Raw genomic sequence first — 144,179 nt, forward strand, 5'->3', positions numbered from 1 at the left:
CATGTTCATGACCCCTACTAAGCCCGTACTTGCTGGGCCCTTACCTTTCTCGTTTTTCCTCGCCCAATGCATCTTCTTAACGTTGCAACCTGCACAACCTACATGCCGCATCTCTGTCATGCAGCACTTGTCCTGGCAAAGTCTCAGGCACTACAGAGCCCGATCTGAAACAAAAACTTAGTGTCACATCTTCCCACATCAGAGGTCAGCATTTCCACTGTCACTCCTGCAGGTTAGGAAATATCATTCAGGAGGTGTCCTTCCATTGCATTATTTTTTCTCTTTTTGCAAAACCCTTTTAATAGCACTCAGGGTTTTATTGTATTTATTCAAACTTCCTGGAGATTATTTGACAGAACTCATAATCTTCTTTTTCTGCACCAGCATGCAGTGCCAGAGGAGGCAAGAGCTGACCAGTGTGGGTGAGGAAGGAGATGCTGACAAAAGCTCTGGGTTTTTTTGCAGTCTCCTTCACTGAGAGGAACAGACCACAGATGTGCAGTTGAGCAAGACAGGTGTCATTATAAGGGAGCATTACAGTTCTGGGCATCATGTGATCCTCAGCTTTTCCTGAACTAAGGAAACCTCTGGGTACAAGAAAGAATACTGAAGAGCAAGTCCACTGAGAGTTTAAAACTCTGTCTATTGCCTTTGGTTATATCTCTGGCAAGGCACAGAGAGAGGAAAATACTCCAGTTTTCAGGAAGGAGCTGGTAGTAAGAGACAACAGGGAAAGGAGACTACTACTGTGGGAAGGTTACATGTCTTAAGAGATGCTCCGGCTCCCTGACACATTGGTGTTTTTCAGCAGGATAATGTTAAGTGCATGCACTTCTTTGGGACCCACTGTTCATGTGACTCCCTGATATCCCTCCTGGCCTTCAGAAGGTGAGAAACCGAGCCTGGTGAGGTCATGGAAAAACACCAGGGAAACGTTGCCTGACATGTTCTGCCTTTCCTCAGCCTGTGCTGTTTCTGTAATCCTGACCTCATCCTTTTCTCTGGTGTCCAGCCTGGATCCAGAGATGGTAACAGAAGCTTGTCATCTCAGCTGCTTGCTGCTTTACCAAGCTTCACAGAAGCTGTCAGTATGAAGACACTGACTCCCTGTGTCCTCTGCTGCTGTGGCTGAGAAGCCATCAACCTTTAAAACACCCTTCTCCCTGCGCCTCTGCTCCAGGTCCACAGAGCTGAGATAATACAGCTTTAATCCCTCCTGTTCGTTCTGCTCCCATTAGACACTGCCACCCTCTGCACTACCTTTAATAGAAATTGGAGAACATGGATTCCTAACGCTGAGTATTCGTTTCACTTTAATTAAGTCTCCAGCTGTAAAAGGGTATCAAGTGTCCCCTGCGCCGAGACAGGCAGATTTGTGGGACTCGGTGAAAAACCAAACAAACAGGGTTGCTTTGTTGGGGATAGGCGAGAGTATCACCACCAAGCAGGGACTGTGAGAGTACCTGCTTGGATAAACTGCATGCTCCCCCAGCGGGATGCTTCACAATGCAGGCTATGGCACCTGCAGGGGGGCTTCAGTGGTGGGAAGGCACAGGCTCTTGAGTCATGTTTATCACAGGCACAAGGCCAAATGTGATCAGACCCTGACAGCCTGTGGTGTGCCTCCCCAGTGGTCCCCATGGAGGGGACTGGAGACCTCTAGTGCCATGCCGACGGCAGGCAGTGGGAAGGAGAAACTGGAGTCCCCAGTCAAACCAAGAGCGGGTGCCAAATCCCAGGGAAGGAGCGACACCAGCTTTGCGGCAGGTCTGAGCAGCCAGCTCTCCCCAGCCAAGGACCCTGCCAGACCACGCAGTTGGTGTGCAGGCAGGAGTGATGTGCCACACATCCACGGAGTGAATCCTTGGGACGGCTCTTAGTCCTCCACCACCTTGAGATGGAGTTTTGGCTCCTCACATGCGGTGACGAAGAGCTGGAGCCACGGAAAAGGTGACAGGGTCCCTCCCAGAGAGAGGAGAAAGGAAAAAAAGTGTTTCGACCAAAATTAAAACCTTCCATTTCAAATTGAACTTTTAACAGTGTATTGTCTCTAAACAAAGGCCATCCCTTTCAGGACTTCAAACAATTGAAACCAATTGTTTTGATTTGCAAGGAGATTCCAGCCAGAGCAATGCTCTTGCGTGGCAGGTTTTGCATTCGTTGAATCGGCACCTCCCAGCAGAAAAACCTTGCCTTTGGAAAGTTTCCAATCATGTCTGCTTTGGAAACAGTGCTTAGGGCAAATCACACTGCCACATCAACACTGAATCATAGTTCAGACGGAGATAGAAACCTAGAGGATTTCCAGAGCAAGTTGTTTCACCACACCCTTCACTCAAAATCTTTTTTCCACTTCCAGTTCTTGCAAAGGGCAACGAGCATTGTTGTAAGTGTTTACATTGCTGGTCTCTGCCAAATCAACGTGATCACTCCCACCACCATAGGAGCTTCTAGGCAATGCTAATTACTTGCAAGAAAGAATTTTAGAAGCACTAAAAGCAACAAGAATAAATGGTTACATCTAACTACAACTCCAGTGAAAAACTCTACATCAACAAACAAGCTTAAATCATAAATTTTGTGAAAACACCAGAATATCAGAAACTTCCAAGTTTTGTAAAAGCATGTTGCTTTGAGCACATATTTTGTTGCTCTTCGCTCTTTCATACGTCATTCCATGGTCACTGTTGTGCCAGAAGGTAGGTAGTGAGAAGTAAGCAAAGAACCACCTAACATACCAATCCACGTTGTGAACCGGGTTTGATGATCACCCAATTTTCACAAGTCTCACACACTTTGCCTGCCTTGAAGCTCCTGAGGAGTTTACTTTCACCATATTCCTGCATTGTCCCCACTGACTAAACACGAATGATCGCGAGGTGTAGAAGGCTGAGCACAGTTCATCTGAACCTTACCCCCAAGCCTGACCTTTACGACTATTTTCCCTCTTTCAGTTGAGTGAAGCAAGTCTCAATATATCATCATCAGTGGGAAATATGTAACCACATTGAAGGAGGAAAATAATTGGGAGACATGTAAGTAACTGAGACAATGCAGAACTGCCAGAACCATGGAAGCTGCTGAGGGCAACTTTACAGTTTGACATTATGCACATCCAGGTAAATTATCATTTTTATATGCACTTTCCTGTGAGCACATAACATAGAAGGAGCTTTCCTATTATTATCACTTTGCTGAGAAAGTATTGGAAGCACCATTTCACCACTGCCTGTTTCCGAAAGGGGAATAAAACTGGTGGAGTCCCTCCCAAACTCTCTAAAGTGGGGTAAATGAAGACATTATTTCAAAAAATTTAAATCTACCACCATAAGACGGAATTACACAACCCCTTAGCTTGCCAGAACCTCTTTTAAACTAGGTTTTCCAAACTTTTCTAAATGCTTCTATTAGCTTTCAACAACAATAGCAGCAGCCTAGACACTGTAAACAAAGTATTTTTTCCATGTTGAACAGTTTAAGGAGAAAAAAAAAAAAAAAAGAAAAGACAGACAGAATGGGGAAAGCAGTGGAGCACCACCAAGGCTCTCCTGGTTTCCATGGGGGCAGGTCCTCACACTTGGTCTGAGTGTGTCGTGGCTCCAGCAAAACTTTGGATGAAGCTCTGAACTTCACCAAACAGGTTCTTGGCTGATCTCAGCCCATGCTGCTTCGTTCGGTCATCAGCACCCTGTAGAAGAAAGCACTTTCCCTGCTGCTTTGTGCTGAGTGAATTCCTACAACTTCGTTCAAGCAGGAGCAGCGTAGCCCCAGGCCTCTGGTGAAATACGAAGTGCTGCCTAAGGGACTGAGTTTCCTAAGTCTTGTTAGAATCAATGTCTCAATATCCTCCAGGCTGCCTGGAAAGTTTTGGGCAACTTTCATCAGTAAGATAGGATGGAATATACCATCTTGTAGAGGAAATATTAATTAGTTACTGTTTCTGAAGTGTATTGAATGTGAAAACCTTTCATGCTATTGTATCTCTGTCTTTTTGTATCTGCAATATGGGCTTTCTGGCCCCTTTATCTACCCCAACCTATATTTTATATAAACCTGGAGCGCAAAGCCTGCACTGACATCTTAGAGGATGAGCCAAGTGACTATCATTCAAATATTTATTTCATAGGAAGTTAGAACATTTTGCACTTTCCTCCACAACTCTTTCAAAAGCAGCTCATTTCTTCTTGCTGGAAGAGTGCCCGTTGTTCATTTGACGCTAAAGATAGGGCTTTGCTGTTTTCTTTTAAGTCAGCAATTGGAGGGTGGAGAGCAAAGAGGGAGTTAAGCTTTATTATGCTGCCTTGTCAAAAGGATACAACATTATGCAAAAGGAATGATGTGGAACAAAAAAAATTGCTTTCTTTTCCACGCGCTCTCTCTCGTTGGCATACAGATTTCAAACGGTATTCTTCCTTCGCTTTGCCCGATAGATTGGATTTCAGATGGCTGTGTCAATTAAATGGCAGGCACTTTGTGCACCTTGCTGCCTCAGTCATTTAGGAAGCAGCAATCAGTTTTCTGTTGCCCTCAAAATTTCCAAATTAATGGGGCAGGAAGGTGTTGCTGTTTGTCTGGTTTTGAATCTGCCTTAAATGTGCATTTGATCTCTTCAGTGTTGGAGGCTGTAGACAGGAATGAACAATATTCCCTCAGAGTAAAGACAGTCAGAGTGTTACATCCACAGGAGGGTAAGTGGGGCACAGAGGCACTAAGTGATTTGCCTGAGGTCACACCGAGATTGCATGGAGAAGCAGGGACTCGGGCTTACAGCTAAACGGGAGGCAAATGCAGAGGGACTGTGTGATCTACCCAGAGAAAAGAGGACAGCCGGTTTCTTTTCTCTGTGGCTTCACAAGATAAAGCAGAAAACACGAGTGATGCCCCTCCTGATTTGTTTCCTAACAATGCGTCCCTACCTCCCAGCTGCTCGCCTCGCTGCAGCATGTTGTGCAGCAGGATCATTTTATAGCCAATAAAGTGTTTCTTCGTGTGTGTTTATCATCCCTGAAAGTAGAATCCCTCATGGCTGAATGTAGCTCGCATGGTGCGCAGTGGGGAACGTATGGCAGACTCCCAGCGAATTCCAGCGTTGAACGTGATTAGCTTCCCTGTACCTCTGAGGAATAGTACCAGGAAATTGCTAACACTGTAAATTGTCTCAAATATGCACTTACCAAAGCCTTTAAAGAGCAATTACTGTATGTTAACTGAACACCAATCAACTGTAAAAACAGCAGTTATGTGGGTTTAATAGGTATATAAAGGAGAAAATCTCACCACCCTGTAATTAATTCTAAATCACATAAAAAGTGTAACTTGTACACTTATTGCTTATTAATACATAAAACATGTACAGCATGTTAAAACATTTAATTAGCACTTACATAACAGGCTAAAAGTTAAGTATCAAATTATCACTAAAATACTGTTGAGCTCTTCATTAACCATGTGAAACAACCCCCCAACATGCAGTGCTCAGGTCGTTCTAGCAATTAGGTGCTTTCAGCTACTGTTCAGTGGTTTTATATCAGCTGTGTCCCATGCTCTGTCAGGAACAATGATATATTGTCCAGTTTTAGTGTCTCCAGAATCACTTTTCTTATAATACAGGACATTCACCAGAAAGCCAGAAGGGACAGCAGGTAGAGATGCTCCTGACGAAGGCCTTCACCTCCGATCTCCATGAAGCTGTGTTTAAAACCCTGGCTGGTAAAAGATATGTTAATAGCAATTCATAATGTGGAGAACTTCATCAATACCTAAAAGCACATCAGGAGAGAGAGGAAAGTAAATCTGCAGTGAAGCTCCACACGTGGAAGAGAAGATCAGTGGTAAACAACACCAGCAGGTGGGCTTGTGGCAGAAGCCAGAGACGAGGGTAGCCAAAACCAGAGAGCTGGAGGCCTCCAGCATCACCAGGAGGAAAGCGAGTGACTAGATATCACAACAGGAGTTTGAAAACAATAGAAAAAGCAAGAGGACACCTTAGACTTGACTTGCAGTCAAGATGGATGCTTACTAGGGATCCCAGAGGGAAAGAAAATAATAGCCAATATATGCCATTGGGAACTTCATCTAATCACGCAGACTGTTGACAGAAGGAAACCACAACGCAGAATTACTCTTTGTTTAGTCTAAATCAGCTGCCAGTATGCACATATACCACATGAAAGGTGAAACCTGAACACGTTCCCAGAACGTCTTCCTGAAAAAGCCATCTGCTGACCAAGTTAATGTTACCATCCTCCCCATCACAATAAGTTTTGAAAGGATAAATTCCATTTTCCAGGCAAGATAACAACATCCTCACCTCAGCAACACAGCTTAAGTTTTCCAAGCACAGTCATGAGACCGGTTTCTTCACAGGGGCTCTGATCTATTGCATCCAGACTCACAGAAGGAGCACAGGTATAGAAGGTGTTTGCACACCCCATCACTCTTGTGGGTTTGTGAAGAGCTGTGGACTTCTACCACAGCTTCAGAGAAAAGGAGGGATCAGTAATGGTCAGCACAGAGAAAGACAGAGCTGCCAGCAAAGCCGGATGGGTTATTGGAGGGAGACCTGTGCTGTTTTGCTTCTCCACTTCCAGAAGGAGGAAGTAGCAGAAGGACGTCCAACCAGTCCCCTGACTTCTGTGGGGCAGGTGTGAAAGTGCCTGGTCAAGGGGATGGTCCAATAAGAGAGAGCCCCAGACACACAGGTGCATAGTTTATTCTCACCAGAGTGGGTAGAAAAACCTCCCTGTCCTCAGAAGTGTCATTTAACAGACTCTAAGGAGGTACAGATCTGTTCCCCCTCATGAAAAAGGATTTCCACTCACTAATTTTGCCTAAATTCTTTGACTGTATTTGATTGCATTTTTACTCATCTTGATAGTAAATTTCAATTTATGGTACCCCACCAGTTTTAAAGATACGTCATACAAAAAATAAAAAAATTGTATGCCTTTCACGGTTTATGTAAAAGCAAATATTTAACTTAAAGCATTTTCCCTCTTGATGTAACTATACCTGTGCACTTACCAAGAGTACAGACTTAAATGTGAGCAATTTGTGGACCAAGAGATGGATATCTGACCTTTGCTGGCTGCCAGATGCCAACAAGCTGCTCCATCGCTCCCTCTCCTCAACAGTACAGGGGAACAAAATATAACAAAAAGCTCAAGGGTTGAGAAAAGGACAGTGAGATCACTTACCACTTGCCATCATGGGCAAAACAGACTCAGTTTGAAGAAACTAATTTGATTTGTTCCCAATCAAACACAGTAGGATAATGAGAAACAAGAACAAAACTAAAACCACCTCCCCCCCCCCAATCCCTCCCTTCTTCTCAGGCTCCACTTCACTCCCCTTGAGCAGTGCAGGGGGACAGGGAATGGGGATTGTGGCCAGAACACGTTGTCTCTGCTGCTCCTTCCTCATCATGCTCTTCCCCTACTCCAGTGTGGGTCCCAGCCATGGGAGACAGTCATCATGAACTTCTCCAGCATGGGTCCTTCCCATAGGCTGCAGTCCTTCAAGGAGAAACTGCTCCAGTGTGGGTCATAGGTCCTGCCATAAAACCTCCTCTCCCTGGACCTCCTTTCCTGCCAGGAACTCCAGCATGGGCTCTCCATGGGCTGCAGCTTCTTTCAGGGAACATCCACCTGCTCTGGCATGGGGTCCTCCAAGGGCTGCTGCGGCGCAACCTGCATCACCATGGTCTTCACCACAGGCTGCAGGGAAATCTCTGCTCCAGAGTCTGGAGTACCTCCTCCCCGTCCTTCTTCACTGACCTTGGTGTTTCTCTCACATTTTCTCATTCCTTTCTCACAGCTGCCGTTGCACAACATTTCTTACCCTTTCTTAAATATGTTATCACAGAGGTGCTACCAACATCGCTGACAGGCTCAGCTTCAGCCCATGGTGGGTCCGTCTTGGAGCTGGGTGGAGCCGGGTCTGTCTGACATGGGGACAGCTTCTCCTGTCTTCTCACAGAAGCCACCCCTATAACCCCTCTCCCCTCCTCTATCAAAAGCTTAGCACATAAATCCAATACACTCCTAACCCCTGAAAACTGATTCATGTCTTCAATAACCATGAGCAAGAGTACCAGCAATCCTGATATCATCTAACCTGTAAAGTAATTCATTTGTGTTCTTACCAAGAGTTTGGACAATACAAACCTGCTTAAAGGAAACAAAGACTTTGTGGAAGGACCGTATTTCTCCTCTCTCCTGGACCTGAGCATCTCTTGAAAGTTGTTGTATAAAAATGCATCCTTTTACCCTATGACACTGCATGTCAGAACCATATTCTTTGTTCAGGGGGTGTTATTCTTGGCCTGGAAATTGTTGCTTAGTTCTGAGGTGAGTTTAGTGTCCTTCTATGCACAGGAGAAGAAGTTCAGTGCTTTTATCAGGGCTGAACCAGTTTTATTGTTAGCTTATTTTGGCAGGACCCAGCTCCATGATGCACACAGTCCATTCTGGTTTTACATTCTTATTGTGGTAAAAGAGAAGGGAAGGTCTTCAGGGTAAAGCCATGGACAAGGGCACAACTTACTATAATTTATTTTCTGGTTATGATAGACTTCTCCAAGACAACAAAATGTCCTTTACTTCCTACCTACACCAGTTCTCTATCTAGCAAATGGAGATATTAAAACCTTCTTCTGCTCTAACAGTAAGCCACAACTTCTTTGTCCCTTAGATGGTAAGTGTTTTTGGTGAAGGTTTGTGCTCTGTTCATACTACAGCAAGCATTACAAAAAATACTTGTGTGACATGAATTCTTTATGCTATTGTCATGTACAAAAAGATTAGTGTCTTGTTCCATTTTTTATTCCATCCTCTAACTATAAATTACTCTCTTTGAGAGAGCATTTGTGATGAAGGATACTAGCATGAAATACTAGCAGGCTTTTGCTCATATTATGACTACCATTATTGAAAAGAAACATTAGAATGAAAATAATTGAAATATTTCATTAACAACAGAACCCTTCCTAGTGCTATGGATCCTCCAAGAAGGGGACCTTGAAATGGTGACAGGAGACGTTTATAAATAGTTTTAAGCCCTTATCTGTCAATGGAATATAAACAGGAATTAAGGTTTAGGAATTGTGAATGCAAGTTTGTACAACTCTTCCTGCTTTGAGAGGACTCAAAGTCTAAATATTTTAGATTCAGCGAATGTTATTCATGACACAGGAAAGTTAGTCAAGAGAGGACTATCACTACCTTTAAAAGAAAGAAATCCCAGCCTGAAATTGGACACAATCAGAACTAACTAAAGCTGTGCTAGAAACCTGCTGTTGAAGAAGGAAACAAGATTCCTCACTGCTCACAGACAGCTAAAAATGTCTGGAAAACACTGTACAGAACAAGGCAGTCCAGCAATGAAACAGCTGCACAGAGACGTTATTTAGAAACCATCAATTTACATGTTCAGATTAGAGATGGATCTGAGCCACAACACTTTGATCAGGATTCAGACATGCTGTAAAGTAAGATTTCAGTCTGACCTACCGTGGGGACTGGGCAGTATTCAGCTCCTGGCTTCTCCAAAGCTTATGCGCAATTTGGATCTGAGAGGATAGCTTACACCCAGCTCCAGCTCCAAGAGATCAGACACCTCAGTGCTGAAAAGAAGAAATACTTGCATTTTATCTCCCTTCATCTTCTGTTTGGAGGTCTGTGAGGAAAAGCTCTACGTCAGCATGAATGGCAGTTACAGATAACCCCATGGACAGAAATATTAGGAAGTGAGCTTGTACCGTGACTGTCTGGTTTTGCGTTTTCTCTTTTCCATCAGTAGCTTTCAGATGACAGTAGACATCTGGAAAATATGAGCATAATGGCCGCTTTTGAGATACTCAGGTTATCTTGATAAAAAGGCAAACCACCTACATGTGCATAAGAACCAACCATGAAATGGAGTTTTTTGTTACTTGCAGAAAGTATCACTAAAACGCAGAATCAGTCAGTAAACTCTCATAAAGCAGAAACTCACCTGAATGCTGGAAAACAGCTCATCTGTATTACACCCTTGCCATTTCATTTACAGGCTTTGCTAGTGTTTGTAGCAGGATGGAGCTCTCTGAAACTGAATGTGAACTTTTAATTGAGAAATCTTGGAGGCTCATCTTATTCAATGCGCTCCCTTTGCATGAAAATAAAAATTATCACGTCTTCCCTGAACAGATTAACCACCTGTGAGCACAGCCCTTTCCCATTGCTGACTGATGGCGGTACCTGATCATGCTTCTACTTGAATGCAGAGTGTGAAATCACAGAGTTTGCTCTCCAGGATGACACTGAGGAGGAGGTCTACTTCTTTTTTTTCCCAGGCAAAGACCGAAACATCTGCAGCAGATGACTGAAGTCCTCTGCTCCAGGTGAATGGAGACTCCCCACGAAAAGCAGCTCTTCCATGGCTGCAATCAGAAAGAAGTGCCAGGAGAAGCCATTGGTCACCAGCACACCTGCAATATGAACTTCAATCAATATTAAATCCTGAACTCATACCTCCTCCAACGGAAAACATGATTTTCAGAGGTTTTCAAAACCACACAGACGCCAAAGGATGCCAACAGTCCCCCCGAGGCTTTTAAAAGTCCCATGCTGCCATTATGAATGTTGAAAGGCAAGGAGGCTGCCAAGGAAGTAACATTTTCTTACTTTTGCCACCACGCAAAATGGTGGCAAAGCCAACATTTTGGTTTGGAGAGACTTATCCCTTATTCCTCTTCTCCATCTTACTCTAACAGCCCACTCAGGCAGGCACAACATCCATTTGATATAAACTAGTGGGAAAAGAGCATCTCCTTGTCATCTTTAAATTACACGGAAAGAAATCTAAGTTACAACATGATTCCCTGCAGAATGAAGTCCTAATTGCTAAACACATGTTAAATGGATTAAACAACAACATACATTTAATGTGATTATAAGAATATAATTACACTTTTGCTGCTGCTGTTAGTTGAGTTAATTACACAGGATATGATATCTACATCTGATTGCCTGTCCTTCCTGCTTTTGGTGGATAGGACAGAAGACCAACCAATTCCTCAGAGAAGGATCAGTCATGTTTAAATTCATTCACCCAAAAAAAGCTTTCTTCCGCAACTGAGATGAAAAAGCACACGTCCTGTTTACACCTCCCCTCCAGAACAGACTATAAAGACTGATGAAGGCAAGCACAAAGATACTCTTTTGATCACCAGATGGTCCCAACCGAAGCCTAGCAGACAACTCTGTGTTCTTGCTTTGCTCTATGCTCCTCCCTTCCAGGCAGGGACGCTGTCTGTGTAGTCTCAGTCATGCATGAACATGAGCCTGGGCTTCCTCTGGCACCAGCAACCACAATAATGTTCTCAGCCTCCTAAATACCACAGCCCAAACTCCTACCAGCTCCAGCATGGCCAGAGTTTGTTGTCCTCTCCCTATGTCTACTAGGAGACATCCTGCAAATGAAGGTGAAAGAGTGATACAGGAGCAGCTGAAGAACAGGGTAAGCAAACTTCACTTTCTAACCTGTTTTCCTGGAGGATGTTCCTATAGTAATAGCAAGAAATACCGTGCAGCTGCAGCAAGATGGCTCAAAGACCTTATTCCTTTCTGCAGGCAACATTCTTTTAGTATATTTATTTTCCTATGAGAAACCAAACCCTTTCTACTTCTGAATGACTATTTTTACTTAAATCATGTGGTTTCATCAATCACATACCTGAGGTCCTGAAGAGTCTAAGGAGAGGAAAACATTTTCTCTGGAAATAACACATCAAAGACTCCTTGCTTTACGGAGCTTGCCTTCTAATTATCTACTGGTTCATACAGACCAAAACTACCACTCCTTTTACTACAGCATCTCTGCTAGAAGTCTTTGGTGACTTCAGTCTAAATGATTCCACAAAGACTTGAAGCATCATTTGGCCCAGTAGCTTAATATGATTTCCTTCAGTTGCAGAAAAAAGTTAAAATTTCAGTCCAACATTTTCAACACAAGCTAAATTAATTTGAGGCATAGATGGTAAATATACTTCTCTCTTTAAACACTACTGAGAGCACAACACAACAGCTGCAAAGAGACACATTTCACTTAGATTTGGAAGTCATGCATGTACAGTTGGCTAGATTGAGCTAAGCTCTTCATTAATGGAAGTGTAAACTCAATAGAGAATTCAAGAATCAAGCTGAGGCATATTTGCTTTTACACTTACTATTCAAAGAGGCAAATTATTTGAGAAGAAGAGAAGCACATCTCTTCTCATCCCAGCAGCTGACTTCATTTTTTCCTAAGCATCCTAGCTGAAATGAATCAATTGTAATTCTTGACGGATTATTTTATGTACATGAAAAATGCAGTTTATGAACAGCATAGGAAGAGTAGAGATCACACAACTAATTTTAGGAAGCATTCCTTTTTAGTATAATAAAATAACTTTTTTTTTTTTAACTTAAAATGTTTCACCTGTCGGTTTTCATCAGAGAAACCAAGAGTTCAGTAAAATTTCGAATGGAATTGGTAGCAAAAGTATATTACTATAATATAAAGTGAATGTGAAAGAGGTTGGACTCATTCTGCTTCTGTGCATAAAGCTATTGTCAAAACGGATTAAGATGAGACTTTCATTAGGGACAGATTATTCCCAACCTGCTCACCATGGGATTTCCTGCTTTTTCCTTCAGGAGTCAAGACACTGAAGTAGGCAGAGAACAGACCTGGTCTGATCAGTTCCCACATTCCACTAGAACAAAACAGATTCTCAAACGCAGTACAAGAAAAGCCAGCAGTGCTACCTGACACTTAGCTGCACACGCCATCTGTTGCTACGCAATGGAGTGCATTGCATCAGAAGTTATTTTATTTTACTTATTTTTCATGCTGTTTTCCTCATTTTTTTCCAAGTTGACAGGACTTTGGATTGGATTCCTCCAGTTGTAACAAGTAAGAATACTGGCTCAATCACAAAAGCAAATCAAAAACAAAACCCCACCACGCTGACACCATTTTGTTGGGTATTTCACTTGATTTGTAGCATATTGTGGGGGTGCTGGAGAAAAGGAACTATAGGATTCAAGTCAGAACTAATTAAATAGTTTGGGCCAAGATGAAATGCGGAGATACAGATAGATATCTTCTCCTGCATGATGCCATTTTCTACATCTAGGAGCTGTTTGGTGCTGTGCCCTGATAATGAGGCATATAAACGCATAGAGGAAGTCTGATAAAATTTGCTTTGATCTTGCTGAGACATTATTGCCCTAGGTACCTTATATGTCACGGACCCTACATTTAGATGGAAGGGCATGCCTTTTGGTTAAAAATGATTGGACATAGGATAGACAGAAATGCTGGTCAGAGGAGAATCTATGAGTCAGTGAGCATGTCCTTAAAGTAGTTCACGCTTCACCAAAAACATGGGCTTGCAAAAAGTCAGAGACAAGCTGGAGAAATCAAAGGTTAAGTGAACACTGAAGAAATAGGAAAATAGGAAAATGAAATAGGAAATGGGCCTGGGAGGGAGTTCTGAAGGTCTCTGGTCCAACCTCTTCCCAAAAATAGGATTATTGCTGACGCTAGACTAAGGCAGTCATAGTTTTGTCTGTATGAATCCAAAAGAACCACAAACAGTGAAAATATTCTATGCTCATGGGCTGACCTGCCCCAGCGCTGCACCACTGCCCCAGTAGAAAAGCTATCCTGTTGTTCTACCTGAATGTCTTCTCCCTTCATAGACACACATGCATACTTCCTGCACGTCTGATGAATCAGGCTTCCTTCTCTCCCTCTGCTCTTGCAAAATACGCATTGTATTTCCACACAGATAAGTTACTGCAAATGCAGCAGGAAAGACAATGCCACGGTCTCCAAACATCAGTTGATCCAAATAGACATCAGCCTTCTTTACCAAGACTTTGGCCAGGATGCCTGTTCTTTGACTTACACCATCCATTCCCCACCTTTGGTTTACAGGGTCTTTGCATCCATCCGTTTATCTGATGACAGTTTGGTACGTGACAGATGAGAAGACAGTATGCAGTTTTACAAGCTGCATCCTGGAAGGACTGTAGCCCTCAAGGCTGAACTTTGTGCTTCAGACTGCTCAAACTGAAATCCCTGCTTCCAGCAGTGGTTATTGTGGAGGGGGAGTGGAATTAACCATGCTGCAAACAAAGAAATGTTTCTCCAACACCTTAAGCCTATCTTGGACTAAACCATTCCCTTTTCCAAAATCTTCTTAATCAGAATCATTTCCTATTCAGTAACCCTGCTGCTTTGGAGCCAGAGAGCTGGCTTTCATGGTGGAAAAGCCCTATGTTATCAGAAAAATATTGAAAAAAGACTTCAGGGTGAGGAAGGTTGGAGAAACGTGGGGAAATTTTCCTTGAAAAGTGCTGAACATCTGCAATTGTGTTTAGATATTTTCTTGAAGCCAGGAGACTGACTTTTGCTGTTTAATTTCACACGAAATTTTCCTTGTGCCACCAGTTTCCAAGATAACCGGGCCACGAGTACATTGCAAAGAGTGGACTTTCCGCTGGAAACCCTACAGTTCCGGACCTACAATTCTTACTTACCGTGACCCTGCCAATCCTCAGTGTTGGTCCCTGAGTCACAGGGTAACCTCAACTGCTCCACCCTTCTCCAGGCAGGCGGTGTGTTTGCAAGGGCGGGAGACAGCGGTCTCCCTTCCCATAGCAACTCCTGCAAAGCCTTTGCACCGGTGTGAATACGAAGGCAAGATCTCTGCATGGAGAGCATTCAGGCACTGTACCTCTAGACCAAAAGAAAACGCCAGCAGCCAGCCAGCAATAATGTGGCAAACATTTACCCAGACTTCTTAAGAAAAGGAATGACAATGAGCCTGGGAGTACAGTGTGTGCAGAGGACCAGTCGTCCCACGGTACAAATGCTCCCTGTGAAGCCCCAGGCTCCCAGTTACGAGAAAGGGAATTGTCCAACAAGGCAGAGAAGCAATGTGAGGAAACGATCGTGTTAGTAACTATTTCCTTTGCCTCTTTCCTCCCACCCCCTTATTCTATTTCAATTCAGTACAGGAATCTCAAGGCAGGCGATTCAGTCACATTCAGCCAGAAGCACAACACTGGGAAGATCAAGGGCTTTGTTTCAAACTCACACAATCCTGCCACCAAGGTGAACGGGCTAATGTAACTGTAATACTCTAGAAATCATCCCAAGGTCTTTCGTTACATCGGTTATGTCGTTCTTGTTAGTGACACTCCACTGAGCCACCCTTTCTCTTTTTAAATTGGTGGAAGCGCAGGTCAGCTCTGGGCGAGAACATACAACATGCAAATTATTTGTAGGTCTCCCTCAGGGGGACAAACTTTTTAGCAGGGCCTATTGCAACTGGACAAGGTGTAATGGCTTTAAACTCAAAGAGGGAAGATTTAGACTAGGTAGAAGGAAGAAATGTTTACGCTAAGGGTGGTGAAACACTGTCCCAGGTTGCCCAGAGAGGTGGTAGCTGCCCCATCCCTGGAAACATTCAAGGTCAGGTTGGACGGGGCTCTGAGCAACCTGATCGAGTTGAAGATGTCCCTGCTCACTGCAGGGGGATTGGACTAGGTGACCTTTAAAGGTCCCGTCCAACCGAAACCACTCTATGGAGAAATGTTTCCAGAGACCACTGAAAAAAGGCAACATCTTGCAACTTAAACCACATCCTTTTTTTTTTTTTTAATCTGTAAACATGGGATAATGAAATAAGTATTTTAACAGAGAAATATTCTGACTCATAGGGAGAAAGGTGGAAGCATGTAAAGCTATCAGGTGATCAAAGCTTTCATGCTGTTTAACAGATGTGGTGCTTAGGGACATGGTTTAGTGGTGGACTTGGCAGCGTTAGGTTAACAGTTGGACTTGATGATCGTAAAGGTCTTTTCCAACCTAACCGATTCTATGATTCTATCGTACAATACAGTTCCAGTACAATCAAAAAGCTACTTAAACCGGAAGCAAGATCTGATTAAAGCATAGCCAGATAAAAACCTCTGACATCTTCTAAATGGGCATTTAAAAACCTGTATTTATCATAGAAAGATTCCAAGACAATACCACAAGCAACATGTTAAGTTTTCAATGGAGAAAGACAAATAAATAATGCCGCCTCCTCCATCTTACTGGGTGTATATTCAACTCTGATTTAGCACAGTCTCAATGCTGGATCCAGTATACCATCAGATACTGGAGCATACAGCATCCCCACTCATGAAGAGACTGAGGTGATAATCCAAATGGCAGCCTGTCTCCACCTATTTTGATCTTTCAAGACAGCCTGTGAAATTCCTTCATTTCTATGTTTGGTTTCAGAAGGAGTCAGCAGACCTCGGCAGTAAGCCCTTGACCTCTAATGGCTGTTGGGCTGGTGGATATTTAACGCATCCTTTGGGGATGTGGTAGACCCGAGACCCTGAGAGCTAGGGGAAGTCACACACCCCCCTGCCCCCCACAAGCCTGTAAATCCAAAATTCCCTGTGAAAGGAGGAAAGGGTGCAGAGGGGGGATAAGGGTACATCGCTCCCTCCCAGAGCTGCCAAGTGCAGCACTGGTCACTTGTACAGACCTATCAGCAGAGTAGCCAAGACAAAACTACACACACACACACAAGCACAGACTCTTAAAAAGTTTTTATTAATTTTCATTGTTTTTTTTTTTTAAAAAAAAAACAAACCCGTCAGTGCAACAGTTCAGTATCCCCTTCCTATCCCCCATCAGTAAGCAGTAATTTTAAAATCAGGAAATACCGAGTGCTGAAGCCAATGGGTTAGCATTTTGCTATTATTTCCTTCTGTCAAACTCTGAAAAAGTCCTCTGTATAAATTAAACAATGAAAAAAATGTTATTTTCAATTCTATGTCATTACAGTCAACAGAATCATAATAATGCATCTAAAATGTGTGTCCACAATATATCAGGTATACATTTTTGGGAAAAGAAAAAAAGGAAAAAAAAATATGACATTCTAGGCTTGTTAAAAGGATAATGGTCCCGTATTTTTTATTAACAGGTTAGCAAAACAAAATCCAATGGATTACAATATTTACATGTTATTTGAAAAATAAAGTAGTGATAAAAGCATGTCACAATCATTATTTCTTTTTTTTTTTTTTTTTTTTCATTTTTGGTAACCATTACAAACACCCAATCCAGGTATGGAACTGTTTAAATACATTTGAAATGAGGCCAATTAAAAAACAAATACAGACATGAAATGTGTATTTATACTTGTCCCTCCAATGTGTTTTTCCATGATGTTCCCTCCCTATTTCAAAAAACAAAACAAAACAAAAAAAACAACAAAAAATTCAAAAGAATCCCCCTAACACACAATTGATGAATCCCCAAAAGCAAAACACCATGCTTCTCAAGTAGCACTTATTCCACAAATGCAACATTTTTGCCATCAATTTTATGTGAAGCTTTCTAGGACCCCGTTTCCTCAGCAGCTTCCTATTTACCCCCCTCCCCCTCCCACAGATCCCCCCCAAAAACAAAAAAAAACAAACAAAGACACATGCATTTCTAAAACTAGGTTTCAGTCAAGTACTTTCTACTTTTTGGAAAGAAACTTTTTTTTTTTTTTTTTTTTTGTTCACAATCAGAACATACCACAGGCACCAGATCCTGTATTCATTGCTCAGGCAAAATTCCCGTTAGGTTTGGTAGGCTTCCCACCCAAGAAATACTGCAGGATCAGCCACTTAGGTATGCAGGTTCTATTCATTCTACGCTGCCCCCCTCAAGCTAAAAGCTAAGGAGGAGGGGAAAAACTTAGCAACTCCACCTTGAATCGAGTAAAAGTAGTTCTCCAGGCTCAATGTCGTATGTAACTATTTCACCTCCGCTTGCAAAAAGATGTGTTAACAGACACCCCTCCCTCCCACCACACCAAAACAAAAAGAAAACATGCACACCGCAGACGGAAGAAAAAAAGGCAGCCAATCTTAACGAAAAGTTACTGGTGTGAGACTGATAGATGTTAATATGACAAGCAACGGAAAGGTTATGAGGACCTATGTGTTTGGCCCGCGAGCTGCATAGCTGTGCCGTAAGTTTGGTTCTTTAGTTTTTTAAAAAAAAGTTAAAACTTCTTTGTTATTTCCATGTTTAAAATTAACAATAACAACAACAACAAAATGGTCTATTCACAAGATCTAGTCTCCTTTCCCTGTCCCCCCCTCGAAAAGAAATACTCATTTTACATGAGAAACTTAATTGTGCTGTATTTGTAACACCTCACGCTGATAAGAAAATAAACATGTGGCAAACAAAACTGCACAATAAGTCACATGAAATCTATCAAATCCTAAAATTATAACTGAATACTAACAAACAGCTTACCTGGAATAAAGGATGACAATTCACAAACAGTTATCTAGGAATTAAAGTCTCTCTCTTTTTTTTTGTTTTTTTTTTTACTAAAATAATTAAAAAAATCACAGTATTTTAAGAAATAAAACCCACACTGGGATTTTAAGCACAATTTGTTTTCCTTTCTTTAAAACTTTTTTTCTTCCTCCATTCACCACCTTGCCCAGCAGTCTCTCTACATTTAACCACAACGACAACAGGTAGTACTGACAAATGCAGAGATCTCCCTTGGTTAATTCTGAGGTACTAGGAAACAGGTGACTGTTTTAAGCGAAGCAGTTTCTGTTTTGTTTTTGTTTTCCTTTTTTTTTTCTTTTTTTTTTTTTTTCTTTTCTAAAGCAGTTGCATTCAGTCTGGAAAAGCGTTATGTATTAAAACTAGAAAAACGCACCCAAATTTGTGCGTTGAAAAGTTATCCCCCTAATTTTTCCATGCTCACGATGCTTCCATTCACAATCAATCCAAGTCTCCACTGCAAAAGCACGATGTGTAATGTAGGAATACGGGGAGTTGCTTCATTAGTCCGAGATGAATGTAACTTCCCATTGTCAAGATCCAGAAGAAAAGATGCAGTGATGTAATGGAGCCACTTATTCCATCACTTAAATAACTTTAATATACACACACTCACACAGGTACCAGTGCTTTGAAAATAGATCATTCAGTCCTAAAGCAGCTTTATTTCTTCCTTCTGCCCGCCCCACCCACCCACCCCACCCCGTTCATCACGTTCAAGTACGTTGATTAGAATCACACCAAATGCTTATTCGTTTTTGGCCTCCGAGTTGTCTTGGAGAGGTTTGTCAGCAGCTACCATGCTGACTGCTGTTTCACTGTTGTGGGAATAGTCCATCACCATTTTCTCAATGCCTTCTTTTTCTTCTGGCAGTGTGCTAATGGTTTCTTCTACATCCTCCTTTGGCTGGCTGTCCTCACTGGTCCTGTGCTTGCTTTCGTTCAGTGCCCTGGAAAGCCCAGTGGCAGAAGACAGAAACACACACAGTTGATACAAAGAACAGCAGAGACAATCTGTGCATACCACATGAGGGAGAAAAACAGATCACTTTGTAAAAAGGTAGACACAATCAGCCACACCATGGCCACCCTCATACTCAAGAGGAGAGGCATGGAATGATGCTACCAGTGGTACCCATGACATTTTAGCTTTGAAACCAAATTGTCCTTTGCTCTACACTGGGACAGATATGAGATGAGAGAGAAGAACCCCAATTCTGACTTTCAAGAGTTTATTCCCTTTTTCCCAGTCCCTTATAAACAAGACTTACAAGGTACTACACCAAAGGCAGAGGAAAAAAGTACTTTCCCCAAAGAGTTAATGACAATAAAACTTCTCATAGGTTGCAACACTTCAAGTACTCATTTTTAGGCAGGCAAGATTAAGAGTAAAGGAAGTAACTTCTCATCACATCACAGTTAACCTGCAATATTGTACTCAAATGTCTTCCACATGTCAGCAACCTTGAATGAAATCCACTCTTCAAAGAAACTCTGTTGAGCAAAGATATCTTTGCTACTGATGAGATCTTCATCAAAAGTCACAAAATGATTGTTCCAAAGATGCCTGTTCTTATCTGTGATGCATATCATCCCACACTGTGTAAACTGCTATAGAAAGGCAAAGATCTTCACTATGAAGATGAACTAGTGAACTTCACTATGCACATTTTAGGAGGAGTTCATTCATATTGATTTTACTTCCCTTGAAGGTCTTGACATTTCTCTGCACATAATTATCTGCACTGCTATGCAAGTTTAGCTGCAAGCATGCGAAAGAGATATAACAATAAAGGAGAAGAAAAACCCAATTCCTTCCTAGAACATTCCGTATAGCTTTCTGCCATTTTTACACTGCTCTGTTGACAGGCAAAATCAACAAAATACTCAGGTAAAGTTAATCCTGGGCCAAGTGGTTTTCAGCTTGGGGCAATCTTAAGTTTTAGAATCACAGTTAAACTCTACAATCTACAGCCAACCTGGGCAGCAGAGTTAAAAAGGATGAACAGGAACTTCCCATGCAGGGACATCTGATGACTGTATCTAACACTTGCAATAGACAGAATTGTTCTTCATAGAATTGTGTTTGCCTTCATCAGAGAGCTTCCTGGGAGGTAAGGAATGGGGTGGGGGAATGCACAGAGATCTACTGTTACCTTTGGCTGTTTGGCAAAGGAGTGTAAGCCAACTTACATGCCATGTCTCAGCACGTGTCGTTCCCACTCAGAGCCTTCTGTGAATGATCGGCCACAGAATTCACATGGGAAGCGTTTCTCTGGAGCACCGCTGTCAGGAAACATCATGGGATCTGGAAAAAGACAGCATAGCCCATGAATTCAGAAGTGCCAGGGCAAGAAGGGACCACTGTAATCCTACTCTGATCCCCTCTGCTGCACCTTCTCATCCCTGAGGAGCAAAATGACTTACCTATCAAAGAACTGTGCGTGTGAAAATGCAACTCCCCCAAAGCAAAGTGACACTGCAAGCGCCAAATCCCATCCTAAGTCTTAAAACATCTCTGCAAATAAGGGTAACAAGTTACCACTACCTGCTCCTGTATTTCAACAAACGAAGAGACTGTGGAGTTTTAATTCAAAACCAAAACTGAGAAGTTTAGGGCTGAAATAGCTTGAAAGCAAAATCAAAAAATCCACTAAAGCCCATCTATAATTTTTGAATTGGTAGTACAAATTTTAGGAAATAAAAGAGTTAGTATATTTAACAGGTGATCAATCCTCATAGTAAATAGATATGCCTTCATCATGAAATCCCATGGGTTAAGTAAGTCTTAGCATCTTAACTGCATAGGTGTTTCATCCCATCCTAATCTTTTATACAAAGTGCTTGGGGCCTCATTTGCAGAAGTGTCAAGCACCTAGTAATACGAGTGAAGTCACTGGCAGCTCAGGGAGCGGTATTTCTGAAAGCCAAGCACCATGTGAACACAGCCAGCTTTAACAAAAGATGAAACATTTTCTCACAAATTAAGAAGATCACCACACAAGCCATTAAAAATAATTGCATGGACTATCTCACTTGGTTCTTTTGCTGGAAATGAGACAGCACCATCTGCTCAGGGCATTAATTCCTTAGCAGGGATTATCTTAAGCAAGAAATCAACAGAATGTCTTTCTGACTCCTCCCAAACTACATAATAAAAGAAAAGGGATTTTGCTTCATTTTAGTTCTGATCTCTGCTCACTTGATTTCTTCACTCGCAGATTTATTCTGTTCAAGATCAGCCTATGAACTTCAAATTTCCTACGCATTCCCTATTATCTGTATTTAAGTCCTGTAAATGTACTTTTATGACGCATTTTTCTTTAGCTAGCCTTTACTGAAGTTCTATATGGTATCGTACTTATCATTGTTTGCCTCTTCCCCCTGAAAGAAAAAAACCTCACTTTGTATTTCTTACTGTCAGTGATTTAGTCTGTGGTTAAATATAACAAAGCAAGGTGCTGTGTCAAGAGGTACACCAGAAAGTAATCCAATGCCATTAGTTCAGTTTACATCTGGATTTTAGTGTCTTATGTGTGGTACAAATTTATAAACACACCGCAACACGCAGACCAGTCTTGGTACAGGGACAAATATTTATGGAGGGTAGAAGTTTCGGAGACTTTTTACCAGGGCCTTTAGTGACAGCACAAGGGGTAATGGTTTTAAATTGAAGGAGGTTTGGTTCAGATTGGACATAAGGGAGACATTTTTTAATATGAGGATGGTGAGAGACTGGAACAGGTTGCCCAGAGAAGGTGTGGATGCCCCATCCCTGGAAGTGTTCTAGGTCAGGCTGGATGGGGCTTTGAGCAACTTAATCTACTGAAAGATGTCTCTGCCCATGGCAGGGACTATATGATCTTTAAAGGTTCCTTCCAACCCCAATCAGTTTATGATTTATACTTGCAACTCCCATTAAGATTAGCAAGTGTTACTCTAGTAAATCCATCACCTCTTCAGAAAACACCATCTCGTTCACCCTACTTCAGATCACTTCTGTGTCTAAGACTGTGAATTTGGACGGCTTCCCTGGAGGAGCATCAGAAGCTGCTCTTCTCTGAGGCCTGCAGAAGAGAAGTAACAGACTGCACAGAGACCTCCCTGAGGTTTTCCTGCATCACACATACAAGCACTCATGGACATTTATTTTTGTCTACTGTGGAAGCACACCTGTCAACTCCAGTTTCTGCTAAGACCAAGACATAAATGTCAGTAGAGGCAGACAGTTCTTCTGGGATGCAGTCCCTACCAGGGGCAGCTGTTCTTTCCATGGTGTATGCCAGACATCTTCTTTCCCTCCCTCATGTTTTTCCTCCCAGGTCAATATATTTTCTACTATCCTTCACTGGCAGCCAACCACTCCCTTCCTTTCCCATCCAAGACATCAGTTCAGCTCTTCCTGTTCACATGGGCTATAGTCCTTCTTTGGTCCACTGTCCAACAGCCTATTTGGAGAAGCAACACACTCTTCTTTGCACCTTCAGTACAGCACATACCAGCCTGAAGTCAGAGTGGGGAATTTAGGCAGCTGTGTGATTCACAGGAAGAAATCCTAGTTCTGCCAAAGTCACAGCCTTCAGAGGGTTCAGACAGCATTTGCTTCCAGATACTTGGAGCACACAGAGGCACTCTCAGCAAATCCCACTTCCTGCTAACACCACAAAGGCTAGAATTGTCAAAAGCACCCGAGTGGCATACAGGATTACACAGTCTGATGTGGTTTGAAAGCTGTGACAGCATTAGCTACTGTGACAGGCTATATTTAAAATCATAGGTCTGGTCCTCTGCTAACAGGGCAAACCATTTCTGTGTTAGAACTATCTTCTGAAAATCCATAGGGAGATGTCAGCATGCGACTCGGCATCCAACCACACCTTCAGTTCCTGTCTCACCAGGATATTTTTTGAAAGTGTACCCTTGCATCTTGCACCTTACAGTGGTAATCCACAACTTGACTAGAAAAATGTAGTCCATACAACTGGATCTTTTCTAAATACCCTTGCTGTAGTAGGCATAAGGGTTTCCTACCTATTTTGGTATAATATATTACAAACAGATTAAAAAGAAGAAAAAATAACAATGGTGAAACATTAACCGTACAGGCCAGACAGGAACGAACAGCTGCAAAACAAATTTGGAAATATGCTGCCTTTTTTTTTTTTTTTTTTTTTTTTTTTTTTTTTTTTTTTTTACACTGCTCATCTGTACAACCATGCAGAAGTCATTTTAGCCAGTCACAGATTAAAAAAAATAGATACAGGTGAAAGAAGTACAAAATAAAAATTAGGATTACTAAGACACTATTCCTTGCTTAACTATTGATCACATGAAACATGGGGATAACACTTATCTATTATCCCTGCATATTTTAATCTCCAGCATAGAATGTTGTATTTTCACATTTTCATAGTGTAACCCAAAGCCAATTTAAACAACGAACTTCACCTTGGGCTGTTCCCCTCCCCATGGTGCATTTACAGGGATTTGTAAGACTTGGCAGATAGCACTTTCTTCTTCGTCTGGATACCATGACTTCCAAGGTCACTTCAGCACCTGTGCTTGTATGTAATGCTAAGGTAATCCTCACAAGGACATCATGACTCTTCATCCCCTGCTAGCTGTGGGTCTATACAAAACATTAATCAGACTGCTACGTCTGCAACTGAGGTGAGCTGGTTCTTTAGTCAAATGATTACACAAATCATCGTTCCAGTCATGAGGCTCTGAGGCTCAAAGCTGTCCCCAAACAGACACCCAAGCAGGTTTCCACACGAGCGGAACTTGAACTTCAAAATGCATCTGGAACAAACATCCCTTGAGGTTCTCCTCTGATTTTTCCACTGCTCTAAGATCTTGTGAAGGATATTTTTCATTAAAACATAAACGTTTTTCCATCCAACTCTCTTCCTTTCTCATTTAAATAAAAGCTATCTAAACTTGAAATGAGTGCTAAAGATAAGCACAGACCAGATTTATACTGCAGGGACACTAAACAGAAGGCAAGATGCTGGGGTCTTGCTATTAAAAGGTAAAAAGCATAATCTGAGCCCCTCCTGTTCCGTAAACAGCCTGTGAATCCAGAAATTAGAATTTTTCAAGGTCTGAAAAGATGTAGGTAGACACGTTTTCTTTCATGAACAACATCTGAGTGAGTGTGAAAACTGAAGATTCAGGAGGAACGAGGTAAACATGGTGGCATACCTTTAGTTAAAGTATACAGAACTTCGCTAACCACAGCTGTCAGCATCAGAAGAGTGAGTGACCCCAGGAACCTGACATTCAAACATCACAGGGCTAAAAATATTACATTTGCGAACATCCTGCATTTAACTAATGAGCTGTGCACCAGTGCAGACTAGACAACACAGGGTTTACACCAGATACTGCAACAACCTGGCTTTCCTGGGGGAAGGTTTTTGGAAGGAAAGGACAAGAAACCCTTAGCTTAATTTACAGAGAACATACCTTTTCCCTGCTGATCTAACTTCAACCAAACCGGAAGCATTAGCAGGCACATGGCCTAGCCTTGCTAAGATCAGTGGGATTAGTCTTAGATAGGAACTTAGGCACGTTCTTAAATACACAACAGTACAGGTGAGGCATAGACCTAACCTGACTCCAGAGCTGCCAACTGCAGCAACAGCAACAGGACTGATTTCCTTTGACAAGGAATGCTGGGCACAGACTTAATAACAGCCCATAAATAAGTTTGGCCATGACACCTTCATCCCTAGCTTGAACAATGCCAAGTGAAAAGCTGAAAACTGGTTACCAAAACAGAAAATCTGACAGACCACTTAAATACTCACATAGTTTTCCAAGCCCTTATAGATGTTATCTGCATGGGCAGATAAGTCACAGATGCTATCTGTGTTCTCTCATAGCACATATTTTAACAGACAGAAAACTTGTAATAAGGATGAGAAACATGAGATTCCCCCAGGAGCAGTGTCTTCACAAAAGCCCCATTCTGCTCCTGCTGGCATGCCTGCGTGGCTCTACAGGAATGTGCTGCAGAGTCAACAGCTGACCTTGCTTGGTGGGACATGTTGCAGCGCCAAAAGGAAAAAAAAAAAAAAAAAAAAAAAAAAAAAAAAAAGAGCTGCACTGACCTCTCTCTTCAGTCTTGGGGCTTAACTCTTCATCTTTTTCTTCTTCATCACTGCTGGAGCTCTCTGTTTTTCCCTTCATTTGTTCCAACTGGTCCAAGTTAACCCGTCCAACCAGCTCAAAATTACGACTCACCTTTGAAAGAAACACTGTTGTCAGCAATCAGCACAATCATCAGCTAATCAGAAAAATCACCCCATATGCAAAACAAAATCGACATCCCAAAACCTACACAGCTTTAGGTGACATGCAGCCCCTAATCAAATTAACACTCATTTATTTTCAATGATGATGATTCTTCTTTTGCTGTTTATTCTGCATTTCTCATTTTTGGTTTTCAAAAATAAAGGAGGTTCAGTAAACGCCGCTCATTTCTTCCTGGTTTTGATATATTAAAACAAACAAAAAAATAATCTAAGAAATGCAAAACACTGTAAGTTGTATCCTCTTCTTATGGGACCATTCAACTGCTGTGATCAAACACCGCTATTGCACATCCACACTGGAGGAAAATTCTTTGTGACTGGTTCATTCAGCTTCATGCATGAAAGGCTCGGTTCTCCACTAAGCACATGGCTGCTATGTGCCACATACACTTTCAGTCATTAATAACAGATTAATTTTCATTATGAAAGGCTGCAAAGTGCTTTGCAAACTGATATACAGACTATAATGGGAACACTTCACCCAGCAGTCAAATTCAGCTAACCCTAGGGTGAAATGCACCAGCTACTTAACAGCTCACAGCAGCAATATGAAAGGAGCAGCTTAGGGCACAGAAGTCAGGAACTCCACCACATCCAACAGAAGCAGCAGAGGAGTAGATTTACAGTAGAGGCGGAGAGTGTGGAGCATGACCAGGACACTAGGGCTAATACTTGTTGGATGACAAGCGCCCTCTGAGCTCATTGATCACTGCTGGGAAGGATTTTGGATTCATCTTTCATGCAGAGAGACAGCCCTCCAGCAGCACAGGCACTGAGCCACAGAGGCAGAAAGGATGGAGACGAAGGAATGAGAGCAGTACAACACCTCCTGCAAGATGCTGAATGAAATATCAACACTCACTGACTATTTTTTATCCCTCTGCGGGAAATGGAATGTGAATGAACCTAAGAAGCGTGTAAATTAGACTGCAGTATATCTCCAAATAGCAAACTATCCTAAATGCGGTGGTGTGCGGATTCCTAGCACTACTCCATACAGACAGCTGTGAGGAGGTTCCCTGACTTAACACATTACCCACTGAGATTTAAACAAACAAGACCACATGCAAGGGACTTAATTCAACTCAACTCACATACAGGAACTCTTCAAGGCGCAATATATCACTTGGGTATCTGAGCCCAGAACTTTGACACAAATTAGCAAGATGTAAATTACCAAAGAGAAATGTGGAAAAGATACCCTGAACTACTGGCACCATCACTGCAGGTCTGGATTGGAAGGGAGAGCTAAGTAAGGGAATAATCTTCCCAGCCTGATGCACTGTGTCAAAAGAATGAGTAATAGTGCCTCTTGGATATATGCCAGCCCCCTTGCTGTAGTGACTAGGATGTGTGGAGCATCCCATGTACTGTATGAATCGCAGAAGACTCTCCAGAAGTAAAAAGGAAGAGACAACCATAGCAAGCCAACGTAAGTTTACAGAGTTTGGTTTTATAAGACAGACAAGTTTTTTTTTAAGCACAAAAAGTTTTGCTGGGACGTCTGCTGCTAATACTGTCAATATAAATGTATTTTGCTGTAAGGAAAGTGCAATTCAGTCAATGAAGTATGAGTGAGTTTTTAATGAGGACCTGGGCAGCTCAGCTCCAACAGGTGGAGGCATATAGCTGCCTCCCTTGGAAACACAATACAAATACTCCAAAACACATCTCAATTCTAGTATTTAAGTGTCTCTCAGCTACACCGTTCAGAGTTACAGAAACTCAAAGCTAAGTCTGTGGAAAGCCTCTAATGACTTCTCAAAGACTGGATCAGGTCTGCACTCAGGCACTTCTCAAACTCCAAAGCAGTCTTAACTTAGGACCTGCTTATACTTGCTGTTTATCTTTCCCTTGTAAAATGTAAACGGAGATGTATTGCTCTCTTTGTTATTAAAATATGCATGGCATGTCAGACTGCTGAAGCTGCCAGAGCAATCTTATGTTTGGAATCTCCTGCCTTTTAGAGAGACTGAATGACATAGCCTTCATATTCTTTTACAACCCTTTTTTTTCCCCCTCTTTAAATAAACTTAGCATACACAAGTGCCTTTTCCAGATAATCATACTCTGCATACAACAGTCTGCCAATTGTAGTCAATCTGAACAGCTTTACAAACCCTCAATTTTGAGCTTCTAAAGAAAAAAAGAAATAATAGAAAACAGAGGAAGTGAAGCCCAAAATGGGAGGGGTTAGTTTCCATATTTGGGGAATGGAGAGAAAAAAAATAACCAATGGCAAGTTGGCTAATCAGAGATGACATGCAAGTAAACTAATATGGCATTTGCAAAGAGTCAATTAATACAAATTAAAACTATTTGGATGTTACCTTGTGCTCATCTCGAAGGTGAGCGTCCAGCTCCTCTGTGTGTTTGGTCTCATAGTAGCAGAGTTGGCATTTGTAAGGTTTCAGTTCATTGTGCTTCTCTATGTGCTGCTGCAAGCTCTCATCACTGGAGCAGGTAAAGGTACACTTATCACAGCGGAAAACAACTCCCTGCAAGTACTTTGACAGTTTGGAACGGCAGACTTCAATGGGAACGACCCGCTCTTCTGTAGGGACAGGATTAACATTCACTTAACAAATTTTATGAAATACCAGGCCCACATGTCAACATCTTGGGCACTACCACCCACACAGGGAATAGGCTCTGCTATCTAGGCGGGCAGTCCATCTCTAAAAGAATGGGAGCTAAGCTGGACTGACACAAAAAACACAAGACAAAAATTCTTCTGCAATGACAGAATTAATCCTCCAAGGCTACAAACGCAGGTGTTCTCACAAATGTAACTGCTTATTGGGTGAAGAGGATGGGAACAGAGGTTTTGGGGCAAACGAGACTCCACCTGTGAGGCAAAGTAGGAGAGCCTGGGAATAAAATACCAGCCATAAAATCAGCAAGACCAAAAGTCCACTTTGTTTGGCACTTTACTGCAGCCAGGAATGGCTGCTAGAAATGTAATAAACAGGGAAGCCGCAGGGTGTTTCCAAATGCATCACTCTGCTGGCTCTACAAAAATAGGAGCTGCTCACCCTCACCATCACACCTAAAGCTACTCTCTGGGACCTGAGAGGGTAAGCAAGGCAGGACCCTTTTCCTGGAAGAGGCTGTGCAGTTCAGCCAGGGGCAGAAACTTCCCAACACATCCACAGCTTTCAGAAAGCTCAGACTCAAAATCTGCATGCATGTCATGTCACACTTCCTGCAGTTCAGATCATGGATACAGGTATGTACTGAAATGCTCTTACTGAGTTTTTGAACTCCCAACTTCTCAAAGAAAGCACTGATGTTTAACAGAGCAGCAATTAATTTCAGCCATTTGACAAAGCCAGAATCGGATGTGCATAACACTCATCCACTGTGGTTCCCTGAGATGCGCGCACAAAAGAACCCCCAAATTTGATCCTTCAGCTGAGGGTCACCAGAAGATCCTCATTATGGGCTTTTGTTACGCAACTGGCCTTTTGAACTAGAACACTGAAATTTAGTATTGTTACTCCTTATGGACTGCAGATTAAAGGAGGAATCTGATCATCCTCATGCAGGTTCATCCCTAACGACAGATTAAAATAAGCAAACAAAAAACCCAGGCCTGAATCTCAGATGGTAGAAATGAAGGTTATGAGAATGTGAGATGTAGCAATCCACCTAAGAATCTGAGCTAATGGCCCCTTTTTGTTAGTGAAGAGGATAATATCACATCCAAAACCAAATACAGACTCTCTTAGGGTTTCTGGAAGGTGGCAAAAGCTCCACTGTTCATTCACTTTTGGCCCACTGACATGCCACCACTGCTCACAAGCCTTTTTCCACAGCTCAGCAAAATATTCCATCCTGTTCAGCTTCTCCCTGAACAGAAAAGGTATTCTATCTCCTAACTTCCTCTCTGGCCACTTCAAAAAGTGGAAGTTTATCCCAAAGCTACGCCTTAAAAAAAATACTCTGTGGACTTGTAATTCTTTTCTATGCTATCAACAGCTTCCCTAGCTATAAAGACACTAAGTTGTGTCCATTCAGGGTGGGAAAAGGGGAGGGCAGAAAACTGTCTAAGAGACAACAGAATTTAAAGCTGTGATTCTGCGGTCATAAGAAGACTTTTTACAAGTTTGTTGCAGCTTTGTGCTTTTGAATTCACTGAAATAAATTTCACAGCTGGTTTCAAAAATGAAAAAGTGAAGTTTTCAAAGAGAGAAATACTAATTAAAATATTTGAAAATTCACTTTTTCCTCTATCACCTGGCATAGATTAAAAAAGCCAAAGCATGGGATGGTATAAAACTTTTTATCTACCAGTCTGGAGTAATGCAGCATTCCCTAACTCACATTAGCAAAACCTGTTATCTCACAATCAAACACACACTCCCCAAATCAAAGGCAGCACAATAACATGTGAAAAGCAAAATAAACATAACATCAATTCTAGCCTGAAGGATTTCAGGGGATGATATAAAACTTTTACATGATGTACTCATGTCAGTGAGCTTCCTCCAAGCAATAATTTTGGAACTTGCAGGGTTATTTGCATCCACAACCTCACATTTTGTAAGGTGATGCTCTTATTTCCAGCTTGCCCCTACAAAGCTCTGTTTATTTAATTACTCATTTAGAATGCACTTATCATATCTGGGCAACTCACAAAATTACAGCTAACCATAAAGCCCCATACACAAATTGAAAGAGGTAGCTTCTTTATCTGTGTGTAGACTTCTTCAAAGTTCAGCAGCTTCTAAACAACGACTACTGAAATATTCAGTCTAATTGTAATGCAGATCAGAGATTAAATTGAAAGGCCATTAATGCACTATGTATTTGCAGTACAGTAACTCAAAGCAGACATACATTTTTTTGCTCAAGGTATAAAAGAACCCATGACTCTATCAGTCCTTTGTGAAAAGGAAAAATCTTCACTCAGCAACACACAACAGCGTATACAAGTGATTTCCTTCCCTTAAAGATTACAAACTACAAAAAAACCAGTCCTACTATCTAGACATAAACCAATCATTGGTCATGTTGGGCATTTGAAAATATGCATTTTTGCCTGCAAATCCAAGCTACAGTCACACAACACATTGCATTTGCATTCCAGTAGACAAAAGCAAGCACAGCACAAGGGTTCTGCATGTATCAATGAAGCTGTGTGTACAAGGAATAACGCCAGAAACAACCACATGCAAGGAGACAGGATATGTAGCAATGAAGTCTTTGGGGAGGTAGATGAATTTGAAAATTTGACTTTTTTATCTTAAAGTTACTATTCAAGAAAAATGGGTGTGATTTCTATTAAATGGAAGAACAAAATCACTATTTTGTTCTCACTACCAGAAAGAGAATAAAATGATCACTAAAAGAATCAAAAATAACACTCCAAAAATTTTACAGTAGACCCAATAGTGATCTTGGTAAGTTGGATTTAGCAGTAGAAAAATAACAATATGTTTCAAAATGTGTGATGGGAATGCTACTGGAAGGGATAACGAAAACTAGATGCATTGTCCAGACTAAATTAAAGGCCAACACCTCTGCTGGTCATAGAGCAAAGAGTTCACTGACTCCGTGTCTCCTCTCCCCAGGCTTGTCTGTCACAAAGGCCAGGAGGAACTCGAGAGCCAAACTTAACTTCACCTACCTGCACAGTAGCCTCTAGCTGTGTCAGTCCCCTGGTACAGGCCACCTGTAATGAGTCTGTGCTCCATCTGTGCCCGCAGAAGGGATGGTGACTCACTTTTACACTGACGAGGAATAGGTGATACATGGAGGAAAGCTCATAAAGGCTTCCTGTTTGCCCTCATTCTTAATGGGAAGCAAATTCCTTGCCTAATTTTTTCTCACTAGGCATTCAGCCTTCTATCTGTTAATGCTTTAGCCCTGTAAAACCCAGTTTCTGTAGCCCTTCATTAAGAGGCAAATATACTCTCCATTTCAAGTACATGCTGTTTTGGTTCACCAAGGATTACAGATGCATCAACTTGGAAGTAATGCAAGAGTCACGGATCTGTAAACAGTCTTTTTACACAGGAGGAACATTAACTATGAAATGGATCAAATCCTTCACTCTTGATTTTATACACTGCACCACTCCATCTACCTCAAAACTAATTTTCTTGGACCACAGCTCGGGGCTATGCCCTTGTTTTACCAATGCAATGGCTATAAAAAAGGAAGGCTATCTCAGACTACATTCACCATTGCTCAGTCTCTCTTTCAGCGCATGTTAGATCTTGTCAAAATTGTTGCTTCAGCTGCCACACAATTAAACACAATGGTAGAGAATTTTTTAGCTGGATATATGCACCAGAAAGAACTTTAAGGAAGGACCTTACTTCCTTTATTACCTGGATGCTTGATGCCATAGAAAACCCTTGTCCTTCCCTCAGTGGCCTCTCAGATTTTTTTATCAGCTAATATCCCATTTGCATTGGAACTTCTTTTACTCTGTTTTTACCTCTCTCAATGCTCTAGTAGGTTTTCATGATGTCCTTCACTATCAGCTTTGTTTCAGCAGCACAAAGGCTTGGGATTGGTTTATGCAACTGAAGCAACAGCTCAAAAGAATCCAGTGTGTCACTTACCCAGGAGGTAATCACTTACAACTGATCAGAAACTGCTCTGTACAGGGAGTGTAACTGCTTGAGCTCATTTAGTGCTTCTCCACTTCCACAGCTGGACGTTCCCAGCATCAAGTCTACGCACGATGGAAAAATACTCTAACTAAGCCCACCAAGCTCTCCCTCAGCCTGTCTATCTGTGTTTTAAAGGTCTGGCAGTGTCCCCTGGAGCCCTGGCAGTACAAACCAGACAACACCTCGGTAGCACTTGGAACTGCACAGTACTCTGCACAGGGTTTAGCTAAGCCCTCCTCTCCTCTAAAGTGAGCTAATTCTGGAGTATGCGCTGAAGCTCAGCAAAATCCTGACACAGCAACACCTTCAAAGACAGTAAGTAAAAGCTAAAGCACTTCCAAATTCTTACAACCAAATAAGGCAGCTTTGTAACATGCTTTCTGAATCACTGACAGGTCATTTTTCCCAGATGTTCCCTCAGAATGGCCCTGCTAGCAGATAGAAATTTGTATGAACTCTGCCAGCCTCACTGCTTTGATACAAGAAGGACTTTAAGCTACCAACACTGAAAAGAGGTATGTTACAAGGAATTATGATAGTGCTTGTCACACCAGGATCTCCTCCAGGAAAAAGATGGCATGCAAAACTTGTGTTTGCTCACCACCAATACCCTACTGTGAAACTCTGCCCAACCTGCAAGCAGGCAGAGTGCCATCCCAACACATGGGTTTGGATTTCGGCAGCCAACAGACCATCTACAAGCATCAAGTGTGATAGCTATGGGCAGGAATCCCAGCCCAGAGAGCCCAAACAGCTGTCTCTTCTGAGCTAGCAAGCCCACAGTTAATAGAATATAGAAATCCCTAATCCTGCTTTTAGCTGGCTTAAAAATGAAGGGAGAGGTGGAGATAGAAAAGGAGCCTTAAAGAAAAAAAAAAATTATACTTCTTGTTTTGATTCTAAGAATGCTGAACAGAAAAAAATTCAAGCAAGTAATCAAGGGTCATTTTGGGGCCTCTATGGTTAGTTGATCCACCCTGTCACAGAGTTTATGATAGCAAGGACTTTATGATAACAAGGACATAAGCAGGAAACAACTCTGGCCTAGATCAGAGCTGTAAATTAGGGCAACTCTTGCTGAACAGGTGTTTGATGACTGTTAACCTCTCTAGAGGAAAAGCTTAAAAAAAATTTAAATCTGCCCTGTTTCAGCACTGGCTAACTTTGAATTCTACAGGAAATAAATAAGATGCATCATTTAGAAATGAAACAAAAGATACTCAAGGGCTGGTGACTTATTCAACATACTTGTTCTCATGTAGAGAGACAGGAAAACTTAATGATGAACAGAGATGGAAAAATTTAATGAAACCAGTCTGAAAGACAAGGGCTTTGTTCAGCATTCCCCTCATCAGATACAGACACATACAGGGATATTGTTACCTCTGTGCAGAACTATATGGTCAATCATGTTGCGTTTATATTTGGTGTGATATAGGCAAAGAGGACAGCGAAGGTCTTTGGGTCCTTCCTCAGGAACTGCTGAATGCCCAGCTTCCACGTGCATAGTAAAAGCAGATCTGTGAAACGGGAGGGAGAGATGGAAGCAGTCAGAAGAAGTGTGCAGGGAACGATGAAGTGTCATAGCTCTATAAGGGACGTGTCATGTAAAATGGTACAGATACCACTCAGCCTTGTCTTCGCAGTGCCACATGGCATTTCAGCAGGGCTACTCACATGAGTAACACATGAGCAGAGTTATTTGCAGGCTTGTATCCTCAAGTAACAAACACTGATTCTGACAAGATATTCTTTGGCATAGGTTGCTCTACAGGCACATTGCTATAGTTAAGATAGCAAAAGAATTCCCATCTTTCATGCTCGTTATTTGTCTTCAGTCTGACAAACTCAGTATTTCTCTGGTAAAGATTAAATGTTTAGCAAGTTGAACAAAACCTACCAAGTGTGCTGGAGGTGCAGAGGTGAAGATTCCAGAGGCAGGTAACATCGTTAACCACCTCTGTCTTCCTAGGAAAAGCCCAAAAATCAGCTAAAATGTTTAGATTCAGGATTCAAAACAGACTTGTGACACAGTGAGTCTGGCACTGAGTAGTTAAGTTTTAAAGCATCAGCTATAAGGATCTGAAAACCCAAGACTAAGAATACTCTACTTATTAATGTGGAGGAATGGATTTTTCACAGTACTTTTGAACAAAAAATTTCATGCTGGCACTACACTGGCTGCATACTTAAAAAGTTGCAAGAAACATGCATACAGAGGAAATTAACTGTACACCTATCTAACCACAGGTTTAACTACTGAAATGAGAGGTGCCTGTAAACTTGGGGCACTTGGTCATTTTTTCCTAAAGCAGTGGTAAAGTTTGCAAAAGCCAAGAAGCTTGCTCCACTGAACCAGTCAGAAGTCTCTTTGGAGTTCTTCAAAACTGCTAGCTTGAACACAGAGCAACTTAATAACACAAGTGGCTTTGGGCCTGATCCAGCGATCACTGAATTCTACAGGTATATTTCTGTCAACTTCAGTGACTACTTTTATCATTTATGTTTCTATGGTGAGCTGAAGAGGGGATTTGTATGGGTTTCCCCCCTCTTTTTTTAAAGACAGAAAACATGCTGTGCTTCTAAAAGAAGCACAACTTAATCCCCAAATGTTTGAGACACCGCATGAAAGAACACTACTCCCTTATTCAACTATGAATATGTTTAAATGCTGCTTGATTCCAGACCATTTCATCCAGGTAGAAGAAAATGGCACTTGCAAGATACAAACAGACTAAATGGACTTGGCAATTGCTGGTAATCTTTAAGACAGATAGCAATCAGGATATAAAGCACAAGCAGCAAATTATACCACAGAGGCAGCAAGAAGCTGAAGCAACAGAAGCTAGAGACATGTAACTAGAGGTTGTTCCTGTGTCGATTCTTTCAGGTTTGTGCTCAATATTTTCTTCAACAGAAACTCCTCCCCTTTATGCAGTCATACTGCTTATTGTCATCAGTCTCCTAAGAACTTAACAAGTTTGAGACCTCAAATGTCAGCTGAGGGCATTGTGCTCAAAGGTCCAGCATATCAGGAGGAAATAATGAGCAGCACAGGTGCATAGACCTTTTTTCCCCTTACAGAACAGCAGCTAAAAACACACACACAGAGAAAACACACACAGCACCAAGTTTTTAAAGTCTGGACATCTAATTGGGCATTTTCTGAAATGTCTCTGTATGCTATCAGGTATGCTAGAGAATGCTTTGCATTTCAGCTAGAAAGATGGTGGAAGAAATAAAATTACATGAGAGAGGTTTCTTCAGAATGATGATATAAATTCTCCTGCCTCCCTAGGACACTTGATTGTCCCATGCTTTATTTATGCTGGTTGCAGCATGGAATGACCTTATTTTTGTGCAGAAAATTCTCACACAGGAGCCCTCTAATTGCCTAGGCTGAGGAAAAAGTACTACCTGTATCATTTCCTCCAGCAAGTAAAACCTAGTGCAAGGACTTATTGTGCTTTCGTCTGCAGCAGATGGTACCGGCTGTTGTAGGAGAGAGGAAAATGGATTACATGGATGCTGCTGTGATCTGGCATGGCATTTCCTATGTTCCTCTCCCTGGTCAGCAGTGGCCATGTTTCTGTTAGCTACAGCCAGCTCTCAAAGACCTCAGAAGTCTTTTCAAGTGCTAAAAAACCCCTTATGAGTTCAGTTTATCTGTTTTGCACAGTACTTACTTAAAGCCTGTATAAAAGGAACAATCTTTGCACTTGAAGAGTTTTTTCCCTCCGTGCTTGTCACGGTAATGACGGCGAATGCTCTGTATGTAACCCGAGGAGAATTCACAAAATTCACAGTTAAGGATGGCTTCCATTTTTTCCACTCCTGCAGCACTCCCAGAAAGTGGGATTGGGCTGATGTTGTTGTTGTTCCTGGCCAAAGCTGCAGACTGGTAGTGGTTCAACTGCTGCTGAACATCAGGAGGCTCAGAGTATGAAGAGTCTGTACAGAAACAGAGGGAAGTTGTTATTCCAGGTGGATCAACAAATATAAAAAGTTTTAAGGCCCGCTCCAGCACCTATTGGCTTTTAGAAGAGTTTGATCAAGATGTTGGTTATGAAATCTGGTGACAGCTTTTTGAAGGGATTAGGAAAAAGAGGTATAGCACTTATTAATCTAATGTAACGTGCACACTACAATTTAAAAGGTGATCAGTATAAATTATGCTTTTTATATCTGATGTGGGGAGGGAAGAAGTGACAGTTTTAAATTAAAAGCAGTCTGAAAAGAAGTCTGGTTTTAAAACAGTTTTTATTTGTGAAGGTGAAGCACATTAATCATACTGCCAAGTGTTTACATGTTTTGTGCATATATCCGACCAGATCCTCTCAGATGTCTTATGCCAGTTTACACCAGATGAAGATCTGGCACAGGATACATATAAATAGCCTATCTAAAAGGAAAGAGGAAAAAAAAAAGAAAGGAAAAATAAATGGATACTCTTATACTCTTCCCTACTCATTCATAGAATTATTTAAGAAACCCACATCAAAAGTTAACTTTAGCAAAATTATACAATTTTGACACGACATTTGAAGCAGTCTTCACAAAGGTAAATTCACGTTCTCCTAGTTGATGTTGCTTGAAATGAAATCATCATTGGAAAAAAAAAAGATATTTAAACATAAATTCCAGTAATGCAACTTCTAAATCACATTTTCTTAGAAGCTGCTAGGTTTTGCTATATGAGAAAGAGATCTCTTTATACAGATATATCTGTATAGACGCATCCCTTCTACAGCCCAGCAAAACTCTGTCACACCATTTTAATGGCACATGGAGAAACAGAGGCCAGAGATGTCTCAGTACTGAAACTGAAAACTACAATACTTTCGTTGGACCCCCCAAAAAAAGGAGGGGGGATTGTGGTGTTGAACATTTCCCAACACACTGTTTGAATGTGAAGGTTAGGAATTCATCTGCTTTGTCCTGTATAACCCACAGCTGCCCATGAATGGCACAAATGAAAGCAGATGAATAAAGCACAGATGAATTTCAGTGTAACTTTTCAGGAAAGACGACAAAAGGCTCTTTTCTTAAGCTTTCTGGAAGAAGGGGAAAAAAGGCAATGGGGGGAGAAGGGGGGGAAGTTAGAATACAAACTGTACCAGCCACCTCCTGCTTTGATGGGTACTTCATTTTCCAAAGCTTAAGTCCCTGAGGCTGGATATGTAGGAATTCTCTAGCAGTCGTACTTGTGGGAACTTAAAACCATCCATTCTAACCAATTAGTACAGAGAAACAAAAGGCAAACAGGCCTATACAGCACTCAGTGTGGGGCCTTCTCCACCTGTCTTCAAAAGAGTAAAATGCTTGCTTTCTTTTCTCACTACCACAGAAAGGTGTTATACATGACCAAGAAATGAAAAACAAACTAACAACAACCAAAAAAGCCAAATATGCAAAAAAAAACACAAGCAGGAGATAAGTGTCTCCAGGCTTCCTGGCTTCATCACCAGGTGTACAGCAAAGGCAAAGGCAGAGACACGAAAGATTCTGGTAAAATGAATGAAACCTTTTTGGTTTTCCTATCCAAGCCTCATGAATTGAGGCTGGATTACAATGCAGCATTTTTCATGTCTTGTTTTGACCACTTCTACAGCAGGTTCCTCACCATGAAGAGTTACAGTGAGCTCCATCCATTAAGATCGCAAGGCTTTCTTTTCCTTGTGTTTGAAACAGGCTGCCCACTTCCTTTACTTTGGCACAGGACAGGCTTGAGGAGCTGCAGATCTCTGCAGAACTCTCTTCTCCCTCAAAGGCAGCAACTGTGCACTTGCCTGCTTTTGGAACAGGACCTTGAGGTCCAAAAGGATGCACGGTTCAGAGCAGATTTGCTGACTTGCGTATCTGCAGCCTGGTGTCCGGGCTACTGGGTTCAATGCTTCTAAAAGTTCAAAACAGTTAAGACAGAATTTCTGACAAGGATATGACAACCTAAAAAAAGTTCCTAGTACTGGAAACAGTTCTTTTTATACGTGTACTGGTCAAATTACTTGTAGAGTACTGATTAAAGTCTAGCTTGTAGCTTACTGTTCCCTTCCTCAGGAAGAATGGATCAAAAATTTCCATCACAGCATCAAAGCTCCTAGCCAAGGCTTCAGTGAGATCCACTGCTAAGAAAGTTACAGGTTTAAAAAAAATATATATATTTTCAGAACAAGAAGTTTTGCTGTTGTTTGGAAGATCTACTATACTTCAGAAGTTTTTACTTCCTCTATCATCTGCTGTCTATTATTCCAGCTTTCAATCAGATACTGGAATCCGGTATGGAAAACTGGAATCCGGTATGTGAAAACTGCAGAAGTAGATAGCTACATGTCTATTACCACAGAAAAGAAGTATACAAAGTAGCTTTCCTTGTTATCAGCAATAGCCAAAAAGCAAATTCTACCTTTAATATTCGAATTCTTTCTTTCAATCATGATTCGTGCTGACCACCTTACATTTTTTAATATATTGCTCTGTTACAATTAAGATAGCTATAGTATTTACGGAAAAAAGGAAAAAAAAAAGCTTTCTGAAGAGCTTATACGGAGTCTTACACTTTAACAATGGTAGCAATGGTCTCTAGTTCTGCCTGCGTATTCTTCCCCTTTTCCCTTGCCAAATCCTTTCATTATTTTGCAGTCCTTCTGGAGTGCAAGATTTAGCACTTCCTGAAGAAAAACACCCAGGATTAACACATGTGTATAGGGCTTCTGTTGGTTTCTGAGAATCAGCTTGCCAGACAGCTATCCTAGCATGCAGGTGCAACCCAGCTCCAGCAGGAACACTTCGGAGAGAATCCAAAGCCGACTAAAGGCATGGGAGGTTTTCCTTTTTCATGCCCACTCCAAAACCAGTGAAGGCAGTGGAAAGATAGCAACTGACTCACGTTTGCTTCCAAACACGTGTTTTAGCACACAGCAGAGAATGAACTGCCAGCAAATAAGAAACAGATTATGGAGTTGAGGTTTTGGATTTTTTGATTTATTTTTTAAAAGCAGTACCTGAAAGAAGGACTGTGGAGGCAAATCCACAGCCAAGGAGCAACAGCACTGCCTTAAACTGGCAGAGTACTTCTACATGGGCACCTCCTCTATTTCTGCTGGAAGAGCAGCCTGCATGTACTTCAGTGCTGGGCTGACATAAAACGTTAACCACATATTTTAAGAGCTTTAGCATTTACACAAGCCTCGAGCTGCTGTGCACCAAACTCCTGGATACCTTTTGGCGGTGTTGCTGCAACAACAGGATGCCTGGATATAACACTGAAGAATGAAGGAGGAAGAGAGCAGAGCTTTTCCCTCAGAACTGACCAACAATTGAGTCATGGCTGTACACAATGTAAGTTCCACCTCAATCTTTTTCCTGCACCTCAAGTACAAAGGATTGGGAGCACTCCAGGAAAGTGTTAACAGCCTTGGCCTGGAGCAGGAAGAGGGTCTAGCCATCCCTGTCTGAAAAAGGTAAAATGGCCTTAGAAGCCTACATCAAAGTCATAAAGCAGACGAAAGACATTAAAATAAGCAAAGGGAAGAGACAGAGAATTTTGTATTAAGTAACGGAAAACACAAAGACAAAAAGAAAACATGAAGGGGAAGAAAATGAAGAAAAATGAAATACCAGGAAGTACCAATTCCATGTTAAGGAAAAAAAACAGCAATTTTTTCTCTGAACAGCTTCAAGGCAGCACAAGAAAATAAAGGATGTTCATATATGCAATGCAGGGAAAGAACACAAAGTACTTAGCCCTGACTGATTTAAAACAATCAAACAAATAAAAAAAAACCCACACCAATAACACTGAGATTCGCTTTTAAAAAGTAATTTTACCCAAAAGGAGTGGAAGGACTTCACCATGCAACTCCACAAGCAAGGTAACAGCATGAGATGATCTGACATAAAAGGAAGGACACCTACAGTCATGCCAAGAGGCAAAAATTAACAGTAGTTGGTGTAGTCAAAAATGGAAGAACAGCAGTGATGCTGCAAATCCCAATTTTGCAATTTCACGTATTGCATCTACCTACAGACTACCTGTAAAGGAAAAATAACAAGGTTAACAAGTAGTGTAATCCCTGCCAGCACCTGTGGATCTGAAAGATCACAGAACCTACCCTCAGTGTGCAACAACATTCTCATATCCAAATGTGGAAATTACTAGTTGAAAGGAAAGCAGCAGAAATGACTGTCCACATGGTGCCCCATCTACACAACCATATCTAAATTACTACTGTGTGCTGGTAATAATACATAAGTAAGCCTCATAGTTTATCTGCAAGGGGTGAAGAAAGACACCATTTCCAGTGTGCCTAAATCACTTAAATGCCTGATAAGTAACGTTGCCACCTGGAAAACTTTATCCAGAGTACAAACCCAAAGACTAGCACATTGATTCTATCAACAATACTGAGAGATACTACCTCATCCAAAAGAGAATTCACAGTTCCCACTACAATGGAATGCAAGGCAATCATGAAAAAGCAGTTTGACACACACCTTCATACCCTGGGATCGCACTCTGGGGAAAAATTATACAATGAAAATCCACCACAGAAGCAAAATGAAAACCCAAGTTTTCATGGATCCTCTGCCATATATAACATGTTTCAGATACCTAAAAGAATAAAAACTTGGGATCTTTTCAGAAGAAAAAAACAAAACTAAGGATTCTGATCCAGATACATAAATTTACTCAGAAATTAAATGATGTTTTCATTATCTGTAGGTATTTTCAGAACCATTGATGAACACATACACAACAGTAAACACACTAAAACAAGACACCTAAACCAAACAACAACAGACCAGGAAAACACCTGGACATGTCTAAGTAAGAGACATTGAGCAGCAGTTGAGAAACCAGGGGAAAAAGTACGTATTAAAGGAAAGAAATCAAACCACTGCGTCATCCTTTTAGAGTGAACAGAACTAGACACATCTGATAGAAGTATTTGCATGTCTGCACAATGAGGGATAGGGATGGAAGGAGTAACACTGTTCAGGAAAAGCAACTGTTTGAGAACACTGGAAAGCAAGCAACCAATAATTAAATAGCTCAATGACCAGCAGGAGACAACAGGAGATAAAAAGGAAGACACCACACTTTCCTGATGAATCCACACAAAAGCATCAACCATAGTCAAAAGATATTACCATTTGCATGAGAAATGAAACTGGGGAAGAGCATGTTTGGCTCCTAAAAAAACCCCAAAGAGAATAAATAACAAAAAGTGCTAAAACCAATTTTTAGGGAAAAAAAGGGGAATGTAGTAACAATACAGGCCTAGGACATTATGGATCTGTAAGACAACGTCCTAAAGAGTCAAAAAGGAAAATATTTGGAATACTATTTAATTTTCTCTGAATTCATTCATGTAAAGAGATTCCTCTGAAGAATGACAGAGAAATTCCAAGGAATTAAGAAACGCAGCAGACAACTGGCTTCCTCTGGATAGAAACATATTTGTGAAACCAAGTCAAGATGTAATACTGTACCAAAAAATACCAACAAACACAAGATGTATGGCCAAAGGCATGGATGATTCAACTAATAATAATTATTATTATTTTAAAAGGCATAAGATAAGGCTAAGAGTAGAACCTATGTGATTTAGGAACATAATCCCTTCTAAAATTCAATGGGACTCAAAATTACCAGCTCACTGAGTGGTAGGATAGCATATAATCATAAATGGCAACAGCTTGAAAAGTGGGAAGGTGGCAAAGCAGGGTGTCATACAAAGATTGTCAAGACTACACACATTTGTTCACTTTATGCCATGCAGCACTGACCTGGAAGGAAGAATATGTGGGAGGGTGAAATGTTCTGGCAATAAATTAAGCTGAGAGGAAGGGAAGATAGAAGAGACAGATTCAGAGGGATGCAACGAAACATTAATGAAGCTTAGGGAAGCATACAGTACAAAGAAGTTTTAGTCACTGCATGTTTAAAAACAGAATATGAATCTACTTTTCTAACCAAATTCTGGTTCCTACTAAAGAACCTTTACATTGCTAGGGTGTTGTGAACGAGATGTAACGGAATCAAATGTTGTGTCATTGTTCCCACACTCCAGAAGACAAAAGAGTAATCACAGAGGAAAGAAAATAAAGCCCTGAAATAAAATTTCCATTTAAACACCAAAATCCAAAAACCTTGTTGGAGGAATTTGTTGCAGTATTATCTGTAAAGGCCACTTTTTGGATCATTTTGGACCAGCTTTTGTGAGAAGATGCATATATGTTTAAGGCTCAGAAGAGGGCAACCAGAAAGATACATGGACTATGCAATCTTGCTTATTCAAAAGAAGTGAGAAACCATATCCATGTTTCTTTATAACTTTGAATTCCTTTTTGAGTTACCTGTACACCTATCTCTGAATGGAGCTAAGACAGGATACGTGCTATGCATCTTCTTGTGCTATATCAAAGGCATTTCAAAGGGGCATAAATTTCACCTAAGAAGAAGAAAATAGTAATTTTGTCATCTGAATTCCTTTACATAAAGAGAGTCTCATAGTGCTGCCTGTTGAGGAATCTTGGGAGTTTCACAGTTGAGATCAGGAGAGGGTGACTGTAATACTCTATAAGATGATGGAAAGGAGGGCAGTAGGAATTTTATAAGACTTAGGTAGCAGCAACGTAATTGATGAAATAAATTATACCATATAATTTCCATCAGAAAAGAAGGATTAGTCCAAGAGTTTCCCATTGCCCTCCTGTTTTTGAGTATCCAACACTTCCAGGATAACCTATTAGCATCAGCTTTCAAGACAAGCACAACATGGTCCTGAACACTGCCTGAATCATTAGCCTGCTTTGCTAATGCTGTGATTTGGAAGGATCAGTTTAGTTTAGGAAACACTTTATCATGCAGACATTTAATTTCTAGTTATCCCTTCTTTTCATATGTCCTCCCCACAACAAAATTTCTTTCCTGGCTTCAACTCAATTTAACTTTCCTTCAGTTCTTCAGGAGATTTGGCCACTTACTAGTCATATTTGGGCTGCACACAACCCCTTCATTATAAACTAGACTCTTTCAGTAGCTGCTCTGACCACTTGCAACCTTTGTAACATCAGTGCCAAGCCACTACAGCTTTCTAACCCCACCAGTTGCTTTGCCCATTGCCGTTTTCGCTTATAGCATGGAGATGGTGTATGGGGAGTGCATCTTGTTTCCCTTCCTCTGGTATTCGTGTTATTTCAACTCTGTTTATCCACTGCCTTCTTTTAAAGAACGTTGCAGGCTGAGAATCTGCTGCCACTGGCCTATACTGGCTGAATAGTTCAAACTGTTGGTCATGTTTCAACCCTATATTCTCATAATTTGTTACTCAAGGAATAAATTCCATTGTCTAAGTACAGGGTGGCACTCAAAAGCAAGATGTCTGCTACATGTCAAACACTGAGATCTCCATGTACTTACCTATTTCCATAAAGTGCATCAAATAAAAGGTTCTCTAGCTATTCCTTATTCTGTTAAGCTAAACTCAAACCTCATAAATGGAAGTGCACTTACAGAAGAGAGGAACATAAACAGACCTGGGAACAATGTTAGCAAGATGTTGATTTAACCAGTATGCCAAAAGAACTTGCTGGTAACAAGTTCTTTTCTGAATTTACAAAGATTTACTACTTTGATTGATTCTTCACTCAGACAATAATATAACAAGCAATTTTTATTTTTTATTTTTTTTGCACTGGTAGCCGAACCATCCTCATGCTATTATGCTCCATGACTCCCTTCTCATTTTTAAGAGCAATTCATCGGATATTTTTCAGGAGTACTTCACATTTACTTCTCTATTGCTCTGGCCTTTGAAGTATTTGTATTAATACAAGCACATAGGCACAAACACATATGCTGCTGTCACCTAAATGCTCGCTTGCCCCTAAGCTTCAAATGAAGAAGGGAAAGAAATCCAGCTTTATCACGTGCCTCATTCTACATTTTGCATTCTACTTTAAAACTGGACCTAAAATTACATTGACGCTATGTGGGCATTGAGGATCCATTCTAATCATAGAGCTCAGGAACTTGTAATTTGTTCTGGAGACCTTCAGCATCCACCTTGACATCACTATTATTATTACTGCCAATAGAAAGGCCTCATCTCTGTCACCAGCTCTGAGTGATCTCAGATCAGTTTGGGCAGTATTTTCAAGCACCGGTACCCAAATGTAGTAACCGTGTCCCTTAAAGAAGAAATAAAACCAGCTACTTAAATGTCAAACTTTGGTCTGTCAACTACGATGATAATATATGTCCATTTCAACAGAGCCAAAATGAACAAAGAATTTTACCTCTCTGTCAAGCACCAAATCCCTCCAGCAAGTTTTAGATCAATATAAAGTAACTGGAGTCTTGGGGGACAGGGAGAATACCAGTAAGCTCACACAAGAATGCTACTAACGTGTGGGCATGATAGCCTGCAGAAATGCTCTCTTGCAGAGCATTGGTCAAGTCATATCACATATCCCTTCACAGCAATAGCATCTTTTTCACTCTGTATAGAGTGATCACAAATTCCAGGGACAGCAATAGTACATGACAGCTAAGAGAGCATCACCTGCTACTTTGTCCCCTATCCTGAACATAAAAATCAGAGCCAAAAGCAAAAACCTCAGGAAAAAACCCAACAGGAGTCTAGATATGCTTCTTTCTTTCCCCCATGGGAATCAGGTCATTTCTGTCTGCCTGGAAGGAATCCAGAGGATGTTTCTTCCTTCATTTATTACTTGATCCACCCAAACAACCTATTCTGCCTTCTCTCTACCCTAGGCAAGTCTTTCAGTATCACATCAATCCCACTGCAGCAGGCTGGTGAAATCCATACAAAGACTGGCAGCAACCTTCTCCCAGCTGCATGAGTTCCTGTCTCCATCCTGTTGAATCTCAATTTTGCCTTTACCCATTCAGTTCAAGCACAAAAAGCTCAGGACCAGAAAAGAGCACAATGAACAGCAAGTTGACACCCCCCTGAGCACAGCCAATGACAGAATAAACATCTCCCTCTGTTCCACTATCCACAAAACTGTTCTCAACACGCTGTAGGAAAAGGCCAAAAGCCAAACAACTACACAGCAGTGGAAGAGAGCTGCAGAGAGCAAGGTCATCCCCAGTGCCCTAGGTCCTTGAAACAGTGAGGAGTTTGTTCAGTAAACTTGGAGGTGAACAAGCCCTGCACTTGTTCCACCAGTCCCTGCCAATCTGAGGGAGGAGAAATGTTCCCATCTGACCCAACATCTGATAATTAGTTCAACGCTGATCACAAGAAGTAAGACACACCAACAAGTACCGGACAGTTTTAACAAGCACTGGCAGGCAGTGTGGCCACTGGCAGAACCTCTGGGAAAGAGAGACAGGCAAAGTCTGAGGGGAAATCAGAAAATTGCTCTAGGTTAGAGAAAGAAGGAACACAGCCGGGGGGGGTGGGGGTGGGGGGGTGGGGGGGAAGCAGCCTCCAAGGAAGAAGGGTTAATGTGATACTTCATAATGAGGAGATGTATGTAGCATCACTCTTACAGGGCACAAAAGCAGGCAGAACTAGTAGACAGCTCTTTGCAGCCTGACTGTAACTACAAAGCAGAGGCATGTTCCATTCTGCACTATGCATCCTTAACATGGATGTTGTCCTTCCAACTTACCTTGCAATTAAAACAATTAGGTAATGAAGCTTTGCCTGAATTTGTCCTGTAGTCACTACTATCTCTCTAACTCCCCAATCAAACAATAGTCAAATAAAAGGGTCCCAAACTTCAAAAAAGTCAAGTTCAAACCCCTCCCCCCAAAAAAAAACCCCAAACACAAAGAAAAGACTATTCTGCTCCAATACAAGGTTTTTGGGCTGTGAGGACTCCTGCCTGTTGTGGTTTTCCCCAAACAGCAGCAGCCACAAAACGCTAAGACACAGTAGCAACAATGAGAGAGAAACAGCACCAAAGGTGAAGAGTGACAGTCTTAGGAACTTTCTGCCCTGACTGGAAGGTTAGAAAAATATCCCTCATCAAGAGCAACATGTTAGCCACAAACTACAGTATGGATTAAAAAAACAGTAAGTCAGGGGTAGTACGTCTGAGCATATGGAAAACTTTCCTCTCTTCTGAAAGGGCACTGGGGGAGAAAGAGGGACAAGTGTGGCTCTAGGGCTGAGTGGATCACTGTAACAATCCTGCCTCATTGGCATCTGCTGTGGAAAAGGCTCCTTGCTTCCCACTGCTCTCCTCTCGTTCTGTTAAGTACATGGAACTGCCTTAGCAAATCTGCTAAAGGCTCTCTGCACCCCTCAGGATTTCATCTGTCAAGTGGCACAGAGGACACACATCATGATTATGCATTATCCACTTCAAAAAAGTGTACAGAAATGGGAAGGGATTTACAGTTCTTAAACAACAGTCCCAGAAACAGGACTCAGTCAAGCAGTTTTGTACCCAGCCTAGCGCTGGCAAAGCAAGCAGATGTATTTATATTTCAGTCTCTAGATGAGGCAAAGTTCTTTTCCACTGGCAAAGGCTAAAGTTCAGAAAAAGCTGGAACAAGGCACTGGGTGTTTCACTTAGCAGTTTTCAACGCATTTCCTGCTGCAAGTAATTAAATTTAATGAAGATGTTGACATACCATGTACTGGGGAACTCAAAAAATCCTCTAGTTCTGACCCTGCATGTGTTTTGTGATGTGTGCTGGTATTAATGACAGATCCCGTTTCGTTTGCACAACAATGAAAAGCATGACTATTGAGCTTCAAGGGCACACACAAAGCGTGTTGCTCTCTTGTCGTGGTTTGGGCCAGATTGACCAATGAGAATGACAGATGCTCCACCACCACCACCACCTCTTTCTCCAAAGAGAGGAGAGAGAGAGAGAGAGAAAGAGATTTATGAGTTTAGGAAAAAACTAAACTACTTTAATGAAAATATTAATAAATTAATGAAGTAATAACAATAAAAAAAAAATGAAATATATACACAATATATACAAAATCGTATCAAGCTCCCAGGATGATGATCGCAACAACAGCAAGCACTGGGCAGGCCCCAGACTGCACTCTGCGATGGACAGGAGCTGAATTCTGTATCTGGAGTCAGGAATGCTTGGATCAGGATCAAAGGCAGATGAACAGATAGAGTCCTTCTCAGAGGCCAGCCACTGAAGAGGGCTGACCCTTTGGTCCCCCAGCTTTTATAATGAGCACGATGCAGATGGGAGGTAATACCCCATTGGTCAGTTTTGGGTCACCTGTCCTGTCCACTTCTCCCTGCAGGCGCGACACCTCTACGCTTTTCCACTTTTGGCCCTCCAATGGGGCAAAAAACAAAATTAGCTGACCTTGATTCGTATAGGAATAAGTATAAGCAAGAGCCTCGCTGCATACCATTCCTTGGCATTAACTATAAACACAGGTCTTATCACTCTGAAAGTGAACAGTTCCTGCACAATATGCTGTTAATTTCAGACGGTAGTTAGTTAGAAGAGGCTTAGCTAAAAAGTTAAATTACTGAACAGAAAACTGGTTCTGTTTTACCTCAAACCAGGACATTTCTACATTTCAAGAACTGGTTACCACTAAAAAGGAATGATCTTGTATAACAGCAGCATGACTGAGAAGACATTAGAAGCCACATTTAGAAGTCACATCCAGATCTATCTAGTTTATCACTTGCACTTTACTGTTTTATTTTGACAATTTAATATTCTTAATCGGTAAAATTAAAAAACTATTATTTTGAATTACTGCACACAGTCATGATAGAAACAAATTTATGAGGCTCCAAATCTGCCAGCCATATGAATGAAGAGCAGTACTTTGCTCTACAAAGCAGTTAGGCCAAAGGGCTTATTTTCACAAAATAAAGAGCTACTTAAAAAAAAGCAGTAGTACTAGCCAGGGCAATTTAGGGCAAGTATTTCACATGCTCCCAAGAAGCTTTTACTAAGGGTGAAGTCATAACATGAAACCATTTATCAATCTATTGAGTCATTCTGCTTTATGGGCTTTATGACAATACGTTGCAATCAGGGATTTCTCCAGTTTATAAGAGGAAGGCAGTCTACCACCTCCACAGCCCTTGAATACAAGCAAACACGCATAACACCAGTGCTTACACAAGCAGCATCTGTTGCTCTGCTTTCTCCTTAGCTGATGATCACTTTGCAGGTAACACCTGCTGCTATTGTTCCTATTCCTGTTTTCTAGTGTTCAGTCACACAATTTTTGTGTTTCTGCCTTGCCTGCAACTCTTCCTTATTGAAATAGACAGTGGTCTTCTAATGTTATACCTTGACAATGCAGATTATGGGTTTCCATTGCCTTGCACTCAAGTCAACAGGAACAGAGCTGACCCTGCACAGTGCAACGCTGGAAACCTTTATCTGTGACACATACTGCCCCACAGGATGACAGTATCATCAATAAATCCATACAACCCTTCTGGGCAGAGATTAACATGAATATAAGTTCTGATTCTCACAAAGACAGTAAAAGAACATGGAAACAGATCAGGAAAAGAACAGATCTTGTTAGGGGATTCACCAAATCCTCCTAGCAGTTTGTAATATTTCAATTTACACTGTATTTTTTCTGTGTAAGTTCTCCAAAGTGTTAAGCCACATTTCAGTGTAAAGGGCAAATACATACGTAAATCCAAACAAACAAAAAAGCCAACCACATAAATGCGAATAAATAGTCAAACACCACCACTTCTTTCTTGCAAGAGGAAAAATAGCTGTAAACTATTAGGAGCACAAAAAAACATTTTACAATGGCAATCTTATAACTTCAAGAAGAGATGGATACCACAAATCATTCAGTGTCCCCATCCTATGCAAAAAAGAGAGAAGTTGTACTGGTGATCAAAATTTGCTGTTTTGAGGCTACTTGTAAGAAAAACACCCCCAAAACAAAACATCATCACCCCACCTCCAAAAAAACCCCTCCGTGCTTTACCTCTAGTTACGTGACAATACAATGAAAACAGCATCCTTACAAATCAAAACATCACCCAACACAGAGAAATGTAGGGTACAAAAGACAGCATCTTCCAATGTCATCTCCGTAAGAAAGCCTTCTCTGTTGACTCACTGAGACTGACACAATCACCTTCTTACACTACTGCCCTGAGAGAGACACGCAAGCACTGAAGTGGTTGTTATGCTTTCTAATGACAACATAGTTGCCAAAGATGGGCCTACCTAAAATGGTCAGCACCTATTCCAGTTTAACTTCACTTCCATGAAAAGTACATCAAGCATCCAAAACACCTCCAGGATATACAGTTGAACACTCCAGATATGCTTGCTGCTACCAACACTGAACTAAAAGAGATGAGTCACAGAAATTTAAATATATTCACATCTTTTAATGAATGGATCAATCTAAAAGAACAAAAGAAATGTTCCAAGAAAGGCCCCTCAGGGAACAATTTCTGCAGGAAAAAAAAAGCATCAACAGAAGTTCCACTGGGCTGTTGTCCCAGAACAGTTCTATTCAGACATGCACTCTGCTATTACAATTCAGTACCCTTTTCTCCATTTTTACAGGCCTCAACAATTGGCAAGATGAGTTCTGCTAGCTCCTCAAATCTCCTTAATTCATCCTGCTCTATTTCCTATTCCAACCACAATATTCATCCACAGACAAGAACAGACCTTTTCTGCAACCATTTCAATTACACTAGCTTGCTGCATACCTACCGACCTACAAAACAAGTTCATAACAACGTGAGGCAATCTTTTGTCTGCCTTTCACCCTAGCCCTAATTCAATTTTGCATCCCCAGTGAATTAACTTGATTACAGCCCACATTGCAGGTTATTTATACACACCAACACAGGCAAAATGCAACTACACTATAACATGTGAGCCCAACTTAATATTGGCTCCAGCTGGACGTAACAGTGCCTGTCACATAGACCTGTGTTTCCTATTATTGGGAACAGTCTTTTATCTAGTCCTACATATCACCTGCGTCTTGCAGGCCTAGGCCACAGAGACATTGATTTATTCCCTTCTAAAAACCGAAAGTAAATGATGTTATAAGAACAGCCATCATTAGGAAGTTGGCTGCAGATCAAGTTAATGTAAATTACTTAAAACAGGTTATTCCTTCCTCAAGCAATGCTGAAAATGTTAACGCGATTATTATAACACCTGTACTCGTCTGACTAGCTCCCCAGTGGGTGGCTTCTATTATTGTCAAAGTGACTTAACCATTAACCCCGTTTAAAGATGATCAAGCTAATTGGGACAAATTCTGTCTTGGTTTCAGGCTGAAAGATAGATCTAGGTAACAGTTAACCTCATGAAATGTTTTTGTTAACAGTCATCATTTTATGTATTTTTAGGAAGAGTTCCTAAAGGCTGTAAAATTATCTTCAAAAGAAACTTGCACTTGAATTTTAACTTCACTAATCATGACTTTGAGCTCCTGGGATAAGCAAAAAAAGGAGTAAACGAACCATCCTTTCCAAATTCAAATATTGTCCTTCTGTATCTCTCAACACAACATTGCTACCAAAAGATTGCTAAAACACAGGAAAGACTCGGACAGCCACTGAAAATTATTCTCCACTTCTTAGTCAGTAATGGAACATTTTTTTTGAAAGCAATAAAACCCCAGCAGAATACATCACAAGATGTACTCTGCCTGTTGGATTAGTTTAAGCCAGCATTAGCAAAAATAAAAGCTCAGTTAGTAAGTCTTCGTTGCAGTGTTCCAGACAACTCTTCGACAAAAGGTAGTCTGAGAGCAGCTGGTCGAAATCTTTTGATAAGATTCTGACTCCAGAAGTGACTTGCTGAACCACAAAAATATTATTCACATCTCTCTTTTTCTTCAATAAAGTATTTCTATGCCAATTACTTTTTTCTTTAAATTTCTTTCTGCCATTTCTGAACTTATTTCTTATCTTTCACTCATTTCACACGTTTTTCTGGTGAAAAAGGAAAGAAGGGAAGACGGGAGACCAAAAATGTTGCAAGATGACTTCTGAAAATCTTTATCTCCCATCCTTAGTTTGCCAACAACCCAAGCAAAACAGCAACAACAAAAAAACACCTCTCAAACTTCTGGAAAAAAGGTATTTTTTTCTCTCTTCTACTACCCTCTCCACCCATCCCAGTCCCTTGACCATCTGCAGGTCTGAACCTTTTATTTATTATCGCCTACATTCGCCTCCCCTGTCAATGCAACTCATCTGGGAATGAAGATTTTTTTTCACCAGCTCTTTTCTCAATTGGCAGGAAGTGACACCCAAAACATGCCTCATAAGCTACCACTTAAAAAGCCTTAACACTTGCTGTGATACCACGCAACACCTATACTATGAGCCTGCATTTTCTCTAACAGTGTCCCTTCCTCTGCTAATTTCCAAATTTCTTCTGCATGCTCCTCTAGCACAAGGGGATTAACAGCTTTCAAAGAAAGCTCCTTTCAAAGAAAGCTCTCCTTCCTGCAGATGCAGCTTAATATCTGAAGGTACTTTTGGTGTCCTCTGTAGCAAGGACAAGAAGAATTATCATTCTTACTATCATTACATGTTCACATTTTAAGCTTAATCATGTGGTTTCACAGAAGTGCTCTACTAACAAGACAAAGGGGTGTTTTTCAGGAGCATGGATGGAATTAGATGATCCCTTTCCCACTTGCTATCAATGGAAGCTCTGCCTTTGAAAGTTTTCTAGAATTTAAATCTCTGCTAAGAAGTAAAGCCAGCACTGACATATCCCAAAGTCAACTGGTGACAGGACAAGTTAATGTAGTATGAATTGGTGAGGATCTAAAGCAGGTCACTTCCTATAACACCATATGTACTCTTGGTTTTGATGCAACTTCTGTTTCTTTCTTAATGATCAAATGAAGCTGCTTTTTGGGCAAGCCACCTGCTGTAATTTTTTTTTAATAAAAATATTAAGTGGCACCTTAGACAATTAAATTCTTGCTCTGAGGCACCTCTTACCATTAGAGTCCTCCACTTCTTCAGCAGCAGTGTGGTTCTTGGAGGTGTGGTGGGCGTGTGAGGCTGCAAGGTTGACAATGCGGGGTCTTGGTAGTGTCAGTGCTTTCCCATGCACTTTCAAGGAGTGCTCTTTCAGCTGGCTGATTGTCATGGTGGAAAATGAGCAGGAGGAACATTTGTAGGCATGTTCACCTGGGTGAGCGAAATACAGGCAAGTCATCAGCTCACAAAAGAAACAAAATGGGGCCCCCATACTTCTCTTACTGAACTTGGCAGTAAAATTCCCATGGACTCTTCATGGAATAACTGACCCCAAAGAGAACAAGCTATGCATGTCTCCTTGTTGGAGCAGTTGGGGTTCTGCAGGTACAGACACCTGTTTTGGACCAAAGTATCACTTTCTGACAACCGCAGATCCTTGTAAAGTGACCGATGCCAAAAAACAGAGACAAAACTCTTAGCATGCCTGTGTTGCATGGTATGAGAAGAAAACAACTCTGGGATGAAAATGGAGTCACTTAACAATAGCACTTGTGAATTTCTTTGGGAGCATCACAACTACAGAGGGTGAAGTAATAATCTGTTTCTGCATGCAGCACATCCAGCATCATTTTAATGAAGAAAGGACGACACTATAAAATGCTAACAAAGGTCCCTCCAAAGTGAAAATGGGGAGGGAACCATTTACATTTGGGGAAGGTTGCATTTTCCTTATGAAAAACCTGCCATTATGCAGGAGTAATCTTCATACAGCGGGTAACCAAGTCAAGGTTGGTCTACTACAAGAAGTGAACATGGCAATACCAAGAACAGTGCATATCCGTAAGGCTATGTGAAAGTGTGTTCTGAAAAAGCACTAAAAGAAGTGAAAGAACAGAAGTAATGAACAGTAGTGAATTTAATTTTGAATACATTCCAAGCCATAGAGACAGCAAACAAGGGGAAACAAATCCTGAGACAAGATTTGTTTTGCATTAAGCATGGAGGCAATTGGAACACAAAGTGAAACTGTCCCAACACAAACAATGTGATATTATACAGGTGCCAAGTTATTGTTTTGGAAGTGCCACTTCCACATACAAGAGTAACACTGGCCACATATAAGTTGTACTTAAAGTGCCAAAACTAATACAGGAGTGAAATATTCATGAATAGTAATAGAAGAAAAAGAGTTCTGGTAATGAACGAAGCAGAACATGTTTTCCATCTCTCAACAAATTTAGCAAACAAGGTTCTCAAACAGCATTGTTTCCAACACCGGAAATAAGCGAACGAAAAGAGAATGTGAAAACACACATATTACAGTGTCAGAGTAAGCACACCTGAAAAGATTTAGCAACCACCCTACATAAAAATAACTCCCGCCCCTCTCTTCCAGAAAAACTATGATAATCATGGGGACAAAATACAAACTCTTAAAAAGCCTCTTTTGGTACATCTGAAAAAGAACAGATCACTTAGAATCTGAAATGGTGAAACAATAAATTGTCCCACTTTTTTCAAATGGCATTCCTCACCTGCATATTATATCAGTTATATAATACCTTTTTACAAATAGAAAACATTTTTTGTATGGCGCGTACAAGTTGCTCAGTGGAACAGGATAATATAAGGACAAAAGAAACTCCAAGATATAAGACCAGTGAGATACAGATATAGACCTTCATGATTTGTCAGTATAAGAGATTCCTTGATGACAGGAACCAACCATTAACTTAAAAGCACCACAAGACATTAAAGGAAATAAAGGATGATTACATACTAAGCAGTCTAGACGCAACTAAAAAATATACCTGCTATTGAGCCACAATGGTTCAGGTGGACATCAGCATGAAAGGATGTGTTTGATTGCAGACGAAAGGCTGCAGTTTGGCTTAACAGAAGCCTTCTGTACTGTTTTGACTGCTAGTTTTGCATTTCGTAAAACAATTATATTAATACACATATAAATAAATAATCTAAAACTGTATGTGGTGGGTCTCAACACCCAATACATACTCAAAGCATTACGTTCCAGATTACGCTGAAACTGAGCAGGGCCCATACTCTGTCTTACAATCATCCACTTGTGCATGCAGCACACCCAATGTCATGACTAATGAAGCAAGGACACTAGAAAATGCTAATTAACGCCTCATAAAAATATAAGAAAAAAAAAGAACAGGTGAAAAAGTTCAGATGAAAACAACAGACAGTCCACTTAGAGATAGTGTAAACTGTTCTGCTCCATGCCAAAGGAGACGGCACATACTGAATGACAAACAAATGCCAGAAACACTGACTGGTACCAGCTGTTGGGCAAGAATGCGTTTTATAGTCCACTGAATTTTGACCCATTCCCAGAAAATGAGGGAGAGAGGCTGATTGAGTAAAAGACTTCAGGATTCATGGTTTTACTGGTTTTAAAGATCTCCAGGAGTCTTCAGAAAAAAATCAAGGGGATTAAAGTTTCCACTTCTAAATAACTAATAATGAGCTGATTGACAATAGAGGAAAAAAACGTAGCAAAAGTTCAGAGAACCACTGTGTTACTGAAAAACTGGGAAGTCTGAGATAAAGTCTTCGTAAAGCATTTGTTCAGTAGGATATATTCCTGAAGGATTTACTCAAAACACAACATAGCAAAGCTCTGACTGAAAAACATACAAGCAATTTTTCTGTGATGTGAATATTTGGTAGAAATGGACTGAGGCAGAAACGTATCATAAGCCTTTGGAAACCCTATTACACAAGGCATTGTGCAAGCACTATCTAGCAACCATAAAATTGTGTTCTTGTATGATGCAAAACTTGGTCCTTCAAAGATTGTCCACTATACAAGTTCAACAGCATGAATTCATAATAAATAAAACAGTGACTTACATGAGAAGCGTGAAGTAAATTTTACTTGCATGCTATCTTTGGCTTTAAAAATCTCACAGGTTCAAACAAGGTAACACAAAGTAGCCCAACTGTACAATAACATAAAGAAAACATTTTATGGATGGCGAAGATAAAGAACCATGTCACCTCTGTACAGGATATGGGACTCTGTAAAGTGGAACTGCTGCATACAGTTGGATTTCCTAGAAGGGACAGAATGCCATGGTCCCATACAACAGGAGGCTGGCAAAAGTTAAACTAATCCACGATACCCATCCAAGTACAGAAAAGGGAACCGGCACAAGCTCTGTGAAATCTGAAATCAATACAGGAAATGAAGTACACATGACCATCAATCCCTCCTACATTTCTGTAGATGAAAAGTGCCTTTGGATCAATGGTGACAATTTTTTTAATTTTTTTTTAATTCAGAAAACAGCTACAAATTTGTCCTGCCTTTTATCCCCCTTTTCCCATCTTCCTCCTCCACCCCAACCTAAGTATATGGCATAGTGTAAACAAATAATAAAGAAAGGAACATACTTCAAGCCCTTTTTTAACCTGTTCCAGGAGTTTCTACTTGCAAGTTTTAACAACTGGGATAGTTTGCAGTTTTTTTAGATTGGTCAATATTCTGTTACATGCATCAGAGTTCGTGTTTGTATTGAGTTCTGAGGGCTGATTTTTTGTCCTTTTAACCACAAATATGCAACTGTAGCCAGTGGAGCCACTGGTTTTTGACTCTAATTTTCTGATAACCTTTCAATGCATGATGCATGATGGTGCCAAGAGTCTAGGGTCAAGCAATAAAACTGAGGAAATTCTGAATCTCGCACTTTTTAGTAATCAAAGGTACAACACCAAATGATGTATCCTGTATGACACATCACCTTCCCAATTCCTGTTCACCAGAAGCATGTCTGTTTTCTTGCTTGTATGGATTCCTTATTGCAACACAGAGATTTGCAAGACAAATTTCCGTGTTTAATAATGGAATTGTGCCATTTTCAGTCTGCTTCACACAGACCTGACTCCCAAAGTTTGCAGTGTTTGGTTTTAACATGAAAGCCAGCGTAAGACTCTTCCAAAACCAAGGTGCAATCCACAGTCCTTTTCCCAGAATCAACTAACACACAAACATAAATGCAAACATAGCAGAGCAAAGCTCACTACCAATCCATTAAGACACCAATGATATAAGCAGACTGATTAAATTCTCTTGGAAACAAGCAGAAATAATAATTAAAAAAATCATTTATGTAAAACAGAAGAAAAGGAAGAAGCTCTTGAAGTATTCACCACTGTTTTAATTTCTTGTCCTTCCAAAAACATTAACCAAACTGCCACTGATTCCAACAGGTGCGTAGGCTGGCCAATCCTGATTTGCCTTTGAAAATCTTACCCAAATTTGGTGACAAAACACGTGATTCAAACCAGCATCTCTGGTCAGCAACAAGAATACTCGGGCCATTTCAGCTGCAGCACTGCAAAACTGAGAGGGAAAACTTACCAGCATGAGCCTTGAGTATATGGGTTTTCAGGCGGCTATTATAAGAGGACTTGAATGGGCACAGTTTGCAACGGAACGGCTTGTGGTGTCCATGATGGGTCTGCATATGACGATCCAGACTTGAAAAGAGAAAGACAGAAAAGGGAAACACAAAAGAGTAAATCATTTCAACTATTCCTTCAGATGCAAAGCAAAACACTTAACAGTAATAATAAATTAAATAAGAGGCAGACCAGGCCCAACTATCTTTTCTCATGGTCTCTCTTAAAATTCAATAGGTCTTCTTACAGAATAAAGTGCAATCTAATCGGAGGAAAAGGAGCAGAGCTGACACCAATTCTGTTATGCAGAAAGCAAGCCACTGAATAAACTTCTAGGGCAAGATGAGTATAAATAAAATTAGACCTGTCCCAGACTTAAAGGACCAGTTGAAAAAACAAGAAACAGACAAGAACAGTAAAATTATCATTACAGAGTTTTTCTCCTGGAAAACGTTTTTTTTGTGAAAATATGACCTCTTTTGTCCTGTTGATCGGGGGAGGGAGGGTGGGGAATAAAAATAATAATAAAAAAAACCCCAGTATTTTTGACCAGCTTTACTGAGGAAGCCTTCTTTTGGTTACAGCAGCAAAAGCAGATTAGAGATCCTTCTCTGGGGAGGGTGCCAGCAGGCTGCAGTTGATGAGTTCCAGGATTAAAAGGCAGCAGTTTCAGAAGTGGCAGTGTGGGAGATTCTGCATGAAGCTCCACAAGAGAAGAAGGGGTGGCATCAACCAGCCTCTACTTTCTTCAAGGAAACTGGAAGCTACAGACAGCCTGAACACTGTTGCGGGGGGGAGGAGGGGGGGATCAGAAACTGCTCTCTTTCCACAGTTTCTTGTAACAGCTCAGTAAAGTTTGGAAAGGAAAAAAGGATGTTTTCCACATTTTCTAACAGAAGATCAAATTCATTCTATCTGAGTCCTGCAGAACTCTGCAGTTCCTATGCTGTGGCTGACAGCCATGAATTCACAGTGTCCAGGTGGCAGGCAGGTAGTTTCAGCTCAGATTGTAAACATTTCCAATACAGCCTCTTCTTTGGACACATTCACACTTTGTGGTCTAGTCTTAGTTTGAGTCATCTTATGCATGGTGATGGAACAACAACAGGGCAGCTACAGGACACTGGAGGAGTGGCAATTCACCAAAACTACTCCTCACCTGCCACCTTAATTCTAGATGTATTTCAGGCTTATTTCCTTTTATTTTTCCTAAATCCTCCCGTTCTTTTCTTACTGAATATCAACACATAGATCAAGTAGCAGTTGTTCCAGCCCTCTCACACTACACAAGGTTGTCACAGGATCTTTAGTCCCACACTGTCAAGAGCTCGAGCCAGAAAATCCCTGTTTACAAGAGCTAACACTGAAGTCTGTGTATTCAAAGATCTGATGAGAGAAAAAAAGGACAAAAAAAAAAGAAAAGAACTTGTGTGTCCTCTCAGGGCCACTTCATACAAGCACAATTTAATAGAAATCCAGGATGGACTTTGTGGCAAGATAAAATGTACAGCTTTTTCAGAGAAATGGGGAAAAAGTCTCCTAAATGAGTAAGATATTGAAACAAAACTTGTTTTAAATAGCTGACAGGGAATGACCTTACTTAACAATTAGAGCAGACTGACAAAGATGTATATAATAAAGATGAAGCTATTATAAATATATACCTTAAGGTATTCTACACAATAATAATCAAAACTATATTCACAACCACATACTTTGACAGTAAAATAATTCCAAAGGCAGGTTTTTAAGTTTTGGTCAGATTTGGGAGAACAGTGGTTTGGTTTCTTTCACAGACTTTATCTCCCAAGAGAGTAATTGCATCAGAAAAAAATAAATAAAAGATGAAGCAGACAACTTCAACAACAGCAACACCTATTATCAAGTTAAGTGACACCTGTAGAGTTCTTCCCTGCCACCCACCACTTTCTAACTTACCTGTCCTTCTACTTGTAGGACATGACTTTATCCACTTCCTCAGTAGGAAACAAGAGTGACTAGAGACCAAACTCAACACAAGTCTGATTTCAGAAGCAAACCAGTTTGCTAGGCAAATAGCAGGTTGTGTAAGCTATGTGAGGTAGGGGCGTCCCCCACTGTCAGGCTTGCCAAAGCAGGGTGGGATATGTCCATGTAGAATGCATCTTTCCCCCAGTCCTTTTCCTGCCAGCTGCTCAATGACATGGAGCTTTTTAACAAGGCAGTCCAAACTGTGGCATAAATTCGCAACGCTGTGACACTAGGAGAAATCTCACTTTTTAACATAAGCAGTTTAAAAATGCTTTTTGTTATGCTTTCTCTCACATGTGCATTTGATTGCAAAACAGTAACATCTTCAAGGGTGCCAGACCACTGGAACAAGCTGCCCAGAGAGGTGGTGGAGTCTCTGTCTCTGGAGACATTCAAAACCCGCCTGGACGCGTTCCTGTCCAACCTGCTCTAGGTGACCCTGCTCTGGCAGGGGGGTTGGACTAGATGGTCCAAGGCCCAAGGTCCCTTCCAACCTCCACCATTCTGTGGTTCACCAGATTTAAGAGTGCTACTGGCAGTGCTATGAATGCCTAATCAAATGAGCATCTGGATTCTCTCTTCTTTTGTTAAAATGGTAAATAAGCAGCCCTCTCCCCAGAAATTAAAGAAAACTGGTACCTATGAATCACTCCAAGATGCCAGTGGAAAATTCCCCAAAAACCCCAGTTTTGGGGGGCATGCTATATATATATATGATTATGATTAAAATATTTTTAAAAACTACCCAGCTTAAGGTAAAGTCAACCTTAGGGATACAAATCATAAGAAACATGACTAGTAATGATGACAACATATTTTTCACATGCTATGTTAGACAAGGAAACAGGCTGAGGAAGTCACTAGTATACCACACTGGTGTGAACACAAAACATTTGTAAAATGAAATTGCATGCCATAATTAAGAAAAGAAAAAAATTAATTTTAAGGTAAACTTATGACAGTTATTTAACATTAGGAATGAAAACTCAATCATCAAAGAGTTGTAATAATTATAAACAAGGTAGTTATATGCAGCAGAAGTTCTATATGTATTAAAGATTAACAAGGAAAGTACTTTTCTCTCCTCTTCTTGGCTTATTAAGTCTCATGTATTTGACAAGGCTCCATAAGTGGTGGGCTTCACTGTTTGCCTACTGAAAGAAGTTTTATTCTTTTGCTTGCATGCTTTTCCCCTACTTGCAAAAAAAAAGGGCTTAAATAAATTCAAGAAGATATAAAGATGCAACCTTTTATAAACAGCCAGTCATAATGTTCAAGGCTTTTTTTTGTAGGATGGAAAGTACCTAAGTGCTGAGAAAAGTGTTGCTCAAGATCAAGGTGAGTGCGTTCTTCTTCAGTGTCAACCTACAGAACAGTAGTGCTAGTTTGTGCTTCGAGAACAAAAATAAAAGCCACAACTTACTTGTGCCTGAAAGCAGAGACAAAGGAGCAATACTGGCAGCTGTACTTGTCTTCCCGGGTAAACATGGCCAGAGCCAAGTGACTCCTCTCGTGAGATCGCAGACCCTGCATAGACATCAAAACCCGGTCACACTGGCTGCAGTGGTAGCCCCCAGGCCTGGTTTCATCTTCCAAGGATGCTCCAGATTCAGCTTCTGTAAATTCCACAATGCCAGGGTCTTTGGCTCCCTCACAACCCTCCATCAAAGTTGTGTTTGAAGAATCTTCAGCTTCCTGCTAAAAAACACATACCCCCCCAAAGCCATCAATTCTCTCTCCCTTCTGCCCCTCAGTCTTTCCCATGTGCTCATTATAATGCCTAGGTTTCCTACTGCATTATTTTTCTAAATATATCCCTACACAAACTCCACATCAATGGCTTTCTGAAAAAAGGGCCTACTCTTGGGAGGGAAAAATGTAATTACATCTAGTATATTCATACATGCATATGTAAAAAAAGAATCTCACTCCTTGATCAAATTTGTGCCAGATAATGCAAAAAGACAAGAAACCAAATCAACTGTCTTTCAATAGTCTTGATATGAATCTCCTAAACTTGATCAGATAAACACTAGTAACGTATAGAGCGTGCTAATTTTAGTTTATTTTGCTCTAGGTTACATTGTACCTACTCTGCAGACTAAATAACTAATCTAGTCTACAGCAGACTTCTCCCTAAGTGTCAAATTCACAAGAAAGAAGCCACTATGTTAAGACTCTAGAATCCTCTTAAAAAACCAAACAAACCAGAAAAAGTATCCTTTTTATTCCCCTTCCTAACTTCCTTTCCTTTCCCTTTTCTAACCAAAGCACGCGTGCATTTTTGGCGCAACTTTAATAACCTATAAGAGTATTTCCATCACATTCTTTCGGCCATGGATTTCAGCTTTTGTTCCCTGCTGCAAAATTTCTATTTATTCAAAAGAAAGCATTGACCCTACATAAACTTCATTTGAGAACCAGGGAGAAGAGGAAATGGTTTCTTAGGGAGGAAGCACCTGAATCTGTCAGTAGTACCAGTAAGATAAAGGAAGGTCACTGGTAGGGTAACGAAAGCTCTCTCAGGTAACATGAGTTAGGCTATGAAGGACTCAGCTTCCTCACAAGCAGACGATGTCATGAAAGCAGCACTCTTAGTCAGGCATTGAGACCTGCAGCATGAGTCTTTGCTGAGAGCTCACTGGAGCACGAGGAGGAATACACAGCTAGTTCCCACAGCCTGGCTGTACTTTCACTATCCCTGTTGATATCCAGGAAATCGGGCTGTGGAGCATGGCCTATCCTTGGAGATGTCCTAGAAGGCATCCCCTTTCATGGGGAGAAAGGAACACACATTTGCACCTAATCACCTGAATGGGACCACTGGCTCAGCTGGCCATTAAATGTTTTGTTTGGAGCCGTTGTGCACATATAATATGGAAAGGTGTACCATAAGCAACTTCGCACACTTGCACGTCCACGCTTCCTCTTCTTAAAGAAAAAAAAATTTAAAAAATGAAAAAAGAAAAAAAACAAACAAGCAGCTCTTTTAACTAAGCAGAAAAACAGCCCAGAATAGCTGAGAGAGCCTCCTGCTCATAAACCAAGTCTTTCGGTCATCAACGACATCAACTCCTTTGTGGCTGAGAAGAAATGAGAATTAAATAGTCTTCGTGCCCCTGGATCAAGAGTGGAAAAAAGTTAAAACATCTTAAAATAAAACAAATGCACTTCAGAAACATAGTGTTAGTGTTAGATTAAAACATCACACTGAACTGGAATACCCAGTTCAAAACCCATTCAACTTCACAACGGCCCTCCATAGACTTTCAACAAGGCTTTTATTTTAAACAATGTAAGCTGCAGTCGCCTTCAGTCATCGTTTTAAAATTCTTACCTTTACTGTAGCTGACACAGAAGAGACATTCCCATACTGGACATGCTTGCGGAGGTGATTACAGATGGCTCGAAGTGTTGGATGGACTTCCACGCAGAATTTGCATTTGTAGCCAACCACCTTCCTCTCCTTAAGTTTTGAAACATCTTCCAGGTGTCCAAAAGCCTGTTTGAGTACACAAGCATAAATCACTAAGTATGCTTTCTTAATCTCATTTTTAGGAACGCAGACCAGATTTAACACCTGAAGGGAAATTACGCTTGATGTATACGTCCTGTTTTGCAGAACTGCAAGGTCAATTTTTGTTGACATCTATTAATGCCTCCAGAATACGTGGACAAGACATCTGTGCAGGAGGGACTTTCAGTTTCTGCAGAACAGTGGTCCTCCAGAAGACCATTCAGTTTGGCATGAAACTGTGCTTTCATGACACCACAACTTCCCCAAGAGCCGTGGGAGCTTTTCCACAGCAAGTATATTTCAAAATTAAGTAGAAGGAAGGGGGTAAGTGAGCAAGAAAAAGAGCACAGTTTCATCTTCTGCTTATGAGGCACTTGCCCAAAGCTTCAGTCACCAGATAGATTCACGTCATGTTACTACTGAGTGCTTAATCAGAGAACATACTGAGAGAGAGAGAAGATTGAGAAGGAAAACTGATTTGTTATTCACAGGTACACTAAAGAGGGGGATGGGACATTTTGTAAAGAATCTGCAACAAAGTACATGGCAGCCTTGCTACAAAAGAACAAGTAACTGTCAGATACAGATGGCCTTCCAGAAGGGTGGGAGGAAGGAAAGAAGATAAAGAAAATACTGAAGGAAGCAGTAGGAAAGAGCAGGGCTTCCTACAGCACCTAGGGAGGGGTGGAGAATGGATAAGGAAATTAAAGCAGAATGTGTAATTGACTTATGGTGCTCACTGACATGCTGAGTCATTCATTAGCCTGTGGTCATTTGGCTGTCAAAGAGAACATGCAAGTGGGCATTAGTAATAGGCAGCCTCTTGGGGTGCAGAAAGAAGGGTAGTGTTTTTGCTTCCCTCCCCTGGCAAGGAGCGGGGAGCAGGGAAGAGACCAGACACACAAATCCTTACCCTCTCTTGTTTGAAATCTGCAAAAGCACCATCTGCGTATTTCTGCTTGCTCAAAAGCTGCTTCCTCCTCTCCTGACGTTTGGCACGCTTCTGGAATTCCTCGTTGTGACCATTCAAGTGTGCAGTCAGCTCTGCCGTGCTATGCAATTTCGTATCACAGTGCTTGCACTGGTAGACAGGGTTCTGAGAGCGGGTGCCACTTCCCAGTATGGTAAAGTCCCTCTTCAAATCCTTGCTGTGGTGGTCGGTGTAATGCATACACAGCAGCTCTGCTGTGCTGAAGGACAGCTTGAAACATTTTATGCACCTGAAGGGAAGCCACTCAATTTCCTGAGCCTCGGTCTCCACCTCAGGCTTTTCAAACTCATTCCTCTCCTCGGCTGGAGTTGGCTTTTCATGCTCATCGGCATACACAGCAGTGAAGTAACCCCCCAGCTTGCTCGCATGCTGCTTCTTAGGGAAAACACCAGGGTGACGCTTCATGTAGTGGGACACAATTCCCTTTTTGCTGAAGGACTGGAAGGAACAAAGCGAGCATTTCTTCTTCTCTACAGCCCTCCTCAGCTCCTCACTTAACTGAGGAGTGTCATCCTTGGGAGGAGACGGAATGATCACTTTATTGGGTTTGTCGCTTACCGTCCTGGAGGCTGCTAAGCAGTGAGTGTAGTAAGCATCAATGTCATGTCTTTTTTGGTAGTGTGCCGCAAGCCCTTTGCGGATAGGGTTGGTGTATGAACACAAAGCACATTTGAAGAGATTGTTCTTGCCCTCTGGCTGTGCCCGGACGTTGTTATGTTTGATGCGGTAGTGCCTGGCTATCCCCTTCCGGGTGGAACAGAAATATTTGCAGAGCTGACACCGGAACACTGTGTGAGACACTAAATGAGAACTGGAGAAATGAGGTGCTGGCATAGAGACTTCTCCAACATCCTCAGCAGCAATTTCTGGGGAGGCTTTGATTTCAGTCACCATGTCTGGCTCCACTGAGGCAGACATCTTTGGTGGTGACTGGGCAAAAACATCAAATTCAGGTTGATTGTGGTATTTCTCATAGTGAATTTTCAGCTTCTCAAGTGTTCCGTGGGTGTAAGGGCACAGTTTGCACCGATAAGCACCATAGCCTTGCTTGAAAATTCTACTTGTCTCTTCCACATCATTCTGAGCAATATCATTTGACTGCTCCACATCATGCACAAAGTCTTCAGCAGTGACCTTTATGGACGGGTGCCGTTTCTGGTAGTGTGTGAGAACACCATGAATACGTGTATTAATGTATGGGCAATGTCTGCACTTATATACAGCCCCTGGATTGATGTCTATATCCTGAGCAAAGTCTGCAGCTTTCACTTTCATGCCAGGATGCTTTTTGCCATAATGTGTCAGGAGGCCATGCAAGTTGTTATACTCAGACTGGCAAACTGTACACTGATAAGGAGTAGAGGAGATGGCAGGGTTTGCAGAAGCCAGCTGGACAGTTTTTTCCTGGGAAAGACTAGGATCCTCTGCACACTCTGCATCCTGATCCATCTGTGATGTTGTTATCTGGTCTTCAGAATCCATCCTGACCCCAGCTTCATCAGGCTGTGGGATGGATTTGTCAGCAGCATCTTTCTCCTTAATAATATCTAACAACACAGATTCATCTCCATTCATGGCCCAAGGGTGAAATGCTTGGTAGTGATTAGTAATATCCCAAATGGAAGATGCTTCAAAAATGCAGTCTCTGCATTTATAGGTCTTTATCTCTGTTGGCATGACTAAGGCAGGAGGGGAAGGATCAGGACCTGCCCAGAGTTTAGTTGCCATATACGTATAGTCAACATAATGCTCGGGATGTCTCCTTTGGTAATGCACAAGCAAACCACTTGGCTCTGTGTGTGAATAAATGCACCATTCACAGTGATAACCAGCTTCTATCAAGCCATCCAAAAATGCCCATCTCAGAATGGATGTGACTGTGGCCTTCAGAGTCGGGTGGTCTTTCTTAATATGCTTCCTCAATGCATAGAAGTAAGGTGATGTGTAGCTACACTGCCTGCATTTGAGGGCTCTCAGCTTTGACTTGTCCCGCTCAGTGCTGGAGGTGTGAGGAGGCACGCTGCCAGTCGATTTCTTCTGGCTGCGATCACAAAGGCTTCTAATGGTGGCTGTATGCTGCCTAATCACATCTGCGTTAGCTTTGAAGTCACGATGCTTCTTTTGATAATGAATGAGCACGCCTTTCACAGTCCGATTTCCATAATCACAGTGTTGGCAGAAGAACATTTCATTCTCGGGAGGATTCACGGAAGTCTCAGATCCACCCCGGCTCAACTGCTGCATTGACACTGGTGGCCTCTGAATACCAGGTGGCAACTCACCAGCCCTCATCATAGCTGCGGTGGGGGGTGCCTGTCTGATATATTTGGCAGTGACCTTTATCTCTGGGTGCCTTTTCTGGTAGTGGACAAGCACTCCCACAACTGAGCGGTTGCTGTATGAACAGTGTTTGCAATAGTAGAGTTCAGTAGTGAGGTCTGGAGGTGGTGGTGGAGGAGGTGGAGGTTGAGAAGCCAAGTTAGACAATTTTGGGGAGACGGGTGTCCCCAACTCAAAAGACATCTGAGCCAGAGCAGAGCCCCTGTCAACAGAGACTACACGCATGGTCTTCTGGATTCTGAAATATGATGCTTTTTCTTCGGGGTGCTTTTTCTGGTAATGCACTAGAACTGAATGCATGTTAGGGCTTGCAAATGAACACACGTCACAGTCATAAACAACCACAGTATTGACTGAAGGTTCCTTCTGATTTTCACATTCAGGACTAAAACTCTTGGCGGCACTTTTGTTAAAACCAGCTGGCACACCAGCCCCGCGAGCCACGGGGGTGGAGGTTGCCATAGTTTTTGGAGCAGAATTCAAGATCTCTCTCAGTGTCTGAGACTCTGTGTTCAGCCCTTCTTGCTGCTCAACAACGTAGCTTGAAAATATCATTGCATTGTTAATTTTCACTGTGGGATGCATTCTTTGGTAATGTGGCATCAGGCTTCTAACATTCGGGCTTGTATAAGAGCAGAAGCGGCAGCGGTAGATCAGATCAGAATGATCAAAGTTCAGTACGTTCATAGCTTCAGGGTGATGCTCTCCATAGTGCTGCTGCAGGTCTTCAAAGTTTGTGTAGTCAATGTAGCACTCAAGACACCGGTATACTGCGCTGTGATCATTGGGATCCAGGATATACCTAAAGCTAAATTTAATATAGGGGTGCATTCGCTGGTAGTGGGTGCTAACACTCCTGGCAGATTTGTTGCTGAAATCACAGTGTTTACAATAGTAAAGCCTGCCAGAATCATTAAACTCTGAATTCTCATTGTTCTGATCAGCACCATACATGTTTGGCTGGCTCCCCAGAACAGAAGCATTAGGGCTCTGATGGTCCTTCATGCTGACAGAAGAATAATAGTCTTCCTCATCTTCAGATAAAGTGAGCTCAATCTCTGCTCCATTGGTGGAATTGTAGTCATGCTGCATGCTTCTAAAGTTTGTCTCCTTCTGGGAATCATTAGCCTCCCTGCCCCACATTTGTTGGGGTGCGTAAGAACTGGAAACCTCTATCATTGGTTCCGTTTGCTCTTCTTCTCTGTCTAACTCCACTTCTATCTCCACCTCATTGTCCTCATCCTCTTCTTCATCATCCTCTACGTTAATCACAGCATCTTCTTGCTGTTTGTTTTGGTTGATTTTGCTCTGCAGGTTGCTCGCTATTTCATCAATTCTAGTTCTCTTTTTCACTGGAGACAGATCTAAAGGGAAGTCATTTGACACCTTCCGAGGGGCCTTCGCAACAAAGTTATTTTTAGATGAGAGCCCAAGGATGGAGGTCTGGCTCTTCTTCACTGTGCTGGCAGAGGGGTGAGCATCTGCCTCACTCTCTTGTGGTGTGTTTGATGGCGGTCCATCATATTTTGGCAAGTTGTCACAGAATGAATGCTTGTGCTGCTGATGAACTCTGAGGCCTTTCAAAGTTGTGGTGGAATAGTTGCACATTGTGCACTTGTACGGATGCTGTGAATGGGGCTGGGGTGACTGCTGTTGTTGCTGTTGCTGCTGTGGTTGCACTGGTTCCATCATCCCAGCTGACTTCCTGCCATTTATATTTCCACTCTCATAAGACACTGTGCTGTCATTCAAAGAAGAGGCGATGCTTTCTGTCTGAGAGTTCATAGTGTCCCAGTCTGATGTTGTTCCTGTATGACACTGCTTGTGAGCACCAAGCTTTAATGAACTCTTGCAGGTGAAAGGGCATTCATCACACTTGTACACAGCTGTCTTCCCAGACAGGTGGATGTTCTCAATGTGACGGGAAATGCTTCGGCGGTGCATCGTCAGGAAAGGGCAAAAGGGACACTGGAACCTGTTCATATACCTTCTAAAGGGAATCCCCTTTGTTTCCAATAGTTTGTTGCCATCAGATCCCATCAGCTGCTCTGCAGACATTCCTGAGGTCTGGTGATCCATGGAGTTCAAGCCATTCTCGCTGTCCATTTCATTTAGCTCTTCATCTGAGCTGGAGTCATTTAGCATACTGCTTGTTTCCAGGTCAGCAGAAGAATTTGTCATATCAGCAATTCCATAGCGGGATCTGTCAGACAAATTAACCATGCCCGAGTTGTGAGGTGACTTAGGCTTCATTTGAGGGTAAGACACAGAAGAAAACTTGGAAGATGTAGAAGAGTTAGACCTGATAAGGGAATTGCCCATAGAGCTCCTGAAGTTTGAGACGTTAGCATTTGACATTTCACGTCCTGTTGTATTCATGGAGATATAATTAGAGTTTGGAGAGGCATTCTGGGCACTCTTACTCTGTACATCAGGTGCACCGGTTCCATCTTGTTGCTGCCTCAGGCTTGACAATATTTTTACCATGCTGCGGTGCTTCTTCATCATGTGGTCACACCACCGCTCCCTTCGAGGTGTCTGGTAGCTGCACCATTCACAGCAAAAGTTGCCCCTAGACTTTGTCAGGGGCTTGACCATGGATTCCAAAATGCTCCTCTCCACCACCTCTGCAGGCAGCTCCTTGCAGGGTTCCTGCACTGGCACAGAAGCAGATGTTGATTCAGGCATAGCAGCGGCAGCAGGAGGAGTTGAACTCTCTTTCAGGTTGCTTTTGTGATACATTTTCTGGTGCTTAACAATCCGTGCACGCCTGGGTGACTTGTAGGTGCAGAACTGACAACTGAAAACTTTGCCAAACCCTTCATGCATCATGATGCTGTAATTTAGGGAACTAGCAGTTGGTGGCCCCACTGAGCTCCCCCCAGCCTGTGCTCCATGAACCTTGCGTGTGTGCTCTATGAGGAGGTTTTTGGAACGGAAGTAACGCACACAGAATTTGCACTGGAAAAACTTGTTGGTTGGTTTAGGATTTGGAGCCATGTGCTGACCATAGAAAGTCTGGCTCTGGCTATAGTAACTTCCAGTCCCCATCTGACTTGTTGCATTTTGCCCTAAAATGAGAATTAAGGTGTATATGTAAATAAACAAAATCAAGTAAAGAGGCTTTTTCTCCACCCACCCTGTATGCATAACAATGCAATCACGTCCTAAATAGAAAATAATCACACCAGGATTCCCTCACTTACTTATGGTGAGATCTACATATCTGACAATGGTCAGAAAAATGACCATTATGCATAGTGTCTACGTATATATGACTGTGGTGTACAGTTTGGGATAGGTAATTTATGAAATAATCTTATTGGGGGAAAAAAAAAGCTTGCACACTAACAAAGTTGAAAATTTTGAGGTGCTTCATAGTAGCAAAGAACAACCATGAAAATCTGAAAACCAAAAAGCAGTATGAAGAAATACATGAAAAGCAGCTAAGAAATAAAATCAACCTCCATGTTCGCATTGACAGAAAAAGCCATGGTCAGAACCAATACGGTTGAAGCTAGACATCTGCTTTGCTGACATAGCAATAAAGATAATCTGAGTTTTTTAAATCACTTTTAAAAGTAGAAACTAAAACACACTGAAATAAGCCACACATACAATAGGGGATTAGAGTTAAGATCAATCTTAGAGTTGAGATTTACCTGATATTTCATCTGCAATTGTAAATTCATCCTTTACAGAAGAAAATTCAACCTCAGTCTGGTTGCTAGCATTCATGGAACCAGACCTTGGCTGGCTAGGACTTTCCTCAGAGACATCAGTTGGCTGCAGAAAAGCAGTGTGGACATCCTGAATGTGAGCTTTTAGGTCTTCATAAGATGGAGCTCGAAAATCACAGCCGTCACACTGCAGCACCTCCATGGTTCAAGGATGACCTTTTACATTAGAAAATTCTGCAAGAAAAACAGAAGGAAGAGACAAGAGAGATGTTTTACAGCAATGCCATCGTAACAAATCCTGAAAATAGGTAACACCAAGCTTATGATGACTCAGTCATTTCCAGAGATTCTGCAAATACTGTGGCATAAATCTCAACTTTTGCTTACTATATTAAGAGGCATCAATTCAGATTCACATTAAGTGCTATCTAGGTAGCTCACAAGTTTCTAACTCAACACTACAAACAGTCAACTTTCTGACAAGCCACTATTGATTCAATGGACTTTGTCCTCTTGGCTTTTCCATTACACAGGATAGGACTTGTTCAGAAGTTGGTCTTATTCATTATATTTGTGTAATGAACAATGACTTTGTTCAGAAATTTACAATCAGAAGACAGTGGCTTCTGCCTTTAGGAGACCTACTCCAACCTTCCTGGAAATTGCCAAGTCTTGCCTGTTTCACTACCATAGATCAAAAGCCTTCACAGGAAGAAACCTGCCTTTCTTCTCAACATCCCATCAGTCCTGACATTCATGGAAAACCTAGGCATAACTGCAAGATGAGATTCAGTTACATGAACCCAAAGTGGAATGCTTTGCTCTGCCCTACTTCCACCAATCTTTGTAAGGGCATCTCCATTCTTTGTTAAAATGCTTACAGTTTAATTTTAGTCTATTCTGGGGACATGACCTTTGTGCATTAGTAGTCTGGGGGATGGAGAGGGCTGGAGGAAGAGAGGGACAGCAACTGGGAACAGGAATACTGCAGAAGTACAATGGAAAGAGGATTCACAAAGGCTCGAAGACATTGTGACTTCCTTGATTTATCCAAAAGCCCTTGAAGTACAAAGCAACACAAGATACAGTAACACGAAGTATGGTGGTTCAGCTTGTGACCAATTAATGCCGCAACAGAGAGCTGTATGTTTCTGCACCACCAGGAAGGAGGAGACACAAAGCACAAGTAAGACAAAAGCCTTAGACCTTCCTACCCTGTGCATAAGAGCAACCTTCTGATGTTAATACAGGAATTAGTTCTTTAAGCTTCCATGTGCTGCACTGGGAAAGGATGATAAATTGGGTGTTCCAGAGGTCCAAGACACAAAGGCACTGAAAATTCTATGTGTTTATTGTATGTGGAGTAAGCTACTTCCACACTGAGGAGAAAGCTCCAAAGCATTAGGGCATAGAAAGAAGAAAGTGTACTGCATCAGGATTTTATATGAAAGAATGCTGCTTCTGATAGCCTGCTAAAATAAACCTCTAGCAAGTCAAATTCTGGACAGTCTGAGCACGGAGGCTCTCAACATATTTACCTACACTACTCTGCAGGCTGCATTGTGTCCTTTCTCTCCCCCTACTCCCTCCCACCACCAATAGAGAAAATGAACGCTGCACCAGCTTCTTTTCAGCTAACAAAGTTACAATAATCGAGGATCCTCAAGCTTTTATGTGCAAGCACCAGACCAAATTGTGTGGAAGAGGTTGCTATCTGCTCTGGATCAAATTACAGCAGTGAGTGAAGCCCCACCCCACGTCTCCTTTAGCACAGTCCATTAGACCTGAAAACAAATTTTTCCATGGAGCAGACGACTCCTGCATTTAGAGCACTTCACAGAAAAGCAGATCATCCAGTTTTCACTACCCATCCCCCAAGCTTAGTCCTTTCATCTCAGCCAAACAAGCCACAGCTCTGCTGAATGTGTTTATCACACTTTCAAGAGATATGAGCCCCTGCGTCACTGAAGCTTTAAGACTCACTAAGCTGCCCTAGTCCTCTGAGCTTTGGGAGCAGCCATTTTAGCTCAGACAACTCCTGCACTCAGAGGCTCTGAGCTTCTCGCCTGTGCACAACATGGCCTCACTTATCTCAGCTTCATCTCAAGCACACCAGGCTTTTTCTTTTTTTTCCCATTTTTTTCCTCCTTCTCCTCGGGTGACGCTTGAAAAATCAGCATCCCCAGAACATCTCTCCCCTTCTCCTGCATGACCTGCCCCCCAAGTCACGTCGCTGCTGTCCCCCTGCACTGCCCAAACAGCACCTTCCCTCCCTGAGCAGATCGCCCCCAAGCATCTCCTAAGTTTGGTTCCCCTGTCCCATGGATGACAAATGTGACGGCTCATTCCAGAAACGGAGCATTACAGCATCAAGACACTGGCCCAAGCTGTCCTACAAGCAGGGGCAACAAGTCAGCTGAGCCTCCCAGGAGCAGGGCGGGGGGGGGGGGGGCGGGCGGGCAGGCGGGGGGCCTCCAGCCTGCCCTGTCCCTGGGGAGCCCTCCTGCTTGGCGCAGAAGACACACAACCCCACTCCCCTGCCAGATTCCAAAGTCTAATGACCTTTGTTAATCACCAGCCAGCCTGTCTGCATCAGCAAACCCTGCCAGCAGACACACCCTTCACACAAAGGCTGTAGCTATGCCTTTTAAGAGAGGTTCTCTGAAAGCTCCATTGTGTAGAACAGAGGAAAAACAACACACACACACACAAATCTCGCTCTTCCCCCCTCACGCCCCTTCTCCCTCACGCCCCCTTCTCCCCCACCCCCTCGGAAAACTTCAGACCCTTTAGAAACACCACCACAAAACGCTTTAAGCTCTCTTTTGGAAACTTCAGACCATCTCACAAAATAGAAAACCAGAAGGGAGAGCAACCCTGAGGTTCTGAAAAAAGGTAAACCTGGCAGCCTCAAGAGGTAAAACCCACCACCATCTCCAGCAGTCACACTGATGCTTGGAGAAGGTATCCTCAAGGATGCTGGTTGCTGTCTAGAGGCTCTTAAACCAACAGTACCTTTCTGCTAGAAATCAGAAGGAGGAGTTGGAGAGATCATTAACAGCCACTGATTACAAAAACGGATGGAAGCTTTCTAATGGGTTACAGCTTGAACCTGAGCAGGGTCTGTATCACAAAGGCAGCACAAAGTCAGAGATGAGGTTTATGTTATTGGAGCTGTGAGGAACAAGCATCAGGTACTGCCGAATGGACTTCAATTTGATGTTTTCACCATGCATCACACTGAAAGCAGGATGGAGCATTTTGTAAAGAATTCTACCATTTCCACATTTTTCTTTAAAATTCAGGCATTGCACAAAGACGAAGAAAACCACAAACTGCTAGTTTGAGCTCATATATTAAAAAAAAAAACAAAACAAAACAAAACAACACTGAAATACTATGTGTGTCTTCATTTTTGACTGCATGGGATATGGAACTGAGACCCACCTACCCACCAGCAAAGAGCATTTTCAAGTTGCGTATGTTAATACACTGGTAAGACACACACCCCATGTGTGTGGTACAAAGCAAGATTTGCACATTTCCATCACGACCAGCTAAGGCAACACATTCCATAATCCTTTAAACTTTCAAACGCCACAATAAGAAAATTTAGAGGGGAATGCAGGTGGAGTGAGAGAGGAGTTACCAAATCCACTACCTTGAAAACTGAACATGAAGTCTGGGGGAAAAAAAACCAAAACAACCAAACACAACCACCATGAAATGAATCCATAAATGCCACAAGCCCTTAAACATGTTCACAACCAACCTCTTGAGACCACATTGCCCACAGATAATGTGACTTCTGAAATGCCCTTAGTACTGCGATGCTAACCTCACCAAACAGATTTTTAAAATGCCATTGTCTGACTAATTTGCATTTACAACCTCTTCTTAAAATATATGGTTTTAATGCTTAATATGGGGAAGAGGTATTCTCATTTTCCTTATGAGGGGAAAGCTTCCAAAACATTGGGCAAGAGATTCTCAAAGCCACAGTTTTAAAGACCAAAGGTGAATTCTCAAATTGTCTTCAGCATCCTTCTCTATACTCAGAAATGTGTGAGAACATCAGAGACACAGTTGTATTAGATTTCTATGTTTTTAAAAATCGAAAACAAAAGATAATTGTGCTTGTTGAACAACAGTCATTAACAGAATTTGGCAGCAGCCAAAGTAGTACAAATCATTATGTTTAAGTTTGGTTTTAAAGCTTCAAAATACAAAATTAATTGTGAAGCCCAAGGCACTGACCTCAAAATTGAGCTTCTGTGGTTTGACTACCCATCCGTTATATTTTGAGATGGAGTCAGCAGAGCTTCTAGAAGTTAAGAATACGCACATGCACAACCACAACTGAAAAGGTCAGTCAGACCACACACTGTGTGAACTTTCAGCTCTGTATTAGTAACTTTGCATGTAAAACAAAGAAATCTCCAGTTCTCCAAGCCTTCCTCCAGTCAGATGATCAGAGGCATCTTCGTCCCTACCTCATACACGCAGGTTGCGCACAGAGATTTCATTTTACTCTGTGCCAAGGTGGAGCTGAAAGAAATTTCTTCACTGAAAGGGTTATCAAGCAGTGGAATAGACTGCCCAGGGAAGTGGTTGAGTCATCATCCCTGGAGGTATTTAAAAGATGTATTTAAAAGATGTAGAGTTGGACTTGATGATCTTACAGGTCTTTTCCAACCTAAACGATTCTATGATTCTGTTATGTTACATACCCCACCACGTTGGCAGAAACACTGCCAAACCCCTTTCATCTGCACAGTCCCCCTGGATATGCCGTGTGTGTCTCGGCCCTCAGGGCACACACAAGGCTGAGCTCTTCCTGAACAGCCCTCCTGGGGCTCCCCCACAGCCCAGGACACCATTTCACCCCCTGGACCCATCAGCAATGCCACAGCAGGGCTAGTCTCCAGCTCCCCACAGCCCGGCCCTAGGCCCACAGCTGAGCGAGGCTCACCTGCAGGCCCACAGCCGGCCGGGTCCCAGCGAGGTTCCCAATGGCGGGGCTGCAGCTGCCCCGGGCCTGCCCTGCTCCTGGCTGAGGCGGTGGGGCAGGCCCTGGCTGCCAGGCCCTCACCTCCCTCCCTCACCACCTCCTGTGTGGTGCGCTGGGTCAAAGAAGATCATCACGAACAAAATGTCTTAGTAGAGACCTGGTACCACGCGCTGGAGGTGCTTTTTTCCTTCAAAACACACAGGAAGCTTCAGTGTTGGCCTGATCTCCCCACCACCTTTTTCTTGCTGTTGATCAACCTACCAGAAATAAATTACCAAACACTACAGCAATGCGACTCACAGGCAACTAATTACAGACATGACAAGTTCTCAAAATTCCCATGAGTAACACCACAGGCATTTTTCCCTGCCAGAGCAGCCTGGGTTTTACAAGGCACCACTGCCTACACCTGTGGTCCTGCAGACCTTCCAGCCATGCCACCTGGGCTCCTGGACAGGTTCAGCTCATGTACGATGGAGCTGCTGCTCTAATGTCCTTGGGTTTGGGGCTGGTTTACCCTTTTTTTTTTTAAACATTTTTTATAATGTAAGAGCACAACAGGGAAAACGAGGACTAAAAAGTAAAATCATAGCAATGCAAAAATTTACAAATCTGAAAAAGTAGAAACCTGAAGCCTATTCTAACTGGAAGAAGCCAGCCTCATCATTCATTTATGAAAAAAGCCCATAATTAATGAGGAAGAATAAATTCAACTCTCGACTACAGTCACGCAGACCTACTGAACTCAGGGTGTCTTTTTCAATGACCAAATTCCAGTAAAGCTTCTGGGATTCTTGGTCCTCTGACAGTTGTCTTTGGAGTTACTTTACAAGATGGTATCTAAATAGACTAAATTGAAATACCATTTCTTTTTTCACTTTATTTTTTAATTGGATAGAACTGGATTTTGATAGAACTCCATGGACTGGATTGCAACTCTCCACTCCAATATAATTACTTTGTTGTTTGTATTTTCCTGTAAAGAACATGGTAAAATTTTATTACCAGTTATACCTTTTATTATCAAGATCTACCTACTGATGTCCGCTTTTGGGCCATTTCTTACATTTTGAAACTCAAAAGTTATACCCATGAGAGAAATATGTTAGCTGATACATGTGATCTTGTCACCTATTTCTTCCAGTAAATATTTCTGTTTACCTATCTGCAAATACATATTACAATGTAAGATATTTTCAGGAAAGATCTTCTATTAGAGATGCATTACAACTCAACAGTAAAAACAACGATCTAAATTAAACAGAGACAGACTCATTTTTTTCCTAAAATGTATTTATCCATCCACCTGGAAGACTGCTGGAACCTGAAGTGGGCTCCAGGTAAGATTGCACAAAAGGAGGTGTTCCTACTACACGTTCTTCCTACATTATATTCCAGACTGTTCAGAAATCTCCCAGTCACAGAAAACAGGACGACCAACTTTGTTGATCCCTATACAGTCACTATTTACTTATGTTCCTGAATACATGCATTCATTTAACAAACCTGATACCATACTATGGATCACTGTAAAGCTACCTCATAGCTTGCAAAATCTCCTACACTTTAAAGGAAATATAAACCACATTTTTCGTAAAGCTTGTGGAAGAGAGGCTACACAGTGCTAGAAGCTGCCAGAAGCATAGATAGGGTTTTCAGTTCAAGAAGAGAACAAGGATTCACAGAACCTCTGGTTATTTTTCTTTTGGGGAACTTAATACATAAACACATAAATGACCTGAAACAGGTCCAAATGATGGATACATTGCTATCAGCTCAACCAGTTCTCCAATACTATGTCTTTTCAAAAAATGAAGGGAAAAAAAACCCCAACAACAAAAAACCACACCCCAAAAAAACCCCAAAACAGAAAAACGTAATGCTCAGCTACTGAACATTAATGCATATTAGCCATCTCACTGTAAGATCCTAGCAAAATAAAGTCACACCATAGATTTTACGAGGAGGTACGAAAGAAAGGAGAATCAGAGAATCACAGATAGGAGCACACTGTCAGCTTCTGCAAGGTATTTTGAGGAAAAGACTGCAGTCCCCAGCCTCAAGCAGACAAAGCAAACTGATAGTTATCTCAGTGTGGAAAGCACAAACTTCCCTAGCAAGGAAGACCAAAGTCCAAGATGGAATACTTGATCCATGTGTTACTGTTGTGGTTTTGGCCAAATTGGCCAATGGGCAGCAACAGATGCTCTCCCCCTACCTCTCGTACATAGAGAGGAGGAGGAGAGATAAAGAGATTTATGAGTTTCGAAGAAACTAAACTACTTTAATGAAATATTAATAATAAAATAAAAAGGAACGTAATGAAATAGATACAGTATATACAAAACTGTATTAAGCTCACAGGATGACGTCATCGGCAGGCACTGGGGAAGTCCCAGGCTGCACTCAGTGACAGGTGGGAACTGGATTCTACAGCTGGAGTCAGGAACGCACGGATCGGGATCAAAGGCAGATGAACAGACAGGGTCCTCCTTGGATGTCAGCCATTGAAGGAAAAGTTGACCCTTTGATCCCTCAGCTTTTATACTGAGCATGCGGCAGATGGGATGGAATACCCCTGTTGGTCAATTCTGGGTGACTTGTCCTGTCCGCTCCTCCCTGCAGGTGGGACCCCTCTACGCTTTTCCATTTCCAACCCTCCAACAGGGCAAATAATAAAATGAGCTGTCCTTGCTTGTTATAGCAATAAGTATAAGCAAGAGCCTCTCTGCGTACTGTTCCTTGGCACAAACTGTAAACATTCGTCTTATCACTCTGAGAAGGAACCATTTTCGACACAACATGCTGTTAATTTCAGAGAGCTAGAAGAGGCCTAGATAAAAAGTAAAATTACTGAATAGAAAGTTGGTTCTGTTTTACCTCAAACCAGGACAGTTACTTGCAAGGAAATCAAATCAACAAAAGCAATTCAGATACAAGTAACCCAGCTACAAAGAACTTCAGGCTGGGGCTTTACTGATGCAAGCTACCTAAATGCTGACCACTCCTTTCCTATTTGTCACAAATAATGTCTCTTCTTTCTCTGGGCTCCTGGAGTGTACATATATATATCTTCTTTTTAAAAAAATATATGAAGAGGCCATCTAAATGCCTGAAGTATACTTTCAAACTTCAAACTTTTAAAATAAAAGCAGATTGAAAATAAAATGCCACAACTAAATTAAAAGACAAATTGAGAGTCATACGAAGTATGATTCTGACTTTTTTTGTCTTCCCTTCCTGAAGGTTAGCTGTGAGGCATTGCACAGTACAGAACATGGGCAACCGAGTCTTTGAATGAAAAACTCTGCCTATGAGAAGGCCCTCAAATATTAAATGCTTTTGCTCCAAGCAAGACTAGGATGGGGTTTTCTGATCTTCTGAATTACTTTCATGGCATGTTATGAATCCCTACAGAAACCAAAAAGACTAAATACAAGGGAGAATCTGAACAACTAAATAGTCAGAGTAGGACTTTTTTCCGTATTAAGTATGGCAGGTACTTTATTTACTGCACAGAAGTAGTTGTGGAGGTGCAAATACAGACACACAGACAGTTCTGTCAAGTTTTCCTGTGGTTCACCATAGTCAATAAACAGAATACTGCGTTGGTCATGTGTTACAAGAAGATGCAACAACAATTTTACTAGGAAGTGGGGAATTTTGATTGGACCGGCTCCTTTTTTTTTACAGAATAAACTTTTTCCTTTCCTATCAGAAGGCGAAAAAGAGGCAGAAAATGAAAAAACACCAAAACCCACATATTTTCCCAGTCAAAACCTGTAGAGAAAGTATCTGTTTAAATCCTTGCAGGGTTTAAGAGGAAGATGGAACATCACAGGGCAAAACTGTAGAGTAGAAATGTCGTCTACCCCTTGGTTCCCATACTAAATGCTCACAGGAAACGAGCCAAGTCATCCACCTCACTTACACAACCCAACCTTTCAACGCTCTTCTCCATAGACACAGGTGTTCAAGAAGCAAGTGGGCTGGCCAAACCTAGGAAAACAGATGCCAGAATCAAGCAACTTGGCTTTTCTATCCTGCAATTTAGTGCTCCCCATATGGCCTAATGCAACTGAAAGCAATGGGTATGGGGTTTCTAATTTCCAGCCAAAAATGTATTGTTATTTACCTCAAGAAACCCAGTTCCTGTGAGTTAAGAGAAGTGCACTCCCCCGTGTACATGGACTTGGGAGAGGAAGATGTCAGTAGGTGGTGCTGAAGAACACGGCAGTGCTCTGCCTGAGCACTCCAGAAACAACCTAATTCCTTCTCATGCATTGCAAATAACATCTTCTAGGAGCTCTTTACACAAAGGATGCATTACCAGCCTCACCCTGGAAGGAGAAGGGGGAGGAGCAGGCTCCTCAGCCTGGCATAACCCCAGCAAAGATCTCTTTCTTGCCAAGAAAAGTCAGAACTGTTATCAAGGGGGTCCTGCCAGTAGCAAATCAGATATGACAAACTCAACCACATACCCTGCTATACCATGAACTGAAGTGGGAAAGAGCAAAGCTCTGACTGCAGACAGAAGAGATTATCTCCTGATGGCCATCTGCCCTTAAATGAACCCTAAAACAGACTGGCGCAGCCTGTAGCGCCTTTAAAAATAATCTTGCCATTCACCTGAAACTACATGCTCCACTCTATGGTCACTTAACCGGTGAGTTGCGAGCATGATTTAGAGAGGACCGATGTTAGTTTGCAAGGAGAACGGTGCTTTTACAGAGGCTAAATACAGCTCATCAACTGGTGACAGAGCTAAACCACGGGAACGCATGAACTACTGGATTATTTTAGGGGCTACAGAATTTTAATCTTAAGAGATTTGAGATTAGACCAGCCAACACAGCTGGTTCAAAACGCAAGCAGGCACTCTTAGTGTAGTCAGAGGTGGAAATCAAGTCACTAGCACTCAGAAACCACAAATGCCAAGGGCAAAGCTCTGCTTTGGGACTACTACTGAAAAATGTCTTCAAAAACGCAAAATAAAGAGACATTATCCCCATCTTGAAAGATGGATGTGAAAAGATGCTTTGCTGGACGCATGTTCCTCCTTTAAGTGCAGAGACTGGACCTATGTCACAGAAATGGCAACAGAGACTGAACTTGGCTGGTAAGAGGAGTAATCTTTCAGCTGGAGATCATTTCCATAATACAGTGCTCAGTCTGGTAGACATTCAAGACTATCTAAAAGAAATTCACAGGGCAGTCAGGAACCACAAACATTGCGTGGATCAGATCCAAGCGAGACAAAACCCACTGCCTGCCTTTTGTCACCAATATGAGCTTAGCTTAATAGAACCTGGGGATGATGCAGCCCTCTCCTGCAGTCCGTCCTGAGATCTTACATGCTCCAGAGGTATTCCTTTAAAGGGTTAACCCCATGCAGAGAGCATGTGGAGAGGATGAAAAAGGGCATTCAAAGGAATGGGTTTAACCCTATAAAACCAAAGCACCAGAAGTCGCGTTCTGTGCCAGCAAACAAAGCTGAACAGAACAGAACAGCACATCACCTCATGCAGACCCAAAACCACTTCACGCACGACTCTAATTATAAAGCAGGATCCATGGCTGAAACCCTACTGGAGAACAAGAAAACATGGATTAACAAAGTCTAAAAATTGTTCTGTTTTCCCAGTCTCCTCCTCAGAAACACTCGTTTGAGGAGCTCCAGTAACATCCTAGCTATTTTAACACCACCTTTGTCTCCAGCTATCCCTCCCCTTCCCCCAAGCTTCCTGCTACATTCGACATTTGCTGGGCAGCAAGCAGAAGCCTCTCTGTCAGCCAGTTAATTTCCTCAGGTAATACAAATCCATCACTGACCCATTTATAATGCCAGACAGAATACACAGTTTTATTTGCCCACTGACTCACTTGCAGTATGGCAGCCAGCATCTCTGTCCCAGGTAGAAGAATATATACTTTTCCACTATTTGACAGATCCCAGACTAGTGATTACTACGCTGCCACCCTTGTCCCCACCACCCCTCCCAAAAGATTTTTTCCAGCTGTGCAAGTGAAGATCCTCTGTCTGTTTGGGATAGTGGCAGCAAGATGCTGGGTCCAGTCTCTGATGGCTGGGAAGTGATACTGCTGAAAAGGAGGAACAAGTTGCAGCTAATATTTATGTTCTCCAAAAATAACGTCTCTTTGTCCCAAATAACTTTTTATATCTATATATACACATAGTCCATTGGATTACATGTTGGGATGGAATATATACACACTGGAATGCAATATCCTGGGTCCAAACGAGAACTTTGCTTCTTTTACTCTCCCTTCTACCTCCATCTCCACCACCTGGTCCTTCCAGGAAACAAGTTTTTGCAGTTGGTGTCATATATAAAGCCCAAGTACAAAATACTAAAATAGCATACTGGCTCAATCATCATATTTGTGTGATGCAAAGATAGCAGACAGTCCCTAGAAGAAACTAAGTGGAACATCTACAATGCATTTCAGGGTTGGGGTGGGGAATTCAGAATGATCCTAGGATTATGGGTCACAGTATCTATGAATTGATTAAGGTTAATGGAAGTTCTCCGGCCAGAAAGTGTTTGGATCAAAGAGGCATTAGACACTATTACATTAATAACAGGAAAAAGCTGCTATTGTCTGTCTATAAAAGAAGCACACTTTGTTATGCAGGTAATAATGAAGAACAATCTCCCTCACAAAAAGAAAAAAACCGTAATCTTTTGTTAACCTTATGTCCCATGTCTCCAATGATAAACTCCTCTGACTACTCTGGACATATTCAAATTAAGGAGAAAACTATTATTAAGGCTGAGTTGTATCAAAAGTGGTAAAATGCTGAAGTTCCTAATGGAGTTCTTCTGTTCTAGTTTAATCGTTTTTGCTTTAAGTAAGCTGTTTGAGGGTCAACCACTAAGATCCAATTTCTTTTTCTTCCTTCTAAGAAATACCCAAACAGGAAATGGACCATAAAGAACAAAAAGTAACTAAGATTTTCTTTGTAATAAGGTCCATGGCTAAGCGGGCCTGAGATTATAACCAACTGCATCCTTCAAAAGCTACAATCCTTGCAAGTATGTAGACATTACAGAACTATTGCGGCTTTTTTCTGTTCTGCAAGTCCTTTACACAACACCTTGGATTTTTCTGCTTTACGTTTAACCATTTAAAATGGAAAAATTTTCAAGGATTCTAAATAACTAGGAAGGTAAGAAAATCCAATTTAAGAACAAAATAATCAGTTCCCATTGTCATAAATTACTCTAATTTTGAAGAAAGTGGAACCATTCTCGCTTTATCCTAAAGATACAGGGTGAAAGTTGATAAAAGAGAAACTAGTTGCCAAAACTTTATCCCAGAATATGTAAACAATTGCCAAACCACATATAAAGAAAACTGTCTCCTGTCATTAAGGAAAGTTCAGTTCAAGACTAGTTCATCAACATAGAAAGTATCTCTTTGAAAAAAAAAATTAAAGGGAGCCCATGAATATGATGTTCTTCTATTTTCCAGCCACCCACTCCTTCTATTTAACCCAGTGAATTAAACTAACAACTTCTCATAATTTACAAATAGTTCATTAAAGATTTTAGCTACCTCTGGTCATCACCAATTTGAAACCTGGCCATCATTTTTTTATTCAAACACTCTGGAAGAAGATGGAAAAAGAAAAGCATAGGACAGTTCACTTCAGAGAAAGTCTCCGGATAAATTAGTTTCCCTAACCTTTGGAAATCTGTGTAATCTGGAAACTGAACCCAAATGCTTGATTTTTGTAAGAGGCAGCATGTCGAAAACTCAACACAGGTCCCCGGAGAGCGCTCTGTCTAAAGAAGGGTAAAGACTGGAAGAGATTTTCAGTTTTCCTAGCCTAAGAGCAGAAACTTCTTGGGCAAATTCAAGGTTGACGGACTTTTTAGAAAGTGCGCATGTATGTGCCTGGTCAAAATGGACCTTCTCCAAATAGGAAAAAAAATGCCCTGAAAAAAACACCAAGATACTTAGACAAATTCAAGAAAAGACAGCCCGATGACACCTTAGACTTCACCAGAATTTTGTTTTTGCATGTAAATACTAAGAAGCAACAAAGAGAAGCCTGAAGAGAAGCATTAGATGTATGGCTAAGAAATGGCCTTCTCATAAGCTTTTTCCTCAGAAGATCTCTTATTTCATTGTAAATCCAGGTATGTTACTGAAAATTAAGGCGACAGTGGCTCTTCAGGACAGTTATTCTGCTTTTGGCTACAACCAAAAGCCAATCCACGCTTGGCTCTAGGAAAGCAGTTTGGGCAGCAGTTGTCCTCTCTCCCCACTACCTGCTGCTTTAGCTGCAGAGAGGGTAAGTACTCCACAGATATTCCCTTTCTGGAATAGAGGGGACAGAACATCTTGACTGGCAATAGCTCCACAACCAAAACACAGGATCCACTTAGTGTTATTGTCCTCACTAGAAGCTCTATCCAACTGACCTCAGCATGTCTTCTAACAAACATTTTCATCACACCTCCAGGTCATCCTGCACATCATACCAAGCCAAGTGTGTTAGAAGAACCAGAAGTGAGGTTGTACCCACACTTGGACATGCTTTTGGAGTTAAGGAAGGTTATTTGAAACTGCAGGAGCTCTGACTAGATAACTCCAAGGCTGGACAAACCTTGACATTTACTTTGCATGTAAAGTAGATGAAAGTAGGTAAGATACATTTTTAAAAAGATGGCAAAAACATTTTTTAAAATAGCCAAAAGAACCCAGAAGATTCAAGCCCTGTGGTGGTTTAAAACACACAACAGAACTTTGAACCTGATGAGATACAAACAAAATTATGCAATATAATGTGCCTTTTAATTAATCAGAAAACTTCAGAATTGATGTTCTGAAAGCAAAGGATGGGTAGTCTGACTCACAATGTTTTCAACAAAGAGAAAGAATATTCACCTATGGTAATGACAAAGACACACTGCAATGTTCTACAGTTCCAAAGCAAAGGGGTAAATAATTGAAGTAGGTTCTAGTGATGATTATAGAACCACTTAAAAAAAAAGGAACCAAAGTTTAACTTAAAGGGAAGAAATTTACAAGCTTCCCAACCTGCTACTTTTCCAAGAAGTACACATAAATACCGTAGGTAGATCAAGTGTCCTTGATTCCTCCAGCTCAAGAAGTTTTAAAACAGAGCAGGATTACTTAAAAGCAGAACCATATACAGAAATTACTTTTGTGTCTCACTAAAGGAACAAAGATGGCAATAAGCAAACAAGGCAAAAAAAACCCTAAACCACAAAGACCATAGAATCAACTGTTATAAAATTGCATGTCCTCAGATTTATGCAGGTTGAAAGGACAGGATGCATCTTTTCAGCTACACATGGAGAGGATACATGGACAGTCACATAAATAAACAATACATGTCTCTCTTCAGTAAGAGTCCAGGTAAGTGAAGAGCCCTTGAGACATAGCATTCAGCAACACTTCTTGCCAGTCAGGTGAATCTCCTCCCTGTTTTTTCATCCCAAAAGAGGCATACATTAACCATATGACAACAAAATACGTACAAAGGATATTTTGAGGCACTTCCATTTATGTTAGCCAACATCCTTTAACACTACAGAAGAGAAAAAAGCAAGGATGTAATGTGTTCTGTAATCCATTCTAGACTTTCTTCCCCTTTAAAACTCATTTGAATAAAAGGCATTTGTACTTTTTTATTTGTTTCTTGCAACAAGCATTCATTGACGCGTGGGTTCTTGTTTGCAGGAATGTATGCAGAGCGAAAGTCTCACATTAATTTAGAACTTCATTGACAAAAGAGTCTATGCCAAAATTATACAATCAGTCCTGCAAAAATTTCATTTTTCCTTCTGCTTTTTATGGAACACCAAAGCAAGACAAAAGACCATATCATATGTTTCAGGTTTCTATTCATTTATCACAAACAAGTCATTTAAGTCAACAGAAGTGACTTGCTCTCAGAGAGAGAAAAGACTAAAGTATGCCCCTGCTTTTCAAACAGCTTCGAATTATTGAATAAAATCTGAAGACTCACAACCTGTAGGTAGCACATAAGGAACAAAAGGGCAGAATTAAATACATATATATGTCAAGTAGCAATTCTGACACTCTATTCCATGCCATTACTACCTATTTATTTGACTCATGCAGCTTCAGGCCACACTGTTACAGGCTCTCTGTGTGTGAAAAGCAAGATGAGTCTCCGCCACCGAGAACCTTATTCCTTTACCTGGTAACGGAGAAGCACAGGGAAGTGAAGTAGCCTGGCTCCAGGTCACACAGCCAGCAGCAGAAAGTGGGTTTCCAGACTCCATCCCTTCCCCGTTATGCCATGCTACCTTTCTGTGCTCCTGAGCCTGAAATCCCAGTGCTAACTTCCCACAACAGCTACAAATGAAAGGTTCACCAGCAAAGTGGAAGTTAAAATTTCAGGAGGAGGAGTAAATCATATACCACACACAAGGATATTAACTGATGCTCTTTATTTATCTTTGTATTTACTTCTTAACTGGAGTTTCCACTTCTTCCTGCACAGAATCCAGGCCTTTTGCTGTAGAATTTAGGTCAAGTTAGCAAAATATCTGCAGAGCAGAAGAATACCAGGGGAGACAAAGTTTGGGGATGCTGAACATGGTCTAACCCTCATATTACTCGAGATCACAGTGGCAAGAGGGAGAAGGAAAAGAGGGTGGCCATCCAAAAATGGATCTTTGTATGAGGATATTCATTTTGAAGGATTGACAGCTAGAAAAACTGAAATTCTTATATGGTCTGAGAGGCTTTTCTCTTAATACAATTTTGCCCAAACTGCTGAATCCTTCTGAAGTCTTCCCAAACTCTTCTAAATAATGGGCAGCATATTAATAATTCTTCTGTTCTAGAAAACGTCTGGACAGAAAACCACCAAAACTCACTACAAGTCATCAAAGGGAATTTCCCTTCTAGCACCTTTATAAAAATATCTGTAAGAGGAACACTCTAGGTCTTCCTCAATATCTTCTGTAAGCAGGAGATACTCATGACCAAAGAAGAGGAAGTTTGATTTAATCAGACCTCTCTTTCACACATGCTAGCTGGAGCCACAAAACGTGTGCACACTTCCACTCCACCCTGGCTAATAAAATTTATGAGAACAAACCAAGCAATTACTTTTCACATACTGACAGCTGTACCTACCCTTCATTGTTAGGACATCACCACAAACAAGACCCAGATATTTTATGGATTTTTAAAAAAAAGTTCAGATTGTAAGAGAATCAAGTCCTACAAAACGTTTACCATACAGCATTACCTTCAATGTATGTTCAACTAGTATGTTAAACTAGTATGTTTTGTCAGAAAAACTTGAATAAAATAAGTGTTCCAGTTTGAGATTCTGGATGTCTAAGAAAACAACTTTCCAAAATAGGTGATTAGCCTGTGCTGAGAGCCATACACAGGCTGCCAAGGACTCCTGATCCCATTTAATGTGAACCCAAAATCTGCAGAAGGGCTCACAGACACAGAGCAATCTCTGTAGTAATCCAAGATACTGCTGGCATTCCTGTTGAAGGAAGCATACTGAGCATACTTCATCCTATGCCTGCAGAGCACAACCAGCCTGAGCTCTGCCAAGAGCCAAGTGTGTCATGGGCAGCTGTGACTGTTGCTTTGCCTGGGCAGAGATAAAAAGTGGTAACACCTCTCCTTTGGTTTATTTATTTTTTTTTCCTTCCCCCTAACTGTCAACTGAGATACACAAACACGCTTGCTGCAGCTGGAAGAAGCTTAGCTAAAAATCCAGTTTGCATTTACTGTGAGGTGCATCTGGGGATCAGGTTTTTTTCTGGAAACTGCATCTGCCTGCTCCGTGCAGTCAAAAACGTGGGCTCCAATCCTTCAGCACACTAGCTTGAGGCGGCATACAGGCAGATAAAACTGTGCAGCTGCCACCTGCACACAGTTTATGTCATGTCACCTGAGAGAAGCACACTCCCTGCTGCTTCACACCGAGCCACTGGAAGAACCCTGAGTTCCCACCCTTGTCAGCCCAGCTCACAATTATCAAAGTCTGGAAGCTGATATGACATCAGCATTTTGGGGAAGCAGGCAAAAAAGGGTTAAATCTTTCACCTTCTTCATCCCTGTCTTCCTTCACAAGTGATCAAGAATTGTATCTTCCAATTTTCTTAAACTGTTTATCATCTGAGTAGTGTTGCCTTTTCTTTCAGAAGATTGTTCTTTTCTAACATAACATCTAACCTTCCAAGCTGTATTCCTGGCATTAAACCTTAAATTTCTACTTTTCTGCCATAAATAATTCTTCCTGGTCTATCTACTACCTCCTTTGTAGACCTCCTCCTTCTCCAGGTTTTCTGGAAAGACACGAGCTGACCCGGTCTGCTATTTCCACAGCCTTGCAGAGAACAATGCTGGTGATCTAAATCTTTAAAGTAGCTCTGAAGTCAAAGGAGTTGGTCTTTCATTTCTTCTGAAGATGTTTGGAATGCTAGTCCCTCAGCACTCAGTATGAAATAAAAGCCATTGCTTTTATCTCTTAAGAGAGGAGCACATTTTAAAAAAAGACTGCTCTGCCCAGAATCATTACTCAGAAGGGCAGAGAAAATGAAGGCCAGAAAAGAAAGGGGTGGGAAGGGGCTACAGCAGACACCAGCAGGAGTGATTGACAGTCATCTGGTCTTAGTGTCTCTCAACCCTGATGGTGACAAGAGGCCTCCCATGCACTCCAGAAACTGGTATCTGAGGCTGCAGAAGTCTTACATTTCTTTTTCTTTTTGAGGAACAAGACTCCCTTTTTGGTACTCATTGTCCGTTACTCTGAACTCAGTAGCTGATATAACTGTGGTCAGTCAAGATATTGCGTGTGTGTGTCTCTGTGTGTGTGTGTGTGTGTTTGTATGCTATGTCTGGATCCTCAGGAAGGCAGCCTGGTATTTTATTTTTAAACTTTGGCTCCTGTTGCACAGCCCCACATATAATGGCTCCACTCCTGAAGGTTGGATAGTCTTCTGCTATCAGTTTTCAAAGAAAAACAAAGCCATGCAAGGCAATACCACCAATAGAACAGGAGCAAAGTTCTCTCCTGCAGATTTTCTTTGCCTCATAAAAAAACAAGAGATCACAGAAAGATTAAGCCATCAGTGTCATTCCAACTTCCTGCTCCTGTATTCTTACAAGCTACAGAATATTGTGCAAGTCCTGGTAACTGCTATGCTTCCAGAGATTTCTCCAGTTTTTTATTTCTAGAAATTTGCTGGAGTTCTGCCAGTTTTCCCCAGCTGAGGACCAAACCTTTATGTGGATCAGTACTTACTAAAGCCTTTTATTATGGAGGGTCAAAATAGGAAGAAGTTTCTTCTTACCTGAAAGCAGAATCTGTAATGGATCTTCAAGGTGTCAGAAGCTGAAGGAGGCAGAACCAGACTTGCTAATCATAGGACTAGTGCTACAGTTCACCCTTCCTGAAGAGCCCGCCCTTCAGATGTGTTCCAAAGATGACAAACTAACTTGTATCATATACCTCTAGCCACCTGCAGTACAAGATCATTTTGGCAGTGAAGATGCACTGTCAAAAAAAAGTGATTTCCTTTTCAGCTGAGCACACAGGGGCTGTATCTGTAGACTTGATTACTAGAAGAAAGGAAACGTTCAAGTTAAAGACAAGAAGTCTCCTTTGCACCCATGCTTGGGAGAAAAGACTTTACACAAAATATGTGAGAGAAATGGAGAGGGGAAAGTTTGCCAAGAGGAAGTTACCTTCTTATCTTAACTTTACTTGCATTTCATGATGGAAGACAGTCACTGATCTAAGTGTTACTTACAGGTTAAAATAATCACTCATTCCAAAACCAAGAAACAGGGGAAACAGCTCAGACCTCTTTCTCCTTCTTCATTCCTGAACTCCTTTGTTCTCCCATTGTCTTCTAATTCCTCCACCTAGACTACTGCAATACAGAGTTCTGAATCTTGAAAGCAGTCTTCCAAAACTGAAACTACAAATTAAGCACTGAAAACAGCTGTCAATTAGGGGATCAAAACTCTCCTTCATCCTGCTGTAGTAACTGTTTTATAAAGTTAAAAGCATTTACAGTGAGGCCTCTACTGCAGCATGACCTTCAAAACCAAGCTAATGTACCATTTTTCCCAGAAACTGACTTGTTTGTGCATCAGTTATCAAATAAAGAGGATCTAATGATAGTGCTTATTGTTAAAGTCTTTGGTTAGCACAGAAGACAAAAAGAGCTAATCTCTACGTTTCCTATACGTATTATCCTTAACAGAACAAAGTCTACGGTTTTGAGAGGTGTCTTAACAAAAAACTGAAACATATTTCTACTGAAAGGGTCGAGACCTTTGAATCTACTGAAATGCCTTCAAAATATAATTGGTGAGATATCTGTAATAGATTAGTCTAGGAAATTGACACATTGACAAATTCTGATTGGGTTTTTATGCCACAGCCACCTCTGTGGTAACTGCAGGAACAAAGTCTCTAGTTCCTATCTGTAAAACCAGGACTAAGGTTCTGGGTGACCGAAGTGCTGGGTTGTAGAGTCCAGAGGAAACCAGAAGTCTTCTTTTTGGGGGGATTTAGTCTCCTTTAGAAACCACAATATGAAAGTCTGTAGTAGCTCTGTCAGGACTACAAAACCCTGTTACGTTTCTTCTTTTTCTCTATTGAGATAACAGGAAAACATATCTTATTTTTAAGAGGAAGGCAGCTTCCACCACCAACCTTGTGCAAAGATTCCACTTTGAGAACAAAATATAAAGCATTTGTCCATAGTTTTAAGCCTAAAACAGGGAAATGGAGGAAAACCCACTACAGATAATCAAGCCTAAACGGGTAACTACAAACGTGCAGTGAGCCTTATCATTTCACTTAACTTGGTTATTTGCTTTCCATTTTCTTTGCCAGGTGAAGAGTCTTCTTGCATGTTCTGGTAAAAGTTAATCACCTCCTTAGACTTCTTACACCTCCAGGTTACAGTGTTCCCATCAGCTGTTCTTTACAACAACTAATCCCTGACCTAACATGAGATAATGGCAGTGGGGGTCATCTTGCAGAAAGTTCAGCTTCTACAGCCAGACAGTTGTCCACATCCAACTCAATGGTAACAGTGTAAAGCCTGTCTCCCACCACAGCATCTGAAGAGAAACTACACTTAGGCTTGATGCCTTATGACTTTCTACAGTCCATTAGTCATTCCAATAGCTCTTAATCTCTTTCCACTATTAAATTAGAAATAAAGAACTATTTATATAGCAAACATTTTCTAGTCTTAGATTCCAGCCACTGCATCTTGTTACAGCTTGGTACAGATTCCAGATTCCTACAACATTGGACATAGCCTGGCAAATTAGCTGCTTTCAGTCCTCTAAATGTCACTTCTGAAAACCTCTGAAAGGGAGGAATGGACTATCTGAAAGCTCTCACTGTGAAGAACAATTTTCCAGAATTCAAATCATTACTATCCCCAGCATTTCCACACTCATTTTTACAGACATGCCAACTTCAGGAATGGATTTAGTATTCCACGAGCGGTACTTACACATATCAGCAGAGGGACAACTGTATCTCCTGTGTTTATATGTCTAAATGCTGTACTAGTCCACTTTGCTATTCTAACCATTTTGAGTGATATATACTGCTTTGCAGGATCACTGTTCTCTGATTTAAAAGGAAGACAGGACCCTTCAAGTCCACATAGGCTACAAAGCCAAGACACTTCTTGAGTGAGTCACAGAGCATTTTCTGTTCCACATTTTCTATCTTTTACAAACATAAACTGAATGAGGAGCTTTTAGGTCTGATATATTTTTAAATATAATTACTGGTGTAGAGAACAGAAGGAAAAAGGAAAAGTCTCTTTAAATCCTGTCAGATACCCTTCTTGTCTGACCTGTGGGATGCTTTTGTTTGTGGTGGAACGTGTCCAAAATAAAAAGGAAAACCCTTGCTTTTCTCTTTGGGATCAAGGGCTGTCAAAGGCACAACACTGGTGTTATTTGTTTGATCTATCAAAGCAAGGTCGTTATTTACTTTGGTTATGGAAAGCCCCAAAAGTCTTTTCTAATACACTAGAAAAGCCAATGGCCAATGAGACCTATGACTGCTCTGCACTTTCTGCATGAGGTTTTCTCATCCCATAGTCCCCTTCTCCTTGAGCTGCAAAAGCAGGTGCCTCCATCTGGATAATCCCTGAGGAACTGACCCAATTCTCAGTCCCTTTTACTAGGAGGAAAAAAAAGCACAAAAGATGTTAGACTTAGATCTAAAAATTGTACAAACACGTTTTGATGATTACCATTTTTCAGCTCAACTCCTTTGTGAACATTTGATAACAGAACAAAAATTTGCTGTTGTCTTTGAAGTATAATGGGTAAATTCCAAAACAACATTCAGCAACATGAACTTCAGATATCCACCTTTCTTGACCTGATGGATGACTTAGAAATCAAGCACACTGCCCTTGTTCAAACTTTCATGCAAGCCAACCCTTCATGGCTCCTCTTATGTTAGCCATGATATAGCCTTTTTTTGTGAAAGCATTATCAGCTTTATGATCGGTACAGTGCTCTCACTTTTCAGAAAACAGTGATTGGTCCAACTGTTTTATATCTTAAGGAGTTCTATTATTAAGAAAATAATAAAAACATCCCACAAAACAAAGATAAGATCTGCTTAATATAAAGTTGGGAAATACAACAGCTTCAAAGAATGCTTTTCTGAAGGTCTCCAAAACTAGCCAAGATCCTCTGCTGTGCCTCCTATTTCCTGAAGAGGTGAATAGGCAGAAGATAATAAGAAATGCTTTTGCGGCCTTCACCAAAAGGCAATTGACTTTTTGTCTCTGCTTACCACCAGGCTGATACTGTTCCTTCAGAAACTATTCACTTTCAGACACAAATCTTTATCACTTGGGAGAATGCTCCTTGATTTATTTGTGAGATTTAGGTCCAACCTGGAGATTTTTCCTCTGGTCCTCACACGCATGCATTGTTTCAAAGCTCACTGAACTCTTTTCTAATAGTCATTTTTGGAATATATGCATTTTTGGTCACCCCATCCAAATAACACAGATTTAGTTTTGACACAGTGTAACCATGGTTGAATAAAGGAGGCAAAGCATCCCTAAGAGCTCAGCCATTGAGCAGCTAGTATCATTATTTCCTCTCCCCAACAGTACTTCTCCTAGGTCAAAGCAGATGGAAACCCATACTGAAGGTTCTGTTGAGTCAAATCCAGCAAGGCACATCCTCTGGGACGGGGTTTAACCCTCTCCTAAGAACAGAGGGAATTTTCACAATTGCTTCTGGATACTAAACACGCTGATCATGACAGCTCATTCATCTACACATTTAATAGTTTCAACGCAGGCTTCCACTCAAGGAGTCTGATGACTTTCTGATGTGCTTTTCTAAGTGGGCTCCTAAAACAGCATCTTCATCCCCACTGCACACTAGTGATGGACTCTGTCAGCATCCTGTGGAACTAATTACTTCTCTTTTCAATTGATATACCTTCTAGACAGTACGTGGGAGAAACAAGGATGGAAGTTACCTCACGGATCACCAAGACTGGCTCTGTTATCAGACACAACTCTAATCTCCATTAACTTAAAGAAAAACAGCATGCTTGCTAAAGGAATTACAGTTATGGGCCCCTGAGACAAGAAAAGCTTGATTTTAAAGAAAACTGGTTCCGTATCCTGACCATGAGAAACCTAACTGCTAGCAATTTCTAGTCCCAGTGACCATGCAAAAAGGTAATACACAGAGATCTAACCAGCTATGATACTGATAGAACTCCTACACCCGTCCTCTAAAGGATTCATTTCTCAGCTGAAATCCCCTTTGAGGCTGGAAGTCAAATATTATAGCTCTGGAATGTGAAGTAACCCTCAATTCTGCCCAGCTTATAAAAAATCTCTGTCCTGCTTCCTCTCTTCTCACATCTCCTTAGCCTCATTATGCCTTTAAAAGGGGAGCTTGCTACTAAAATCCCACTAAGGTTAATTTGGCTATGACAACTTGACAGCTGGAGCAAGAGAAATAGAAGGATTCTCCTAAGCAGAAGATGACTCTGACTGTCCCAGTAATTTGATCAGCCCAGCTCTGCCTATGTAAAAATCCCATCAAGAACACAACTGAGAGGTATCCCAGAGCACAAAAATGAGTTATTCAGGGGAGAAAGGAAAAGGGGAAAAGGAAAAGGAAAAATGGAAAATAAAGGAAAAAGCAGGAAAAGGGGAAAAAAAGGAAAAGAAAGGAAAAAACCTCTGAATTTCTTCATGTATAGAAAAAGTCTTAAATCATTCTTTGCTAGCAGGTCAGAATTAATTGGATTTCTACACCCACTGAGCTTCCTTCAAGGTAGGCTTGGTCCGATATTCCAAGCCTGGAACATTTTCATCAGCTTCCTAACACCAGTTAAGATTTTCTAGGCAGGCTACAGAAGAGAAAGTACTTGCTAAAACCAGTAGTCTACTGCCACACTTTCCTATTACATGCTTGTCAGCCTGCCGGTGCAGAGAACTTCTAGAACTCCTGCTTGCTCTCTTCCCACAGAACACAAAGTAGCATATTCCTTCAGAAGCTCTATTCAACCTCCCTTTCTTCTCTATGAGCCTGCATCTTTGAGACAATGGATAAGAGGAGGCGGACCACTTCCTCCATTCATTTGCTCAGCCTGCTGAAGCATCAGATCTGTCTGATCTTGCAGTAGAAGCATTATCCTTTGTTCTGATCAGGTTGCACAAATAGCTGTGCTTGTGTCAGTCCCCAGAGCAGAGATTTTTTTCATGACCAATATGATTACAGCTCATGCAACACATTGTGTCCTACTAAAAATATTGCAGTTTGTTTCCCCCAGATCCAGAAGCTCTACAAAAATACCATTTACTGTTAAGCACTGAGGAAGAAGGGGAGAAACTGCGTAATGCCGTTACTACATGTATCCTAGCCAAATAAGCCAAAATATTCATAGCCTCACCAAATGAGCTGAGAGTCATGAGAAGCACATGAAGGGAATCAAGTTGAAGAAGTTACAGGGATACAAGATGATTACGACTCCCAAGACATCCCACCATTTCTCTGCAGGTTAGGCACTCCCCATGCTGATCAGCAACAGCTGCCTTTACAAGTCCTGACAGCTTACTTCTTCCCACACAGACAAATTGGGCTGGCCTCAACCACCTCCACCGCTGTCGTGACATACCTTTGCCCAGAATTCACACCTGGACTGCTTGCAAGCCATCTGCAACTGAAGAGACACAGGTTAGCCACTGCCAGGTTATATGAATATTCAAAGCAGTAAGTCTGGTAAGCAGTTCAGTTTCCCACACTGACAGAAGAATAATAAATCACCACATCTACTGATAGTCACGAGTTCTCAAAAGGTTACAAAGCATGGCTTTAATTTTCCCTTCCCACTGTTCTACCATAGTGCACACTGCTTATGAAAACAGTTGTTACTGCATACCCTTCCTTTTCTTAGGGCAGAAAATCAAATTAACCAGAAAACACAGCCTATATAGATTCCTTAGAGCTTCAGCCAGTACTCATTCAGGTTGGAGGTTGAACTTCATGTAGTACCTTCAAATTTCTTATATTTTTGCCCAAGTGTAAGTATGTATGCTGCATCGTCCCTGATACCTGGTAGAAGCTTGAATCCCCATTTCTGGCTTCTAGCCAGGATTTAAAGAGGAAAAAAATTTGCTAATCCATGGTTTGCAATGAAAAAACCACCTACCATGGGGGAAAAATGCTCCTGCCTTTAGCCAAATCTAATCTGATCTTTCCTCACAGCTGTAATATCACTCTGAGTGCTTCAGTCCCTAACTTTAGCTTCACATATGGAGCACAGGGAATTACAGATACAAACCTTTTGTACAAGGCCAGTCTGAAAAAAACACATAAATGGGTCTGATTAACACTCCTGAGTTTGCAATCAGAATCAATACAGTTCCATGAAGATACTGCCATTTTTAGTATCTAGAATACCCTCCAAAACGCAACAGCACTATATGATTTCTGTTTCATAAAGGCTTTGACTTTCCTTCTATTATCCCAGTCTTGCTTTAGCACATATTTTATATTAGAATGCGTTCCAGGAGGCATATGGCAATAGAACTAGGTCAACCATTAACCAAATAACAGGAAGCTGCTCTGCAGAGCACACCCTTCAAAGCTTGCTTAATGAGCTAGCTCTTCAGAATGTGTCCTTCAGTAAGGTTGAAACTAACAGTTCCATGGGATTTTCTTTAAAGCCACAAGGTCACCCAAGTTAGGTGGCTTCTGGACATGACAGACTCTGAACAGCCATCCCGAAGTGTAAAGGCATCTAGGTCAGATGTTAAGAGATGAAGAACACTCCACAATCATGCATGGGTCATTGAACATCAGGAACCAGTTCCAATGATTTCTTCATCTTATAAGCAAGCACAACCCATCCCATCATTAATCTACTCCCACAATTTCAGCAAAGAACACAGGAATTTGCCTTTGTAACGCTTGTGGGGAAGCATACCATCACTAGATAAAGAGTTACCATCCTTCTGCCTCCTTCCATGCTTTCCTTTAAGAGGATGGCAAATTACTCCTAACACTTGTGATGTTTGAAAAAAACAGATTGGTATTAAGGCTTGCAAATCAGTGTCTGACTAAATTCTTCATGTCCTGTTTTCCCCTTTATCTTGTTGAGATACCTACAGGATTTAACATAATCAATCAAATCAGGGAGAAAAATTCCAGCATCATTGCTGATACTTTCATTTGTTCCATCTCAACCTTACCAATTTACTTACACTAAATATCATGTTCCATACTTTTAAGCAACCATAGAAGCCCAGGCTTGAAATGTAAGTTGATAGGACTCTGAGAAGCATCAAGCACCAAGGAACAGAATCCATTAGTAACATCGAGGTTAGAAAAAGTTCTGATTCATATAATACTGTTAACAAAGCAGTTTCTAAAGAAATAAAACATGAACGCTTGCCAGCACTCTACTTGAAAAGAATTTTGCATACAACAGACGGTGATATTCATCACACAACTGCTGCAATAACATGATAAATCAACAGCCATGTACCACAAAGCAGTATCAACTTTTCAACCTCAAAAAGTCACCATCAAGCTATGTAACTACAGTAAAATCTTGACACTAAACACATATGGGTATTAATATTAGTTTTCCAATACCCTAAGAAAAATGGATACAGCCTCTTACCTCTTTATCATTGTCTTTCTTTTGGACAATGTTTCTACAAAATGAAACATTCAGAGATCTTGAAGTCATTATTTACCTAAACAAAATCAACACTAAAAAGTCCTCTCTGTACCATTGCCAGTGGTAGACTTACATTTCTCCACCATTTCTAACAGGAAAATGTGCTGTGAACATGTATATATCCAGAGTTTCCCAAATAGTTCACATCTATCCTTGTGATAGCAAAAATAAAACAAACAAAAAAAGCAAATAAAGCCACCACAACCACATCCAACAGACATTCTCCTACTAGTGCCTCCATAACTGAGAACTTCTCTGTAATCTGATGTTTATGAGATAGGAACTCAAGTCCATCTTTCTGGTGCTAGATCCTGCTGGTCTACCGGATAATAATTCCAGTTCCTAATTATCAAACACAGGAAATGATGAGGCATCCATGATGACAGAGAAAACAGTCAGTGTGTGTGATCATATGTCCCTGCAGATTGCTTTGTATCTTAAGCGACAGCTCCTTGCTGAAACAGGCTAACTCAGTGGAAGACTGCCAAGCATGCTGTGGTGAGATTATCATCTTAGTAGTTATTTATAATAAACTATCTTCGGCAAGTAGCACCTTTTTCGGTATGAAAAAGTCAAGGACAGTGTGTTTTCTCTGCAGTATAGAGATGTTCTAAGAGAAAAGGTGCAGACAAAATGTAGAAGCATTATTCACTTGCATATGAAGAAACACTTCTGATGAACATTCTCCAGTGTGTCCTAAAAACTGTTCAACACCACTAGAAAAACCACAAAATTACCAGCTACTAGAAAATAAAACGTGCAAGGGAAATTACATGGACAGACAGGACAGAGCAACCATACCTTAGAAAAAGTCTCTTGGTTTGCCTGCATCCTCAATATTTCTGATGCTGAAACAGCTACCATGATATGGAGTTACCTATGGAACCAAGAAAAAGTTCTGCCCTGCGAGATGGTGTTCAAGTTTCACGTAATTCTTCAGTGCCATTTTTTTGAAAGTGCTCTATGCAGAAGTGCTAGACTCCCATAGCTTCAACCCAAAAATCTCCTGAATGGGGCCAATGGAGCAAGAAGGACTGCATAAGGATGAAGTTACTGCAGAACAGAGCGGTCAGTCTTCACACACAAGCCACGTTTTATATGCATCCCCTCCTCCCATCACCAAATTGCAACTGGGAAAACATACCTGTGGGTTGACTACTCCCAAATTCCCACTCCAGTTCTTAGGAACATATGAAGAAAATGATACCTTTGCAGGGCTACCACAGAACAGCATCTAAGACAAGGATTCATTCAAGGGGAGCTGTAATATTATTCTTTGAAAATCCTGCGGAACAGGCAATGGAAACCATGAGAGGTCTGATTATGAAGTTCCGCTCTGCCATCCCCATCAGGAAGCAAGCTTTGGTATTCTAGAGCTTCCTAGGCTGCAGCTACAGGAAGATGATCTCCAAATGTTTTGTGGGAAAAACCAAACAACAAAAAAACCAGAAACCAGTTGACTAGTCTACGAGCTGACAGAAGATATATCACTAGATTTTTAAGTCCACAGAATGCCTAGCAAGCTTACTTAGAAATTCTTTTTCTGCAGATTTAAACAGTCATTTATGAGCATTTGGATCTTTAAAAAATGGTGTCATGGTAATTTGCCGCTAGCTTTAACCAAGTAGGAAAAAGAAATTCTAATGGGACATTCCTGCTAAAAAGAAAGCAGAAACAGTTACAATAGCTTTCTATAGTTTCTTAGTAATTACAGAGTTTCGAAGTATATACAGTATCACTTGCAGTATTTCATACTTTCTGCATTTCACAGCTGCAGTACAATGTTCTCAAATGGTTACAGCTTTTGAACAAACTGTCTCTGCAATAAAGCCAAAACGATCTACAATGAAACTTCATCTGAAGCTCAGGACTTTCACATGACTGAGCTCTTCTCTTTCTCCAGATCTGCTTAGCCCTTCAGCCTCCCCCCAGCCCCTTTTATAATCCATCAGACATGCTTTTGGAGTGCACTTCACTTGTTTAAAAAAAAACAAACAGGTTCAAAAACAGAAAGAAATTAAACCCTGCTGGGCTGAAGTTTTCAGATGACAAAGCAGAAGGTAATCGTTTAATACCAAGTATGAAAGCAGCATAAAAGGACAAGATGCAGAGGGGAAAAATCTATTTAGGCTTCCTGCACTGGCATGAAATGGCTGCTTTCCTTCTTACTGCCAGCTCCCATGCTTCATGTTGACATTACACATCCTGTACTGTAGATCCACCCCCATGCTGATGCTTGCCCAACAGAATTATCTCCTGCGTCACAGCAGTGGTAACAGAACTGCTGGCTCTGCAGATCTGAAAGCTCCATTTCAGTGCTTAATACATGCAGCTACTGGACACACGACCAGATATTCTGGGTTGGTTTGTGGCACTCTCAGCACTGTATTACTTGGCCTAACCTTCTGTTAACCAAATGGTCTGTTCTCCCCTTGAGACCAAACCATTAAACTTTATTTTATTGATTTCTACCAAAATGCAAGGACAGTTTACTGCACTTGTCTAGTCTATCTCCAACAGGGTTGCTAAGATGAAAAAGACCTAAAAATAACTGGAAATGCTGCTTCACACCAACAGAGAACAAAATCTTTTGGAGTAAATATTTAAATGATCTGCCAGATGAACTACCATAGCAGTATGAACCACATGGATAGCAACTTCTATTATGTACGCATATGCAAACATACACAGTCCTGTCATTGTAAAAGGGCCTAGGTTGCATTTTCCCTGAGCCAAAGCACCTCTGTCTTGAACAGGCAACTAGCTTATTAGTATCTATTCAAATCAATTCCATAATCAAAAAAAAAGTATGGAAAACCATGGCTTCTGAAAACACCACAGTTAGTGATGGGACTCCAGAATGCATGAACATCGGCTACAGGCAGCACAGCAACATGGAGGTTCTCACTAAAACACCCACAAACTCATATGAAATCATATTTCAGGGACATGCCAGCATTAATTGAAGTAAAACTTAAGTATTTGTAACATACATGCTCCCCCTGTCAAAATATAAAGAGTGAGAATGTAAGAAAAGTCACACATGAATGAAAATTCAATTATCTAATCCATAAGCTCCTGTTGGCTCTTGCAAATGAGCTACAACCATGCCCTCACATGCAACCACAAATGAACATCTCACGTATGTAGGTGGTAGCTGCTGAAAGCTAAGGGCATGTTCTATTCAAAATATATTTTCCAAATGCCACCCTGAAAACTCCGCAAGAATTAGTCCATACAGCTAAGGATTTGATCTTCCAATGTTTACTCACAGAAATAGCTGCAGTGAAATTCAAAATTGGATCAGTGACTATTCATATGAATAAGCTTTTACAGTATAAGGGCTTTAGCCCCCATCTTCAATTATCTGACAAACGTACTACGGTAACAAGAAAATGCAATGGTAGCTGAGGTCTGACCTATTAAAAAGCCTTTGTTAACGTTCCTAACAGTGGCAATGAGGATTTATTAAATAAATAAATAAAGTGTACATGCCTGCACACAAAACAAAATCTTGGGAATGTAAGAAGAATCCTGTAAAAGCTGCAGTTTTACTGCCTTCCAAAGAAAATAGCAAGCCAATCCACATAAAATCTAACCATAATAAATCATTAAAATCTGTTCTTCGTGGCTACCACTACAGTGCAGTGCCTCCAAAGCAAGGCTGGATCCACTGTTCAGATTGCATTTGCCTGAGGCAGTCTTCTCAACCTAAAGCTCAAAATCTCTGCAGGCCAGGGTGTCAAATATGTTTAAATAGGACAGCACTGCTATTATCCAACTTTCCACGTGTAACTAACTTCTGATGTGAAGGAGATCACAAACCATCTTCCTCACACCACTTGGGCAACTAAAACAGTCTTTCGGTCATCCATTACTAAAATTCTTACTCAGACATGAACAACCCTCCAATCTGGATGTCAACAGATCAGCAGGCATTGCCTTCAGATCATAAGCAGGCTGCTTATTTCACCTGTAAAGAGGATTAGATGTCTACAGCACATCAAGGAAACAAGCATGAGAACAGACTGTGTGGCATTTTAGCTCCATCTATCTTTAAAATTTCCCCAAAGAGCAGGATTTTTTTTATGTCCCATTTAAGTTACTACCTCATCATCATATGACTGGCCTCCACTGCCATGACATACAAAACTTCAGTATATGGTGACAGGCCCCCTAGAAAGTCATTCCACAACCTGAAACATCATCTACCCTTCAAACACACTAAAAATAGATTGCTCACCCCCCTTGAGGTCTCAGCAGCCCATCTGATATTACAGTACAGTATTAACAAACCTATGTAGACACAAATTCTTAAAATAAATATCTTCAGAGATAAAACCAGAATACCAGCAAGCAAATTATATTCCTGTACACCACTGAAGTAACATGGATGAACCTGTGGAAGCACTGAAGAACCATGGAGGGCAACGAGCATTTCATGTTCGTTTTGCAAGAGCACACTACATGCAACCTTTGGTCAACCTATCTGTCATCCTGCCAAGTAACTTCTGACTCAAGGCTTTTGGTCTGAAAAGACATTTTCAGCAGCTCTTATCTGGTTCTTTGGGAGAACAACACACTGAAAATCTTGTATTCCTCCCCTGCTCCACGGTGGAAGAAGACCAGCACATTTGTAGAGGGCGTGGAATGGAAAATTCATTGTAGTATGTTATCACCTCTGTAACCCAATCATTTAGAAATAATTCAGGTTTACTCATTTATTCATGCAGCTGCAAAACCCAAATATATTGACTCACTCTTTCAGCAGCTCCAGTGAGTAGTACAGTTATGCCCTTGGAGCCAGGGATTTCAGAAGGTCTCATGCATGCATGAATAACCTGGCAGGAGAAACCTTCATGCTCCTGAGAAACAACAGCTTCTCAAGCCACCAAGGTGGAAACACATCAGGAGCCAGCACCACCGAAAGGTACAATACACAAATCCTGCAAGCCCTAAGCTGAGAGCCATCATATATGCTGATTGGCATATAAGGCCATGCTAACATGGCCTTCATTCGTATTTACCTCCAGAAGGCCTGATAAAGTCCTCCTCTCCCCAGGTCCTGGTAGTATCGCAGACTGGGCTGTTTTACACCATATGCTTGGTCACAGACAAGGGAACTTGACCTCCATACGACCTGACATAGCTGAAAGCTGATATGCTTTCTCCCCACTACCCTCCCCCAACGAAGATAAAAGGTCATTTAGACCAAAAGTAACTGGTCCACACTGACATCAAGTTACATGAATTCAACTTTTGGGATGCACTCCTTGCCAGGAACCCAAATCCCTTCTTACAGGGCTGCAAGCCACAACCATAGGAGAGGGCAGGAACAATTCAGCGGTCAAGAAACTAATTAACCAGGCTGAGAGCTGTCTGGCTGCTCTCAATTTTCCATCAGCCATTTGTTAACACTTTTACACTTGTCAAGTTATTTAGCTGAGCATGACAGAAGCACAGTTTCAGAGCCCACCAGTGCTGGAGGTCCTATATCCTGCAGCCAGAGCCACCCAGATGTAGACAAGGAAGGGAAAAACTGAAATGCACATCAGAGCTTCCGATCAAATAAGGAGAGAAATCATTCCAAATTTTTTTATATTGACATTTATTTTTATTTTTTTTCTGACAGTCACACACAGTTGTGTGACTCTTGTTCCCTTCACAGAAGAAAACGGGATAACTCCCATTGTCCTTGTCTTCCAGACTTGGCTGCTTTGCCAACTAAACTAAGTAGATATTGTATATATAGTTAGTCTCTTCTTCCATACTCACCGTAAGAAGCAACACACCTGAGAACAAATGATCAGTCAGAATAACAGCAGTGACATAGAAACAAAGTGGCAGGTAACTCTAGTTCCCATCTCCCAAATGTTTGCAAACAGCAGAGCAGGTCTGCTCCAGTCTCACAAACCAGAACCACTGCAAAAGGAGATTTTTCTTTTCTTACCTACATATTGGTTTGTTTCAACATACACAGCAACAGAACACAGCACCAAGGTCTTAATTTCCAATATCCTTGTAAAATCCTAATTATGCCTGTTTTACTGGGTAGAGGGATGCATGATTGAAGGAATTAAAAAAAATTAGAGCAAGATTTCAAGGGCTGCTTTCTTTGGTCTCCTTAGCGTTTGGTCAGAAAGGCCTAAAACCCCATTATAAAGAGCCACATGCCCACAAATCTAGCTGAGTCTGACTGGACCTGAAGAATCCAAGTGTGAGTTAAAATAGATAAATATTTGATAAATAAGGTGAAAACTCAAAACATGGGCTGGTGGAGCACAGGTTCTGTGCATCACATTCCCCTATTCTCCTCTTTTCTTTGCCAGCAATGAGAGATCTAGGGACAATGTGTGGGAGGAATGTGTTTGCCTGGGTCCTGTGATAAGTAGCTATTGTATTGTGAATTCATTTGCATGACAACAGTCCAATCCAGTATGACCCATCTTCTTCCCAAAAGGAATATTCTGTGATGCCTTCTTTCCACAACTGCTGATACCACCCTGAAGCTGCACTATTTGAACCTTAAGAGCTGCAAGCGGGAAGGAAGAGTTTGCTCATTTGGACAGTGCAAAGAAGCCTCTATTGTCCTACAAGGCCACGGAAACAGTGACCACATGTACATCAGAAGATTCCATTTTTAGCATCTTTCAAAACAAAGTCTTCTCTTTCACATTATCACGAGCACACTGAATCCTCAGTCTTCCTATATCATTCTCTGCAATGTCTGCTTTGTTTTGTCTTGAAAAATCATTCTCCTGCCTCTCTACCCCACGCAATTGCTCTATTAGCAGCAAGTTTCCACTACACATAATTATGGCATGCCTTAGCCTACTTTTCTGTTTGCTGAATAGCTCTGCCTATTTTCTACTTATGCTGATGCTACCATTTACTTTTCCTGACACTCTAATCCTTGTATCCTTTGAAGGCCTGACTTCCTCCACCACGACAGCAGCTGGGGTTCTCAGGCCCCTTTCCAGAGCTTTTTAATAGCAACAGTAATGCCATCACTGAACATCCCACTTCTTAATCTTCAGGTCAGCATAGAGCCTGTACCTGTAACATGTGCTGCAACTACACCATCCAGTGCAGCTCACCACCCATTATCTAAATGACCAGCAAGTTATTAATTGCATATTCCTGGCGTTGAAAGGAGAAGGAAAAATACAGGCACACAATGCAAGCACCTAGCTTCTCCCAAAGGTATGAAATAACTCACAGATTTTCTGCGTAATCCCAATTAGATTGTTTTATCTTCCACCACAAAGTAACAAGTGACACTCTTCAACAACTGATTTCTTAATTTAACTAGTTCAAAATAACAGGAATAGTCCAGTGAACCAAGTGTTTTCTCAGAATTATTTGTCCTCAACATACTGGCCTTGCAATGATTGCTACCCTGATAAGCTCTCGGTAAGTCGTTTCTAATCACTCATGACATTGATGCTGTGCCTACAGCTCTTTATGCTGACATTATTAAACATGTATTCTTAAAGAGACTGTATTTGACTCCACTCAAGAACAATGACTGCATATCCTGAGATGTCTCATTTTCATCTTTAAATTACCAAATGAGCAATATTTGATTGTTTTTCTTGACAGATCTTACCATCTTCTATCCAAAAAGCTGCTGTTAGCCCAAGCCAAAAATTTACTGTATTCCCCCTAAACAGAAGTCATAGAGGTCCATAATTACATCACCAAGACTAGCCAAAAATGAAGATGCTTTTAGATCAAGGGTAAATAAAAGCCGTAGCACAGTTGCTAGGTCTGTGGTTGACGGTTCTGATAACCAGTGTGTCTCAAAAATTACTACAAAGCAATCACAAACAACGGTGAGCAAACACTGCTTAAAGAAAAGTTACTTCAAGTAGTGATTAGGCAAGGATATTTTGAGTTACTGCAGTAACAAATACTGCCTCGAGCAGAACAAAACAACTGTACCAAGATCTTCAAGCCCTGAAGAGCTGAAGAGAACACACAAAAAAAAGAAATGGTACATAAGACTATGTGTTTCAAATATAAGACACCAGAAATAAAGACTCCTTTTCCTCATCTCAAACCTCTTCTTTCAAACCCCTTCAGAGATGTATTTGTACTGCAACATCTGGCACAGCTTCATAAAACTCAAGAGATGAGGGGCAGACTTCAGATCTTTGGTATTGTTTTTAAAGTTAAAAGAATGAAATGGAACAAAACCCAAAACAATATCATGTGACTTTTTATTTACCTATGTGTTCAACTTCCAAATACAGGCTGAAAGCAGAATACTTCCAAAACTCAGGACACAAATGGAGACTGCATTCTATTAAATATAGTCCCCTCATTTGGAAACTTCTACTAAAGCTTTTTCACTACAACCAACAAGATAATTATCATAAGTTGAGCTATCTCCCTTCCTCCCCCCTTTTCTTCTTTCAGCACTGGCATACAAACCATGCTATTTTAACTTCTTTCCTGTTCTCCCAGTTCTTCTGGAACATTTTATTTTCAACAGTCAACTCATTTGGAGAAGTGCCATGCTGAAGTTCAACCGTTTACAATGTTAACTGTGTCTCTGCCAGCAACTGAAGACTTGCACCACACCACCTTCCCCAGCACCTCTTGATTAAACAATTTGAGTTCCTCTCTCTCAGAGGTTAGCAGTTGTTTAAGCAGCCGTCATTCTTATCATGCCCTTTTTTCCCTTCAAAATTATTCTCACTCTCTGAAGAGTAAGGTGGCATTTCTCACCCCCTCCTCAATTAACACTTCACAGACCTCCTGCTCGCCTCCTATGGGCCCATATTATATTTTAACACTACCTGAAAGATTTCCATTAAACAAACCCTTTCAGACAGATTGCCTGATTATTTAGTACTCTACAAAAAAGCAACTGTTTGAAAAGCAAGCATTTAGACTGATCAAGTTCAACATTTTTACTAAAGCCAGCAATTACAGGTTCATACTTGATCACATCTTGATCCAGTATGCAAGTTAAGCAAATCATACAGTTCTGGCACTAGCAGCAGACCATTTTCATCTGGAAAAAGTTCATAAAATACATTATTTAATTTCAAAATACAGAAATATCTGTGAAGGGAGCACTTTATTTTTCTACTACAATGTACTGGAAGTATAACAAAGGATAAGGAAACAAAATATGTGAAAAGACACAAGGACATACTGGCCTTTGTAGGCCTTTCCTGATCAGTCAAAACAGGATCTCCTTCCTCTATCAGTATGCTTCTTCAAATCACTCTTTTCAGTATTTCACAGGGGGGGTTTGGGTACTACAGGTTTTTGTCTCTAGGTTTGCTTAGTAATAGCTTCAAACAGGGCAATGTTGGTTAGTGAATATTACACAGCTATTCACTAGTTCCATACTTTTAAGTCCTTTTGCAGCAGTTTCTTACAACGAAGCAGTGTTCTTCTGCTCAATTTAAGAAATTATCCACAACACCACGCAGAGAAAGTGTTACAGCAAACTGGAGCAATCTCAATTTATACTGTAACTCTAGACATTGTTTGGAGTAATAGGAAAACTCAATAGGAGAAATTCATTTACAATCGTTTCTGGTCATTCCAAATTTCAAGAGACATCTTTGGGCTTTTCTGAAGTAACCTTCCTCAAACTGTAAGTTGTACTATTATAAGACTTCAGTTCTTCCCATTTCCTTTTTAAGGCTAAAATTAAACTTGTCCATTCCTTGGGGCCCAGAGTAACATCTGCCAGATGTCCAGACATCTATGTTGAATACAGTTCTTCTCCAATACTTATCTACTTATCAACTCTCTTTTCATGTACTTATATTCTTCATAGTATGAGCATACACAACATCTTTTTAGTTTTCCTCTTGTAACAAAATAATTTTTTAATTATGGAAGGAAATTCTAAACATGACAATTTAAATTTCTCAACAATGTAATCCATTATGAACCCAGTAAAAATGTATAAGGGAATCCAATCATTGTTTAAACATTTTTAAAGCAGTGGTCTATAGACTAACGGGGTTGAGAAGGGCAATTAAGAAAAGCAAGTTTATATACTGAAGAATAAGCTATGAATGCAGTTTCTGTTAGGGCTTGCACCATGAAAAAGTTCTGGGTGCCCACAAACCAAAAGCAATTGAAAGCCATTGTCCGAGTGAAGAAATCTGTGCCCGATTACCAGAAACATTCTGGTCACTGTCTCACGAATTAAGATTCTTTTTAGCGTTTCTTTAATACTCACTGTTTGGGTTTTGGTTTTGGTTTTTTTTTTAGATTAGTTTTGATTTGGTTTTAAAAATAAAAGGAATCCCTCAGTTAGTATTTTAACAGCAAGGTGAACTTCAGTCTGCCTGGGTAGAACTACAGCAAGAAACATCATTAACAAGAATATCGTTCTCTAAAGGGATTTCAGTCTCATAGTGAAGAAACCCCCCATAGAAATAATACCACTCTCACTCCAACTCAAACTATTGCAATGACATTTGGTTTTCTAGGGTGTCTGTCACCACAGGAGGGTGGTAAGAGGCCTTCCCATAAAGATCCTCAGCTTAAATTTCAAACTTGTTCCTGGATTGCACATGCTACGTTCAAGAGCAATGTATCTGTAGGGCACATTGTAGTGCAAGCACTGAGTTGACCTCTCAAGAAGTAAGAGGAGATTCACAATTCTGAACTATGAAATCCAAGCAGATACCTAAGAAGACTCCATACAGTCCTCTCATACAGAAGATGGATATTTGGGATCTGACCCAAATATGCAAAGGCCAGTGGGGACTTTTTCAGCTTCTTCAGTGGCTGCTGATTTAGAACTGTGCAGAGACTGCAAAGTGCATCAAAGAACATCACCTCAGGGGAAAAAAAAAAAGTTAGCCTCCCTCTTTACTTTGTCAAAATGTAAGATTAAACATACCTGAAATGGTACATTCCATGGCCCACTTCTGAAAGATGGAGACCACCACAGTATCTCAGTAATTTGGGTGACATATCAGCAACCACAACTTAAGAAATGCACAGTTGATAATGCAATATTCTTCCCAAGTATATTAGATTATATACTAAACCATTTCTTCCATAGCAAAAATAAAATAAGGGCATTGATTTTAACCTTGCAGCAGCTGGATCCCAAGTTCATCGCTAGTCATTGCAGTCCTCAAATCCTTGTATTCTTTTTGCATATCTGGGACCATATTCTGATTCAGATTCACTAGTCCCTTATCCTGTCAATTACACTTCCTGTATGTAACACATTCCTTCTTAAATTCTTCAGAGTAACCTATGAATGAACATTACTGATACCCTTCTATGGAGCTGTGCCTTCGAGCTCAGTAGCACTACCCTGTGGTATCCCCCTCGTTCATTTCATCATGTAGTTTGAATTTTTTGAGGAACTGCATCTACTATGCAACTGATGTGCAAATTTAGGTTGGTGGGAAAAGAGCGAGGCCTGGTTTGAGTCTACTCAAAATGATTTCAGATTAAAAGGTGGGTTAAAAAAAAGCACACAAATTCCTGTTCAACTGCTATCTCACTTTAAAGATCTTAAGTTTCCATAATGACATTAAAATCATAACAAGAATGTTGCCTTAAGTTTTCAGAAAAAAATATTTTAAAGACAGCTGTGAAAACTGTTCCAAGAGAAATTATGTGTTATGATGCTCTGAGGAACCTACTAAAAGCTTGCCAGTATCATTTTAATGCAACCCAGTGAGTGGGGAGAAATATTCCATCTTAATTTAAAATACATCCAAAAGAAGGAATGTTCTTGAAAATCAGATGTTAAAAATCCCCCAAATCAGGCATCACCTTCATCACCTAGAAAAAAAATGACATTTCATGACGTTCTCTGGAAGAACCTGAGCAGCTTCAAGCTGCGTGCACTTACCTCCAAATGCTTTCAAAAATCTATAAATATATGCGTATATACACTATTTCTTTGGCCAACTGATCAACCTCCTAAATTCTGTGGTCTTTAACCAAAGAAAAATATCTAGAAAGGTGACCTCCACATGAAAGCATAAGAGGAAAAAAGCCTGAGGATGTGTTTCTCTGTGTGAAGGAGAATCTGAGCAATTTCCTCCAATCCTTATTTCCTGATAGCATGAAGTCAGAGAGAAGACCCATCACAATGCTGTACATTGAAAAAACTGAAGAAACCTTAGGGGAAAAAATCATGATTAAACCAGCTACTGCCAGCAAAGCTTCAAAACATGGAGAGACATCCACGACGTTAGGAGCACTTCCCATCTCAGCTTTGTCTACTCTCTCTCTCCTCCATTTTCTGGTGGAGCTAGAGAACATGACATGGCTTACCTGACTCAGATCACAGCTCTCTGCCAAACTAGTCACTTCCTCTTAGACATGCAAGCAGCTTCATGAGACAAACAGACCCCCACAGACACACACACAAAAGCAGCAGCAGAAAGCACTCAAACTTGAAGGTCTTTCTCCTTCCAAACACCAGAAAAACGAATGAAACTTTTCCTTTTTCTCACCCTAAAGAGGGAGGTGAAGGGGGGAGAAATCCTATCAGATCACAACTACATGAAGCTCCAGGAGGATCTCTGTGGAGAATAGAAACCACAATACTAAGAGCGGGGCGGGGGGGGGGAGAAGAAGGTTACTCCAGAAGACATAAAGAGCCTGTAGACTCTGTGTGTGCATGTGTGCGAGAGCGAGGAGAAGCTTTGTGTTGTGGAGCCTGGACTGGAACCAAAGCAGACAGCTTGCAAATGGAGGACAGGGAGATAAAGAAAGGGAAAGAGGGGGAGAGATAGGGAGAAAGCTGCTCCGGGTGGTTGAGAAAGGGGCAGGGGAGAAAGCGCCTTCTCCCTCGCCTGGTTTAAAGGTAGGGACATCGGGGAACTGAGCAAGAAGAAGTGGGCTCCTTCCTTCCCCTTCCTTTCTTCCCTTCTCGCTCTCTTTCTCTCAAAGGAGAGCACAAGCGTGTGTAATGGCTCCTGCTCTCCAGCTGAACGCTGTCCTCCTCCAAGCAACCTCCTGCGGGCACCACCAGCCTCCCAGCCCCGACGCCGCCGGGGACCCCCGCATCCCAACTCCAGGAGATCCGCGGTGGGGGCACCACCGCTGGGGTGAGGGACCAGCCTCACCAGCGGCGAGGAGGAGGGCAGCGAGAGAAGACGAGGAGAAAGAGAAGGAGAGGAAAAGGGAGAGAGAGAGAGAGAGAGAAAGAAAGAAAGAAAGAAAGAAAGAAAGGAAGGAAGGAAGAAAGAGGTCACCCGATTGCCTGGGTCGTGCCAGCACGGAGCTTTTCTCTCCTCCGTGTCTCTCCCGTCTCTGATCCAAGTCCACACGCACAGCACCATCCAGACCTCGCACACACACACATCTCCTCTCGGGCACCCCCCACCCCGAAAGCTCGGCTGATATCTCACTTATCTCCCCATATCCCCCCCTTGCAACAACAAAAAATTAATTAACCGCCTTCCTCCTCCTCCCACCACCACCACCACCACCACCAGCACCTCCTCCTCTTCTCCTCCTCCATGCAAGAGACTTCTCTCTCAAACAAAACACCCCGCTCTCGCTCCCCTCTCTCCTCTTTTTTTTTCCCCTTCCTTTCTTTCTTTCTTCCTCCTTCCTCCGTTGACCGAATGAATGGATTTCAGAGGAAGGTGGTGGAAAGAAAGAAAGACGGAAAAGACCAAACAAAAAAAAATAAATATATATACACACACACACGAGAGATGATCTCTCCAATGCCAAACCGGAGATGGGTTTTAATTGCGAGAACTTACAGGAGCGTCCCGGCACTGCTGCTCTTGCTGCTGCCTCCTCTCCTCTTCCTCTCTGCCTAGCTCTTCTTCTTGTTATTGTTGTGGAAGTTGTTTTGTGAGTCTCATGTGCTCCTTGCCAGGTCTCAGCAATGGAGGATCGCCATCTTTCCCTGCTTTTCCCCCCCTCTCTCTCTCTCCCTCTCTCTCTCTCTCTCTCCTTCACTGGTTTGCTGCAGCTGCAGATGACCTGAGATATCCGTCTCTCTCTCTCTCTCTCACTCACCCTCTGTGTCTCTCTCTGAATAATGAGCAACCAGAGGGAGAGAGAGAAAGAAGACAATCTCCTCTCCTACCACACAAAACGCAAGAGCACCAGGGGGTGCAAGAATCCTTTCTAACAACAACAACAACGTGTAGGGGAAGAGAAGGAAAAAGAGAAAGAAAAGAGAAGAAAAGAGAGGAGGAAAAGGCAAGAAGAAAGAGAGGGAGGGAGGTGGAAGAGGAGGGGGGAAAGCAAGCAAACAAGAGAGATCCAGGAGGCAGACAGATGGAGGAGAAGATGGTAGTGATAGAGGAGGAGGTGTTGAAGATGAAGGAGATTAAGAGGAGGAAGGTGGTAACAAAAAGTTAAGGTTTGGGACACTGAATCACTCACAGGCCAGGGAGGAAGAGAAGAAGGGGGAAAGATCTGAAGAGCTTCCCCTTCCAAGCTGTTGCCTTCACAAAGCTTCCTGTGCAGGAGCGCTCAGCTGCTCCTGCGATGCTGGGGGAGCCGCTCGGATGGAGCGCTCTGCTAGGTCATAGCTCTCTTCCAGCCATGGCAAAAACCGGTTTCTGCATGCAGATCTGCCCCTGAGGTGATCCCTCAGACACATCCATCTAGAGGCTAATCTTCCCTGAGCAGGGTAAAGAACATAAATGGAGCTGGAGGTTGCAAAGTATAAAACCAGATCTACCACGTGGTTGGTTTTTAATCCCCCTTCCAGCTCGCATTTGATGTGGAGAAAGGAGACTCGAATTGTCCATTTCTGGCACGTATTTTGAAGTCTACTCCCGGAAATAAAGACAGTCATCTCCAGGTTTTTTATTTCTCACAAGCATTTAGGAGAAAAGAGAGCTTGTACTACCGAGCACCAAAAGCACTTCCTACATTGGTGAAACGTTTTTGGCTGGAAAATAAAATAAATAATTCTACTTAAAATAACTTTTATGCCTTCTAGCACCTAGTTGTCTGCTCCTTTGTGACTGATTATTTAAAACCGTGGAAACTAACGATCAAGGCTCACAAAGAAAGGTGTCTTGGTGATGAAGGCAAGCAAGCAAAGACAAAGCGGCTGTAGCCTGCATTTTCATTTCGTCTCGTTTCTATTAAGCATTGTGCTGAGCTACTTTTGCTCGACATTCCCCCCCCCCCTCCCCCGCTCCAGTCTTCCTACAGCACCAGGTCAGATTCTTTCTAGGGTTATGTCTAGCACTGGAAGGGGGGGACGGGGGGGGACGGGGGAAGGGGGGGGGGGGCTGGATTAGGGGTTATGTGCAGACTCAGAAAATCAATACAAGGGAGTGAGGCAAAATCAATTTGAGCACAAGGGCATGACTGGTATTGGAACATCACTGGGATTTCTCCAGCCCTCAAGCGCTGCAATTTGCATGGGTGGAAGAGAGACTAGAACCACAAAGCTCCGGTTCGGGTGAAGGGGGAGATCCCTCCCCTGCTCCGAGGAAGTTTTATGTGAGTGGTGAGGCTGAGATGATCTTCTTAAAAAGAGTCCAGATTTTACTGGCTCTGGGAGAGGTTAGGCATGATAGAACTTCCTTGTCTGCACTCTCCCAGCTCAGCTGAAGACCAAATGCAGAAATTCTAACGATAGCAATAAAGTAAAATAACAAAAATTGGTCGCCCAGGTACTAGTCAAATATTAAACCCATGCAGTCTCCGATCTTCCCATCCGCAAGACTGCCGTGAGTACAAAGCACGCAGGCAGGATCTGTCCCATTAAATCTGTTTCTTTGAGCCGTGCAAGTTAATCACTAAACAGGAGAAAGATCTTCCTCCTCCTCTCCTCTCTTTCCGCTCCCCCCCTCCTCGCCCCAAACAAGTGCTGTGAGAAATAGGAGGAAGGATATTATCTGGGCAGAAGGAGCACTGTTGGATTTAGAGAATCCTTCTTAAGGAAAAGGGGAAAAAACATCAAAACTGGGGATTCCTACTAAGACTACTGGTTTCATGCAGACAAATGAAGCGGACACCTCCTAAGAAGCTGATAAAAGAACATTAAGGAAAAGGGAGGGACTGTCTTTACGGCTGCCAGAATGTGCGTGTGTTCTGCCTGCAATTTTCTATAAATCATCCTCTTTGCAGGAAGAGAGCGCCTGGGCTTTGCAATCTTTGACGTACCATCAACACCAAGGCAGATAATTTACCTCTTTGTCTCTCAGCATTACATTTAATTTTTATTTTTTTTTAAAGGGAAAATAGAGCAACTCCACAACCACAAACCCCAAAACACCTGACTTCTGACCAGCCACCCTCCAAGGAAACAATCCCATTTAAAAATGAACGCTCTTGGGAGGAGTGGGCATCAGACTTCAGGGGAAAAGAAAGAATGAAAGAAGGAGAAAGGGAGAAAGAGAGAAAGGAAGAAAGGGAGAAAGAGACAAAGAAAGAGAGAAAGAAAGAGAGAAAGGGAAAAAGAGAGAAAGAAAGGGAGAAAGGAAGAAAGGGGGAAAGGAAAAAAGGGAGAAAGGGAGAAAAAGAAAAAGAAAGAAAGAAAGAAAGAAAGAAAGAAAGAAAGAAAGAAAGAAAGAAAGAAAGAAAGAAAGAAAGAAAGAAAGAAAGAAGAAAGAAAGAAAGAAAGAAAGAAAGAAAGAAAGAAAGAAAGAAAGAAAGAAAAGAGAAAGAAAGAGGAAGGAAGGAAGGAAGGAAGGAAGGAAGGAAGGAAGGAAGGAAGGAAGGAAGGAAGGAAGGAAGGAAGGAAGGAAGGAAGGAAGGAGAAAAGAAAAGAGAAAAGAAAAGGAAAAGAAAAGAGAAAAGAAAAGAAAAGAAAAGAAAAGAAAAGAAAAGAAAAGAAAAGAAAAGAAAAGAAAAGAAAAGAAAAGAAAAGAAAAGAAAAGAAAAGAAAAGAAAAGAAAAGAAAGAGAAAAGAAAGAGAAAAGAAAGAAGGAAGAAAGAAAGAGAGAGAGAGAAAGGAAGAAAAAAAATGTATCTTGGTGGAGGTAGCCTAGAAATGTTTTCCCGCCCTATCGCCCCGTCCGTTGGCGGGGGGTTGGGGGGCGCCTCCTGCGCCGGTCCCGTGGGGGGACCCCCGTGCTCCGGCGGGGAGCGCTGGTGTCCGGGCACTCTCTCCGGGAGGAGGTCGGGGGGCCAGACTAACTCCGGCGATGGCGAACAGTGCCGGGGGGCGCGGGGCGGGAGGCTTCTCCCTAGTGGTCGGGTGGTCCATAACTTCCTCCCGCAGGCTTTCTGTCATCCCCACCGTGCTCTGAGCGCCGCCGGGGAAAGACAGCGGCGAGGTGGACATGCTGAGCTGAGACAGCCCCAACCAAGGAGCAACCACCAGGGAAAAGAGAGGGGGAAGCCTCCCTGGAGCACCCCGTGTCCACGGACCGCTGGTTTCGCGCAGGAACTGGCGCTTCTGGCTGCTAAGTCCAGTGGAGGCGAGGCGGGCAAGTCCGGGGGGTGCAGGATCCTCCATGGGTTGATGGGCGGGCCGGGAAGGGCTTTAGCTGCGGGGCAGCCCCCCTGGCTCGCTCCGGTGCCGTGCCCGGCAATAAAGAGGTTAACCGTGGTGACAGCCCCCTGGTCCTAATTACCCCGGCGGGTTAACAGCCCCATTAGGGGCAATAAAGATAGTTTGCACCTCTCTGGGTGCTGGCATTTGGGTCGCCGGGGACGCCAGAGGACATCGGGCGCCGATATCTCCTCTGCCAGGCAGCGCGGCCGGAACCGGGGAATCCGAGATGGAGCCCACGGTGGGGCTCAGCACCCCCGCTCCTCAGCGGGGTAGCGTGGGGTGAGAGGGGATTTCAGCTTCTGTCCGTCTGCCCAGCAGGGGTTGTGTACCACTGCCGTGTTGGCTGAAGCCACAGGAAAGGGGTGTTCTTGGTTTTAAAGAATAAATTAGCACACCCCTCGCCATTGACCTGAGGTGGATGGACAATGTTCCATCAGGTGAAGGAGGGCCTGGGGCTGGGGAAGAAACATTTTCCAGCCTCTCAGACTGGCTGCATCTTCTCTCACCCAGAAAAACTGACCAGCCCAGGCCCAAGTGCCTCATCCTCAGGCCAGGTCTTCGCTGGTGTGCGATGATTCGGGTTTACTGGCCCTGCCTGACACCTGCATCCCACTCCTGCAGCCACTGGAAGCTGGTGGGGGCTGCACAGTGTGCCCCATGGCGCAAGGCCACAGGGAGAGAGGTGAGCAGACTGCAGGAAGCTCAAGATGGTGCTATTTTGCTTTCCCATTTTTTATTTTTATTTTTTTCACCCAAACTCATTGCTCTATGGGCTCTAATTAGTTCCTCAGGATGGGAAACCCTGGTACATTTAGCATGGACAGTGAACGCAGCCTTAGTGAGCAGGAGACGTTAAGAAAGCAGTGTGGAAAATAAGACAGCGAAAACACACTTCTTTATAAATAATCAGCAGTGAGGCAGTGTTGTTAATGTCCCCTCACAGAACTGAAAGTGGCTTCTTTTTTTTTTCCTCCCCAGATTTGGAAGAGTTTCTTCCTTTTCCTGCAACAAGTTTGAGTGAACTTCCTATTTATGCTCCACTTCTTCATGGCTATTTTACCCTACCAGAGCAAGGTTTTGCAGCCCTTATGCAAGAGGCGAGCATTGTATCAGCTCACTGGAGAGCTGAATATCACTGCCTCTCTAGAATATTATGTTCTGCAGCTATTGAGAGAATTTCACTTTCCTATCTAAGAAGATTAGAAATGTGCTGTTCTGACCTTTACCCTGGCAACTCACTTATTTCTTTAACCTCCAAGGGTTTCCTTGTTGTGAAGGAGTTTGAGGAGAAACTGTTTGGTTGGAGGCAGAGAAATCCCACTCTGATCCATGAAAGACAAGGGATATCTAATCAGCAAATTTTTCTTTTAGCAAATACTCTTATAGAGGACAGTGGATTCAAAAGTGTTTACGTATAAATAATCCAAATCTAGGCTCTGAAGAACTCTTCAGAAAATTCTTCTATTAAAACCTAAAACTTTCAGCCTGCTAATAAAATTTGGAATGTTTTATTCCTGTCAGTCTGGCAATTTCTGAAATCTGCAAGAGCAAGCTCTTCACTATAAGATCACTTTATTATCTGCAAGGACACCTCAGAATGTTGCAGACCAATAGAAAGATATACTTTTAGGTTGTTTAAGAGAATTATACTGTTGACCAGGCAGGGTATTGGAAGTCACGTCCTTATCTGACAGATGTGTAAGTTCCAAGTGTTAGAAATACAGTTTTTGCTCCTTTGAGAAAACTGAATCTTCAGCAGTCAGACATTTGGGTAAATTCATGGTTATGTTTTATACCTGTCCGCATCTTCCTCAGAAACTCTACACCAGGACCAGGAACCAAGAAGTCACTTTACAAAGAGAACCTGTCCCGCTCCAAAACCTTTTAATTTAGGCATGAGTCAAGAATAATGAGTATATGGTGCTGGAAAGCTATGCTAGACTTAAGCGTGGATTTGCTGAGTCCCACGGGTCACCACTTCTCCAACCTAAACACTAAAAAGTGCAGGCAGCAGAAAACCTTGTGTTTAGAGCCCAGTCAAACTCCCAGTAGAGCTAATGAAAAAAATTCTTTCAGTGTTAAAATCAACTGGGTTGGAACCGAACAGAGCACATCCTTTGTAACTGAAACATGAATCACAAATGGCCCTAAATCTTTAGTAAGTAATACATCAGTTTTCAATGATCCAATGAGTAATCCATGATTTCAATGATTATGAATTCATGAATTCAAGTACTCATGAATTCAATGATTCAATGAGTAATCAATCCTCTTTTCAATGATTGATTTGATTTAATAAAAGAATAAAGTGCAGTCTAGTCAAAAGGGTGTTTTATCCATCACCAGAAGACAGGCAACAAACTGATTTTTGGGAAATCTGTAATTACCATGGCAAGGGTTTGCTAAATAACTAAAGGCACATCCTGCTTCACTTCTTACTGGTGAAAAACAGTGACCATGAATCTTAATTAAATTCACTTTGCACTTTTGAAGAAGCAAAATACCCTTTGCTATAAGTGCAAATTAAGTTTTATGAAATTCAGTCCTTCCAAAGACACAGCTGGACTTCATTTAACTTTTGCGTGGTTTTCCTGGAGTCAATGAGATTGAAACTGCAGTCGCTTTACAACATCTGACCTTCTGGATCATGACAACTCTTTGCTGGTTAGTATAGGAACAGTATATCCCAACATTATATTGTATTCGCTACTAAGAAGCCTTCAAGAGAGAACCAGTTTGATTTTGTCTTCAGAAGAGATAGGTACTGAGTGATTTGTGAAATGATTTTAAATTTAGTAGTCAGATACAAATAGTCTCTGACTATATTTACTGGTCATTTTCCAGTTCCCCCACCGTGTATATTTTGCTAGATTTCTGCAATTCAATACAAAGCTATTCTTACTTGCATAACCCTTGAAAAATGCATTTCCCCTCCAACTTTTTTTTTAAGATCTAAATGCAACACTTGCACCTCTTGATCTGTCTCTCTAGCACTCCAGTATTTTTAAAACTTAAGCTCTCAAATACCAGTCAAATATTTTTTATTCTGCATGTCCTATTCAACCTGTATAATATACAGCCTCTGATAGATTTGAGTTCCACTTCCTAGCCAGTATTTCTGATATCTAATTTTTCTAGACTCACCATAAAATTGAACAAGGCGAACTCTGGCTTTGTAGGGAAGTGCCTGGTACTGCTGAATAATCTGTCTGGTATATGCAGTTTGATGACATTTTTATTGATACATTACAAATTTAGCCCAAGTTTCATTTTTTGAAGCAACTCCAGTAGGTATTTTCATTTCCCAGGGAAGCATTTCAGGCATAGTTGATTTCCCATCTTGCATGTCTTTGAAGATATAAAAAGGAAACAATGCATTTTATCTTCTACTTTTGAACTACTTCAGTTTACAGTTTTATTTCCTAATGAAGTTGTTTCATCTTCAGCTTTTGCTGAAGTCCCAGCTGTACATATGGGTCAATTCCAATTCATTTTCCCTGTGAGCGTAGGGATGCACAATGAAGAAAGTTGAACACTGCTGAAGTGCATGCCAAAACTCTGTTCGTCTAATAACATCATGTGTCTTGGGCACGCCTTTCCTATCTGTGAGTGTGTCACTGCTACTGCTAATCTGGAGATATTTTGATGAGTGCCATTGAAGACTTTCCTCATGATCTTAACTTTCTGACCAACAAAAAATGAAGGTCTTCCTCATCCATCTGCTGTCTATTTATATATGTTAAAATATTTTCTACTCCCTTGTATTTATGGCACCTTTTCTACTAAAATTTTTTCTACTCCCATGTATTTATGGCACTTTTTTTTTCCATTCCACATCTCCACATGATCAGCCAAATCCTCAACTGATGTAATTTGGCTGGCTTCATTGACTTCAATGGATATACTGCTAATTTAAACCTTCTGCCTGACTCATTCTTGCATCTAATTGGGTTAATAATCTTTGCCATTTACTTTCAATAGTTTAGGTATTTCTCTTTTTACTTGTAGGCGTTACATACTGAAATTACATGTTTTTCTTCATTGATGTTTTCACTATGATACATTGATATAGTGTTACTCTGTTTTTAAAATTTACATTTCATTTCGGCTACCCTTTCTGATCTCTCCAGAGTTACTCAGTTTCCTAATGCCCACCTTCACTTCCTACATTTTAAACTGTAGCATTTTGCTGAGTTTCTCTCTGCATTAATTTATTTCAATACACTATATTTCAAAGGAGCCTTTCTTCTGTAATATCTCATCTATACTAGTGTTTTGCCATTTATGAAAAACACATTGTTTCCAGTTTTCATCTTTACAGTTAGCTGTTGTGTCCTCTAGAATTGAAGACACACCATTTGTAATGTGAATTTATATTTACAATGTCCATTAAATACTGATCTAGTCAGAGGTGGGCAGTCGTATTGTCATGAAGGATGACCGCATATGTAAGAAGGCAGGTGCTGTAGTGTAGATTTCAAAATGTATTTCATAACCTGTGTCCATTCTTATCAGTCTTGAGATTGCCCATAATAGAGTTTCTACACTAACACGTGGAAATGGCTTGGTGTGTTTTGCTTCTTTTTGACGGCACTATTTCAGTATCAGGATTTTCAAGCACTTTTATGGAAAGAAGGCTACATTTCAGCCTTCAAGGTGACTGGGTGGATCCCATTAATAGGGAGAAGGTAGGACAAAAGAAAGACACAAAGAAAAACACAAAAGGAAGTCCATAAATAGTACCAGTACACTTGGAAAAAATCCTCACCTATAATTACAAAAACATTTCAGCATCCCGTTCTGTCTTCAGAAAGGTAACAATTATTTATACATATCAGTCTCTATGTAAATGCCACCTGTCCAATCAATATATTAATATTTGAATTAATTTCAAAAGAAGATGGCAGAAAAAAAGCCATCATTTCCTCAGTAATGAACTAATTTATCTGAAAATCTGACAACTGCAAGTGGGTGGTACTCTTTTCTGTGTAGTCTTACAAAAGATATTGCTGCAATCAAGCTGGTACTTACTATTCTAATAGTAAAACATGCCGAGCATCAAAACTTGACATGGAATGTAATGAGAAGTGATATGATTGAGCAGATATGTTAGTTATATTATGTTAGCATGATTTCTGCTCTAGGTCTTGAAATCTTTATACACACACACACACACTTGATGAGTGAGACAATTTATTGTGGAAAATGTACCTTAAGGAAAGGCTTGGAAGAGAAAACAAAGGAAATATAGCCAATGTAGGGAGAATGCTCTGATTTTAATAGCCAAATAGAAGAGATTGTTATGACACATGTACAATGCCTAGTTCAACAGTTCCACTTTCCTGGTCCTTCTGGTAATGGTACTGCAAGCAATAGGGAGTTCAGCCATGTCTAGTCCTTAAAAATAAGGGAGGGATGGGGGTAAAGCATACAAGTGACAAAGAAAAGCAAGGTGCTGTTTAAAGGGGAAGAGGAAAGGAAAGGAAAGGAAAGGGGAAGGGGAAAGGAGTGAGGGGAAGAGGAGGGCAAAGTAAGAGAGAAAAAAAAAAAGAAGAAAAGTTCAAATGTGACACGATTGTAAGTAGTAACCAGAGAAGGGGATTTAGGAGAGCACTGAGATATAGCTGGAATGGCAGGCTAATATTTGGCAGTAGTATATGGGACAGATTTAAGGGGACATAGTGGGTATCAGGCAATACAGCAGAATAGTGATTGCAGTAAAGGTAATCAAGCCAAGGGATTCCAGAACAGCCGCAAAGAAATTAATAACTTCAGGGAAAACAGTAAGAATTCATGTTTTGGATACAAAAGTTGAGGGCAACAGCAAGTTTGCAGCCCTTTCTGAGAAAGAAAAGTAGGTGGATTACATATGCGGAGGATATAATCAGGTCTATGCTGCAGCTGGTTAGATCCATTTCAGTTGAATTTGCACTGAAAATTGCTCCCTGACTCTGGACTGGATTATCATAGTTGTCGCTGCTTGCCTGTTCTGTTCTCAGGTGGTGTTTTTTGATGCAGGTGCTGTTGCCTATGGGAGCTTCTCCCTGATGCCCAGTGGTTCTGCAAGGTCCAAGTGTGCATGTTGTGTAATCTATTTCTAGTAATTGTGACTGCAAAGGAAATTCTGATAAATGTACCAGATAATTCAGATAAATGTAGCTCAAACACCAGCTGATGCTGGTCCTTCTGAATCTGCAGAGAGCCTGGAGCAATAGCTCCAAGGGTTTGAACTTTTGCATTCATCTCCATATGTTCTTAAATTGTCATTCTTCACCTTCTAACTTAATCATAATCTTTAGAGCTGGCCCCACATTTTTAACTGTTTCTCTTTTGATCATTTTGCAGAAGCCCTCTGAAGTTTTTATTCCCTAATTTCAAAGTGTTTCTTGTGCCCTCCAGGTGAGAAAGTCCAGATCTGCAATGATATCTATTTTCCCTCTTGACAACTTTCAAGCTGCAGGTGGGAATTGCCAGTGCAAGAACCCATGGCATACTAAAAAAAACATAGGGACTCCAATAAATTAATTGGTTTGCCTATCTACTTTACTGTACCTGGAATACCTGGAATTCATGTACTGAATGATTAATTTCCTTCATAGCTAGTTAATCACAGATTTCAATATCTTCAGTGTAAAATCAAGCTGCCATGTAATTTCATGGCAACAAGAATCCTTTGGCAGACCAGCTCATGTGTGGTTTGCTGGTGAGGAGGCACGGAGCTCTAAATGTCTTTCTCACTTTTGATCTTACACTCCCTGGCTTACAGGTCTAGTGTTAACTAGTTTTGTTTCATCAAACACTACAGAATTGCACTGACCGACCATCAGTCCACAGCCCTTTAGTATTCTACAAGTTTTTTTTCAAATATCCATCCTCTTTTTCCTTTAAGTTAAACAATTGCTGTTCATCCCTTGGGAACACAAGCAGAGGAAGTATAGAATCATAGAATCATAGAATCATAGAATTGTTGAGGTTGGAAGGGACCTTTAAGATCATCGAGTCCAACCTTTAGCCTACCCTGACAAGAGCCACTTCTAAACCATGTCCCTCAGTGCCCCATCTACCCTTTTTTTAAACACCTCTAGAGATGGTGAATCCACCACCTCCCTGGGCAGCCTATTCCAATGTTTAATAACCCTTTCAGTGAAAAAATGTCTCCTAATATCTAATCTAAACCTCCCCTGACGTAACTTGAACCCGTTTCCCCTTGTCCTATCACTTGTCACCAGGGAGAAGAGGTCAGCCCCCATCTCTCTACAACCTCCTTTCAGGTAGTTGTAGAGGGTGATAAGGTCTCCCCTCAGCCTCCTCTTTTCCAGGCTAGTTCCAGTATGAGTTACAGGAGATGGACACAGCCATTCATGTGAAATGTACAGCTCTTGTCTTAGTGTTCACAAGGCAGAAGGACTCCAGTTTCCTAGCTAACATTTCCATCTGCCAGAAGTTGTTTTCGTTGGTCTTTCCCAACAAGCAGGACTGAAAGCCATCTTTGGACTAACAGGCTTTGATATAGCCACAGTTCATTCTGATGGATAAGCATAGCCAGCCTGTGTCTTTCCTCTCTCATAAGGATTTCTTTGCCTTGCTAAGGACTTGTTTAACTGGGAAAGTGACCAGCCAAGCTATAGCAGTATCATTATTTCAATGTAACCAGTCCATTTCCTGTGTAGACAAGCCCTTAGACTAATCGTCTTGCCCGACCCACAGCCCCAGTTGCAGAAATCTTGGAACATGTTTTGGAGTCTTATTCCACTCCTAGATTATGAAGCCTGCCAAACCTTTTCATTTTGTTCAAGGCTTCCTGTCATTTCAGCCCTGGAACCCATCTGATTCCAGATCTTTTGCCCATCAGCCAAGACTCTTCAGCCAAGCCACATACATCCTGCCACCAGGATGCTTCTGTTTTTGCCAGCCTCAAAATCCTACTTGTTTCTTCTGTCCATGGATATCTAACCTTGTTCAAATGTGAACAAACTGAGCAATGGACAGGTCGAGGCCAAAATGCACGTTAGAAGTTGAACAGGTCTATTTCTTTTCCTCATTGCTAACTTTCAAGTAGATGGATGTAGAAGTCCTGGCTCCTGAGAGAGTTATGTGATAAAGGCACCAATACACTCCACTGTCTCTAATGTTACCTGATGAAATCAAGAAATCCCGTCATTCCTTTTCAATCCTTTTCATAGTTTAAGCATCAATGAGTTCATCAACTTACATCTGTGCAAACAGCAGGCAAAGGTGGCATTCTTTCTTCTGCAGTCTTTATTTCATGGTTTTCAACATCCCACTATTTTTGCTTTAGGTTGTTTTACACATTACACTATTAAATTGTATGAAGAAAACACTAAAATACCTAAGAAATTTGCAGTGACACAGGTAGATATACCTCATGAAGAAACCTAACTGCAAGTGGACATCACAAGGTGGGTGGGGTTTTTTTTTGGTTTTTTTTTCATTGACTTAGTGGAATTCTCAGTTTTAATTAGTCTCACACAGTATCCCTACTTTTTCTTTTTTTTTTAATTAGAATCCCAACCAGAATAGCAAGAGCAAGTTTAATGGAGATTTTAGCATTGTGGACAAGCATTATAAAAAAAAGATTGCAATAGACACACAAGTTCTACTGTATAGCAGTAATTCTTCTTCTTGCTGTGTAAAGTTCAACAGTAGAAGAAACGCGCTGCTCAAATGCTCTCAGGTAGTAAGTGCAGTAATTCCTGTAGCCTGACAGCTTGTCCCTTCACTAGAGAAAAAAAAATAAATCTCCACATCAAGATCACAGTGCAGGCTATTTTCCTTACAATTTCAACCTTATTTCTACTAAGTAATGCAAAGCTATATTATTGTCAGGGCCTTCTACTGCATCCCCAATGTTTCCTACAGCTCCTTTGCTGACTGCCACCAGGCATTAGCCTGCCATCCAGGTCTTTCCTCTCTCGTTTACATCCAGCCTTTGGGGACCACACCAATGAGCAGCTTTCCCTTGTCCTTCATAAGGATCTGCTTTCAAACAGGGATGGCTAGCCTCATGGCCTAAGAAGGACCCACTTACTCTCCATTTTAAGTCAAGGAAGGCATGTCTCCCTACTTCCAACCACATCTTTCATCCTGCCCTACCAGCCATTCTTTGGCAGCTCATTTTTCTTCACTGAGTACTCAAGGTTGAAGTCAGGGCTGGGAAGGGCCTTGAAGACCAGGGAACTGACCTGGAACAAAGTATTGGAACTAAATGCTATAAAGATGAGGAACTGTGTGTCTAGAGGACAACCTAGCCTTTTCCTATCTCAAAAAATTTTATATGAAAGATAAAAAAAGCTTTAATACTTTTAGACTTGAATACTGTTGGTTGTTTTTTTTTTTGGTTTATTAAGAAATACACTTGCAGGTGAGGACTGAAATCCAGTTAATCCCATTCCCTGCCACTGTCAGAATGACTTTCTTCTCTGTGGTCTTGGGAACATAAATCATTCTCTATTCTCTTCTTTCCTCAGAAACGTAAGAGAACAAGATGCAATGGCTTTCAGTTGATCTTCCCAGGAACAATGGGTATATGGGGTCACTTCAGCCATACAATGAAACCCAATTAAACCTATTCTAAAGGCTTAAAAACACACCACAAGAAGCCACCAATGAATTTGGCACTTCTTATTTTAGGTTTCCTTTCATAAATTAGTATGTTATGTTTAATTAAATAAGGTTTGCTGGAAAACACACTTTTGATTTCGTGAAAGCTTGGATATATTGAAATTGGGTTTTGGTTTTATTCAGAAGAGCAAGTAAAAAATTCTTATGAATATTTCAACACATTTAATTTTAATCATTAATTTTCTGATTAAAAATAACCAAAATCATAACATATAATTTTGGTAAAACTATATTTTCCAAAGAAAACTGTTAACTCAAAAGTCATTAAAATAATTCTTTTACGCATCTATGCATGTGTCTAGCAGTCAGTGATAAACTAATTCAGCAGATCGAATTTTTAAAATATTTCATGAGCAACATGGAATCCCAATAACTTGCTCATAGCCCCATAGGTTTTTAAAAAAATTGGCCTTCTACAACAGAGGTTTGAATGGAAGAACAGTTGTACTGTAATATGTTCATTTTTTATAACATTTTTGTGAATATAGAGGTGGCAATTTGAAAAGTTTTAAAACATGGATTGAATATGTTCACACTGCTTTTGCCACAACACTTTACAATTTATTAACATCCCACTTTATTAAACAGATTCATCCCCTAGTGTATGAATTTGGGAAAATTATAACCACAGTAACTGAGATTTACAGAACAACTTAAGTGGAATTTGCATTTAATTGATCATGGCAAATTTGGTAGAAACATTTGTGTTACACTTATATGAACAACTTCAGTATAAAATTGAAGTAAGCATCTTAAAAAATTGGGTAGGCATGGCAGATACTGAAGACTAATACCCGTTGAACTTAAGTTTCTCAGACAAGTGTTGTCAAAATGAGGTTGCTTACCAGTATATTCAAAATAACGAGAGGAGTGAAACAGGGAGGTGAACAAACCAAAGGCTGAATGACCACAGTTAAGTAGAGTTGTAATAAGGGTGAAACAACACAAAACTGAAACTTTCAATACCAGTGTTGCCTAAGGAAACATGCAGTTAGCAGGAAAAGGGTGTCTGTGCTCAATTTAAGGCATAGGTGGATTTGGCTGAGTAATTGAATAAAGAAGGAAAGGAATAATCACTAATTATTCTACCTCTGGCGGCTGCAAGCACTTTACTTTTACTACGTGTAGCTAGGAGCAGCACAAACCATCCTTGATCTTTGTACTGCTAATGCAGTTGCATTGCTTTCTGAAGAAGTTTGCAAAGCATCAGTGTGTGTTGCTACCTCTGACACGTGAGTGGTCCTGATGAATCCCATGCACACGAGTATCTACAAGTCCTGTCCTTCAGCAATTTGTTGGATTGGGTGCAGGACGTTTGGTGGATACTGGTTTGCTCAATATAGGAAACAATTTGTGGGAAAATTAATTTGATCAATCTGGAAGCCAGGAGATCAGTGTTTCATAAATAAAAAAGTGTCCTGACCTGCACTACTGTCCTCCTTCAACCTGGTGTTTTTCAGCCCAGCCATTTTGTCATTCATGTTTGGTTGCAGAAGTGAGGTCAGTGTAACAACAGAAATGTTGCTGAAGGCAAAGTAAGATTTTTCTTGAAGATCAAAGGCTTCCTGTAGTGCAATCTGTGTCTAAAAAAGACTTCATACACACCCTAAGCCTGCACCTCTCTGATTCATTCCTGTCTTAGGGAACTGCTCACTCACTATCATCTGAACAATATATGTCATGAATCATTCATTTATTCCACTCAAATGAATGGAAAGCTTTCCATCAGCCACAATGGGGTTTGACTCAAACCTTGAGGGCCTGATGCGTCTACTCTTTCTTTCACTGAGTGGTGCTTCACTTTGGATGTAGTCCCACTGTCCTCTTTAGCAGCCTCTGCCACCTCTTCCTCATCTCAGTCACTGGATTGTTTCTCTTCCAGCCACATGGGCTGGAAGCACAGCCTGCTTCAGGAGCAGAGTGGGGAGGGAGGAGTATCCTTCCTGGTTTTCAGTATGGTCCCCTTTGGTCTTAACTTTACAAGCAGGGGCAGGATGCTTCCTGTCTCTCCTCATCCATAACCCTTTTTCTTGTCTCACCTACCAAGGCAAGCCATCAAATACTTCAGCATACAAAGCAGCAGGATGAGCAGAGTTTACGGGTTGCCTGTTGCATTCACTTGTTAAGGTTTTGTGTGCATTTTCAGATGGTTCTTTCCAAAAGACTATCTCCTTCCTGCTGCATCTCTAGACCAATTGAGGAAAAAAAATGTATTTCCTTCTAGGAGCACTTGCACTTTGCTCTTTAATAGAAGAATCCATCAATTCCTCAGTTCAGAAAAGAAATTAATCTGGGGAACAATGTCCCATGGGGTCCCAATCAGCTTCTTCTCTGTTTTTCAAGGTAAAAAGTGCCCTTCATTCCAGTAGCAGAGTGGATCCCCACACTGGAAAGACAGCACTTGCTGAACAGAACAGAGCACCTTGTCAGCGCTTGAGGCCATGCTAAGAAATGGCCTTATAAGGACAACTGCAAATTTCACCACTGTTTAAAAAGGAAACTGTATTTATTTGAAATTGCTTTGTCTCATGCAAATATGTAGCCACAAACGTGTGTGTGTGAAGACTCTATACATGCAAACACATATAACTGTGTAAGCAGCATACCTGCTAGCCCAAATAACTTGTTGAAAAACAGTAAGAGAACAGACGTGCAACAGACCTCAGTTGGCTCACTTAATGCCCTACTGGAAATAGTCAGAGACCCAAGAGATGCACGTGCTATATGAACCCCAAGCAGAAAAGAATAGAAAGCTCTTCAACCAGTCAAAGTAAGTTGATTTTGGCTGGGCTACTAAAGAACATTTGATAAAGTCAAAGTTTTGGCAAGCTCCAGGCTCCTCAATCCAAGCTCAATATAGTGTGGATTGTTCTATAGAAATGAAGGGATTGCCTGTTCTATTTTGGCCAAATAGCTCACAGCATTGAGTATTAGTAACACTTGGGTTTAAGAGTGACTGTCATCCTCACGGTGTTAACTCCCTCAGAGGCCCTCAGATTCCTCTGTGTTTAGATCTTCCACTGCACAATGAGTAGTCTGATCCCATGTAGGTTTTGCTTCTGTTGTTTACGTGTATATTTTAACTCATTCCCAGTACAATCTATTTTGGCAGGGGCTCAGGGGAGGTGGTGGTGCTCAAGCTTCCTGAGGTGAATATAACTGGTCTGGACAGAGCAGAAAATTTAAGCTATGTTCAAGTAACGGTGAGTGACTTGACGAGATCTGGTTCTCTGATACCACGTTCAAAGACTTCAGTTTTAAAGCTCTGTTCTGGGGTGCAGCAGGTCAGATATTTTTTTGTTGGATTTACTGTCCTGTAAGCCAGCTGTTGTTCAAAGTGTGAGGCTGGAGTGAATTGACTGGAAGCCCCTTCTGGCCAATCATGCATGACACTGAGTATATGGACACATGCAAGTACACAACTTAATTCTCACAGCATATAGTAATATATTCAGGTTTGTAGAGTCTTATCTTCAGAATTTTTTCAGAATCTGTAAGACTGTACTACAGAAAGGTGTCTCTGTAGCTGTTCTGGCCTCATGTTCCTTCCTCAAGAATCTGCTATTGGTTGTTGTAAGACACAGGATCAATCTGACCTGACATGGCAAGTCTTGCATACCTTAGGTAATAGCATATTTTCTTTTTTTTGCTTGACAATTCTGATGAATGGTTGAGGAAGATGGAGTCTTGATCTTGCCTGGTGCTGTTAAAATAAATAATATTAGTTAAAAAAAGGAAACAGATTAAATTCCAGAGTCTTGGCACTCCAACATCTCTACAGCATGATTTTCTGCATTAGGAACACAACTGACATACAAAACTGATGTATATGTTAAGCTAAGCCAAAGTAGGCCTCAACTTTTCCACAGAAGTTACACAGCCTTTCTGATGCCTTGTTATTTATTTAATCAGGAGTGCTTATGTTTCAGATTAAACTCCTTGTTCTCAAACTCTCAAAACTGAAGAACATGTCCTTTTGTACCTCTAGGTAAGGCTGAGATATAGGTTAGCAAGTGGAGCCATGTGTTTTTATTTTACCAGGCAGCTAACAAGCCAGGCATCCCTTCAGAGGAGGAATCTGAGGCATCCTTGTGATGGAAACACGAGCCATCTATGTTTGTTGTGGGCACACTGGCAGTGCTGTGGAGAACAAGGGTGCACAGATCTGCATTTACGTTCCCACATCCTTGGCCAGTATGTAACAGTGTGGTGACACTGGCTTCACTGGAGCTGGGTTAATTGCAGTGGTTAATGGAGTGCCTGTTCCACTGCAGGAATCCAGGTGCACACAGGCGGTCGTGCCAGCAATATACAATAATTTGTAATTCCAGAAACTTCTGTGCAATGAAGGCTGTATTTGCATGCCTTCCCTATTGATTAGGCATGAAGCTTTAGACATTAAGGATTGAAGGTCCAACTAATTTGTCCCTCTCACAGAAGCCCTCTGATGAACTCCCATTTTTTTATAGGCCCTTCTTGAGTTTTTCATAAATTTATAGTGTCAGATATTAACTACTAGACCATCATTTTCCTTCATGACTTTTTGATAAAAAAATTGGAAATTCTACAAGATGAAATCGTTCGCATGAAGTAAGCACTTAAATCTAGACTTGTCAGTCTTTGTTAGCTAAATTCCAAACTTTCTTTATTTTTAATGAAAAGTTAACATTTTTCAAAACAAGTGGAATATATTGTCTGTGATTGCTTTTTTCATGAGTGAAAGAAAGAAAATTATGAACAGTGATACTATAAACATGTTTAAGTTTTGGAATGTAAACATTCAGAAAAAAAGAGGTTTCAGCTTTTCATTAGCATGAATACCAGAGAGCTAAATAAGAATATCTCTGTACTTCCCACTTGATTTAACCTCCTATTACCTAATTTGATAGCAGAATATAAAAATTTGAAGTATATATTTTGCATACCATGTATAAACAGAGGAATCTCATGTATCTTAGAGAAGTTCTGTGGATCTTTAAAAGAACCAGTCCTTGGGAGAGGTGGGTTGGTGAAAGGCAGAATGGAAAGACCAAAAACTGAATTGCAAGTGGTGTAAGTAGAGAAATAGTTGGATGGAGTGGTAAAAGGATATAAGAGCTGAAGTCTGATCCAGAGGAGAAGGATTTTAAAGCTCTCTTGTGCCCTCAAGATACTTCACTTAATGAAGAAAAAAGTCCTCCATGAGTGGCAGAAATAATGAATTTTGGTTTTCAGCATCTCTTTCCTGTGTGTTTTTTCCCATCTCTAATAAAGGGTGAGGTTATTAGCCACTCTCAGGGAGAGAGGAGGGAAACATCATACACTCAATTATATGAATGCCTTCTCGCTGGAAAAAAAGGGCTGAAGCTATTGTAAAACCTGTGGAGCAGAGCCAAAGCTAAGAGCACTTGGGAACCAAATAAAACATCATAGGTAAAATTATGGCCTGCTGATGTGAATGACAAAGATTTTGTTGACTTTACGATGCTGAGCTTTCATCCCTTTTTTCAATTGTCTTCTTAAGGTAAACAGCTCTTTCTCTTTTCCGTGAGGGTAAGATATGAAATGTTTAATAATTTCTTGGTTCTTGATTAGCCAAGATTTCCCAGCTATCTGGGGATGAGTGAAAATAATTTAAAATTAAAAAGTGCCCCAGCTATGAGGCTGGGCAAAGACACTAGCATTATCTCAGGGTGAAATATCAGAAGGCTGCAATGCTGGAGGAGAGGCTTAGCACATTGACTTTTCTGTTAAAAAAAAATAGTACTTCTGATGATGCAGTGATAAAGCTAACATGGTTATGAAGGCAAGTGACTACAGACTTTCCAAGCTTAAGGATTAAGGTTTTAGGTTAAGCAGTCCTTCTGGACAGAAAGGGGGAAGGATTAAAAATCAGAAGGAAGATCAACTCTCTCTGTTCATAATATGGGTGATAGGTAAATTGGAAAAAGCACTGTTAAAATATTTTGCAGTTGGAACATCAGAGTGTATGGACATGCAGGGCCACATGGCAAAGGGTGAGTCCTCATACGTTAAATCCCAGCTGTGTGATAAGGAGTTTTCACATGACATGGGGCTAATCTGTTTACAGCAGTGATGCAGATGATCTCATGGCTTGTTTGTTTTTGCTTTTGTTTTGTTTTTCTTTGGGGTAATAGACTGGCATAATCCATAGATCTGAATCTGCAGAACAAAAATTTAAAATCTCCTTCTGCTTCTCAATCCTACAGGCATATTCAGAGTCCTCTCTGATCTCTCAGCAAGAAAGGAATGTTCCTTCAGAAAAGAAAGTAAAGGAAATCTGCCTCATTATGTATGCCTCCAAATTTTTCAATGGCCAAAAAGTGGACAATACAAGAATCGTTGTGGTGTTGATGATTAGCCATTCTTCTTTGTTCTGCTGCAGAGACAAATGCAATGTCCACGTTCTTCCTCTTAAACTTGTTTTGCAGAAAATGGACATTTTCACACAAATTGATTTTATTTTTTGATAGAACTTTAAAAGCACCCGAAGTATTTTTATACTTCACATCCCTTCTGTGCACAAAAGGTGTTGCAGAATTTGTTGGGGGTGGGGGAGTGGGGGGTGGGGAATGATATGGGAAATCTTTCCTATCATCTCAAATATTCACAGGACTTGAAAAATCAATATTCATTTGCATAGTGTTACAGAAAAAAAAACCAGGAGCACTTAAATTTCTGTTACAAGACACAGTGAATAAACTACGACTTTTGGGGAAAAATAGAATGCTACAAAGGCTGAGTTATAATCAGCTCAGCAGAGGTCATAGCAGGTTGATCCAACAGCCATCCTCATTGAGGTCCCAGTTCCACGCAGCATTTAAATGCATGCTTAATTTTAATCACATACATAAGTCCTGCATGACCTTAATGTTAAGCACGTGCTTGAGTGCATTGCTGAAGTACGGATGGAGAAATGGTTTCATGAGCGCTGGAAGCAAGTAGAAGAAAGAACCCCTTACTGTAGGTAGGTCTCACTTACAGGACTCACTGCAGGATCAGAGGCCGTAGTATTAGTTCTGAAGCAGTAAATGTCCACATAACACTGAAGCAGAGAAAAAGGGTAAACAATTTGTAAGGTGTGCTTGGTGTGCTAGGAACTGCAGAACATGCCCTACAGGTTGACAGTGCGCTTTTCTTCTCTATCAGCTATATTCCATTCTATGACCCTCATTCTGTGAGGACTTTAGCAAATGCTTACAGTCGATAGCTGACAACTTCAATGGGAAAACTAATCACGGCTCAAAATTCAACCCATGCTCTACTTTTGCAGAATACAAGTCTACAGACATTGCTTATTGATAAAGCGTTAAATTTTACCATCTGCTATGGTAAACCCATCTTTTCTTCAGACTTTGCTGTCATTCTTTTGATTTTAAGTAAGTTTTCATTCTGATACGAGTGAAAAAGCCCACTGTCCTAATTTAGGATAAAAGATGGGGAGAGTTTTCCTGTTAAGATCCTCAGACAGGTAGTAAGATTTCTCAATCATATTCACTTGCTGGTGATACTGAACTGCTAAAAGTATCTTGATATTTATACCTGGATTTTGGCAGCTCTGCTGCTTCCAGCAAAGCTGTGTTCCAGAATAGGGGTGGTCACTTCTCCTTATTTACTTGCATCATTCTGGCAATTAAACTGAACTCTGGGGAGATAAGAAAGCATGTTAAATGGGGTCCCAACATCAGTATTGTATTAATTGGGTCAAATTCCCCCCTATTTGTATCACTAACCTGTCAGTGAGACTTCAATAGAGTTTGCTTGTTTAAATGGGAAAACAAGTGTATCAAACAGCCCAAAAAATGAAAATGCAGTGTAGGAGAACCGCCCTAAGCAAAGATGTGGGCTTTCCTAGTGCAGTGCCCAGACTGGCAACCAGCCCAGGTTTCCCTCTCTGAAGTTCATGTGTCTCCTGCACAAACAGCTCTGCTTCTCCATCCATGCCAGGGGGAAAAAAGAAGACCGTCCTTGCCTTTCTTGTAAAAGCCATCATGGTAAGGACTATGGTGAGCCCCATAAAATTAATTTTTATTTACTGGCATGTTGAGGGTGAAGGCAGAGTTAACGTTCTTCGCTGTTCACCACCATTTTGCTGTGACTCCAGACAATGGGGCTGGAAGCACATAGACTTCTTTAGCAATCCTGCTGTTTGGCCTCAGCCAGAAAGCGTATTCATGACTTGAGCAGATGTTTCTGCTTTTAGGAATCAGTTGTTTCCTCTTTTCCAGAAGCACATGCCAGCGCACTCAGTATCTGGAAACCTGCTGCTTCACAGTAGGTCCAGAGTCTAAACTGGTACTTTACTAGAAAATGGTAATAAAGCAGTTTGAATTGCTTTTCATCCTTCGTGCTCTTAATGACTTTCAGGTTCATATGAGACCAATCAATTAATCCTGCTTCAGACCTAGAGGAATGGGATGTTTCTTACCCTCTGAACAGGAAAGAAGCCCATAACAGAGATTACCGATCTACTTATTAAGACTTATGTTAGCAGTGTAGTCTAACAGAGCCTCCAGCTGGGGTTGGGACTACAGATTTGCAATCTTGTATAAGCCTAATGTTCACTAGTCATATGCTAATTAATTGCTAAATCACAAAAGGCAAATCATAATTATTGTTTCAGGTTAGCAATTTTCCCTGACCTGATTGCATGCTTGCTGTTTTGAAGAATTAAGGAATGAGGCTCATTTAGGAACATTTACCTGTGTAACCTATGTTTCTGGTTCTGTTTGTTCTTGTTTTCTGGTGCTGAAAAATTCTCTTCTATTTTAAAAAGTCTTGGCCAGTTTCTGCTATGCTTCATTCTGGGAGATCAATCAAGAAGTAGGATAGTAATAGTGAGAGTAAGAGTACATAGAGTTGAACCGGTTATAGCTCTGGTCCTGCAAAGATTTTCAGTGGACTGAATATACCACATGATGGCCAGCCACACCCAGATGAATTTGTGCAAATCAGGTACATGCTGTTTCCCATTTTTAGAGGCAAACAGGCTACTTGCACAGCAAACCCACGCTTTTCTATCATCATTCTTTATTTGCTGGATCTAGTGCTAGCACTTGGTAAAAAGTTTCTGCTGTAGTTGCAATTGGTGGACGGAAGCACAGAAATTATTAAATGCTCTTCCAAAAAGCCCATTGAGATCAGAAGCAAAGCACCTATTGATCTCAGGCATACAAAGTAAATCTTTCATTTAATAATTGGTAATGGCATATTTGAAAACTACAGATGAAAGAAAGCGTCTCCAGTTCTTTTGTCACCTGATTCTGCGTACCCAGAACTCTCAGTGGAGTCAATGGGACATCAGGAAGCCTTCTGGCTCGCGGTCAGACATATTCACACATTAGGGCTGGCTGACATGTGGCTGAAGTCACGAGGATGCAGAGGGTACTGCTTTGGCTCAGAAAGCTCTTACTCAGCTTGCTATCTAAAACTGTCCCAGCCCATCAAGCCTAAAGTGTTTAGATCTCTTCCAATCGTTATCTGTTAGTAGTGTGGTGAGAAGGTTGCCTTGGCAGCTTTGAAATGACAGTCTAGAAATTGGAGTAATTTCCTTGCTAGGTTTAAGGTAGTTCTGGCAATCCTGAGAGTAACGACACAGGAGAGATGAGTCTGATGCATAAATTACTAGTCTGAGGTTGTCTCACCAACAGACATCGATCTGCCCACTGTTACTGGGCAAGGTCGTATCTCAAAGATTTTGATGTCTGCACTCAGTCAGCCAGTTCTCAGGACTGTTGCTCCCTGCTGCCTTGTGTTTTCTGGTTTTAAACTGAGACTGCTGAGGAACAACCCCGGTAAAGGACTGCTGCATGGGCTCCTGGAGGAAAAAGGAAAACCAAGAGGAAAAGAGGGCTGCATCTCCTGTGCAGTAGATGACTCTGGAACGCTGATGGAATTTTCTAGCAAGCGAGAAGCTGCTGCAGACCAAAAGGCATTTGCGTTTGGTTCCCTCCACCCTGCTGTAACTCTAGCCAGCCAACGAATCAACACAGCAGACATTCAGTGGTACTGGCCCCAGCCCAGGTCTCCGTGCCAGACTCCTAGCACACCTGTTAAACAGATTCCTTTCACCCAGCTTTCAGCTAATGTTTCAGCTGTAGCTGGTGATATGCTCAGCCTGCTGCCAGCCTATGGCTGCTAGCTGCAGTCATCACCCATCATATTTCAGCGCTCACCATGGAACCAGCATGTCAAAACCAGGCAAAAAGCACTATGGCCCTGAACTCTGTAGGATAATCCACCTGACTGGTGTAATATTAAGTGCAAAGGGACTGTGTAGTTGTGTTAGTTTTGGCTAGGGCTAAGGAAGGGTGATGGCAAACTCCCCAGCATGCTGAAACACAACCTCTTTACAGGTCCTGCCTTCTGTCTTGGGCGCTCCGTCTGTCCAGGAGTATGCCCTGACAGCTCTCTGCCCAAGCACCATGCCATGCCGTGCCGTCCCACCTGAAGATGGTGAGAGCTTCATGGCCTGGGTGAGCGCTGCAGAGAGGGATGCTAGCTGGTGTTGGCACCTCTCTTTCTTTCCAGATGCTCAGCAGGGGCACTATAAAGTCTGGTCTCCTAAAGGACTACTGGCAGAATTAGAGGGACCCTGGAAGGTGCAGAGCTGTGAAAACAGGGAAGCAGAGTGCAGGAGGCAAGGCTTCCAAGGTTAAGTGCAGTTTACCTGCCCTCCCTCACTGCTGAGCTAAGTAGCTTTGAAGTTTAAGTTTAGAGTCTGGAAATAGGAATTTGTTTAAGCTTATCATGAACTTCTGAAGAAATGAAGACAGGAAAGGAGCTACAGGGAGAACAGGAGAAGCAGCAGCAGATGCTTGAAAGGACAACATGGGTTTCAGCTGCCTTTTGAGCAAGCTATAACATTTTAAAAGGCACATCCTCTGCCACATAATGCACATAGGGATTAAAGGGAGTAGATAGCGATATGGTACTCCTCCTCCTCTCTTTTAGCATGTCTTTTTCCTGTGTTTATAGACACCTATGGAGGGTTTGCACCTTATTTTTTGATGAGGAAATTGCAAGTTTGCCCTAATTAGTTTTGGTCCAATGTTGTGATACCACCATGATTAAACTGGCTTCTCAGATAGTCTTTGGGTGTCCACTGCTGGAAAATACATTGGGGTGTTCCAGTAAAAAGTTCTCATAGATACAGCAATAAGCATTTTCATCTGAACTTCTGGCTTAGAATCAGGACTTTTGGAAACCTCAAGGAGAAACAAAAGGTCAGACAGAAGGACTCCACACACAAAGGAAGGATGGTTTATCCCATCTCAATATGCAGCTATGTATGTCAGTGTTTGTAGGTAATTTTTTCAAGTACTGCTGCAGAAGACAAAGTTGAGTTGGTCTTTTTTTTTACATACCTAAAGATAAATCCACAATACTTGCAATATAAGACAATTCACACATAGTGATGGGTGAAGATTCACAGCTACTTCATTTCAGGCATCCCTATCTGACAACACTTGGAGCAGGGGGAGTTACGGAGGTTCGGTCTCTCCCCAAGAAGCTACAGGGAAGGCATTATCCAGACTAATTACGAAGGAACCTTAGACTTCTCTCCTGATCTTGATTCAGCTGAGTTCTGGATACTGCTCCAAGTTAACACGGCTGGAACTACCTCTAAAATGTTTCGTTTGAATGCTCCTTTCGTGCATTAGGACCTTTTCTCTCTCCGTGGTTGTTTAGCATAGTGGCTGTTCTCTCACATGGAGAATGCAGGATTTGCTGTGGTGAAATGGAGGTCTTATTCTTTTAGTTAGCAAAGTCATGTGTGAGATGTTCGCTCTTAGCAGTGCTCAAGGGCAGTGCTAATTTATTTTTGTAACGGTCTTTTTTAAATGGAGAAGTTGGTGACAGCCATAATTTATTCATGGTGCTATGCAGCTTTGCATGGCATGTCATACTGGCCTGCAGCAACTGGAAGTAGTTATTTTGTTAGGAAAGTGTAGAGACCAAAACTGATAACACACAGTGACATACAGGAATCTGCTTATGTTTGGTGAAGATAATGCACATCAGCAGTGGGAACTGCAGATGGCTAAGAGTTCTTGTTTTCCTCATGCCTCATCCTCTTTCATAGCTCTCCTGATGTGGGTGTGTTTGACTTCATAAGAAGATGTTTACAGCAAGTAGAAATTATTTCCATACATTCATATTGTTGTTAACAGTTAATACAATCATAGAGAGTTGTGTTTAAGAGCTTTCTTCATGGTTCCTAAGAAAAGACATGACAATATAACCAGGTCTGCTCTTTAGGGATGAAAGCTCAAAGTCACATCTGCTCTCATTAGGTTCAAATTTGGCTATGCTGAACACATGCCATCATCACTATCATTTCCATGGCAACACATTGCAATATTATACTATTCAAGTCATGTGACAGAAGGTCAGGCTGAAAAGAAACCTGGGCTGAGAGAAATGAAGCACTTGTGTCTTCAGTGGTATTAATAAACAAAACAGCTACCAGCGAAGTAGATTGGCCTTTGTATAAATATTCCCTTCCTCAAGCTTGCCTGAACGAAAAAGCTGTTCTCTGGGGATCTGTCTGTCATTTTGGTCTGACTCGGGCTATAGGCTGCTTATTCTTCTCCTATGATCTCTGTAAAGCTGGAGTGCTGGGTTCCCACATAATTGTTGGGGGGGATCTAGTTTTGTTTTGCATGGTTTCTGTCAAATTAAAAAAGAAGATATGTTGGGGAACCAGGCAGTCAGCTTCATGCAATTCATGAGAGTTAACCTCTCTCTTCAACTGATTAAATGCCATAAATTATGTGCTTTATTTTTTGATAGATAAAGTTGGCTGTTCTTCTATTCAAAGAGAAGGGAAAAAACAAAGCTTTAGGTCTGAAAGAATGTATTAATAGTTTGAGTTCTTATTAGTTTTTAAGAATATCTAGATTAAATGGAAATTATGCCAAAAGATAAGAAATTCAAAATTAGGATTGTTGTTCTTGCTCATGCAGCCCTGAGGTCAGTAAGTGTCCTTTCTCTGATTTCAATGGGCTTTATCAAGACCTCCAACAACAATAATGTCCTGATTCTTTCCCACTAGAGACAAGAAAAGCAACATGAATATCACCATTTGTTACATCTGGAAAGTTTCTCAGTTTGAGAAGGGCAAACTGAGGATTTATTATGCCACAAGTTTTGGAAAATTTACCTAGCAACAATATCATATTAGTTTCACTGTGAAAATCCAAAAACATAATTTAGTGTTTTGTCATTGTAAATACAGGGAGAATCACTTTCAAAGACAATGCTGGCTAAGTTTCTATTTCAAGAATTAAAGCAAAAGTTAATTAATTAGCATATTTCATATCTTTGAAGTACAGGTTATACTGAAATTAACCAGAGAGAGCAAAATCTGCAAAGGTATAAAGGGGAAGTTAAGCTAGCAAACACCTGGTTTGACTCTGAAATCCTGCCCCTTCCTATCATTTCAAGGGCAATCTTTCACTTATACTACCATTTCCCAGTGAAAGGAGGGTGCATGGAAAATTATGGGAAAAGCATTAATTTACTATGTCCATTTCCACTCTATGCATTTTAAAAAAGCCAAGCAAAAAACCCCAAAGATGCCCAACAGCCACTGAGAAACAACATCCAACAAGATTTGATTTGTAAACCACAGATATCAAGAAAAAGGTCTCCCTTTGATTTTAATGGTTGGACTGGTTTCATAGTGTTCCATTATGAAACATGATGCCAATCAAGATAAAAAGAATTAATGCTTCTGCATTTCTAATTGGAAAAAATGAAACTGCAGATCTTTTTTAAGTATGTTGGTGGAAAAGCCACACTTAGTCTTATCAGCCTGCATTTTTTATAAAATGGAATTAGTATCACTCAGCCTTAGAGAAAACTTCATTAATGCCAAGATGGGAGAAAAAGCTATTTATTTATTCATTTGTGCAGTCTGTTGTCAATTTTTTAATATCATTATGTTCTATAGAATTGTAACAGCCTAAATATATAAGATAATAAGTAGACATAGAATGATAGAATAATTTGGGTTGGAAGAGATCACTGGAGGTCATCTAGTGGTTCAGCATCCCCTCAGACCATGGCCAGTTAGATCAGTGTGCTCCAGGTCTTGACCAGTTGAATTTTTAACATCAAGGGCAGAGGTCCCACAGTCAGCTCTGGGCCTCTGTTCCAGTGTCTGATTACCCACACCAAGATTTGTTTTTTCTGAATATGTAATCAGAACTTAGCTTGCTGCAGTTTGCATCCACTGCCTCTCATCCTATTGCTGTACAGCCCCAAGAAAAGTCTGGCTCTATCCTCCCTGTACCTCTCCCTGAAGGCTGAAGACTGCAATAAGGTCCCTCCTTAGACCTCTCTTTCTAAAACTCTGCAAACATAAGACCAAGCAAAGTTACTTATAGGAGAGTTCTGGAAGGAAAAGTTTATGCAAAAGATACCTGCTATGACATCTACTCAGCATTATTTGCGTGGGAGAAGAGCCTAGAAACACCAGTTAGGAACAGAGTGTCTCTGTGTTGGGCACTGAGGAGAAACTAGCTGCAAATATAGCTGCAAACTATGCAAATATTTTGCAGCAATGGACAGACAAAAACCAGACGGAAGGGAAAATAAGGTACAAGGGAGTGAAGCTGTGACCCCATTAACGCATTGTGATGTCACTGAGAGAAATCAAGATGGTGGCAGAAGATCTTAGAAGTGATTAGAGTTTTCTTCCTGAAATATTGAATCAGGTTGCCAGGGCTATAAATACTGTATCCAAGGGAAAAATAGAGGGGTCCTATACACACGCAGATATCAGCTGACCCTCCTATCAATGTGCCAAAGGCATTACTCATATAATACATTACTAATTATTCATATTATACATTACTAATATATCTTGGCTTAAGTGTGACACCTTTGGGCAGCTCTCCACTCTCAGAACACTTGTTAGCAAATCTGCATAGCTTCCTATTGGAATTGGGCTATATTCCTATTTGAGTTGAATAGCTACAGAGAGAACTGAGTTTGTTAATGCCAAATCAGAGTTCTCCACTTGAATTGCAGTTTCTCCCTGTGTGCAAATTCCTTTTGGAGGTGAGTCCAAACAGATCATGAAAATATATGCATCTGAGGCTAACAAACAAAATCCTGTTAGCTGAGTAGCAGCCAGGATGTGAGAAGAAATTCTTTTTCCTCTGGATATGTTCATACATGACTATCTTTTTGCAGCATTAAATGCTAAGAGGGGTTGCCTTGAAAAGAAGTGCTGAGCCTAAATTATATTTCTCATCTTCACGGAATTAAGGAAAGCAAAAGTGTAAAATTAGACCTCATTCTCCTGCCTTCCTTCACCCCCACCTCAAATGTTTTTCCTTTATCTCAAGGTTTCTTCTTTTAGCTCAACTTTTTCTGGAGAACCTTTGTGCAATTTATACTTACTTCCTCGTTTATTTTTTTTGAGCATGTTTGCTGGAGTGGACACAACATTTTCTTGTGCATTGAGCTTGCGTCTGCCCACTACAAAGAAGAGAAGTTTCCACATATACTGGAAGTAGTTTATTTCCTGCTTTGGTCGTGTTTCCAAACACTACTAGAACCAGAAATCCAATATGCTGGTAGAGCTAGGACCATAGCCCACTGAGGTAGTGGACTCAAAAAACTCAGTCCAATATCTTTTGGATACAGCATACGAAGGAACACATAATGGAAGACACTGCATGATCCTTAGTTTATTTTGATGCTAATCACAACTGATACAGAGAAAGTAATTACTTGAATAGATGTGGGAGATTTGATTTTGATATTAGAGATCAAGTTCACTTTCTGATCATTGAATACACTGATCAGTGAAGCCAAATTTGACTCTCCAGGGCTGGATACTTCATTAAGCTGCTTGCCTAAAGCTCATGGAATTGCTGGACTTTTGCTCTTGTAAAATTCCATTGGTCAGCTACAACACCGTCCTTTGGCCCCTTTGCTTGGCACAATGTGGAAGCTCTCAATATGTCATCTATCCACAAAAATGGGAGATACGATCCAGCCAGCCTGGAGCCCTGGAGCAATGCTGGTCATCCTGGCTTCCCAGCATGTGGCATTGTTTAGAACTAGAGATAACTGAGGACAATGAGATACACATCCTTTCTGGGAGTTACATGCCACTGTTCCAGCACTTTGTCTCATAGAAGGAAAATACCGCTTCAGACAAAATCAAACACTGTTCTGCCTGGTTGCCTCACCATTCGTGTTCCTTTTTGGCCCTAGGCATCCATTAAGGAGATCAGGATGTTCCTTCCTCTACACAAGTCCTCTTCTGAATCGTGCAGCAGCTTCTCTGCAGCCCAGCCAGTATCCTTCTCCCTTGGCTGATCCTGCAAGTAAACAAAAACTACCCGCCAAGTAAGTACATCCTGCTCAGGGGTCCTCATCTTGGACCTTCCTCTCCAGTTTCTCATCCCTTACAGTTTTTTTTTTTAGAGCACTGTATTGATACTTGGCTCCTTTTTTTTGGCTCCAGGAAAATTCCACCACCTGGAGCCTGCCCTCAGCATGGACTCATGGCCTCAGCTATCTCATTGCATTACCAATGCTTTCACATAAATGGAAGGTGTTTAAGTTGATGATCTCCCATTGTTAACCATGTGTCACCCCCCTGTCCAATTTCAGTTCAAAATGGTGGTAAAAACATGGCCAGGAGGGATAAATGCCTACTTTCAAAGCAGGGTTTCAAGTCTGCCAGAGAAACTCCTGCATTATCAAGCAGAATCAATATGAAGTTCAAGCTATTTCCAAATATACAATTGTGCGGGTAGATTCTGGTTCACATTTGATATCAGAGAAGGTTTTCTGAACTGACCAAAAGCCACATAATTAAGTTAATAGCTAATAATCTATATATGTAGTTTAAAAGAGGTTTTTAACAAATATCTAGATGAAGCTGATAAAGCATCTTGAAGAAAGTTAATTAGGTCTTTGTCTTCAAAGGTGATTTTCTGAGTATACTGGCGTATCATAGCTGGAAAGTTTCTTGGAAGGCCCTGCATTATCTTCTATAGTTAAATAAATATTACAGCCTTCAAGGCTATTTGAGACTAAGATAACCAAGCTGCATTTGGAGAGCACCTTGGAATTTACTTATTAAATTTCATCAAGTTCAGTTCTCTCCACTATGCTCGGTTCCTTCTTTCACCTCTTTTTTTTACCTCTTTTTTCTTTTTTTCCCTAAATTAATCTTTTGGATAAACTTTTAGGTCATGAATTTAAGAGCAAATAATTCAAAATCTCCACTGTGAGTTTTTCAAAATTGCATAGCACTGGCCAAATGATGTTCTCATTGAAGTCAGTGGTAAAACGTCCAGCAACTTCAAAAGAAGCAAAATTAAGCCAACACAGAGTCCTTATTAAACCCCCACCTTTATTACTTTAAAAAGAAGGGGAAGTTTAAAAGGACTAACTAAGGAAATTCAATGCCCAAATCCCATTGTAATTCAATAGGAATGGGGCGCCAAATTCCCTCAGGCTGCTTTGCAAATTCTCTCCCACAATGGATGCCAAACTGGCTCCCATAATGAGCCAGTCATTCTGTAATGTCAGAGGGTCAAGGTGATTGCTGGGTGGTGATACCTGGCCATAGCTGCAATAATGCAATACTGTGGAACTATTGTGTTCCCATTGCTGTTGTTCTGTGAAACAAAATCATCTGGATGAGGTTAGAATGGATTAGGAATGCCCCAGTTGAAGACAGGAGAGGATGGGGCTGGTTGTTAAGTCTAAGAGGGCCATTTAGTATCTCCAGGATGCTTCACCTCCACCTCTATGGCCCTCTGAGCCCTAGAGAGGGAAATGGGGCAAGGAACTTACAGGCAAGATCACAAAGTCTTGAAGCATTGGTTTAAGAAATCCCCCAAAAGATCAAATGGTGTTTTTTACGGTTGTCTCTCCAGATCACGTAAAGGCAAAGCTGTAGCTGCTTTCTCAGCTATCTATCCCTCGAGCACACAGGCCAGGAGATGTCAAATCTTCCTCTCCACTGGCCATCAGGCTGGAAAAAGCACTCCTTCTCCCAGTGCAGCAGAGATTTGGAAAACTACATCTAGGAATGGCAGAGCTTCCACCCCATGCTGAGACCTTCCACACAACCACCAGTCCTGCTCTTGGTCCTGCAGTGCTTGCAGCAGAAACAGGGACCTGAATGACACTTGTCATTCACAGCCTGGTGTGCCAGCTCCCTCTAATGCTCTGTCTGCATGTAAGAATATTTACTTAGAATAGCAGAGGGCTATAAAGCTACTTTGGGAAAAACAAGTTCGCTTGACTTCATACACAAAGTTCTAATTTCTCTAAAGGAAAAGGCCCACAATGCTTCCCACACTGGCATCAGTCAAGAAGTCGTTTATACTGAAATTTGTGCATGCTTCCTTCCTCTTCAAAAGAATTAAAATAAAAATTAAAATAAACCCCATCCTTCCCCCTTTCCCCCCACTGTTAAGATTGGTCAGCTTCATGGGCTGAACCAGGCATTTTATCTGGTTTCCTTCATTCAGTTTGATTAAGTCCGCACGGGTTTAGATTCTTAGAGATTTTTTAATATACAGTATGTAAGGAGTGTGGTGTTTTGATAGCTCAACATTTTGAACGGTTAGATCAATTTTTGCATTAGATAAACTACCCTACCAGAATCTACACGAGACCAGGGGAAAAAACTCTACAGTGCCTCGAGAGATTGTTTGTTTCAAGTGGACTCATCAGGGGTCCCTTCAGAGCTCTGTTCCTCATGCTCAAATTATATCTCACGGTGTTGTTTTTAGAAGCCAAATTCTTAGATTATGCATGATTTGGGTTTGTTCATGGAGCTAATCTGTCTGCAAGCACTGTTTCATTAACAATTCCCAGCAACAGAGTTTTCCAGTTTGGTGGTATTATTTACAGCAGAGTAAGTTAATATCACATATTAGAAGCACGGCATTGTATATCACAGGGGTATGGTTTCCTTTAACAATGAGGTATTGTTCAGAGGGGGTCCAGAAGCCCATGAAAGTCTTCAGAAACACTCTAGATGACTTGATTGGGCAAAGAACACTTGTTCTAACATCAAGGAAAAACTCATAGAGTTAACAATCCCCTGTCCTGAATGCAGAATTACTATCTATATTTTCCCAATTACTTGCAGTTCAGGTTTCCTGAAAGTAAATATGAGAATTTGTGCTGCTAAGGTACAATAATTATGTCCTCTCCTTACATATGGTAGATCAATCATGCTGTCCTGCCTGTACTAAATTTAACAGGGGACCTTATCTGAAGTCTTACTCATGACAACTCTGAAGTTACTGGTGTGTGAAAGAAATGGCGGATGGACCTGTCTACAGGGTTAGCTTTGGGAATGCTGCTGGGGATAGAATATAATTCTGAACACAGTCAACTGTGTGTTTTTAGGTGGACACATCATGGTTTGAAGCAGGAGGCCGTATTTGAAGTAATCTAGTGTTACACAGAGGGACAACCATGGACAAGCCATATTGCTTTTCTGTAAAAAACTGCTTGCAAATATTTGAGGTTCATTCTTCCTCAAGGTGGTGAGAACTAGCAGGTAGGAGGTGAAAAGGAAGTCAGGATGCATCAATTCTTTGATTTTGCTGATGAAGGAATAGGGGGTTGAGTGAATAAGACCGCCTTGCAGTGGTCATTTTCCTTTTTGTCCTCAGGCTATTAAGAGCTTCTGTGCACACAACTATTCCAAATCAGCTCCATGCAGGAATGTTTTTATTCAGAATAAGCACTCGTTTTCATAGTTTACTTTAATCCACTTTGAGAGCAGCAAGGTATTCCTAACAGTGAGAGTGAAGAAACCAGCACGTACGTGTTCCACCTAGCTCCATAAAACGTGAGAGGCGAATCCCTTATCCTCTGCTTTCTGAATGGGGAAAACAAATGGTTACTGCCACTGAGCTCCTCTTCTTCTAGAGAGTCATCCTGTCCACAGCCTCACAATACTGAAGACCTCAGGTGGCCATTAAAAAAAACAATCAGTCAAGATTCCCAGACTAGTGCTTAGGTCGTTTTGCATAAGGACCTTGACAAATTACACCAAATAACTTTTTCCCCTTCAGGTGCTTGGTGCAAGTATATTCCTCTCCTGGAGTGCAGCTAGAAGTGGGCACAAGGCACAAAGACCTCACAGGCAAGGTGGCTTCTCCCACAGTTTAAGTGTAAGCTTCCCTGAAAAATCTGTGATCATGCAAAAAGAGCCTAATAGGCACCTATTTAAGTTATGCAGGCACCAGAAACAAAATATCCCACACGGACAGGCCTTGCAGTTGGTCTGTCCTTCGATCTATGTATATTCTGCCAGCTTTTCCAAACACTGTGGACATCTTACATTAATTCCTTCAAAGTTATTGTAGTCAGTGAACCACAGAACCTCAGTGACATGACCACGTAACTAATAATTAATTATAATCATATACCATTTTATCAATCATTTTGGATTTTCTGTTACAGTGCCAACTGTATAGATATACTTTTATATTATACTTTGTATTTATGTTATTCACCAGAAATGCCAAAGAGAATATAAAAATATGCTTCAAGTAATTCAAAACTGAAACTAGGGCTCTCAATTCATCTATCTATGTCATTTGAGGACAAGAAAACAAACTCCTAGATGAGAGTGAAATGTACACTTGTCAATGTATTTTGTGGGGGGGAAATGCAGTTCTTCAGAAATGAATCCCTGGTGACGCACAAAGGCAGCTTCTTTTCTTTGTTTTTGCATTTGAAACTGTGTAGATGCTTAAAACATTATCCTGGTAATGTTGTATTCTGGGCAAGGACCACTAAAATTTCACATCAGCAGTATCACCAGACATTTCCTATTGGCAATATCACCAAGTTTATTTAAATTGTCATATGTTTTAAAATATAACTCACCCACGCTGGCCTTTCCTAGTTCTGTTTTCTAATACTGGTGATCTTCCCTGAAGGTCTTTTCATGCTGTTGTACTATGCACTCTTAAGTAGATATACCCAGTAATTCTCCTCTGGACAGACCGAGTAACCCACCCTTCATGAGTCCTCCCCCAAGAATGCTTTCTTGTCCTCCTCCATCCTCCCCAGCCACTAAAACATCCAAACAAAACTAAAAAACCTTGTTTTCTGGGCGTTCAGCAATATGGCTCACTTAAGAGTACCTGAGAGGAAGGAATTGCAATATATATGGGAACAAGGAGGTCCAAGTACCTTGGGCATATGCTTGCCTGGGAGTTTCCGCTGCTGTTATCAAGCACAAGCAGAAAAGATACCTGATCAGAGGTTTAAGTGAAAGCATTGGTAAAACTGAAAGATTTCCTTAATCATCTTTTGTTCCTGGCAATTTGTTTATTTGTGTTTCTCATGGATGTTATGGCATACAAGGAAAAGCACAGTCACTTGTTTTGTTTCTTTCTCCTAAGGTGATCCAAGGAGTCTTTCCCAATAATTTCTTCATTAAATCCATAACCTGAACTGTAGTTTACCTTTTTGGAAAGAAGAAACCAGCAAATTCCTAAAGCAGTCGTTCCACTGTTATCCTTCCCTGTATTTCTCCTC

At 41.2% G+C, this 144,179-nt stretch overlaps 1 protein-coding gene across 6 annotated transcripts; it reads right to left on the reverse strand.

Moving 5' to 3' along the window:
- Positions 1 to 16,645: 16,645 nt before the first annotated feature.
- On the reverse strand, positions 16,646 to 110,136 carry ZNF462 (zinc finger protein 462). 6 transcript variants are annotated; one of them, XM_063319510.1, is made up of 13 exons: positions 109,904 to 110,136; positions 69,231 to 69,482; positions 63,151 to 68,639; positions 62,058 to 62,222; positions 60,144 to 60,418; positions 56,670 to 56,788; positions 52,298 to 52,489; positions 36,031 to 36,295; positions 33,728 to 33,864; positions 28,049 to 28,272; positions 25,515 to 25,647; positions 20,593 to 20,707; positions 16,647 to 19,349 (listed from the first exon to the last, which is right to left on the reverse strand). In XM_063319510.1, exons 2-13 carry the CDS (start codon positions 69,448 to 69,450, stop codon positions 19,148 to 19,150), a joined length of 7,536 nt encoding a protein of 2,511 aa, XP_063175580.1. In that variant the 5' UTR covers positions 69,451 to 69,482; positions 109,904 to 110,136; the 3' UTR covers positions 16,647 to 19,147. The 6 variants fall into 6 exon arrangements, with proteins under 6 accessions (XP_063175582.1, XP_063175580.1, XP_063175578.1 ...); XM_063319508.1 differs by lacking the exon at positions 109,904 to 110,136 and adding an exon at positions 109,270 to 109,879; XM_063319509.1 differs by lacking the exon at positions 109,904 to 110,136 and adding an exon at positions 108,751 to 108,854.
- Positions 110,137 to 144,179: the final 34,043 nt, after the last annotated feature.

This window comes from Chroicocephalus ridibundus, chromosome Z (assembly GCF_963924245.1).
Source record: "Chroicocephalus ridibundus chromosome Z, bChrRid1.1, whole genome shotgun sequence".
Taxonomy (NCBI): Eukaryota; Metazoa; Chordata; class Aves; order Charadriiformes; family Laridae; genus Chroicocephalus; species Chroicocephalus ridibundus.

Bases quoted from the DNA above. Each gene is read 5' to 3' on its own strand.
- ZNF462 (XM_063319510.1), bottom strand. From the start codon at position 69,450: ATGGAGGTGCTGCAGTGTGACGGCTGTGATTTTCGAGCTCCATCTTAT. The intron at 52,490-56,669 runs GTAAGTTTTCCC...TCGCTCACCCAG, and splicing joins TATACTCAAGGCTCATGCTG to GTGAACATGCCTACAAATGT. The intron at 25,648-28,048 runs GTAACATCCAAA...TTTCTTTCAAAG, and splicing joins ACCTTCGAGATGAGCACAAG to GTGAGTCGTAATTTTGAGCT.